General features: G+C 40.5%; 1 protein-coding gene across 4 annotated transcripts; it reads left to right on the top strand.

Moving 5' to 3' along the window:
* Positions 1-20463: 20463 nt before the first annotated feature.
* ECPAS (Ecm29 proteasome adaptor and scaffold) lies at positions 20464-131601 on the top strand. Of its 4 annotated transcripts, none has more exons than XM_065947650.1 (50): positions 20499-20758; positions 29720-29823; positions 45274-45404; positions 55242-55358; positions 56846-56964; positions 58260-58409; positions 61124-61292; positions 63900-64039; positions 68311-68392; positions 70756-70875; positions 76777-76862; positions 77096-77174; positions 79012-79061; positions 80088-80154; positions 80249-80371; positions 82827-82930; positions 83322-83445; positions 84641-84721; positions 85769-85994; positions 86421-86512; positions 89271-89405; positions 90198-90360; positions 90804-90976; positions 92251-92352; positions 96434-96557; positions 98288-98433; positions 98861-98915; positions 99856-99970; positions 100534-100602; positions 101310-101427; positions 101674-101841; positions 105658-105737; positions 106424-106529; positions 107322-107369; positions 108466-108587; positions 110167-110317; positions 112041-112106; positions 113440-113529; positions 114299-114365; positions 115060-115151; positions 115231-115297; positions 115521-115712; positions 116593-116801; positions 117655-117698; positions 117796-117988; positions 119517-119655; positions 122237-122342; positions 122550-122638; positions 124961-125032; positions 128366-131601. In XM_065947650.1, the coding sequence occupies exons 2-50, from the start codon at positions 29802-29804 to the stop codon at positions 128503-128505; spliced, it is 5523 nt and encodes a 1840-aa protein (XP_065803722.1). In that variant the 5' UTR covers positions 20499-20758; positions 29720-29801; the 3' UTR covers positions 128506-131601. The 4 variants fall into 4 exon arrangements, with proteins under 4 accessions (XP_065803723.1, XP_065803722.1, XP_065803719.1 ...); XM_065947648.1 differs by lacking the exon at positions 20499-20758 and adding an exon at positions 21269-21399; XM_065947651.1 differs by lacking the exon at positions 29720-29823 and having other exon boundaries at positions 20464-20758.
* The last annotated feature ends 5720 nt before the right edge of the window (positions 131602-137321 follow it).

Here is a 137321-nt window from a genome sequence, read left to right as displayed (position 1 = left end):
TTGTCTAAGTGCCAAACTGTATCCAGAAGGAATATTAAAAGTGAGAGAGAAACACTCTTGATTGAAACCCTGGGTTCCCGAGGCAGGCTTGAAGTGTCTCCTTAGGATTCTGGGGACCTCTGAGCTCCTGAAGCTCTGAACTGCCTCAGGGATATCAAGACCTTGTTTCCAGGTACCCACGGCCCTGACTCAGCTGGGACTGCAAGGATGCAAGAGCCAGAAGAGGCCATGATTTCCTGTCTGGGAGTGCTGGCTGATTCATGCCAATGTATGACAAAACCCACTACAATACTGTGGAGTGGTTGGCCTCCAACTAATGAAAATAAATGAAAAAATTAAAAAAGAAAAAGAAAAAAAGAAAGCTCTCCTACTTAACCACATGTACTTAAAAAATTAAAGATAGACTTACTATCAGTTCATTCAGTTCAGTTGCTCAGTAGTCTCCGACTGTTTTGACCCAGCATACCCCATTCCTAGGTATTTACTCACCAGAAATGAAAACATATGCCCACAAAAAGAGTTGTGTGGGAATGCTTGTGGCCGCTTTATTAATGCATATGCCCTGCCAGGCGAGTGTATGCTCCTCGGTTCTTTGTCTCGTCACAACAAAGATTTGGAGTGACGGACATTAAAGCCCCCCTTGGCGTGTCAAAACTCTTGGGTCTTGGACAGACCGTGTTATAGCTCTCAGGTCTCGAATGGACCGTGTTATAGCTCTTAGATAAATCAGTGTTACAGCTCTATTTTATTTAGATAATAGCAGGAAAATCCATCTTCGAGGCATGAGGGCATGTTGACCCAAAAACCTGAAGAGAAGAGCACCCCAGCACACAGGAGAGAGAGAGCTAGTTTTGGCTCCTCTTTTTATTTGTTTTTCTCTCCCTGGGCCTGTCCTATGTAAATTGGGCCAGCCAGGAGTGCTATTTGTTTTACCACAGGTCCTCACTCCAGTCCTCGGACCTTCCTTTGTTCTATTTTCACAGACTTTTCCCTTCCAGGTCTTTTAGCCACCACCATTCTGGACTCCTTTTCCTTATTCTGACTACCTAACATGCTGCAAACTGGAAACTATTCAAATGTATGGCAACTAGTGAACAAATTGTCTTACATTCACATAATGAAATACTACTCAGAAACAAAAGGGGGTGAACTGCTGAAATATGCAGCAGTATAGCTGAATCTCAAAAGCTATAAGTGAGAGATGCCAGACAAAAGAAAAAACAGTTTATACACTACATGAGTCCATTTACATGCCATTCTAGAGAGACAGAGCTACAGGGACAGAAATGAAATCAGTGGTTGCCAGTTACCAGGAGTGGAAGGAAGGGACTCAGGGAACTTTTTGGAGTGATAGAAATACTCTATAGCTTGATTATGGTGGTCATTACATAATTTCATATGCCTGTCAAATTATATGGGCTTCCTGGGTGGCTCAGATGGCAAAGAATTTGCCTACAACGCAGGGGACCTGGGTTCAATCCCTGGATGGGGAAGATCTTGAAGGGTTGTTGCTGAATGAAAAGATGCGGGGATTCTTGGCCTCTGGAGGAGAAGAATCCATTCCGGGGCCAGAGACGAGGCTTGATTGCTCAGAGCTTTTGTGCAATAAAGTTTTATTAAAGTATAAAGGAGATAGAGAAATCTTCTGACATCAGCATCAGAAGGGGGCAGAAAGAGTATCCCCTGCTAGTCTTCAGCTGGACGTTATATAGTCACTAGCAGTCTGCTAATGAAAGAAAGGAATATCTTACAACTCAGAATGGCACCAGGCCCCTCATCCATTAAATGCATTTTGGGATAATCTTGGCACCAGATGATTCATCCTAGGCCATAAAAATATTGACTTGAATCTTGTAGAAGGGCAGATTACCATACAAATAGTTTCTTTCACATAGATTAGGGGAACAATATCTGAGTATAACATACTGGTTTGTCAAGTAGGTTCTGAGCCATTAGGTGGAACCGACTTGAAGACAGAGTCTGGGGCAAATGCATAGTACATTAACATAGCTTAAGACAAACATTCCCATAAGCAAAATGCATGGGTTAACTCAAGGTTTGAAAATAGTTAACTTCAGGAGAACCCAGGTGTCATTATGGAAACACAGTATTTTAAGACAAACCTCCTTTTAAATTTGTATAGAGAAGGAAAAAAATATCTCTAGTTTGTTTCCTCCTGCCGCTGAAGAGAGAGAAAAATGTCTGGCACTTGAGCCTATTTCCTCCATTTGGAGACCCCTGGCCTTCCTGCCTGTTACCTTCTCAATCTCCTGGAAAAGGGAATGACTACCCACTCCAGTATTCTTGGCTGGGAAATCCCATGGACAGAGAAGCCTGGCCATTATATAAACAGACTTGTAAATTTTATTATGAGTGAATTATCCCTCAATATAAATGAAAGCATAATTTTATGTGACTGTCTACAGCAGCTTTTTCTTGGTAATAGTTAAAAACTGGAAACATCTTAATGACCAGCAAGTAATGAATGGCTACAAAATAAACAATAATGGGACAGCCATACAATGGAATACTTCAGAACAATGAAAAGGAGGGTTTATTGATACATGCTACATCCAGATAAATTTGCTGGCATATTGAGTGCAGCACTTTCACAGCATCATCTTTTAGGATTTGAAATAACTCAACTGGAATTCCATCACCTCCATTAGCTTTGTTCATAGTAATGCTTCCTAAGGCCAACTTGACTTCACATTCCAGAATGTCTGGCTCTAGGTGAGTGATTACATCATCACCCAGTGATTATCTGGGTCGTGAAGATCTTTTTTTTTTTTTTTTTAATTTTATTTTATTAGTTGGAGGCCAATTACTTCACAACATTTCAGTGGGTTTTGTCATACATTGACACGAATCAGCCATAGAGTTACACATTTTCCCCATCCCGATCCCCCCTCCCACCTCCCTCTCCACCCGACTCCTCTGGGTCCTCCCAGTGCACCAGGCCTGAGCACTCGTCTCATGCATCTCACCTGGGCTAGTGATCTGTTTCACCATAGATAATATACATGCTGTTCTTTTGAAACATCCCACCCTCACCTTCTCCCACAGAGTTCAAAAGTCTGTTCTGTAGTTCTGTGTCTCTTTTTCTCTTTTGCATATAGGGTTATCATTACCATCTTTCTAAATTCCATATATATGTGTTAGTATGCTGTAATGTTCTTTATCTTTCTGTCTTACTTCCCTCTGTATAATGGGCTCCAGTTTCATCCATCTCATTAGAACTGATTCAAATGAATTCTTTTTAACGGCTGAGTAATATTCCATGGTGTATATGTACCACAGCTTCCTTATCCATTCATCTGCTGATGGGCATCTAGGCTGCTTCCATGTCCTGGCTATTATAAACAGTGCTGCGATGAACATTGGGGTGCACGTGTCTCTTTCAGATCTGGTTTCCTCAGTGTGTATGCCCAGAAGTGGGATTGCTGGGTCATATGGCAGTTCTATTTCCAGTTTTTAAAGAAATCTCCACACTGTTTTCCATAGTGGCTGTACTAGTTTGCATTCCCACCAACAGTGTAAGAGGGTTCCTTTTTCTCCACACCCTCTCCAGCATTTATTGCTTGTAGACTTTTGGATAGCAGCCATCCTGACTGGCGTGTAATGGTACCTCATTGTGGTTTTGATTTGCATTTCTCTAATAATGAGTGATGTTGAGCATCTTTTCATGTGTTTGTTAGCCATCTGTATGTCTTCTTTGGAGAAATGTCTGTTTAGTTCTTTAGCCCATTTTTTGATTGGGTCATTTATTTTTCTGGAATTGAGCTTCAGGAGTTGCTTATATATTTTTGAGATTAATCCTTTGTCTGTTTCTTCATTTGCTATTATTTTCTCCCAATCTGAGGGCTGTCTTTTCACCTTACTTATAGTTTCCTTTGTAGTGCAGAAGCTTTTAAGTTTCATTAGGTCCCATTTGTTTAGTTTTGCTTTTATTTCCAGCATTCTGGGAGGTGGGTCATAGAGGACACCGCTGAGATTTATGTCGGAGAGTGTTTTGCCTATGTTCTCCTCTAGGAGTTTTATAGTTTCTGGTCTTACATTTAGATCTTTAATCCATTTTGAGTTTATTTTTGTGTATGGTGTTAGAAAGTGTTCTAGTTTCATTCTTTTACAAGTGGTTGACCAATTTTCCCAGCACCACTTGTTAAAGAGGTTGTCTTTTGTCTTTTTTCCATTGTCTATCCTTGCCTCCTTTGTCAAAGATAAGGTGTTCATAGGTTCGTGGATTTATCTCTGGGCTTTCTATTCTGTTCCATTGATCTATATTTCTGTCTTTGTGCCAGTACCACACTGTCTTGATGACTGTGGCTTTGTAGTAGAGTCTGAAGCCAGGCAGGGTGATTCCTCCAGTTCCATTCTTCTTTCTCAAGATTACTTTGGCTATTCGAGGTTTTTTGTATTTCCATACAAATTGTGAAATTATTTGTTCTAGTTCTGTGAAAAATACCGTTGGTAGCTTGATAGGGATTGCATTAAATCTATAGATTGCTTTGGGTAGAATAGCCATTTTGACAATATTGATTCTTTCAATCCATGAACACGGTATGTTTCTCCATCTGTTTGTGTCCTCTTTGATTTCTTTCATCAGTGTTTTACAGTTTTCTATGTACAGGTCTTTTGTTTCTTTAGGTAGATATACTCCTAAGTATTTTATTCTTTTTGTTGCAATGGTGAATGGTATTGTTTCCTTAATTTCTCTTTCTGTTTTTTCATTGTTAGTATATAGGAATGCAAGGGATTTCTGTGTGTTAATTTTATATCCTGCAATTTTACTATATTCATTGATTAGCTCTAGTAATTTTCTGGAAGAGTCTTTAGGGTTTTCTATGTAGAGGATCATGTCATCTGCAAACAGCAAGAGTTTCACTTCTTCTTTTCCTATTGATTCCTTTTACTTCTTTTTCTGCTCTGATTGCTGTGGCCAAAACTTCCAAGACTATGTTGAATAGTAGTGGTGAAAATGGGCACCCTTGTCTTGTTCCTGATTTCAGGGGAAATGCTTTCAATTTTTCACCATTGAGGGTGATGCTTGCTGTGGGTTTGTCATATATAGCTTTTTTTATGTTGAGGTATGTTCCTTCTATTCCTGCTTTCTGGAGAGTTTTAATCATAAATGAGTGTTGAATTTTGTCAAAGGCTTTCTCTGCATCTATTGAGATAATCATATGGTTTTTATCTTTCAATTTGTTAATGTGGTGTATTACATTGATTGACTTGTGGATGAACAGTTCTTCTGTGTCACTTCTTGCCACTTCTTCTTAATATGTTCTGCTTCTGTTAGGTCCATACCATTTCTGTCCTTTATTGCACCCATTTTTACATGAAATGTTTCCTTGGTTTTTCTAATTTTCTTGAACAGAGCTCTAGACTTTCCCATTCTCTTGTTTTCCTCTATTCCTTTGCACTGATCACTGAGGAAGATTTTCTTATCTCTCCTTGCTATTCTTTGGAACTCTGCATTCAAAAAGGTTTATCTTTCCTTTTCTCCTTTACCTTTTGCTTCTCTTCTATTCACAGTTATTTGTAAGGGCTCCTCAGACAACCATTTTGCCTTTTTGCATTTCTTTTTGTTAGACATTTAGAATAGGGAAAAGGAGTCCAGAATGGCGTTGGCTAAAAGACCTGGAAGGGAAAAGCCTTCGAAAATAGAACAAAGGAAGGTCTGAGGACCGGAGTGAGGACCTCAGGTAAAACAAACAGCACTCCAGGCTGGCCCAATCATGTGTAAATTACACATGACAGGCCTAAGGAGAGAAAAACATAAAAAGAGGAACCAAAGCTCTCTTCTCTCCCTCTCTCCCATGCGATGGGGTGCTCTTCTCTCCACATTTTTGGGTCAACATGCCCTCATGCCTCGAAGATGGATTTTCCTGCTATTATCTAAATAAAATAGAGCTGTAACACTGATTTATCTAAGAGCTATAACACGGTGCATTCGAGACCTGAGAGCTATAACACAGTCTGTCCAAGACCCGAGAGCTGTGACATGCCAAGGGGGCTTTAATGTCCATCACTCCAAATCTTTGTTGTGACGAGACAAAAACTGAAGAGCATACACTCTCCTGACATTTTTCTTGGTGATGGTCTTGATTCCTGTCTCCTGTACAATGTCATGAACCTCTCTCCATAGTTCTTTAGGCACTCTGTCTATCAGATCTAATCCCTTGAATCTGTTTGTCACTTCCACTGTATAATCGTAAGGGATTTGATTTAGGTCATACCTGAATGGTCTAGTGGTCAGTTTTCATTCCAATCCCAAAGAAAGGCAATGCTGAAGAATATTCAGACTACCGCACAATTGCACTCATCTCACACACTAGTAAAATAATGCTCAAAACTCTCCAAGCCAGGCTTCAACATTACGTGAACCGTGAACTTCCAGATGTTCAAGCTGGTTTTAGAAAAGGCAGAGGAACCAGAGGTCGAATTGCCAACACCCATTGGATCACTGAAAAAGCAATAGAGTTCCATAAAAATATCTACTTCTGCTTTATTGATGATGCCAAAACCTTTGATTGTGTGGACCACAACAAACTCTGGAAAATTCTTCAAGAACTGGGAATACCAGACCACCTGACTTGCCTCTTGAGAAATCTGTTTGAAGGTCAGGAAGCAACAGTTAGAACTAGACATGGAACAACAGTCTGGTTCTAAATAGGGAAAGGAGTATGTCAAGGCTGTATACTGTCACCCTGCTTATTTAACTTATATGCAGAGTACATCATGGAAAATGCTGAGCTGGATAAAGCATAAACTGGAGTTAAGATTGCCAGGAGAAATATCAATAACCTCAGATATGCAGATGACACCACTCTTATGGCAGAAATCAAAGAACTAAAGAGCCTCTTGATGAAAGTGAGAGTGAAAAATTTGGCTTAAAACTCAACATTCAGAAAACTAAGATCATGGCATCCGGTCCCATCACTTCATGGCAAATAGGTGGGGAAACAGTGACAGGCTTTTATTTTCTTGAGCTCCAAAATCACTCCAGATGGTGACTGCAGCCATGAAATTAGAAGATGGTTGCTCCTTGGAAGAAAAGCCATGACCAACCTAGACGGCATATTAAAAAGCAGAGATATTACTTTGCCAACAAAGGTCTGTCTAGTCAAGGCTATGGTTTTTCCAGTAGTCATGTATGGATGTGAGAGTTGGATTATAAAGAAAGCTGAGAGCCGAAGAATCGATGCTTTTGAACTGTGGTGTTGGAGAAGACTCTTGAGAGTCCCTTGGACTGCAAGGAGATCCAACCATTCCATCCTAAAGGAAATCAGTCCTGAATGTTCATTGAAAGGACTGATGCTGAAGCTGAAACTCCAATACTTTGACTACCTGATGCGAAGAACTGACTCATTAGAAAGGACCCTGATGCTGGGAAAGATTGAAGTTGGGAGAAGAAAGGGACAACAGAGGATGAGATGGTTGGATGGCATCACCGACTCAATGGACATGAGTTCGAGTAAACTCTGGGAGTTGGCAATGGACAGGGAGGCCTGGTGTGCTGTAGTCCATGGGGTCGCAAAGAGTTGGACATGACTGAGCAACTGAACTGAACTGAACATCTAGATAAAATCTCAAAGTGAAAGAAGTCAAACGAAAAGAAAATACATAGTATATTATTCCATTTATATGAAATTATAGAAAATACAAATTTATCTATAGTGCATGGATGCTCAGACACTCAGTCATGTCCAACTCTTTATGATCCTCTGTCCGTGGGATTCTCCAGTCAAGAATACCAGAAGGGAATTTCTTCCTCCAGCAGTTATCTATAGTGACCAAAGCAAATCAGCGCTTGCCCGGAAGGAGAGAGGGCGTACAGGAAGAGAGGTAGAAATTCCCATGAGCGAACTTTTGCAGGTGATAGACATATTCATTATATTGATTGTGGTGATATTTTCATTGTGTACACATATGTCAAAACTCATCAAATGGTACTCTGTAAATATGTGTGGTTTAGGGACTTCCCTATTAGTCCGTGCTTCCAATGCAGGGTGCCTGGGTCAGGGAAATCGATCCCACATGCTGCAACTAAAACCTGGTGCTGCCAAAATATATAAGTAAATATTTTAGAAATTTTAGTGTATAGTTTATTCTTTATCAGTGAAACCTGGATAAAGCTTAAAATTTTGTAACTCAAAAAAAATTTTGTTACTCAATAAACCTAACTTTCTGAAAAGAATGAATATTGGAATAACTGAGTGAAAGGCAGAAAGACAGCCTAGTAGGTGGGCTAAAAGATGGGATGACTTAAGCAGTAAAAGAGTCGTAAGTGGTGACCAGGTCTACAGTGTCCCCATGGGAGTGGGTCACTGCAGTGGAATGAAGCGGAAGGTGAACAAGAAGACACATTCAAGGAAAGCAAAGGCCAAGTATGGACGGCTCCATCAATAGATAGTGACATCCAAGGTGCTCCAGGACTTAGAATGGAGAGGACCACCTCACCTAGGTAGAACACTGGTCCACAGGCAGCAGTGAGGAGCCAGGAGGACGCTGATTGTACCACCTGCCCGGTGGAATGTGAGAGGTAAGAGATTTAGCACTTTATACAGAAGAGGGTTGCATGAAGAAAGCCATTGTCAGACAAGGTAGGAAGTAGAAATGGATTCTGTGACCCTGAAGTTAGAGGGGGGTTCACAGCTACTAAACAGCTTCCAGAGGGCTCAGTGGAGGGTTTGGGGGTAAGTAAGAGAGCTTGGGTCAGCCTGAGAGAATGCATAGAAGCATGGGGTTTGTAGCACAATAACAGAAAGATTCTCTGCATTTCCTAATCAAGGGTGTCAACAGCTATTCCTCTGTCTGATAGTGTGTATAGCATTGTTTGCCTATGAATCGTCCTTGCCTCATAGATCCAGTTCCAAAGGTGATCTGGGCAGAGTCACAGTATATTTCTCTGGGTGGGGCTTAGAATTAAATGTCTTTGAGCCCCTGAATACAAAACTGGACTCCCATGAGACATGCTAGGCACTCATGACCCCGGAGTCAGTTCTCAGGCTTGGAGCTGGCTGCTTGCTAGACACTGGATGCCAGTTTTCCTCCAAAGGCCCCACTGGCTGGCCTCTGATGCTTTTGGGGACAAGATACAGGGACAGGCTGCAATGTAGCCAGATGATTTTCTGAATGTGTTGACCTTACCTAGTTAGAGTGGATGTCTTTACTGGTTTAGGAATGTTCACCTTTGCATTGACCTCAGTTGGTGTGTTCCTGTTTGTTTTACAACTTGGATTTCTCGTTAATGACAATCTTTGTTCTTCCGTATAACCTGTCCTATATTTAAGGCACCTATGGTACTTTTTGAAAGTAAGTAGATAGGAAGGGAGTGGTAATCAAGAATGTTTACTTAACATAGATCACATATTCAAAACCTAGCTTCTTAGCTTTTTCTCATTTCCATACCAATTCCCCTACCTTGATTTGTTGTTGTTCAGTTGCCCAGTTGTGTCCAACTCTTTGTGATCCCGTGGACTGCAGCATACTAGGCTTCCCTGTCCTTTGCCATCTCCAGGAGCTTGCTCAAATTCATGTCTGTTGAGTTGGTGATGCCATCCAACCATCTCGTCCTATGTTGCGCCCCCGACCCCCCCCCCCCCACCTCGCCTTCTATCTTTCCCAGCATCAGGGTCTTTTCCAACGAGTCAGCTCTTCACATTAGGTGGCCAAAGTATTAGGCACGAATACTGGAGTGGGTAGCGGTTCCCTTTTCCAGGGGTTCTTCCCAATCTAGGGATCAAACCCAGGTCTCCGGCATTGCAGGCAGATTCTTTACCATCTAACCCACCAGGAAAGCCCCTACTTTGGTTAGTGATATTAGCTACTCTGTCACTTCCTGGAAACTTCCTAAACTGGAAAATTCAGGATTAGTCTTCCTGTTCTTGAATCTATCTTGAATTGTCTCTTGAATTTGAAGCTCAGCTTTCCATCTCTATTACTTTTCATCTGGAATACTGTAATGGTTGCCAACATAGTTGCCTCCCTTTCTCCTTTCTTTCAATTTATTTCCATTTATTAAACATCTGAGTATACAAATGAATTGATATGTTATCAGTTCAATGCAATAGGACATTAACAATCAAGTAAATCACAATGGGTTATTTAATTCTGATTGTCTCTTAAAGACAGAATAGAAGTTTCTCTGAGATTCAAACTTTTTCTTGGTATCAAATTATAGGAAAAGCTATTCCTTGGGTGAAGGACACTGGAAAATATAACAGTCAATTTCTTCAAATGGATTTTCTTTTTATTTTATTTTATTTTTTTCATTTATTTTTATTAGTTGGAGGCTAATTACTTTACAATATTGTAGTGGCTTTTGCCATACATTGACATGAATCAGCCATGGATTTACATGTATTCCCCATCCCGATCCCCCCTCCCACCTCCCTCTCCACCCCATCCCTCTGGGTCTTCCCAGTGCACCAGCCCTGAGCACTTGTCTCATGCATCCAACCTGGGCTGGTGATCTGTTTCACCCTAGATAATATACATGTTTCGATGCTGTTCTCTCAAAATATCCCACCCTCGCCTTCTCCCACAGAGTCCAAAAGTCTGTTCTATACATCTGTGTCTCTTTTTCTGTTTTGCATATAGGGTTATCGTTACCATCTTTCTAAATTCCATATATATGCATTAGTGTACTGTATTGGTCTTTATCTTTCTGGCTTACTTCACTCTATATAGTGGGCTCCAGTTTCATCCATCTCAGAACTGGTTCAAATGAATTCTTTTTAATGGCTGAGTAATATTCCATGGTGTATATGTACCACAGCTTCCTTATCCATTCGTCTGCTGATGGGCATCTAGGTTGCTTCCATGTCCTGGCTATTATAAACAGTGCTGTGATGAACATTGGGGTACACGTATCTCTTTCAGATCTGGTTTCCTCGGTGTGTATGCCCAGAAGTGGGATTGCTGGGTCATATGCCAGTTTTATTTCCAGTTTTTTAAGAAATTGGATTTTCTTTTTAGAAATGAAAAAAAAAAGTTAATAATGAGGCAAAGGAAGCCTAAATAAAAGCCTAAAGCAAAGTCCTACCTTTGAAGGCTAGTGGATTTAGCTGAGCTGAAGGAAATGAGGCATTTTGGAAGGTAGAAAAACATTGAGTAGTACCTTCAAAATTATGAGGGAAAGATATTTCCAACTTAGAATTCGATTGCCATCATTCTGGTTGTTAAAGTGTAGATATAGATATTTTCAGACATGCAAGTTCACACTGTTCACTTGACAGATTCTTTTTTCTCAGGAATCTCCTAGATGAGAGGCCAATTATGAGCCAGGCTGCTGTCTTTGTAAATAAAGTTTTATTGGAACACAGCTGGGTTCCATTGTTTATGGCTACTCTCAATGTTATAATGGCAGGGTAACTCAGAAGCTGTATGATCCACAAAACCTATTTACTAGCTAGTTTTTTATAGAAAAAGTTTGCCAATAAGGTGCATTATGTCTCAATTATAAATGAGAAATCTCTGGTAATGAGAGTAACAGTTGTAATCTTTTTCAGGCTAAAACGAAGAAGTCAGAATGCAAAAGACGAAAGTGAGGACTTCTTTTTACCAAAAAATGTATTTAAAATAAGTGGACTAAAGCAAGGTATGGAGAAGAAGTGACAGATTAAAGCTTTTTTGTGTTTTTTTTGGAGGGCCACACCATACCACTTGCAGGATCTTAGTTTAATCCATCACCCCAGCCCTCCCTGACATGGAAATCCCAGTCTTAACCACTGGACTGCCAGGGAATTCCCAAATAGAGCTATCTTTAAGGAGAATGAATATTTGCTCTTTAGACTAGTGAGATGTGGTTATTATTGTTTTATTGTTCAATTTTCCCATTCCCTATCACAGGGTGGATCAGTGATCTAAACTAAATCAATCAACTCTCTCGTCCTAAGATTTTAAACTTGACACTGTCAAAGAAATGAAACTTTGTTTTGTGTTTGAGTCAATTGAGGTGATTTAAATTTCTACGGCTATGAGAAAGAGGAATTCAGAATACCCTTGGGCTGATAAAAAGTAGCCACAGAGAATATATAGGGCCCCCAAGGCTTGTGAATTAATTTGTGATGTGAATGAGAAAATTCAATTGCTTAAGACAGGAGTCTCTTACTAGGTATTAAAGAAACTATATCATAATAACAAGAAATAGAGCGACATATGTTGGAAATTTATACATGATCTTTGTCCATTTAAGAGTTAATCTCTTATTCATTGTTCTCCTCTAGTCCTCAGAATGTAAATTTTTCTAATCATCTCTTCTGTTACTGAGAAATATAGACCAACAGAGTACCTTGGGTTTTTTGTTGTTATTGTTTTTGTTTTTTTGACTGCACTTTGTGACATGCAAGATCTTAGTTCCCCAACCAGGGATTGAACCCACGCCCCCTGCAGTGGATGCACGGAGTCTTAACCACTGAACTACCAGGGAAGTCCTCAACAGACGACATTGGATTCCAAGAGAATTTATGTCAACAATATGTAAGCCTCACCTATTATCATTTCAACCAAGGTTGAATCAAAGTTTGGGATTTATGATTCTTACTCTGCAACATCTGGAAATGAAAGGCTGTTGTTGCTGGATCATTTGGGGGCAGCTCCTTGAGGGATTATCTTCAAGTTTCTGTTACAGAGATCCTGAGAACTGCCCAGTTCCTATCCTTCATGATGTTTAGTTTTTCTTTGTTTCTGTAAACTACTCCAGTGCTGTGTGTTCTGTGCTTACTCAGTCGTGTCTGACTCTTTGCAGCCCCGTGGACTGTACCCCACCAGGCTCCTCTCCCCATGGGATTTTCCAGTCAAGAATACTGGAGCAGTTTGACATTTACTCCTCCAGTGGAACTTCCCGTCCCAGGGATCAAACCCATGTCTTTTCATCTGCATTGGCAGGTGGGTTCTTTACCACTAGCGCCATCTAGGAAGCCCAGACTACTCTGGTACTCTTCTTCACATACTGTTGTGCATACATGAGCTTTTTTTTCTGTACCAGGAACCAGAGAAACCCCAACTGATACTACTTAGTGACAATTTGTAGATAGTGAATAAACTGAGAGAGAAGATAGGATTATCGGCTACTCCCAGGTCTCTGGTTTGATCAACTGGATGCTGGATCCACACAGTCTAAGGGATACCAGAGGAAGGTTTGAGAAGGGAGATGAAAATTCACCTTTTAATACTGACAGACATGTAGGACATATAGGTAGAGATGACTTAACTGGAGAAGGACATCAAGGATATTTAGTAATTGAAGATGAGGGAGTAGGGATTGCAAAGAAGAGCAGGTGGCGTGAGAAGAGGTCTGTGGTTAAAATCCAAAGAAGTGATGATTTTGAGAGGGTGGCAGAGAAAGAAGACAATGAAGGTAACTGATAAGTAGAAAAGAATCAGGAGAAAGCGGTGAAGGAAAATCAACAGAGGAGAGTTTTGAAGGGGATGATGGAGTCAATAGTAATTACTGAGGGTGGAATGAAAAGTAACCACTGGAGTTTGCAGTTGGCTGTTCTTCAAGAGATCAGTTTCAGGGTGGTTGAGGAAAGAATAAGGTGAAGCATGGATATGAGAATGGAAAGAAAAGTATTGGGGTAGGTTATTTTTTTAAGGAGAGACTTGGAGACAGACTAGGATAAGAAGGAACAACACTGAAGGTACATTGTTCTGGAATAAGGGTCCTCTGGGAGAACATGATTTTCTAGGATATAGAAGCATGGATAGTTTTAAGAGAATCAGTCTCTAGATGATATATATTCTTCCTTCAAATTTCTTTGCCTAAGAATGCCTCTAAAATCAAGGTTTCTATTTCACAACGGCCCTTCTCTCACTTTACAAAAGCAAGCCATGCCTCTTAGCCATCTCCCAGCTAACTAGGCTTGTTTGCATCCAGAGGGGAACAACTCCATTACTATCATCAAAGGTATAATTGGATATATCAAATTAGGTAATAAGGAAGTGAATGAATCTTTTTTTTTTCTGTCAAAAGCTCCTGTTTTTTCATTGAGATACATTTTCAATAATATTTTACTTTTTATATTTAATAACTCAAAAGTTGTAACATTAAAAATATGTTAATCAGTAATAGTTGAAGCCTTAAAATGTTTGTAATGTATTCATGTTGTTTTCATAAATTGTGTACTATTAATTATGATTATTTGGTCATAATAATTTTTTAAAAAACAGAAAAAACTTTGAATATTCAAATATATATATATATTTTTGTTGAAAAGGATGACAAAATAAAACAATAAGATTTTCAAGATTAAAACTATATTGCATTAGTATAAATTGCTTCCAATGCAGGGGATGTGGGTTCGATCTTGGTCAGGGATCTAAGATCCCATGTGTCAGGAGGCCAAAAAAAAATTGCTAAGAATAACAAAGTTATTCAAGAGTACAGTGAGCTTTTAAATTAAATAAAGAACAAGTTCCTTGAGGAAATGCAATTATGTAAAATTTTCTTATTACTAGGAATATATTCATGTATTTTTTAAACAGATGATGGTGAACATCAAATCAATGTCTTATTTAGAAAAACATCTTGTTTAGAATCTATATTTTTTTAAGTGATAGAAGAGCTTTTATTTTAAAAATGCGATTATTTACAACAGAATCCATTGTTAAAATTCTTTCTTTTCAATTCTTTAAGTTAGAGAAAGTTTTAGATGCCAGCTGAAAAATATGTAAATGGGTTACACTGTTTTCCAAAATTTTGGGGGGAGTGGGGGAATGTGAACAAAAAACTATGAAGTCACTGTTTTAAGGAAATAAGAGGAGATAGAATCATCTGGTATAGGGATAAATCCTATCCCTAGAAAATAGGTTGCCTCATTCTCTAGAATGCAAGGTATGGTATTCTACTGGACCAGGTCAACTTTTTGCCTTTTTCCAGTGATATCTGGGAGGGAAAAATAAAGAATGGTGGGGCTTGCCCAAGGTTGGGATTGATTGTCACCTTCTGTAAGATAGAAATCAAGGAAAGAAAGACTTGAAGGTGCTAATAAGAATTCATGGATAAACGGAAAGTGGTGAAAAAGGCCGAGGTGAGAATGAGGATCTAAAACATGCTCTATGTCCTTAAAAATAAAGGCTTAGACTAATTAGGATTTTCTCTCTCTCCTTCAATAACAAACTTGGAATCAGGCTGACCATAGGTTGTACGGCCGCTCCCACAGTCTTCAGGGACCTGGCCTCCTGCTACGGTTCTGCTTCAGTGGCCTTCAGTGGTAGGTACGTCATGTTCACAACGTTGTGGCTGGAGCTCCATCCGTGTCTAAATTAACTGAAAAGGCAGTAATTAACAGAAAGGACAGGAAGCAAAAATGACATATCTGTTGATTCAGACCTTTCTAAACAAATTACAGCTACTGCATTAGTTTCTAGATGCATTCAGCCACTCCACAATTGGAATTGCTTCAAAAATTGCTTTTCCACAATTTTCTATGTTCTTTCCACCTCGTCTTTTAATAAAGAAGTTTGAGGCTTCTGTATTTTCAAATTCATTTGTTTGTGTGTTTTTTCCTCTTAATCCTTCTGAAAGACACACTTTTAGCATTCCTCTGTCTCTTAATTTGCTACTTCTCTAGTTTCTCTGTCTCTTTTAGTTTGCTGGGTCAAGCCTACTGTTTTCTCCGTTATTGAAATTAAAAATAAAATTTTCAATGACTAAAAAAATGTACTCCAAAACTATAGGAATTAGTAAAAGAGAGGAAAGATTCTATATGGTGGTTAGAGATTGACGTTTCTGAGCTTGAGTTTTAGAAAGTGGAATGTTTTGAATCATGACATGGTTTTATGTGCAGTGAAATACGTCTTCAATCAATAACCGGCTGAAAAGAGCAAAGATGAAGATCATTAATGTTGTGCCTCTGTTGGCAGATTGGATCCAGTCCCTGAATCATTTTTCAGCAACTGAAACGAATACCAGATGAGTCTTATTTATTTACATAGAATTTTGGTTTGTCTGGGACTTTGGGAATGGATAACTGAATCTTTTAGGGTAGTTGGATTTTCTAGATAGTTTAGAATTAAACCTTTAAGGCACTAAAATTGCTTACTTATTATAATCATTTCAGATGAAAAGCTTTGTAAACTATCCTGATTCCTTGATTTTTGATGCATGAAATTAGACATCATTTCATCTTTTTTTTTCGGTCGTGCCATGAGGCTTGTGAGATCTTAGTTTCCTGACCAGAGATTGAATCTAAGCCCTCAGCAGTGAACGCACAGAATCCTAACCAGTTGTGTGTGCATGCAAAGTCATTTCAATTGTGTCGACTCTTTGTGACCCTATGGACCATAGCCCGCTGGGTTCCTCTGTCCATGGGATTCTCCAAGCACGAATACTGAAGTGGGTTGCCATGTGGTCCGTCCTCTAGGGGACCTTCCCAAGCCAGGGAATGAATCTGTGTCTTTTATGTCTCCTGCATCAGCGGGAAGGTTCTTTACCACTAACGCCACCTGGAAAGTTCCCCTAACCACAGACCGCCAGGGAATTCCCTATTTCACAATTTCTTGATGTCAGGATTAGCACCATGAGCATCACTCATTCAGGTGAAATGATTTCAGGCTTATGGGGTGGGTAGTGCTTTTGGTGCATTATAAATAACCCCAATGTGCTTTGCTTTTCAAGTACTTACAGCTCCTTTTCATAGTTTTCCTGTATCTTCCCTTGTTTTTAGGGTGTACATTAAAACTTCTGTCATCCATGTACCTGCCCAGAAGACTGCCCTCTAATATTCTGCTTCTTATCTACTTTGACTGACTATGGAAGCAAGATTGTTTATGTTTACTGTGTCATAACTGTGCATACATTTAGTGTGAGTAGGACCTAGCAGAGGGGAGAATGACTTCTAAGGTATAAAAGACATACATTTTTAGTTCTTGGATTTAGTGATGTCTTGTTATATATTTTTTAGTGGCCTTTTCCTGGCCCCCTGCTTAATCTCCCCCAATTACTTATCTGGTTTTTAAAATATAGTTGATGTGTAATATGTTAGTTTCAAGTGTACTAAACAGTGATTTGACATGTGCATACATTACAAAGTAAATGATCACCAAAATAGGTCTAGTAACTATCTGTTCTCATGCAAAATTATTACATTATTGACCATATTCCTTGTGCTGTATATTATATCCCTGTGCTTACTTATTTTATAACTGGAGGTTTGTACCTCTCAATCCCCCTCACCCATTTTTCTGTCTGTTCTCCTCCCCTCTGGCATCACCTGTTTGTTCTATCTATGAGTCAGCTTTTATTTTTTCTGTGTTTTGCCTTTTAGATGACACATGTAAGTGAGGTCATACAGTATTTGTCTTTCTCTGTCTTATTTCACTTAGCATAGTTCAATTCAGTCACTGTGTCGTGTCTGACTCTTTGTGACCCCTGGACTGCAGCACAAAAGGCTTCCCTGTCCATCATCAACTGCCGGAGCTTGCTCAACTCATGTCCATCGAGTCGGTGATGCCATTCAACCATCTCATCCTCTGTTATCCCCTTCTTCTCCTGCCTTCAATCTTTCCCAGCATCAGGGTCTTTGCCAATGAATCAGTTCTTCACATCAGGTGGCCAAAGTATTGGAGTTTCAGTTTTAGCATCAGTCCTTCCAATGAATATTCAGGACTGATTTCCTTTAGGATGGACTGGTTGGATTTCCTTGCAGTCTAAGGGACACTCAAGAGTCTTCTCCAACACCACAGTTCAAAAGCATCAATTCTTCAGTGCTGAGTTTTCTTTCTAGTCCATCTCTCACATCCATACGTAATTACTGGAAAAACCATAGCTTTGACTAGATGGGCCTTTAGCATAAAGCCACCTATATTCATCCATGTTGTTGCCAATGGCAAATTTTTTTTAATGGTTGAATACTATTCCTATATACATATATCTATTTATTTACACATTCATATATTGATGGACACTTAGGTTGCTTCCATATCTTGGCTATTGTAAATAATGCTTCTTTGAACATTGGGGTGCATGTATCTTTTTGAATCAGTGTTTTTGTTTTTTTCAGGTAAATACCCAGAAGTGAAGTTGCTGGATTGTATGGTAGTTCTATTTTCAAAAAAAATTTTTTGGCTGCACCGTGTCACTTGTAGGATTTTAATTCTGTGACCAGGGATTGAGCCCTAGCAGTGACAACATGGAGTGCTAACCACTGGACCTTGAGAGAATTCCCCAATTTTCAATTTTTTGAGGAAACTCCATACTATTTTCCACAGTGGTTGCACCAATTTTCATTCCCACCAACAGTCCATGAGGGTCTTTCTTGTCTGTTTTTTAAAATTGAAGTAAATTCTAGACAGGAAGTATCTCAGGGTTACTATTCAAAACCAAAGTGCCTAGTAAGATGATGATACTATTTAGTGGGGAAAATGTACTATTAATAGTTTGAAGGGAGAAGCAACTATTAAAAAAAAAGCTTAGAAGCAGCATTATAAACTGCTATAAAGTACTGTATATAATGAAATGTTAGAGCCATTTTTCTCCCCTAACAATTCCAAGTCTACATACAGAAATATGTGACTTCATAAAGATATAGGACTGTTTTACAGTAGTAATTTTGCAGAAACCTAAAAGCTTATCAATAGGGCAATCACTAAATTTTGTCATGTACTTATTATGAAGTTTTTTTTTTTTTTTTGCAAGTCTTTGTAAAGAAGACTATCATGCAGTCATTTAAAAGAATAAGGTAGTTCTCCACATACAGGTCAGAGTGGTTAAGAATGCAAATTCTAGAGCCATGCTATTTGCGTTCAAATTCCTCCTTAACCACTTACTAGTTTCTGGCACTTTAGAGTTGTTCCTCAATCACCCTATCTCATAAAAATTCCTACTTCATAAGATCATTGTAAGGATTAAACGAACTCATCCAAGTAAAGCACTTTAAGTAGTGCCTGGCACAATTAGTATTAGCTATTATTACTGATAAAGAAGGATACCTGTGATATATTGTTTGAAAGGTAAAGTTACAGAACACACATCGTAGGATTCCATTTTTGTGAGAATGAACAAACCTATATGTGATTTGCACACGTGGGAATATCGAATTTCTACATAGGAGGAATTTATAAGTTGCTAACTGGCCTTGTTTGGAAGTCAAAATTACAAATGACTTTTTTTTTTTTTTTTTTTTTTAAACTTAGATTCTATACTTTGGAGGTCCCAGAGACACTGAAGTGATTGAGCACACACACATATACTTTGGAGGAGGTGTAGCTTTAAAAGGATCTACTGGAGGTTTGGGAAATGAAAATTTCCCCATACTAGTCCTTGGTAGTCATACTACACATTCATAGAAATGATCAGGAAAAGTTGTATACACCACGCTGTTAACAGGAATTATCTCCAGTGGGTAAGATGAGGGGATGGTGAGCAGGGAGGTGGGGGACAAACTACTTTATATCTTCGGTATTGTGTTGTTTGCAAATAGTTCATCGCTTTTCGTGTCACCATCAAACAAAAAAAGCAAAACGTCCTCAAAAAAAGGGATTGGTTAACTTAACATATTATGAAGTCATCAACAAAAACAGTGGTGGTGGTGTAGAGCTTTTTGAGTTAACATGGCACAATGTTTACGGGGGAAAAACAGTGATACAGAACTTTTATCATGAATCTGAACCCCCTCCCCACTTATTTATTTTGGGGGGTTTATACATGTGTACACAGACACAAGGCCTTGGAGGATGCACACTCAAGTGTACCCGTTAACCGGTAGTTTTCTCTGGGGAGTGGGATGGTGGGAGGGCGCAAGGGCTTTCTTTCACTTTCAATTTTAATTCTGAATATTTTAAATTTTTGCAAAGATCGTGTATAATTTCTATAATAAAAGCAATAAAGGACATACACGTCTTTACTGTTGTGTAAGCATCTTGCACAAGTTACATCTGGAATGGTACGTATTCATTTTTCAAGACATTAACTAGGTCTTTATAGATTTCTTTTAGGGATAAACACAATTTCAACTCACTTAGGATCTTAATTTCTTTTTTTTAAATTTCTTTTTATACACACAAAAAATGTACCTGATCTTGTACCTAATTTGTTATGCCAGTACTATCACTTGAAGTAAAGCAATTATGCAAACGCCTTAACTAAGTGACGTCACGGACAAACAAGGCGTAAAGTTTAAATCACTATATTCAAACTCAATCACGCGGGTTACCAAAAAGAACGTAGGGATTGCAACAAAAATGTAAGAAAACAGCTCCTGCAAGCATACAAACTTGCATTTGAACTTTAAAAATCCTAGTTTATTGAACTTTTAGATGGAGTCGTGATCTTCCCTCACTGGGTAGTCCTAGTTCCTAAGAGCATCAGAAACCTACACGCTAGGATTGCCTTTAAGTATAAAAGGAGCCCGGCGAGCAGGGTCGCGGGCCGATCGCCGCGCCGGGGCTCGCCCGGGACTGAGTCAGCGCAGGGCTAAGAAGTTCGGCGGGAGGCGCGGGGCGGGGCTTCCTCCCGCCGACTCCGAACCCGGCTCTACTTTTCCGAGTCCACGTCTCTTCCTTTGGACGGGCGTGTTTCTCCAGGTCGGGACCAGCCAACGTGACAGCCACAGACCTTTACAGAAAGAGCTCCGGCCCGGCCTCGAGGATTTCCCCCGGCCGGGGCAGCCCGGGCCAGCTCGGCCAAGCCCCTCACGGACGGCGGCGTGCGGCTCCCCGGGGGCCAAGCCCGCCGCTCGCCTCACTTCTGGGCGCCCGCGTCGCGGCGCCGAGCGCAGCAGCCCCGGCATGGAGACCGGCTCGGACTCAGGTCAGAGGCCCGCGCGTTTGCTCCGCTCCGGGGCCGCCGCAGGCTGCGCGGGCGCGGAAGCGGCTAGGCCGGGCCGCCCGCGCAGGCCGCCGCGCGCCGGGTCCGCGCGGGGAGCGCACGCGGGGCCGGCTCCCGCGCGCGAGGCGGGCGGCGGCAGGTGGGCAGGACGAGCCGCGAGCGAGCGAGCGAGGGCGGGCAGGCGGGCGCGCGAGGGGCCCGGCGGGGGGGCCGCTGGGAGGATGGCTCAGCTCTTTCTAAATATAAAACCGGCGTGAGTCGGGCGAGCGCGGCGCGGAGCCGCAGAGCCGCCGCGCGGGCCGGGCGCACGGGGGACTCGGCCGACGGACGGCGGCGGCTCCGCAGAGGCGCCGGGCTGCGGGAGCGCCCCAGCCGCGAGCTCGCGGGGGACGGCGAGAGCGACGCGTGCAGCGAGGCGGACGCAGGCGGCGGCGGCGGGCGGGCGGGCCTCGCGGGCGCAGCGCGGCCCACGCCGAGCGACCGGAGGCGGCTCCCGGCCCCCGCCGCACCGCGAGCGGCGAGCCCCCCGCGCCGCCCGTCCGCGCCCTCCCCCTCCGGCCCCTCCCTCCCTCCCCGGCGCAACATGGCTGCGGCCGCCGCCTCCGCCTCCCAGGACGAGCTGAGTAAGTGCCACGGCAACCCTGCGGCCGCGAGCCGGAGCCGGCGCCGCGCCGGGCCGGGGAGTGGGGGGCGGCGGCCGGGGCCGGACGGCAGGGTCGGGTCGCCGGGCGGCACCGGACGGACGGGCGGGCGGCGGCTGCGGCGTGTGGGGGGCTGGGGCGCTCGGGCCTGGTGGGCAGGCGGGCCGCCGCCGCCGCCGCTGGCGTTTGTAGGCCTCAGCTTTGCACCGTCACGTTGCGAAATTGAAACCGGAGCCCCGTGAGGAGCCCGCTGTGTGCGATCCGCCTCGGCTCGGTGTGTCTGGGGGGGAGCCTAGCCCCCTTGCCCGCGGAGGCTGGGCTGGCGGAGCGGCCGCAGCCCAGGGTGGCGGGCTGTGCCCACCGTCCCGTCTGACCCCTCCGTGGACTCCTCCGGTCCTAGCTGTGGGGCGAGTTCTGGAAATAGCGCTTTCGGGGAGGGGGAGAAGGTGCCGTGTTGTGACACTCTGGAAATCAGCGGAAAGGTCAAGAATAGGCGGTGACCCTCAGGTGGAGCAGGAAGGACGGGAGGGCAGCGAGGGTCGCGGCGCTCGCTGCAGGGGAAGCCTCGGGGTGACAGCGCTCTGGGAAAGGAGAGCCAGTGCACACTTGGCCTTAAACGTTGCAGTTTTCCGGGGGACGGCCATCCACGTTCGGGGAGAGCGGTGGTCACCCTGAATCGCAGGCCGCTCCGCCCGCCGCCCGGGTTCGCCTCGGTGCTTTGTGGGAAGTGTAGTTCCCGGGCGCCGCAGGCCCAGGCTGGGGGTCAGAAAAAATCGAATTTTCCTAGGACCTGTAAGATAATTTCTGATTGCGTTTGGGGGTGTTGGGATGCAAAGCTTCAAGTTGAAGTCTTGGGTTTCTCCGTGCTGCCCTTCAGTTTATGATCAAAAACAAGAAAGGTATTGTTTAGGGATGCTGTGAGTTTTAAATGGAATGAAACCTGGGACAGGTGTCGCAAGCCTTGGGAAGTTTCTGTTGTTACAGCCCCCTCTCTCAATTTCCATATGAGAGTAGTGTACACATAATAATTTCTGTTTCTTTGGTCTTTGACTGTTTAAAGCTACTTTAATATGCATGATCTCACTTTTCCCCTCGTAACAGCCTACTAAAGCAGGTAGGTAGAAATTATCCTTGTTTTAAAGAGGAGGCGAGTTTAGAGAGTTAAATCTCCTTGCTGCTTTGACACAAAACTGGTGTAGCAGCAGTGGTGTTTGGTCATTTTGAAGCTGAAATAAAGAATTGGTGTGATCCTGGGTAGGATGCAGAGTCTGGGTAGATAAGGTCTCTTGCGGTGGTTAGAGATAGAAAGATAGTCACAGAGTTGATCGCTTGCCTGTTATTGCCAAGCTGGAGCACCACCAGGCCTTCTGGGGAAGTCAGCTCCCTGATCTTTGTTCTTCCATTTTTTTGTTATTGTGGTAAAATAAATGTACCATGAAATTTACCACCATAACCATTTTTAACTGTACAGGCCAGTGGTCTTAAGGACATTCATATTGTTATGCAACCGTCACCACCATTTACCTTGAGAATACTTTTCATCTTGCAACACTGAAGTTCACTGCTCACTAAATCCCTCCTCCTCCTCCGCCCAGCCTCTGACAACCTCCATTCTACTTTCTGTCTATGATTTTGGCAACTCTAGATATCTCATGTAAGTGGACTCATACAAGATTTGTCTTTTTGTGACTGGCTTATTTCATCTGGCATAATATCCTTAGGGTTCATCCATGCGGTACCATGTGACAGGATTTTCTTCCTTTTTAAGGCTAATATTCCATTGTATGTATATATCATATCTTCTCATCCACTCATCTGTCTGTTGATGGACATGGTGGTATGTTTCATCTGTTGTGATTATTGCTGCTATGAATATGAATGTGCATGTATCTCTTTGAGATTGTGCTTCCAATTCTTTTGTATGTATACCCAGAAGTGGGATTGTTGTATGATATGATAATTCTATTTATAATTTTTTTAGGAACTGCCATCCTGTTTTCCACAGTGGCTATATCATTTTATGTTCCCACCAACAGTAAACAGAGGGCTCCCGTTTTTTTGTAGAACCTTGCCAACACTTGTTATTTTCTGTACTTTTGATAGCAGCTGTCCCTAGGAGTGTGAGGTGGTCTGGCTTTTTAAATTGTTCCACTGCAAGATACCTGAATTCATGTTATACCATTAAACACATTAAACTATTAATTACTAGTTGGAATGGGGAACAAAACTTGAGGACGAATTGGATTTCATTCTTGAGTGGCTGATGCATTTGTATACAGGCAGTGTACTCCTGTACATCGGGTACCTGTTAAGATGTTTGTAGTTCTTCTGGTTAAGGAATTTATTGGCTTTAGCAGCTACTGGAAAAGTTAGGAGGAAGTTATTCCAGTCCTTGCCTTTTCATTGTTCTGTTTGGTCAAATCCCCAGTCATTGACCACAGATGTCTGTTGACTTGGTTTCTATATTTAAGGAGAGATTAAATACTTGGTAGTTGATACCTTAAAATAATTTAACTTGAAATCACAGTCATATATACTGAACATATATATTAGGAACTTAAATCGCTTTCAGTTTCAGAAAGGCTGTAATAAAAGGAGAGATGGCTGTAAAAAAAAAGGAGCTAAGTATATGAATATTTGCTGGCTGTTATTTATGACTAGTAGATGATGTGTGTGCTGTATGCTTAGTTGCTTAGTTGTATCTGACTCTGTGTGACCCCGTGGACTGTAGCCCACCAGGGTCTTCTGTCCATGGCATTTCCCAGGCAGGAATACTGGAGTGGGTTGCTGTTTTCTTCTTCTGGGGGTCTTTCCGACCCGGGGATTGAGCGGCACACCTACTGCATTGGCACTCGGGTTCTTTGCCATCTGAGCCACCAGGAAAGCCCCGGTAGATAATAAAAGCAAACTACTAGATGCCCACATTGTTCCTCCCCCGATGTTTTATTATAAAAATCTTCCCAAACTTACAGAAAAGTTGAAAATGAACCTTCATAGCCCACTACCTAGATTCTACATATGATATTTCACTACTGGCTTTATCACATATCTGTCCATTTTCAAGCCACATTTTTAAATGTTATTTTAATTATTTTATTATTTTTGTTTAAAAAAGGATTGTGGTAAGATACACATATGTAATGAGATTTACCATCTTAACCATTTTTAAGTGTACAGTTCAGTGGCATTAAGTACTCAATCCATCTTATTTTGATGCATTTCAAAGTGAATTGGAGACAACAGTACACTTCAGTATTTCAGCACTAGCATTGATTTAAGGGCTTTGTATATATTGTTTTATTCGTCAATATAATCCTGAGAGGTAGGTAAAGTTATTACTGCTGTTTTATGGCACGGAAAACAGGCATTTTAGATTCCCAAGATCCCATAGCTAGGAAGTGGTAGAGTTGGAGTTGGATCGCAGATGGCCATGGGCATTGGTAACCAGCCTTTAGGCTCTGTACCTCCGTGTGCCGTAGAGCAGCAAGCTGCCCCCTTTTGGGCACCGGGGACCGGTTTTGTGACAGACAGTTTTTCCATGGACTGGAGGTGGGGAGTGGTTTGGGGATGATTCTCATAAGCAAGGAGCAAGCTAAATTCCTTGCCTTGCGCGCACAGTTCACAGTAGGACTTGCACTTCTTTGACAAGCGAATGCTGATCCGACAGAAGGCGGAGCTCAGATGGTAACGTGAGCGATGGGGAGTGGCTGTCAATCCAGAAGAAGCCTGGCTTGCCTGCAGTTCACCTCCTGCTGTGTGGCTGGCTTCCCAATAGGAAACTGGAGGTTGGGGACCCCTGTCGTAGAGTGTTCATGCTGATAAAGAGACGAAGTCAGATGCATTCCTAAATTTCTAGCTACATGTTACTTTAATCAGGTTATCTGACTGCTTTTTAACGCTGCTATGGGCGACCAAAAAAACATGGAAGTTCACTGATGGAATTAAAATACTGTTGAGAAGAAAGAGGAAGAGTACATGTAAAGAGATATGTCAGGAGCAAACTGTATGTGTTGTTACAGATTATGCTAGAGTAATATTAACAGCTTTGGTCCCCAGGTCTGTTATCTTGAGATGTGTAGCTGGTAACACTGCCTTTCTGTAGATTTTAAATCATTGCATTTTACCATTGCACTTGAAGTGATATGCGTGTTAAAAATTTAAATTGAATCTGTAGCTGCTCTCAGTCATGTCTGCTACCACACCCTAGGAGCTCCTGAGGAGGAGAACTGATGGGTAGGCTTGTCTTTTACTCTTCTCTTTCTCTTCTCTTCTCTCCCTTTCTTTTCTGTTTTTCCGAGTAGTGTCATGGAGTGGTATCATGTTTGAAGGTTGCCAAAAGGTAAGCAGGATAATCTTGGTTTGGAATTTGTTAAAATTTTTTATCCTTTCACAAACATCCTGTCATTGTCACTTTGAATCAGGTGATTGTAATAGAACAGCGGTAAAGCTAATGTTTATTGAGAGCTTACTGTTGTGTTCTGATCACTTTGTACATATTAATTGATTGAATCCTTACAACCCTGTGACTTTGGTGCTATTATTGTCTGGTGGAGCTGTCCTCAAAGTACAGAGCTGGGGCTTGAACTCAGATTCTTTGATTGAGAGTTTATGTTAATCCCATGCTGCTGCTGTGCTACTGTCTCTGAAAGGGAAAATACAGTTTATAAGAAGATCAGCATGGTTCTTTTCCCGATGTCTTGCTAAGCCTCCAGAAGAAACCTCTTATAGTGTATAAAATGTTATAAGATTCTGATGTTCATTGAATAGGACATAATAGATTTTGGGGGGAGATGCTGAAACAGAGAATGATTATTTCTGACTGTTAAAGGCAGTTCTGAAATCTAGTTTGTAAATTACTTAAGATCACAGTCTGTAGTTTTCTTTCTTTATATTTAGGGTAATGTAACTGTTTGGAATGGGATGAAATTCAGTGCAAGGCATGTGGACTAGTTTTTCTTCTAATATTATTCTCTGCCAGTGCATCGAAATGTTGACATTGTAGTTATATTTTAGCAGTGGGTAGGGAGATTTCTGACTGAGGGGAGGGAGCGTTTGAGACTTTTCACCTGGTCAGCTGTTCAATGGTTTCCTATTTTGGGCTGTATAATTCTAAGGCATCCTTAGAACCTGATCTTCACTGGGGTAAAGGCAACTCAGGAAGGAGCAGCAGCCTGGACTCTCAAACACATTGATGCTACTCAACTTGACCCCTTGACACAGCCACCTAAGTGTTCAAGTGTTGGCTAGATAGTCATCATGTCATGTGTCTTCTGGGAGAGTCTCTGCCAGCGCCGGGCATCCTGGTGGCTCTTCTAGGGAATGAGGCGGGGAGGCTGTACGTGTAGCCGTGTAGGTGAGCATGAGTCTGAGAGCACGCTGTAACAGCCCCCGAGAGGTGGCTGTTTTCATGGCAGCCATGCATGCAGCTGAGCTGAGCTGTGTAAACAGGCTAAATCAAGCCTGTACCATCTCCGTTTTGGTTACTTAGCCAAAAAGGAAGGTTAGAATGGAAAATAGCGATGGTATTTCTGCTTTTTATAATGTGTCGCTTTTCACTTCTACCTCATCTTGTTTCAAATGCTGCTTGCAGTAACTTGTAATATTTCATAAGGGCCAGTGTAGGCGAGAATAATTGGCGCTGGGGCATTTGCCTTTGTCCAGAAGATAGACGTTAAAACTGCAGGCACTGCCATGTGCTCAGGTGGTTTGATCCAAGTTGCTGGTCTCTGGTTTCAGTCCTGGCCAGTCTCTGCTGTGATGCTGCTGTCTTACATGCCTTATTTTCCCCACACATTTTCCAGTTCGATAAGCAGACTTTAAAAATGGAGTGACTAGTTTATGGTCCTGGCCCCACAGAGCTTATCATTCAGTGTAGTTTTTTTTTGTTAGTTTCTCAGTCATGTCTGGCTCTGTGACACCATGGATTGTAGCCTGTCAGGTTCCTCTGCCTGGAATTCTCCAGGCAAATATACTGGAGTGGGTGGCTGTTCCCTTCAGGGGATCTTCCTGACCCAGGGATCAAACCCTGGACTCCTACATTGCAGGCAGAGTCTATACCATCCGAGCCACTAGGGAAACCCCAGTGTAGAGGCAGGTTTATATATAAATGTAAATAACTGATTGGAAGTATGATATGAAAAATGTCAAAAAAAAAATGAAAAGAAGAAAACTGTCTAACACAATTCTTTAGAAATGTCAAGGAGTGAGAAATAGTAGTCCTGGTTAACGGAACATTACTTGAGCTAAGACAGAGAGATTGAAAAATATGTATTTTTAGGGAAAGTTCAAGTGAGTCTGATATACGATGGCTGCATGAAGTTCTGGGAAAGGAGTTAAAGATTGGAGTTAAGAGACTTGACCCTTTCTGCCTTTTACAATTTGAGATCTTGAGCAAATTGCACTACATTACTAAGTCTCCCTTTCTTTCCCATAAGAAATTCAGTGTTGTTAGGCTTAATATACATGTTAATGCACTGTACAGACCGTTAAATTCTATATAAATTATTATTCTTGGTGAGGGATGGTGGTAGGAAAAGCTGGGAAGATAGGTTGGGACTAGCTTGCATAGGAATGCCAGCACAACTAGTCTGAACTTTCTTCTGTAGACAGTAGAGGATCATCAAAGGCTTTTAAGCAGGGATGTAAGATGAGTAGATCCTTTTATAAGTTTAACAGGTGGCAGTGATGTTAACATTGATTGCAAGGGTCCAGAGACCAAGAGCAGCAAGACTAAAAGGAAGGTAGATATTACAGTAGCCAAGTTAGCAGAAGCTTGAGGTCTGAACTGGGATAGTGGAAGTGGATTCGACAGGTAATATAATCTAAAATCCTGAAAATAGGGAGAAACTATTGGCTGAATAGTAGGGAGTTATTCATTGGAGGAGTTAGAGGTGATTCCAAGAATCTACCTGAGAGATTACAGGGAGAGAGAGGGTAACCTCTAGACAGATTTCGGGAGGTAAGAGCAGAGATAAGAGAGAACAGGTTTGTGTTCAAGAAATGGTAAATCATTTGTTGAATGCATGGGTTAAATTATTGAGGCACCCATGTTGAGTTGTCTAGGGAGGCTGTTTCGAATAGTGACTAAAAGCTCTAGCCTTGAAGTCAGAACGAGTTTTGAATCCTGGCCTTGGCACATTTTATTTTTTTGAATATTTATTTGGTTGTGTCAGGTCTTAGTTGTGGCTTGCAAGCTTCTCTCTACTAGCGATGCACAGGCTTGGTTGGCCTGCAGCAGGCGGGATCTCAGTTCCCAAACCAGGGATCCAACCCGCACACCCTCCATTGGAAGGCAGATTCTTAACCACCGGACCACCGGGGAAATCCCTGCCACTTTTAAGTTTTAATGTCAAAGGACCTCACTTTTGGGCCTGGATTTCTCATTTGTAAAATGGGATAACAGAGCTCTTTTACAGGGTTGTTCTAAGAGTGGAAAGAGATGATACATGCTAAGGACTTTGGTGTAGTGCTGGGCACATAAATTGCAGGTGTGTGGGAACTTTGATTCTGAGGCTTGGGAGAATGCGGGGTGATGTGGATAGACTGTCCAGAAGACAGCTGTCTGGGAGCTCTGCATAGATAAGGATGAGAGGAAGTCAGGAAGAGCCAGGGAAGGGGATCAAAAGTGTCAAAAGAGGACAGAGGTTTCCCAGGGTAAAGACTATGAGCCATTTGCCTTCTCAGCTGTTGTAATGTGTTAATAACATGGGTGCCCATCCGCTAATGCTCTTAGAAAAGTATGGTATAAGTCAGACACTTTGTTCTAATTTTAATGTAAAGTTTTCTATGTTTATGACATATATGTGCACGCACAATATGTATGTTTATTGGAGCTTTTTAGCCTTCAGTGAAAAACTACCAGTATGTGTGTGTGTGTGTATATATATAGAATATATAAAGTATTAGCATATTACTTCTACACACTCAATTTTTCTTTAACTTAGCATACTTGATTTACAATGTTGTGTCTGGTGTATAGCGAAGTGCTTGTTATACATATTTATTCCTTTTCATGTTATTTTACATTGCGGTTTATTACAGGATATTGACTATAGTTCCCTGTCCCATACAGTAGGACCTTATTTCTACACACCAAATTTTATTTATGGACATGTTCCTTACTATTTCTCCAATTTGGTAATGACTATAACTTACCCCCTTATTCTGAATTTGCAAAAGCAGAGCATGCATCAAATTAGGAGATCTTAGCATAAAAATGAAAATTGCTTATTTTGTTCTTTTAAATGGTAGCTATAAATATAAATCTTTTAATTGTTTTTTTTTCTGGTGTTCTAAATAATAGATTCTTTATACAATTGCATATGTACGAGTGGATGAACATACCATTGGTGATCCAGAGGATTTTTGTCAAGACTGGATAAACCATGTATCACATTGATTGTAGAGGTTAGTAGATTTAGTTCCTTAGGATGTGTGCATTTTTTGTAGTAGCATTTAAAAATGCATAAATTATCAAGTAGCTTTCCCCCATAAGATCTTCATGGGTTTTTCTCCTCTGACTGTCCTGAGAGAACCAGTGAAGTTCATGATAGTTTTTATTTATGTGAAGTTTCTATTCTCTGTCATCACATAAACATTAACATTTAAAAAATTAGCAAGAAAAAGACAAAACTTAAAGGTGTTACTTAGCAGTGTGTGCAAGGAAAAGGATGTGGGTGTTAGTTCACAAGTAGTATTGTGTACCACAGCCGAAAAAAGTATGTGCTCCAGACGTGTCATCAGGGGTTTAATTGTTTTATTTATGAAAAGAGGTATTGAGAAAGGCATCATCATGGTAATTGGGTGTTCCTAATTCTGCCAATTTGACATGTACTGTGATGGAAAAGCCATTAATTCTACTTCATTCTGAGGCTGAACAAGAATGTGGTGTCAGGTTCACTCTTGGGTGACATTGGATAGTCCTGTGATTGAAACTCTAAATTCAGATTGTAATTCTCTGATATTATGATTTCAATATCCATGAGTACCTGAGATATTGTAGCTTCAGTCCAAAGGTACATTTTGTTGCTATCTTTCAACTGAACTACCGGATTCCTCTTCGCCCAGTTCATTCTACTGTTTCTTGGCATGTTCGTTGCTGCTAATGGTGTATGATGCCTTAATTCATTTAGGTGGAATTTTGAGTGATGGAATGAATGGAATATTTTATAAACCGAAGTTCAACTTTAGAGTAAACTTGAGTTTATTTTTGCTATTTCACATATTTTTGTTCCATAACAGAGAAGTGGAAAACTGAAATGTTGGGGAAAGGGTTTAGGAGAGAAATGAGGACATTATTTGCACCTAGATTCTTTCTTCGAACTTTTGGGCCTAAATGGATAGATGTATTAATTACAATAGACTGAAGGCAAGCAGGTCAAACCACAAATGCTGGGATTTAAATAATGACTTAAATAAAAAGCTTTCCAGAGTTTACACATCCAAGTGAGCATTGTCTTAAGTAATTAACTGCTTTGGGCGGATCTTAGCCAGCACACGTTTGACTTTTGTGCAGTCTGACCTCTTGCATAGTATGTATCATCTCCTTTAAGCCGACTTTCATAATCTGAACTAATCTTTCTGCTCATCAGTTTACTAACACTGATTTCTGACTGGGCCTCTGCCCGCGACTGTCTCTGGGGGAAAGGGCCTCTCTGGGGGTTGGGAGTGTTTGTGGGCCTCAGTACATCTGGGGTTTGGCGCACGTTCATTGAATCTAGGGTGCAGGTAAGCCCTGCTGTTTCTTCACTTGACCCAGACCTGCCAGGCTGACTGATTTCTTCCACCCCACCCACCCTCTTTGTGTGTGGTGTTGCAGGGGTTGGTCAGGGGGCAGTGAGGGGCTGCGTGTGTGAGCAGGGAGGGCATAGCATTGCTCTGGGCTATCATGGCTTGGTAGTGGGCTTAACGTAGCCTGAAATACACAGATGGCTAGGACTTCTGCAGTAGCTGAAGAAGAAAGGCCCCTTTTCGCTTCTTTCCCTGGAAAGACTAGTCACTAGTGCATCCCGATGCAGGGCTTTCCACGTGGGAGTATCTGCTTGGGCCCTGGGGGTGTTTAAGACTGGTGGGTTGGGGAAGAGGAAGATGGCTTCTCTGATTGCCTTGGTTCTGGGGTGAAGGCGTCTCAGCAGGGACTTTGTCAGCTGGAACCTCCTGCTCAGGACATCATTGCCTGAGGAGGTTCTTATCTACTGCCAGCTGGGTTCTTGGGCTGCCCTGGCTGGAGGGAGGCGACTGCCACAGGCACCTTGGTGGATTATCTCCTTCTGGGAATGGATTCCACACACCCCCCCTCGCCCGTCTTACTGTATTTGTATTTACTGCTAGACTCCTCGACATTTTCCTTTTAATGCATTTGTGTTTAATGAGTTCCTTAAAAAAGAAAAGTGGGAAATGGGGACAAGCCTGTCTTTAAAAACATAGAATGACATCACAGTTCTAAGCATTAATTCCCAAAGAAGTATCCTACTGACCTCATTTAGATTTTGCTAAGTGTTAGAGTGACATTTGGTGAACCAGAATGGTATATAGAAGTCAATAGATGTGAGCTTGCTCAGTCGTGGCCGACTGTTTGCGATCCCATGGACTGCAGCCCACTGCAGGCAGTCCATGGACTTTTTCAGGCAAGAGTGCTGGAGTGGGTTGTTATTTCTTTCTCCAGAGGATCTTCCTGACCCAGGAATCAAACCCAGGTCTCCCACATTGCAGGCAGATGTTTTAGCATCTGAGCCACCAGAGAATTTCAATAGATGATGTGGACTGTAACTACCAGTTAGTATTTGGTTAGATTTTTAAATTCTGGTAGATTGATCTACCAGAAGAGATTGAGTATTACATACAAAATCTATATTCCAGCTAGGGCGTCCTTATTCTTTGTAGTTTTAGCCTTTATCTCCTAATTGCAGAGATTGTCAAAGTCCAGAGGGACCCGCCACACTACCCCCCTGCACTCTATCATATCTGAATTTTGTGAATTTCTTAGTTTAATTTAACTTAATGCTTTTCTTAGCTTCCAGGCCCTATTTCTGAAAAAAGGTGTTTTGGTTCCACCCTTGTCAGTTTGGACATGAAACTCATGTGTCTCACTGATGATACACACACACACACAGAGGCACAGACACATACACACCCTTGTCAGTTTGGACATGAAACCTACGTGTTTCACTGGTGACACCCACACACACACAGGTACACACAGACACACACAGGTACACACAGACACATACACACACTCCTCTTTCCCCAAGCATTTCAGGAATTCACTTAGCTGTAGAGCAGCTCTTAACTCTTAGATGTAGTGAGTCATGGGGAAGGGCCTTGACTTTCTGCCCTTTCCTGGTCTGTCCTCCCCTTCCATCTTTCTTTTTTTCTTCTATCCTTCTCTTTGTGATAACTACTGTACCCCTCCTTATTTGGAGCAGAACAGATCTGTCACCTTCAAACCTTCTGGATTTCTTTCCACCTCTTCTTTTTTTAAAAAAGCCTTAAGCACTTGTCATGATATTAAAAACATACAATCTCTTTCCCAAGAGATTCTGATGTCATGTGTTATGAATTGCTACCAATCCCCTCCTTTCCTTTACTGCAGATGTATCAACCTAAATAGCTTTTCCAATGCATGAGGAATTAATATTGCATACACCCAACAGGTATTTGAGCAGCTTCTTTCTGTGAGGCACTTAGTTAAATGCTGAGATACCAAGAGGCTAAGTCACAGTGTTTCAGCCTGCAGAGTTCTGGAGACGGATGAACCAATGAGTACTGTCGTATGGAAGCACACCTCACAGAACTGTATGGTCTTGGGAAGGAAGATTGGCAAAATGTACAGCAAAAGATAACAAGTGCCAGGGGAGATGGAGAAAAGGGCTTTGAGAGTTTGTTGAGCCAGAATGGGATGTGTACGTGTGAAGCATGTAGTATTTGAGCTGGACCTCAAATGGAGAAGAGCTGGGTATGCGGAGATGGAGAGATGGTCAGGAGAGGTTGGGAGAGTATTCCTGTGTGAGGGGCTTGGTCGATAAAAAGAGTTGGGCAGAAAGAACACGTGGCACACCTAAGCAGCTCTTGGAGTGTGGATGGCTGGTGGGGAGTAATGTGATGCATGGTCGAGAAGGTCCTTTGTGGCTGGACTGGTCCACTCTTAGGAAGGACTTCCTGTCTCCTTTGAGATTCACCCCAGGCATATGCTACTTGTTCTAGCTGCTACTTATTTTTTTAATGTCCTTTTTTCCCTAAGATTTTTTTTTTTTTTTTGGATGCAGACCATTTTTAAAGTCTTTTAATCTGTTACAATATTGAACCCGCCTCCCCTGCAGTGGAAGGCGAGGTCTTAACCACTGGACCACTAGGGAAGTCCCTTTTAATGTACTTTATCAGAAGTAGATCTGTTTTTTTTCCCTCTTGGCAAAGACCGTCCATTTGCGTTTGGACCCAGTGGTAAGGTGAATTTCCCCGAGGGCTTCTCTGGTGACTCAGTCAGTGAAGAATCCATCTGCAATGCGGCAGGCCTGGGTTTGATTCCTGGGTTGGGAAGATCCCCTGGAGAAGGGAAAGGCTACCCACTCCAGTATCCTGGCCTGGAGAAGAATTCCATGGACTGTATAGTCTGTGGGGTCTCAAAGAGTCAGACACCGCTGAGCAACTTTCACTTACTTATCGGGTGATAAGATGGTGTAAGCATAAATGGGATATTTACTAGAAGGAGTCAGGGAGTCTTGTGGATATAAGAGGGGCTCTCAGGAGGGGTTTGGAACTAGGAATTAAAGGTCATCTAGTTCTTCCAGCTTGTCTGTGCACCTGAGGAAGAGATGAATGAGTCAGGGGCCATTCCTGTCACACTGGCTTGGGTCAGAGTACAGAGTCATGTTGTACACAGTTGTCTAGCAAGGCTTAGCGTCATCCCCGCCCGCTTTCTCCGCCTCAGCCTTGCTGTAATTTAGCATATCAGAAGGAGCATTGGGTTTGCAGTTGGACCAGGAGTTTGAATCCTAGCCCTGCCACTTCCTCCCTTTGTAAACTTGGTCAACATTCTCAATGAATTCTAGGCTCTGTTTCCTCATCTGTAAGTTGAAACGAATATTACCTACTTCAGTAAATGGTATTAATACTTTAGAGGGAGGTAACTGTGTTCTGTTGTGCCCTTGGATGTTAAAGGCCTTGGTTCAACTTGTGCCTCTGTGTCATTAGCTTTGACCTTTGCCAAGTCAGGCAGGATCCTGAGCCCATTTTTTGTCTACCAATGAAGACAATAGCCGCTCACCTCACGGGGTTTTTCTGAGGCTAAACAGCCACGTAAAACTACTTTTTGACTGTAATATATTCACATATATGTGAAGCAGAAGAAATTGAATACTTTTAGGGAGTCTGTCTGTTTCCTTGTGAAATTATTCTATTATAGTCAGTGTATTTCAGTGGTAACTTGACAGATCTTTCTCAAAATATCCAGTAGTGTTGGATTATTAATTGATTAATGATGCTGTGAACAGTGGTCCACGTATTCTCAACTTTCCCTTTCAATCTGAGCTTCCACTTCAGCCTTCTCAACCTTATTTATAATTTAAAATTTGCTTTCACATTCAGAAAAAAAAAATAATGTTGTTTATAGAGAATTTTAAACAAATATAAAGAAATCTGAAACCTGTCCCCCTGGAATAACCATTTTTCTCTTCTTAAGTCACACAAATAATTCATGCTCATGAAATACTGATAAATTAGTAATGACATAGAATTAAACCAGCAAGCCAGAAAAGAATCCTCTGAAATTCCACCACATAGAGATAACTACTACCTTAAATATAGTCTTGCCCTGGTCCTTTTGACAGTAATGCTTTTCTTGCATACTTTCTAAGGAATGTTTTGATGTGCAAGTTGTCATGAAGAGGTGATTCATCTAAGGAAAGTGAGTTTATTGCTTTTTCTTCTCTCTTTCTCATTTTTTAAAAATACTTTTTCCTTAAGTGACGAGATGAGTGAAGGCCACCTTTTATAATTCTATTAGAAAATAGCGTTTTTTCCCTGACTCAGAGGCCAAAGTTATATTTTATGGAGAGATAGAAGAATGAGTGATTTATCTAGACAGTTTTATTTCTCAAGGATAATGATATATTTTCAGAAGTGTCCATGACTAATGGTAGATAACAGTGAAATGAAGCCCTTAAACTTTTCCTGGTTATTTCTTCCTTGAGGGTTAGGAGGAAGAAAGATCCTTTCTTTCCCTTTAGCTGGAGAAATTAAAGATAGGTGAATAATAAGAATCAGAGAATTACTTAATGAAAAGTGAATGAATATATTTATTCTCAGTAGATTTTTTTCCTTACATGAACGTTATAACTGATATAAGCTAAACTGAAAATTGTTTATTTGGGGATTTAAGAATCTCAGTGTTTCTGATATGTTTCCTCTGATACTAAGTGGTTTTTTAAAGACTTTTTTAAGGACAGTTTTAGGTTTACAGCAAGACTGACAGGAAGGCACAGAGGTTTCCCATATGCCCTTGACCTGTGCACAAGGATGGAGCTACACTGACATTTCATAATTACCCCTCTTCTGAAGTTTACACCGTGGTTGACTCTTGGTGTTGTGTGTTCAGTGGGTTTGGACAGATGTATAATGGTACGTATCCATCGTTGTGATATCACAGAGTATTTTCACTGCTCTCCAATCCTCTGTGCTTCTCATGTTCATTCCTCCTTCCCTCTTCCTTCCCTGGCAGCTGCTGGTCTTTTTACTGTCTCTTTTTGCAGAACGTCGTATGGTTAGAATCATAGTGTGAAGCGTTTTCAGATCGCTTCTTTCACTTAGTAATATGCCTTTAAGGTTCTTCCATGTTTTTCATGGTTTGACAGCTCATTTTTGTTTAGTGTTGAGTAATATTTCATTGTCTGTGTGTACCAGTTTATTCATTCACTTGCTGAAGGACCTCTTGGTTGCTTCCAAGCGTTGGCAGTGAGGCTGAGTGAATAAAGCTGCTGTCAACATCCGTGTGCAGGTTTCTCTGTGGACACATGTTTTCAACTCCTTTGGGTAAACACCAGGGAAGGCAGTTGGCGGATTGTATGGTTAGAGTGTTTAGTTTCCCAAAGTGGCTGTGTCAGTTTGCATTTCTAACAGTAAATGTTCTTATTTTTGTTCTCTCATATTCTTTTAAGGCTCCTTTCAAGTTTTAAAATTCTGTAGTTTAAATTTCTTAGCCTTGAAACATGGATTTTTTTTTAAAAAATTTGCTCTGTATGTTATTTTTCCTGAAAGAAATATATTTTTCCTGAAGAATATTTGAAAAGTACATGAAAATATAAAGAAAAATTACTGATACATTTTCTTTTTATATAGTATCATAAAACAATTATTATGATATGTATGTATATTATTTTTTAACATAATGAAATATTTCAAGTATGAAGAAAAATATATAGAATAATCTTAGAAACAGTTACGTCCCCACTCATCTTTGTCAGATCTGTACATTTTTTGCTCTTAGCTTCAGGTCTTTTATTTTTTAATAAGACTAAACATTACTGATAAGATTCAAACTCCCTGTGTTACCCCATACGAATTTTCCTTTTTTTTTTCCTTTTTTGCCCCTCTCCTCTTCCCTTCCCTTCCCTTCTCTTTTACCTGGGGCTTGTCATTCCTGTGCAATGTATATCATAAGTGATACACACACACTCACACACACTTAAAAACTTGACATAAGTGGAATTACAGTGTACATATCCTGTAATTTGCTTGCTTTGTTTGATCTTAGTTTTTAAGATATTGTTATGTTGGTCCATGTGACATGTGACTCTTGCGTATTTTCATTGTTGTGTGAGCCTGCCACATTTTCTTTATCTATTTTCCTGTTAACTGACATTTAGGTTGTTTCTGTTCTTTCTTTGATTTACTGACCCCGTGGCAATGAACAGTTTCTCTCTCTTTTAAAAGTTTTTATGTATGTCTTTATTTTTGGCTGTGCTGGGCGCTTGCTGGGCTTTCTCTGGCTGTGGCCGGCGGGGCGTGTCTCTTGTTGCGGTGCGCCGGCCTCATTGCAGTGGCTTCTCTCGTGGCAGAGCATGGGCTCTCGGCATGCAGGCTTCAGTCTTTGTGGCCCAGCACGTGAAGCCTTCCTGCACCGGGGAGCCAGCCCGTGTCATGTGGCCTGCCTTGGCAGGTGGATTCCTAGCCACTGACCCCGGGGAAGCCCCGGAGCAGTTTCTTGGAGGTGTCCTGGTGCTTGTCTCTCCCTGGGAGTTTTCTCCAGGACAGTGATACGCAGGGTGTGGTCTGAGACCAGGGGAGTTGTGTCTTACAAATAGGGCACTCGTGGCAGGATGTAAATCAACTGTCACTGTTATTTTATTTAACATGTCTTATGCTGGTAAGACTTTCCCAGTGAAGGAAGAAGTGTTCCTTCTCTCTTAGAGGGCTGGTGGGCTAGTTTGAGTAGCCCTGCTCTAGAGTATATTCCCCCGGAGTAGGGTTGCCGGGTTGAAGGGATGTGCCTGTTGAGCTGCAGTGGAGACTGCTTAGCTAGAGACTTGTTGCTCGGAGATTGCATCAGTGTACACCGCATGAGCGGTGAGCCTCAGTTCCTCTTGGTTGGTTTCCAGTCCTTGCCAACATTGGAAGATTTTTTCTAATGTGAAGTGAAAGTTGCTTAGTCGTGTCTGACTCTTTGCAACCCCATGGACTATACAGTTCATGGAATTCTCCAGGCCAGAATCCTGGAGTGGGTGCCTTTCCCTTCTCCAGGGGATTTTCCCAACCCAGGGATGGAACCCAGGTCTCCCTCATTGAAGGCAGATTCTTTACCAGCTGAACCATAAGGGAAGCCCATTTTTCTAATGTAAAAGGTGTGAAATTGTATCTCATTATTGTGTTAATTTTGCGTATTCCTGATCAGTGTGATTGAGCATCTTTTTATGTGTTGTTAAATATATGACTCTCGTCTCTGAATTGCCTGCTTATATTCTTTGTCCATTTAAAAAGTTTGAATTAATTTGCTTTTCCTTGATTTGTAGGAGCTTTTAAAGTATGTTCTGTGCTCAAGTTCTTTTCATTTAAAAGCACTGTACCTATTTATAGCTTATTCTTTTACTTTATGGTGTGTTCTATGATATTTTAAAATCTTAACCTGTTAGCCTTTGGTGCTTTGTACTTGAACGTTAGCATTCCCTTTTCAGTTTTCTCTTAAAAGCTTTAAAATCTTGCTCCTTACACTTGTATCATTTATTTACCTGCATGGAGTTTTTAAATTTTTCGTTTTTAATACAGGCAAGCAAATTTTTCCAGTTCTTCCTGACTAGTCCATTTTTTCTTTGCTTCATTCTTATGACCTCATACCAGTTTTCTTCCTGTTTTTGTGTGGTGCCTGTCCTTCCGTTTCTCAGACTCTCCTTCTTCCATCCTTAAATGCTCTTGTCGTGAGCAGTCCGTCCCAGGCCTTTTTTTTTTTTTTTTCCTCCTGCAGATACCATACATGTGTGCTAAGCATGGACACCAGCCTCACCTCTTTCTTGTCTACTCTGTACCCATGCCCACCAAGCTCTGGCACACAGTAGGGTTTCGATTCATGCTGGAATGAGTGTGTGAGTGAATGAGTGAGCTAGACAGGGAGCCTGCTTCACGGGGTGAAAGTAGCAGGGTGCTGGGCCTGGGAGGAGGAGGGAATCTGGAGGAGCAGGCAGGAGGAGGTCACTTATAGGTTGACACGTATGGTCTTAGCTTCTTATTCATAGTAACGAGCTTTCTCTGGTGTTGTTTTCTGACCTTTGAATTTGTACATTTTCCCATTGTCATGGATTCCACCTGATTCTGGCAAATTCTTATGACCTTCTGGTGATTCTCTCAAACAGGGCTCCTTGTAGAAGATGCGGTGTATGGGGATCCTGCCCAGTAAAGTACAGGTTACCGTGGTAGACATTTGCATGGGTGGTGGTTGTTCAGTTGCTCAGCCGTGTCTGATTCTGTGACCCCCGTGGACTGCAGCATGCCAGGCTTCCCTGTCCTTCACCATCTCCTGGAGTTTGATCAAACTCATGTCCATCGAGTTGGTGATGCCATCCAACCAGCTCATCCTCTGTTGCCCCCTTCTTCTCCTCGTAGGTAGGCAAAGGTTTTTAGACTGAACGTCAAAGACCCTGTTCTAGTTCATACATGGCTGTAATTACCTCTGTGATCTTAGGTGACCTTAAAATTCACGGTGCTTTTGAGTGTTCAACAGTCTTTGAGTCTTCTCCAAGTCGAGTAGAAACCTTTCTTTGTGCAAGTTTCAAAACAAATTTTTCTTCTTGACTTGGGCAGTAGTTACATAGGTGTTTATAATAACTCATTAAATTACACTTACATCTTGCACATATTTCTAAATGTTTTGTTTTACAATGAAGGAGATTTTAAAAACCCACGAAAGACAAAAAAAAAGGGCTTCTTTACATCCCTCATGAGCCAAAAAAAATTCAAGTTGTATTAAAGACGTGGATATAGAAAGGGAAATCGTAAGAGCTAGAAGAAAACACAGATAAGTGTGTGTGTGTGTGTCGGAGTTGCCAGGACCACCCCCAGGCCCCGTGACTTGCCTGGGATTCACAGGACTACACACTTACTTGGACTCATGGTTAATACTTATTACCATGAAAGGATAAAAAGCAGCAGTCTGGAGGAAGCCAGGTGCATGCTTCTGAGAGTCCTCTCCCAGTCGAGGCACGTGGGACATGAGTAATTTTTCAGCAGTGAGTTAGGACAACTCACGCAAGTTATGACAACACGTGTGAAGTGCTGTCTGCAGGGAAGGTTCATTAGAGACTCGTTACTGAAGGCTTTTATTTGGTGCTCTTCACATTGGCACCTTCTGCCTAACACATTGCAGAATTCCAGATTCTCGGGAGGAAAGCATGTGTTGAGCATACAGCATATTGTTTGCACAAACAGTTCAGACACCGGGAGTCAGTCTTCATCAGCCCTGTGGCAGTGGTGGGAGCCCTCCTGAAACCCAAGCTTTCCCGTGGCGGCCAAGGACTGGCCTCGACTGACAAAACCGTGTAAGGACCGCAGTCTCAGGCCCGCTGTGTTAACTCTTTCCTGTAGAATATAGTATTTTTATAATCTTAGAGTTAAAAAGGCATTTCTAAGCATGGCTAGAGAGTCAGAAGCCATAAAATGAAGGGACGGTACATTGATATTTGAAAAACTTAGCTACGACAAGAAAAAAGTCACTAGGCATACTGGGAAAAAAGCATTTTAATGTATGGGGGAACAGGCAGAAATTTTTTCAATATTATATAAAAGCTTTTAGAACTTAGTAGGTCAAAAGAATAAGGAAATTCACTGAAGAAGATATTTCAAATGACCAATAAATATTTGAAAAGACACTTTACCTCAGTAGTAACATATATATGAAACAATAGTGTGGTTCTTTCTCATCTATCATATTCAACTAAGATGGATTACTTACAATCTTGGTAAGATTGATTAGATTACTCAGTAGAGGCGAGAATATAGGGAAATTGGTATTTACATGTACTGCTAGTGGTATAAGAGATCATAACCTTTGGAAGGGCATTTTTCCAGAATCTCTTAAACTTGACACTCCTACACTTTGCCCCAGTAGTCCCATTTCTAGGGTTTTAGCTTACAGAAACCCACCCAAGTGCACAGGTACACAGGATAAAGATGTTCTCTGGAGTATTGTGTGTGGTACTGTAAATCTGGTAATAGCACGCATAGTTGAGTAAATCACACCACTTCTAAAGTTGCTGTTATCAACTTGATCTTTCTTTAGTGCCTGAACTGGACTGATGGAAAGATACTTCAAATTTTATACATATCTCAAGTTTTTTTTTTTCTAGTGTAATTCTTTTGATATTAAAACCTGACCTGAATGGATGTGAGGTTCTTTATAATTGACTATCCCACATAGTAAGACATATCCATCTGTCTTACTGCAGAAATCTGAATGTATCTAATTATAGGAACTGCCCTAGAACACACAATGTGGTTAGGGTTATTTGAAATACAAAGCATATATGCTTTATTTTAATTAAGAAATCTGAAAAGTCCTGAAACATGCATTACTCCGTGTGTTTGTGTTAATTAAAAGGAAAAAAAGGCAAATTGTAAAATAGTAGATGTTATATTCCAGTTTTTAGGTTAAAGTAATATTAGTGTATGAACAGGAAAAGATAGTAGTTCAGAATATATTCCCCACATTGGACAGTGGTGATCTGAGGGTATGGTGATGTCTTTAACTTACTCCTAAGTGAAATTAACTCACTTTGGGTTTGAATAAGAGGAATAACATCACCTTTGATGGAACTTGCTCTTGACTCTAGAATAATGTCTGTCATACCTCGGATGCTTTGGTGATGACCGGGAGGATCCCAATTCCTACAGCTGAACACTAAGTCCTTGCAAAGGGTGAACTTGAATGTTAGATTCCTCTTGACTTTTCGGAGCGTTCGGTTACACTTCTTGTTTCTGAATGGACACGTCTGGGGTTAGAGGCCTGATGCGGGCTGTCACTCCCGGGGCTCAGCGTCCAGGGTTGAGGGGAAAGGCACAGGTTCTCCTCCTCTTGTGCCTCTGACAACAGGACTCAGCCACCATCCTGTTGCCAAATGTTTTCCCCTGTTTTTGTTGACGTTGTAGGCTGAAAAGGTCAGTGGTCGATTATATCTGCATTTTTATTTGCTTTCCTTTTCATCAAGTTGAACACGATTGATGGTGGTTTATTGAAAGTACTGCTGTTACTCAGAATGATGCAGCAGCGTGACCCTGACCTCCTCAAAGGGTGTAGAGGCGCTGGCTGTTCCTGAAGAGCGCTCGACTTCTCCGACAAGGACCCCCATGTGATGTCCAGTGCCTCTCTTTCCTTTCCCACATTCCCATCAACAGCACTTTTCCTGTGTTGGGATGTTATCTTTTCCTTTCTAGTGAGGGAGAAACTGCTGGGCATACAGAAAGTGAAAGTGAAGTTGCTCAGTCGTGTCCGGCTCTTTGCGACCGCATGGACTGTAGCCTACCAGGCTTCTCCGTCCATGGGATTTTCCAGGCAAGGATACTGGAGTGAGTTGCCATTTCCTTCTCTAGGAGATCTTCCCGACCCAGGGATCGAACCCGGGTCTCCCGCATTGTAGACAGACGCTTTATCATCTGAGCCACCAGGAAGTCTCTTGGGCATACAGAAGCCAGCACCTGACTGATTGTATGAAAAATGAAAGGGACCAGATGTCACTTGATTTTTTTTTTTTTTAAGCCTTTGGCACAGATTCTGCAGATCAGTTTCTTATGAAGAATCTAGCTCTGCCTTCTTCTGCAGAACAATTCTAAGTTTCTGTAGCTAAAATCTGTAATTTCCACTGCCTAAGATCTTTGAGGCGCTGAGGCAGGGCAGAGAAACCTGACCTCTGACTTCCACATTGAATCCATTGTCTTTAAGAGCTACTTTTATAGTAGTGTTTCAGCTACTAGCAAACAGAAGCATTCGGCCTGCTAACCTCAGAGTCAGCATCCGCACCTCTCCCCCATTCCTTCCTTTACTGTTTTAAAAGCTGAACTTGAGACTTTATTTGAATGTCACCAGTTTTTCCACTAACGTCCTCTTTCTGTTCTGGGATCCAGTCCAGGTTGCCACACTGCATTTAGCTGTCACGTCTCCCCAGACTCCTCTGGTCTGTGACAGTTTCTTAGTCTTTCTGTTTCACGATCTTGAAAATCTTGGGCAGTACTGGCCATGTGTCCTGTGAGATGTATTTTGACTTGGTGTTGTTGGTTTGTTTGTGTTATCCCATGTCTAGATAGAGGTCATGAGTTTTCGGAAGGAATACCCCAGACGTGAAACGCCCTTCTCGTCACATTTGGGAGCCTGGTACCCACCATGGCATCACCTGGTTAAAATAGTGTTTATCCAGTTGTACCACTGTGAAGTTAACGTCTTCCTCATTCTCTCTTCTATTCTTTGGAAGCAATTCGCTAAATCTAGTCTACCCTGCAGGGGTGATGGATAGAGGCAGGAATTAAGGTCTGTCTCCTGTAGGGGGAAGTATCTACACATATATTCATTGAAATTCTGTAAGAAAGACTTATCTCCTTTCCTCCATGCATTTAACCGTTCAATCATTTATTTATATCACTGGGTCATGTAGATTTCTTTTATACTTTGGGTTAGAATCCAATACTGTGTTATTAGTTCCTCAGTTTGTTCCAGCCTTGTCTGTGATGGAGCTCTTTCAGGGTGGCTCCAGCATCCTTCTGCCCCATTCCTTTCTGCAGGTTGCTTCAGGTCCACCTGTTTGTTCTCCACCCTGGCCCTGGAGTCGGGCTCCTTTGCCTGGAGAATGGTTTTAAAAACTAAGGTCTGGGCACTGGGGGTGCGTGTGGCTACTAGATTGTGCCAGGTTGTTGTTGCCTCTAGGCTCCCCATGGAGATACATGTCTACATATCTATATCTATGTTTCTGTATCTTTATGTGTGTGTGTGCATGTATATAGATATAGATCTTTCTCTGAAAATTATTATGGAAGTTTCAAGTATACACTAAAGCACAAACTTTCAGTATCTATCCCATAGCTTACACAGTTATCAACTAATGACCGATCTTGGTGTCATTTGTATGGCTTCTCCCTATAGCTCACCCCAGCACCCCCAATTATTTATTTATTTTAAAATGAAGACCTGACTGAAGCCATGACTATTTTTATTTATTTTTACTTTTTGAAATAATTATATATATTTAAGGTGTACAGCATGATAACTTGATACACATATACATAATGAAATGAATAGTTCCGTTAAGCCAATTAAAATATCTTTCTCACAGTTGCCTTCTATTTTTGGTGAGGTGAACATCTGAAATTTACTCTTTCAGCAGATTTCCAGTACATCCTCAATTATTTGATGTAAATCTAAGTTGCTATGTTATTTCACTTGTAGATATTTCAGTCTTTATCTCTGGAAGGAAAGAACTCTTTTAAATTTTTAAAATAAATTTTAAAGTTGAGGTATAGTAGATACAGTAGAAAGTATGAAAGTGTAGAGCTTGTGACTTTTTATAGTATCTATCTTTGTAATCACCACTCAGAATGTGAGATGCAGGACATTTTCAGCCCCTCAGAAGGCTCCCTAATCACTACTGATCATTTTTATAAGACCCTCTAAAAAATAAACATAACCACAATACAACATCTAAAAAATGAACACTAATTAACAAAAGTCAAATATCCAGTCATTTGCCATTGGTAAATTCCCCTTTTACCTCTTCCCTCCCCTGCAGTGTATTGATTGAACAGATGGAAACTTTGTGTTGGTTATTTATCCTGTAGTTGATCACAGACTGGGTTTTGCTGAAAGCATCCCTATGGTGTTAAGATGTTTCTTCCTCAGTGGCTTTCTTGGTGGAAATTTATCTTTCACAGTCTGTTTGGCTAATTCCAGTAGTAGTGGGCAGTGATTCTGTCTTTGCAGAAATTTCATCAGTAAGATGGTTTCACCAAAGACCAGATCACTGGTATCTGATTAAAGTTCTCTTTCCTGGCTCTCTTATCTAAAAGATTTCTTAAAAACCTTTGTATCTTTTCTGGTATCCACATCCTTTAGAAACACTGAATAGTTTTGTGAGTAGCAGAGAAATTTAGCTTTGTTTTCTTCCCTTCTAGAGGTTAAATGACCTCTAGGTCAGGACAGTTCTAAGACAGTATAATTAGCTAGTAAACCTTTTTAGTGTTGTTTCACAGTGGGGCCAAAATCATCCGTATACAGGGCTAGCTATGGTTAAAGTTCTGACGGAAGGATCTGCATATAGAAAAAAGGATTAGGCAAGAAAAGTGATTAGTCTTGGTCCTGTTTGATTTGCTAAGTTCTCCTTTTTTCTTTTTATGTTATAGATCAGCTTGAACGAGTCTTTTTACGACTTGGACATGCTGAAACAGATGAGCAGTTACAGAATATCATATCTAAATTCCTTCCTCCTGTTTTGCTCAAGCTATCCAGCACCCAAGAAGGCGTGCGCAAAAAGGTAAGTGTGCTGGGGCTGTTGCGGGGGGATTAAATGGGGAATACATGGATGTATTTTATGAAGTGAGTTTTCTGTTTCCATTATCGAAATCTAGCTTCCTGAACCCAGTTAAGGCCTTTCACAAATGGACAGTAAGTCCATAACCTCCTTCCATGATTTCAGAGTACCTTTGGAATGCTTAGCACAGCTACTTTTAGCTCCAATAAACTTGGCATCAGTACTAGATGATAATAGTTGAGATAATTGTTCTGGAATGTATGGAGGCCTGATCTAAAATCCATGCTCTTGAGTCCAGTATAAGTGGTGGTTGTTCAGTTGCGAAGTTGTGTCCAACTCTGCGACCACATGAACTGCAACACGCTAGGCTCCTCTGTCCTTCACTATCTCCTGGAGTTTATTCAGATTCATGTCCATTGAGTTGGTGATGCGCTCTAACCATCTCATCCTCTGCTGCCCCCCCCTTCTCCTTTTGCCTTCAATCTTTCCCAGCACCAGGGTCTTTTCCAGTGAGTCAGCTCTTTGCATCAGGGGTGCAAAAATCTTTAATCATTGGCTGTGAATATGAGCTTAATTTAAAGGGATTCCCGAGCCTCCAGGGATTCCCTGAAGGGAATGGCAACCCACTCCAGTATTCCTGCCTGGAGAATCCCACGGGCGGCCATGGCGTCCATGGGGTCACAAAGAGTCAGATATAACTGAGCAGCTAAGCATGACAGTGAATATGAGCTTAATTTAAGGTAAGCAAAAGAGATGTTTTTAAAAGCCAGGCACTCTTGCATAGCTCCTCTTTTAGGATTTTTGTAAAGAACTATACTAAAAGTTGCATAACTGTGACATCAAGATGTTCTTTTTTAACCTAATGTTCTACAGGAAACATTTGGACTCTTCAGTTTAAAATAGTTCATTAGTCTTCCCGTGTATTTATACTAGACTTTTGGGTTTTTGAGCTATCATCAGATTTCATCCCTTGGGCCACTCTAATTGATTTGCAGTGACCTTCCTGGAGGTCTGCCCTGAGAGGGATTTTGAGGCCCAGTTTGAGTTCAGTGGAGAAGGAGTATCTTTTAAGAATGTCTGTTCTGTTTACAGGAAGGAATAGGACATTCTTGTCATATATTAATATTTGACATGCCCGTTGTTAATAACTGCTTTGCTGAGATAGATATGTGTTTATGTCATTTTCCTATAAACTCTCCTATGGCCTCTTCTTACCCTCAGAATAGCAGGATATAAAAGGCCTTCATACGTTGGTTTCTGTCTCCTTATTTAGTCTCATCATTCACTTGGCAAATATTTGCTGAGTACCTTTTATATGCCAGGTGTTAGCAGGACCTTGGTGAAGGAAAGAAACGTCTAGTTAGGGAGACCAGTATTAAACCATCAGGCAAATAGTATAGAGTTAAAATTGCAGTCGGTGTTAAGATGGAAAAGGATCCTATGAAAGAATATATTTGGGGACTTGATTTAAGTTAAATGTAGGGTGTAAGGGAGGCCTCTGCGATGTGTAGAAAATAGCCAGGCGCAGAAATGGGAGACCAGTAAGGGCAGAGAAGGCCCTGTGCAGAGATTTGGAGCTGGAATTGAGTGTAAGGCTGGCAGGGAGCTGAAGAGGGCCACAGTGCTGCCCCCAGCGCATGGGAGGAAGGGGTGGGAGGTCAGCGTGGGGAGTCCAGCGGCAGTTTGCCAAGGGTGCTGGTGACAGTGACACCGTCGCTCTGGCTGTGGGGTGGAGAAAGACTTGCAGGGGAGACAGCAGAGGAAAGGAGGAAGTTTTTGTGTCAGTCTAGGCTTCTAGGCTGAGTATTTTTTTTCAGTAAGGTATTTTTTTTTTTTAAACTTATTTACTTAGGATTTTTATGTTTCCTTGTGTTTTTTTTTTTTTTTTTTTAAGAAATTAACAATTTTCTTTGACAGACATAATGTGTTCTATATATAACTACATAATTATAGAAGCAGTGACTCTTCCCATTAAATTGTCAAGGTGGTCGCTGTGCTGTGTCTCACTCTGAGTGGGTCAGGCAGGCAAAGCAAACAGGGAAGGCTCCACCGCTCCCACCCACCAAGGGGAGGAAACAACCATGGGACCAGAACTGTAATTTACATCACTAAGCCCAGCACAGCAGGATTTGAAAGCTAAAGGAAGAGTTTTCACATTTACCTAAATGTTTTTCCATCACTTTAAAGATTCATGTTGATGACTTCAGTGAGTTTTATTTTGACTAGATCCAGACTGAGTAGTTTCAGTGGGAAACCACTGGATCTCCCCACAGCTTCTAGTTCATATATTCTCACAAACAAAAATGGAAAGCTCTCAGTGCATCTAGAGACCTAAAATTATTAATGACACAATGGGCTTGCATGAACTCATGCCAAATGGAAAAAGTAAAAGTCAACATTATGCATTCATAAGATTCCAAGCAGGTTAAAACGTTCAATGTACAGAAGACACAGCTTCCTAAATATATTTTCCTGTTTTCTACAATGATTATAAATAATCAGTTCAGTTCAGTCACTCAGTTGTGTCCAACGCTTTGCGACCCCATGGACTGCAGCACGCCAGACTTCCCTGTCCATCATCAACTCCTGGAGCTTGCTCAAATTCATGTTCATTGTGTCAGTGATGCCATCCAACCATTTCATCCTCTGTCGTCCCCTTCTCCCCCTGCCCTCAATCTTTCCCAGTGTCAGGGTCTTTTCAAATGAGTCAGTTCTTCCCATTAGGTGGCCAAAGTATCAGAGTTTCAGCCTCAGCATCAGTCCTTCCAATGAATATTCAGGACTGATTTCCTTTAGGATGGACCGGTTGGATCTCCTTGCTGTCCAAGGGACTCAAGAGTTTTCTCCAACACCACAGTTCAAAAGCACCAATTCTCCAGTGCTCAGCTTTCTTTATAGTCCAACTATCACATCCATACATGACTACTAGAAAAACCATAGGTTTGACTAGATGGACCTTTGTTGGCAAAGTAATGTCTCTGCTTTCTAATAAGCTGTCTGAAAGTGAAAGTGAAGTAGCTTAGTCATGTCTGACTCTCTGCAACCCCATAGACTGTGGCCTACCATAGACTGTAGCCTACAGGCTTCTCCATCCATGGGGTATTTCAGGCAAGAGTACTGGAGTGGGTTCCCTTTTCCTTCTCCGTGTTTTTATCTTTTATAGAAAATCATTTATCTCTAACCATCTATATGTTCGGTTGTATATTGTTCACCTCTGTCATACTGTTTCTCTTAATATTCTTTTACCATTCAAGTGGAGAAATTCCATTCTCGTTTCTACTTTTTTTGTTCCTACCATTTTTTTTTTTTAAAGGAGAGAAAACACCTTTTTAAAAAGAATTTGCAGTCTTTTTTAAAAAAAGTACTTGTTTGTTTCTTTGAATGCGTCAGACCTTCGTTGGCATCAACGCCGGATCTTCCGTTGTGGTGCACAGGCTCAGTGGTTCTGCAGGCAGACTCTCTCTAGTTGTGGTACCTGAGCTTAAGTTGCTCTGGGGGATGCAGGATCTTAGTTCCCTGACCAGGAATTGAACCCTCGTCCTCTGCATTGTAAGGTAGATTTTTAACCAAGGACTACCAGGGGAGTCTCAAAAAACAGCTTTTAGATTTTTTTAAAAGTGTATTTTTCTTCTATTTGTATTCAAATTATTCCTTTTTTTGTTTTACTTTAGTATATTTTTCTCACGTAAGATTTCAGTTTATACAGGAATGATAAAGGTTATTATGTGCCAGGAAAAATGCTAATAACTTAAATCCTCACAAGATCACGTGAGGTATAAATATGATTTTCATTTTATAGACGAAAGTGAAACTTGGCATGCTTGTCACTTGTTTAAAGTCAGATTAAAAAAAAAGAAAGAAACAGAACCAAAAATGGCTTCAGCTTGAGGATTTCTTTTTGATTACTATTTTGGTTATACTCCTTGGGCTTCCCTTGTAGCTAAGCTGGTAAGGAATTTGCCTGCAATGCAGGAGACCCCGGTTCGATTGCTGGGTCGAGAAGATCCCCTGGAGAAGGGAATAGGCTGCCCGTTCCAGTTTTCTTGGGCTTCCCTGGTGGTTCAGGTGGTAAAGAATCTATCTGCTTGCTTTGTGGGAGACCTGGGTTCGATCCCTAGGTCGGGAGGAGCCTCTGGAGAAGGGAAAGACTACCCACTCCAGTATTCTGGCCCGGAGAACTTCATGGCCAGAGTAGCCTGGCAGGCTCTAGTCCGTGGGGTCACACAGAGTCAGACACAATGAGTGACTTTGACTTTCACTTATACCCCATTGTTCTACTGATGAGCAGTTTTAGGTTATTTTATTTTTGACTTGACAGTTTATAAGAATATTGTTTTTAGTTTCAAAATTGTGTAAAATTTGCATCGTTTTATTGCATTCTGATTGGAAACCAAAGTGAGCAAATGCTCTAATCTTTTCAAGTATGTAATTTCTGATGTTCATAAAAACTATTCATAAGATTAAAAAAAATAGTTCCTTTATGTAGAATGTGGGAGCTCAGTGTGTGGAGAGGCCACTCCACACTGTGCTCTTGTTTCTTGAGAAGCCTGTCTTCTAGTCCTGTTGTAAACTGATAGTGAATTACAGTCTCCTGCTGCTGTTGTAATTATTCTGATTTTCTTTTTAATAATTTCACCTGGATGGCTTTTGGTGCACAAATTGAAGATCTTGTCTTTCTTAGTAATTTATAATATGCTACATACGTTTCTTATCTTTTAAATGCCATTTAAGATTTTTTTCTTGCCCCAATACCTCTCCTCCGAGATGAGTATTGTAACCAGTTTTCCTTCCATGTAGGTTTGATTGGTCAATCTTTGGCTCAGCTGATCAGTTTAACTCTATTTACTTTGGCTGCATCTCTTCATCAATATAGTTGACATGTCACTTTCTCTTTTTTTTTGAGGTTTGGATTGAGGGCATTTTACCTCGGTTGTTCTGGTTATTAACCTTGCTCATCACTTGATCTGTTCTCAGTCTCTCCATCTCTCCCTTTTCTCCTTACCTTCTCATCCTGCCACACATTTTCTATGTAGGCCTTTGATCACCTGTATTGTTTTAATATAATGATTAATCAGGCCAGTGTATCCACATTCTTAACATTTCAATCATTAATTTGTATCTGCATAAACAAAATGTTTTACTCAGTTACCAGCAAATAAATTATTTTATCTTGATCAGATTTCTTCCCTCTCCCTCTGCCCTTCTATTTCTTACTTCTTTAGAAAGCACTGAGGATCTGGTGAGCTGTTTTGTGGTTGGATCCTGTCTGAAACTTTGAATCACTTACTATTGTTAGAATTCTAAGCAATATCTGCCTTTTTTCCTCAGTTTACTTTTTACACTTGTTCTCTCACTGCCTCCTCTGTGTTCTCCAAGATATTTGTCAATAAATATATGTATGTTAAAGATCTTTTCCAAAGAAGTCATAGCTTTCTTCTTTGTTTTTCAAGCTGTAGAATTCAGGAAAAAATATTTCATTTTTATATTTCATTGTGTAGCATGTCAGGTTTTTAGAAACTTGATAATTTGAAAAAGGACCTTTGGAGTTTCTTCCTTGGAAGTTTGCCTTTGGTTTTCTTCTCATATTCCAAATAATGCTGACTTTGATCTATTGGTGACTTTTTCTAACCTTTTTACAAAGAGCTTGAAGGAAATATGTGAACATGTATTTACTTTGAGTGATGAGTAGTACAGGTGATTTTTTGAAAACAACTTTGATTTCTGTGGAATATTGTGCAACTATTAACAAAGAATGAGTTAGGTCTAAATTAAGAAGCTTATATATTTTTAACTGGAAGCAAAGCGGACTCTCTGCTGATGTTAATGATATATAGCTCATTTTTGTAAAAAGTAAAGAAGTAAAATCTAAAGATGTAAATATGTTTGTAGAAGTTTATGTGACTGCAGAGAAAGATGTGAGGAAGAACAGTGGACTGTTAACACTGGTGTCTTCGAGTGGCTGTGAGTGGACTAGGGAAAAGGGATGATTATGACTTTTTTTGATCTATTGTAATAAATGGGTTTTTCTATTATAATTTTAAAAAGCAGCAAAATAGAATAAAGTATTAAAGATATAATTATTGTGAACTGTGTTTTATATTATAAAATATCGATTTTATTTGCTTTTTTTGCATATCATTTCTGTTGATAGAGAGGTTTTGCTGTTAAGTACGTGTGGAAACTTCTGGCCTAAGGGAAAAGAGATTTAACAGCTGAGATACCTGTTTACATTCTAAGCAGTGTGCTAGACTCTGACATATATTTTCATTTAATCCTCACAATGGCCTGTGAAGCGTTATCATTTGATTTCTGCAGATGAGGAAAAGTGGTTCTGAAAATGATAATAATGCAAAGCATTAAATGCCTATGTGGTTATTGTCTCTCAATTCATTACAACTTACTTAACAGCTCTTCAGGGTATAGAAGCTCATGTTATTCCCATTTTATCGAGGAAAAAGCTGAGGCTCAGAGAAGCTAAATAATTAGCTTTGTGACACATGAGAGATAACCCCAGACTAAGTAGTTTCTGCCAGGCTTTGCCTCCATTTGACAGCAAACATGTTCATTCTTTCACTTAACGTGTGAAAGTAAATTCAGTACATGAAGGGTCAGTGACTGAGAGGTGGGGATGAAAGAATGGCTGAGAGCAGTAACATAATTTGCCTGCATGTTGTTTTGACTCCGGGCTTCCCTAGTGGCTCAGCTGGTAAAGAATCCGCCTTCAGTGTGAGAGACCTGGATTCGATCCCTGGGTTGGGAAGATGTCCTGGAGAATGAAAAGGCTAGCCACTCCAGTATTCTGACCTGGAGAATTCCATGCACTGTATAGTCCATGGGGTTGCAAACATTCGGACACGACTGAGTGACTTTCACTCTATTTTGACTCCAGGTGGTGGAGGCTTGATGTATGTTTTCCTTTTATTTGTTTTGAAGTACTAGATACTGGGTCAGATTTTTAATTATTTTGAAATATGGCTATCTGGTCAGACTTTCTTGATTTGTGTAGTCCTGTACTTGTACCTTTTGCAAATAGAACCAATATAATAATTGGACTTTTGGTTATTATGTAATTGTTAATAAAAGATATAGATATTTGTCACAAATCTAGAATGCAGTTACAAACATTAAACCTTTTTTTAATCATAAAAATAAGACTCATATAAAAGCAGAGTATTTTTTAGTAAAAACTTATGTATAAATGGTTTCAGCATGTAAAGATTTATAGTCAATGAAACTAGGAGTTAGTTCCCGACCAGGGATTGGATTTGGGCCATCTCAGTGAAAGCTCCTAGTCTTAATCACTGGACCAGCAGGGAATTCACAAGAGAAATAAGTTTTAGATTTCTACTGACATATCATTAGAGTACATTTCCTGTTTTAAGGAAAATGAGATATGTTATGTAGAATTCTATTTTACATAAAATTAAAACTGACCACTGCTGGTGGGAGTGTAAATTAGTATAACCACTTTGGAAAACTGCTTGAAATTGTAAGGTTTGTCATATGTATACTTCATGACCAAGCATTTCCAGTTCTGGGTTTATTACAATAAAAATGTTTATACTTGTGCACCAAAAGACATAACTAAGAATGTTCATTGTAATTATTCCTAATGGTCCAAACTTGAAATAATCTAATATCTATCATGATGGAGGAGAATGGATACATTCTGGTTTTCTTCCTAGTAGAGCAGTGAAAGTGAACCATTACTGTGAACAACAACATGGATGAAAATCAGATATAATACAGAATGAAAAACACTGAGTTCATCCTATTCTGTTGATATACATTTAAATCTGGTATTAGAAGTCAGGAAGAGGCGCTAGTGAGTTGGGTGCAGGAACTCTGTACTTCTGGTATTACAAAAATGTGTGTTTCCTTTGTGAAAGTTTATTAAACCATACACATTCTTAACTTTGCTCTTCAGCTATATGTTAAACTTCCATTAAAAAGCTTACTAATGTGCAAATGAATTTAAATGAATGAGTAATAAGAACTGACAGAGACAAAATATTATACACCCATGACTAATAATTCTGGAGACTTACTGACAGAGGTTAACTGTTGTTGATTTTAGCTGGGGGAAGGACTGGTTCAGTGGATGTCTTGGTTTTTATGAGTTTATAAAGGGTTTCAGGCAGTAGATAATCAAATTTGGAAAGTGAATCAATATTTAAGGTGATAATATTACTAGAAGAAAATTAAGTAATTAATTGACTTAAAATTTTAAAACTGTGATAAATAAGAGAGAGTATGTAATTCTGGGCACGATTGTTTATCTCCATCAGTGATGATTTTCCATTGGGTCCTTATAGGAATCAGCCTAGCTTAGATTGTCGGAGGAGGTCTGTTTCCTTTGGCCTGTCTCCTGATTTTTCCCCCTGTCATCCAGCTGAATCACAGATCTGGATGGGCAGGAGGTTGGGTGAGGTAAGCATGGTAATGTAGAATTCTCGGTCTTTGCAAAGTCCCAGGGTCCTGAGAGTGTCTCACAGTGACAGACACTTTAGATGAATTGAGCTCAACTGTCAGTGTGTCTTATAAGGTTAAAAATACGAATCCTGGAGTCAGATCTTGACTGTGCCTCTTGCTGTCTCCTCGATCAAATGGGAGTGATAATAGCACCTCTCCCAGTGGTTTTGAGAATCAGATGAGACAAGGCAGGCAAAGTGCTTTTCTGCGTGGAAACTGCTTGATAAATGTCAGCTATTTTATGATTATTATTATCACTTGTTTAATGAATATTATTAGATTTGTTATTCTTAAAATGCACTTATTTCATGATGGCTGTAAATAAATGAACTTTTGCTGTGAATATCCCTATAAACTCTCCTTAATACTTGCTTTGAAGCTAGAGCTCAGATTTCAGAAATGATGGAGAATAGTGTAAGCTGTGCCCTCTGGAATAGTCTCATTTTAAATTCTTGAGTCTTTAGTTAATGCTTTGTAAAAATCTTATATCTCAGTGCTCTTTTCTTAGTTAGATTAAGTGGTGTTATCCCACTTTTACAGTAAGACTGGGGTCGTTAGACATGAGCCTCTAGCTTCCCTTCTTCCCATGAGAATTGTTGCTTGTTGACCTCGATCTCTGCTGTCTTTTCCCATGTAAAGGAGAGGAAGCTTGGTATTACTTACTTTAAACTCTTCAATAGAATCAGATGATCTTCAGAATAAAGTAAAAACTTCTCAGCATTTTACCCAAATCCTTTTATAATCTAAGCCCCACTTTTATCTCTTACCAGTGTATGTTTCAGTCAGATACCGTGCACCGTGTTCGTTTAGACCTCTTGTTCCTACTTATAACTGACCTTCTGCTTGGAATTTCTTCATGGTTTACACAGGGCTGTCTTCTTGCTTTATCCTCAGATGACAGAGAAAGGAAGAACTCTGATATCTTCATCTCCTTATAAGGGCATCCATCCCATCATGGGAACTCTACCCTCATGACCTCATCCAAACCTAATTACCTCCAAATCACAGTGGGGATTAGGGATTTGCTCTACGAATTTTGGGAGACACGGATATTCAGTCTGTAGCATGGTGTGTTGCAGTCATTTGCTCACCATCTTCTGGGGGACTGTGGCTCAGTACAGGCCTCTGTGGAACCTCAGCTTTAATTAACTTAAAGGACATTGTGAAATGCATTGCCTAGTAAAATTCTGGTATATGGATTCTTGGGGATAGCATTTTGGGGCAAGATTCCAATATTCTATACTCCTTTTCTGGGATGCCAAATTTACATCCTTTACAAGAAACAAAGTAAAATAGGTAATAGTTGAGAAATGAATTTGTTTTTAAAATATGATCAAGAATTTCAGTTCATGCCTTCCTCTATTTTAGGTAATGGAGCTGTTGGTCCATCTGAATAAGCGCATAAAAAGCCGCCCCAAGATACAGCTCCCAGTGGAGACGCTGCTGGTTCAGTACCAGGACCCCGCGGCAGTCTCCTTTGTCACAGTGAGTACCGTCTGACTTACAGTAAGATTGCTTTCATAGTGTTTTGTAGATGTTATCAGTATGTTGGCCAGACTAGAATTTCATCTTAGATTGTTTCTAAATAAAACATGAGATGTTTTTCTTCAGATGAACACACTGTTTTTCCATTGAGTATTGATCTGGAGGAAATGGTAGGAACAGGTTAATGCGTGGCCGTTTTACATAGGGCGAAGCAATGTTGGTGGAGTGATGTGTCAGGTATGTTGATATATAAAAGAATGATTCTTAGTAAAAGATTATGAGACGTTGGTATGAATAGGAAGAGAAGGGTTATGTAGCATAGAATAAAGGGTGATAGAAGAAGGAAAAAAGGTTAAAAGACAGGAAGAGATAGGAAGGCTGAACTAAAAATAATATATTTGATATATATTATATATTTAGAAAGGTACTCTTTTTAAAAGTGAGTAAACTGGGGCTGGTAAGAAATATTCCTATTAAATGTTCTCTCATGAAAATGAAATGTAAAACATATTGATGCTATGTAATGGCAGATGATGTTCTGTTCCTCGTCCTTGTGGTTCCTGGCATTGAGGCAGAAGCTACTGGGTCTTATCTAACATCTGGATTCCAAACCTTTGGAGCCACCTACTGGCCCAGACATCTTGTCTGTTCCTGCTGTGGGCATACAGCTCGCTTATACACGTGTCTTCCTCTAAGCAGATGGGAACAGTGCGTGCCAGCACAACTGCCAAATAGGATGTCTTTAAAGGAACAGTTTTACGAAGGCCGTTCTAAAGTCCTTCAGAAAAGCAAATTTCTATCTTATGTGTAAATCTGGATATGCATTCATGGGTTTGCTTACAATGAGGCATTTACATGGTTGGTAGTGATGCTCACACACTTCCCACTTGCTTCATCATCCATTGGTCAGGTGTTGGAGTGAGGAACCACAGTGCCACATGTACTGAGGTTATTTTAGTAATTGACCAGCTGGGAAATGACAGCCTGGAACCTCCTCTTAGCTTGAAAGGGCCTCCTCTTAGCTTGAAAGGATTAATGTAACAAACTGGGAGATCTGATACTGGTGTGTAGTACCTCAGTGTAGGTAGGTCAAAGGATGACTTTTTTCTTTTCAGTGAAAAGTTACTGCACGTGTGAGTATCTAATTCCCCCCCTGCCCCCAGGTTTATTGAAATATAACTGACAAAGAGAGTTGTATATGTTTAGGGCGTACAGCATGATGATTTGATGTATGTTTAAATGCTGTAGACTAGGTCATGCGCCCTCCTGTGAAGCCCATCTTAAAGTAAGCATTTTGAGTAAGTGGGGCTGGAGTTCTTCCTGAGACAGACTGGTTGGCCAGGCTGTAATAAACAGGCAATAAGCATGAGGAAGGAGGATTCAGTTTCTTCATTATAAGATAATTACCTAGGTTGTCAGCCATATGTTTTTGTTGAAATCCTTGAATATTTCTTTTATACTAACTTGCCTTTCTCTCACTGCATCAGAATTTTACTATAATTTATGTTAAGATGGGCTATCCTCGGCTGCCGGTGGAGAAACAGTGTGAGCTGGCTCCTACGCTTCTTACTGCCATGGAAGGAAAGCCTCAGCCCCAGCAGGACAGGTATGCTGTCCCCGGTTAGCTGGTTCCCACCTCGGAGAGTCAGTGTGGCCGCTGAAAAACAGATCCACACGTCTGGTTTCACCCGGCCAAATACAGAGGCTTGAGTTGAACTCTTTCAGCTGACGTTGCTGCGTTACCTCAACATGACTGTTTGGTTAATTTTGTAAATTATAAAATATCTTGTGAGCATATGGGAAACTGTATAGAACTGTTAACATTTTTTTCAATCTAAATGCATTTTCAGTTTGGTCATTTATTTTGAAGCAACTGATTTTCTTGATTGCAAAAATTAGAGCTCGTGATTGCAAAAATTAGAGCTCTAATATGCTTTTCATCAAACCTTTCTCTCTCGGAGGACATAAAGCTTCAGAGCAGTTTTCTTAAGAAACTGATTATTCGTTTGTATTCATGTGGGAATTGAAGAGATGAAAAGGTTTAGACTATCATCCTTCGCTTCTCAATTTAGCCCAAAAGTTCTGTATCCTAGCCTTGTGGTGAGAAACATGAAGAGAAGCTGTGGAGGAAAGAGTTAAATCATGTTTTCAGTTCGCTTTTTAGAGCATAAACAGTTTTTAAAAATCTTAATGCTCACATTTACAAGTAAAAAAAATTTTTCTTAGGGGAGCGTGTGTTAGGATCCCTTTAATGACTGTGTGCACACATGTAACAGGATAACAAGGTGCAGAGGGCTGTGTTCTTGTGGTAGCTGGTGCAGAAAGACCTCCTACAAGTAAAATTAATAGACATTGTAAGTGCTTTTTGAAATTGTTTTCATAGCAACAGGTATAGTGAAAGAAGGAATTACTGAAGCTGTGTTACTTAAATTCACATAGTGGAAATTTAATATTATATTCCAAATATTGACATGATTGATGTTTAATTTCTTTAGCTTTAGAATGACTTAATTTTTAATTAAATATGAAAAGGGAAAACAATGATCGACAGGACATGTCATCAGTTGAACTTTACCTAAGGTTTCATATTAAATCTCTTGTGGTAATAGATACTAATATTGAGCTCAAATTATATACATTTTTCTCAGGGTGTTTTTGTGATGAGTCAGGTTGGCTAAAATGTCACTTATCACTCAATATACTGAGCTTTCAATAAGAAAGAAATAAGAATGAAATCTAGGCCAGTCCCTAGACTTTGTAAATGAGTAATTTTGAAGATAAATGGTCCTTGCTACGATTGCTATTTTTTGTCATGTGATTTTTTGTTGTTTTGTCTGTTATTTGCATGTATAAAAAACCCTTATTTTTAAATAGTTGCAATAAATGTAATTGTTTTTTCAGCTTAATGCATCTTTTAATACCAACCCTTTTTCACATGAAATACCCTGTTGAATCATCAAAATCAGCTTCTCCGTTTAATCTTGCTGAGAAACCAAAGACTGTGCAGCTGCTTTTGGACTTCATGCTAGATGTCCTTTTGATGCCTTATGGGTAAGTAAAGCAAAACAAAACAAGTGAGCTTGTTCTTGACTGCTTTTACTGTGTAGAGTCCAGTACTCTTTTCAGTGATTCAAGTTTCACGTGAAGATGAGTGTGTCTTGAGATTCGCTTTGGTGCAGGCCTGACTTCTCCTAAACTCCAGCCCCACTGCTTACTGATCTTAACGGCCTGGAGCTGCCTTGGTGCCTTCAGACTTGACCCATCCACGCTGAAATCAATCTTTCCCAGTAAACGTAGTTTCTCTCCTTTAATTACATCAGTGATTCTCTTAGCCATGTAGACATACAATCATAAGTTGCCTCCAGCTTTCTCTTCCTGGCTGCTTCCATGTCAATTCCATAAAACCCCCCACCACTGCCTCCATGTGCCCCGGAATCATTCCCACTGCTGCCTTCTAGGTCTGGCTCTTTTAACCTCTTTTCACGTCTTTCTCACCAGCTGCGCTTCTTCATTACTGTCTACACTGCCGCAGTTTCCTGATTTTTCAAATGCAGATCTTACCAGGTTACACCTCAGAATCCTTGGGCTGACATTTTCCAGTCATTCCATGTACTTGTGCATTGCATGGCCTGTCTTTGTTTTAAGAGCATACAGTTCCCTCTGCTTAGAATGCCTCCCCACCACAAAAGAAAGGAAGAAGGAAAGAAAGACAACAGCGAGAAACGACAGCCGAAAAAGTCACTTTGAAACAGCCTCAGAGAGGAGCTTAGACATCAGCTCTGTTGTCTCAGACGTAAGCCCCTTGCCCAGGCACAGGACTCTCGTCCTTGTCCGCATCACACTGAGCACCATCTCTGGTGCCACTGGAGTTCCTAGCGTGGTGTTGACACGTCCCTCCCTCCTGCTCGACTGGGAGCTCTTTGAAGTCAGGAGCTGTTTGCTCCGGCTCAGCTTCCTGGTCTAGTGCCCACATGGTGATTTGCTTCCGGGCTGCTCATTTTCTAGGTTGTCCTGCTGCCAGAGATACTTTTCTAAAATACGGCTTCCATTGCGCTTCTTCGGTACTCTACACCATGAGCGTGGCATGTGGGGCTCCCCATCGTCTGTCCCTCCCTCGGCCACAAGAGAGTTGACGCTGTTCACTTTCTCTCCTCTCCCATTTGTTTGCGGTTTTATTTTCTGGACCTTCCACTAGCTCTGTGATGCGTGTAATCAGTTGTGTCTGACTCTTTGTGACCCCATGGACCGTAGCCCACCAGGCTCTTCAGTCCGTGGAGGTTTACAGGCAGGAATACTGGAGCGGGTTGCCATTTCCTCTCCAGGGAATCTTCCCGGCCCAGGGATCAAACCCACATCTCTTGTGTCTCCTGCATTGGCAGGCGTGTTCTCTACCAGCTGAGCCGCCAGGGCAGCTCCCGTGGATCTTGTGTCGCGTCTCTTACTTCCCTGCGGTTTCTTTGTCATCTGGTAACATCCTCTGCTGCTGCGTGTGTTGTGTTATTTCTCAGCTTGCTCCAGTCGGCAGACACTCGGTCTTACACCTCCTGTTGTTCCTCTGCCTGGTGTTTGGGATGGTAGTCTGTACAATATTAGCTGTTCAGTAATTGATTGGTTTGCTTCCTGTGCACTGCCAGTCTTGCCGTAACTTAGAAGTAAACGAAAATCTCCCTTTATAGTCGTTAAATCAGGAGGCGGCCAGAATTGGCAGGTGATGATGGCTTTGGTAATCTAACTTCGAAGTCCAGATTTAACTTAGGCACACAGTGTACCCAAGCTAGTGGTCCCTCACATTTTTCTTCCCAGTGAGAATTTGCATTGTTTACATACAGATATTAAAGTGGTTCTTCAACAAGTTTTTTAAAAATTAGATGAATTTAGGAATGAAATGAATATGATATATAGTAATGTGTAATAGTTTACTATGCTGTTATTATAACGGATATTTTAATATCAAGTCTGGGAATTTGTCAGCTTAGAATTTTAGATTTCAAATGGACTTGAATCATTATTTATATCAAAATTTTCATTTTATAGATGAGAAATGTTTTAATAGGTTTAAATGTTCAAAATGAACATTTTGGTTCATTTGCACCAATGCACATTTGGTTCAAAATGAATTTACCAGAAATCTTATTTTTAATCTATAGAAGCTAAAAATGAAATAGGATGATAATAAATATCTGTGAAGCTGTATGCTTTGAACATATAATGGAAAAAACTGGTCCTTATTATGATTTTTCTTCTTTGGGTCCTTTTGAATTTTTTCATTTTGGGGGCATTATTTGCTTGTGTGGTAAGTGGTTTGGAGATTTCATTGGGTTTTCTGATGGAGAGATACAAGAAGTTTAAGTAGAATTGAGCAGAAATGGGAATGAATATAAAATTATTCTCTACTTTGGGTATAAAACAACAGCCTTTTTTTAACTTTCATTGCAGTCAACAAAATCTAGTGGGTTCATAGTGACTTTTAAAACAATAATTTATGGATTGAGAGTGAACAGAATGTTTATATTCATTATTGGTAACTGTCACAGTTCATTTGTAGTCAGATTGAGCAGATATACTCTAATGGTTAATTTGCTGAGGATGTAGATACCTTTTAAAGATACCTATCTTTAAAATTCTCCTTTATGATGAAATTTTAATTTCAAGTGTTTATTCTTCAACAAAATTCTGTGGGAGGAAAGTATGTAATTGAATGTATTACATATGCATGTGTTTGTATGTGTTTTTATAGAGGGGTTAAATTCCCATTTCCTTTCCAGATATGTGTTAAATGAATCCCAGAGTCGCCAAAATTCATCTTCAGCACAGGGTTCTTCTTCAAATAGTGGGGGAGGTTCTGGAATACCACAGCCTCCCCCAGGAATGAGCTTTTATGCAGCTAAACGAGTTATTGGAGATAACCCTTGGACACCTGAACAGTTGGAACAGGTATCACACACTGTGTGTTCATATGGAGCTTAACCCTGCACTGGCCCCTCTGAAGTCAGTCCATGGAAGCATGTGTCGAGAATCCAGTTATTCAGGCTGTCTAATGAAATACATTTGAGAGGAGCGATTGATATAGTATGCTCACATCATCATGTCATTTATTGGTTAAAGCCCCAGGGAGAGGGAGGAGCGGGAAGAACTCTTCAGTTTTTCAAATGTTGCTTCCATATTTCACGTATAAAATACAGCCCACTTACAGATTGAATGTCTTTAACTTCTTTCATTTTAGTTTTTAATTATAGGTTTAATGTTTAGCTGCTTTGGTTATCTTATGTTATTCAGCTTTTTAGGGCTGTACGTTTTGTGTAAAGTGAGGAACAAGTGACCATGTGGGGGAAAAAGCATGACGCCCTTTTATATTTCTTCCTGGGAATTGAAAAATTGGCATTAAGAATTTTATTCTGGATTTAAACAGGACACAGATGTTCTCTGAGCAGCTTTTAAAAAAGACTGGTGCTCTACAGAGAAGGTGCCTCACTGTGTCTGTGTCATCAGGCACCTCAGGGAAGAACAGATGAGATCAGTATGTAATTATTTTGGAATTCAAGCAACATGGGTTAGTCTTCCAATCCTTCCTTTATCTCTCCATGGCAGTCTAAATGATTTGGTCCTTTTCTTTCTGGCAATGTAAGTGATCACTGATCAAAATAGTGTTCCCAGGAAAGGGAAGAATTCAAGTGGGCATTCTTGCCACTCACAAATTTATAGAATGATTTGTTCAGCAAGGGTTCTATGTGATAGATTAAGTCTTCATATTTTATAAATCTTTTTTCTTCTTAAACTGTGATATAAGAAAGAAAGAAAGAAAGGTAAATAATAGCAGAAGCTCCTCTTTTAAGTGTGATCTATGTGACAGGCACTATACTGAGTACTTTGAATACATTATCTCATTTAATCCTCACAGCAGAACTGACAAGGCATAGAAATTATTGGTTCCATTTTGTAAAAAGAACTGAGTTTGGAGATTCACCACAGTCTCACTCCTAGTAGGAGGCTTTGCATCTAGGTCTCTCTGAGCGCTAAAGCTCTCAGTGCTGGAAAATCACTGTTAACATTAAATGGTAATCTTACATTGGTCATTATTTGCTAATTCCTAAGGGCTTCTGTATGCCTTTTGTCCGTTTCTTGGTCGAGGCTTGAAGAGTTTGGTTTCAAGGATGAAAGCTGTTTTCCTCTAATTTTTAAATATTCCTTTTGTTTTTTACATTTTTTCTTTCAGATAAAACAGCTTTTTTTTTTCACATGATAGTGTTAGTGATAGTGTAAATACTCAAATAATATAGAACATCATAATAGGAAATTAAAAATTACTTGGAATACCACCACCCTAGTTTGTCATTCACCTTTCACCTACTCTATATACATGTGTGTGTACACAAATGTAATTTTACACATTACATTTTTATATATGTTATATACTGTTTGACCTTCATTTTTTAAACAATATGTCAGGTTTTAAAATAATGTCTTTTTAAATGTCTGTATCAAATAATGCATAAATCACATGTTTTAAACTAGTCTCCCATTCCTAGACATGAGTATTGTTCTCAGTTTCCTTTGCACACTTTTTCTGTGAATCTTTATGTAGTGACACTCTCAGCTGCAGTAAATGCTTGCATCTTCTCTGTTGTAGCTCCTATTGCAAAAAGTCAGTTGTATTGAACACACAGAGGGGAGGCAGGCATTTTTATGGTCCGTTTGTCTGCCTTTTAAAGTTGCATCCTTTGTCATTTAGCATTAATAATTGTAAACTTTATCAGTCCTGTTTCATATACATGAGAGCTATTATGTAACTGATTTTAAAGGTAACATTTCATTTTTCAGGTGTGTTTATCCTAAATGCAGTCATTTGTAGTGAAATTCATAGCTGCTTCATGTTGCATGAAGTTCTTAGCAGAATCTAAGAATCTCTTCTTCAGTCTGTGCTTCATTTTAGCCAGTTAGATTGAATACTGTTTGATTAGAATTTTATTTACATTTGAAATTCTGGCATATGTTTGAAATCATGTTGTTTTCAGTATGTAAGAGTATAGAGGGCAGAGTTAGTATGTTAGCAGTAGAATAGAGCTCCATGGACTGTGAGTGTTATTTCTTTTTGAACTGTCACAAGAATCCATGGAGTACTTCACTCCTGAGGTACCACACCCAGAGGCTCCAGATTTGGACTTCAGTTCAAGGCGTCACCATTTTAGAGAGGCTTTTCACCCAGATAGGAAGGCTTTGTATCATAGTGGCCTTGGAGTCTGAGAGACTTGGGTTTGGATTGTGCCTTTATCATTTATTAAATGTCTTAATCTTTTCAGCCTTGCCTCAGTTTTTGTATCAAAAAAATGGGTATAGTGATACTCATTTCATTGTGAGGTTTAAATGAAATCATGAATATGTATGGTTTAGTATGGTCCCTGGCACAGTGTAAGGCTAAATAGGAGTGGCTACTGTCCTGTTAATCTTTGGCTTATGACCACAGTAATATGTTAAACAGATACTTCAGGGTGGTGGTCTTTGTTTCTCTCATCGCTGTTTTTCCTTCCCTTCGTTTATCCACAGTGCAAATTGGGTATAGTGAAATTCATAGAAGCTGAGCAGGTGCCTGAGCTGGAAGCTGTTCTCCACCTGGTGATTGCTTCTAGTGACACACGCCACAGCGTAGCCACCGCAGCAGACCTGGAGCTAAAAAGCAAGCAAAGGTGAGCCCCTTCCCCCTTCAAACTTTAAACACTGAAAGATGCTAGACTTCTAAAAGCTTGCTCAGCACATGTTCGTTCCAGCTTTTGCGTAATGAGGCATTCAATTTATGAGATTGTGAAATATACCTAATTTGTATGAAAGACAGTTTGCTGAGGAGCAGAATTCTATATAAGGCAAAGAGGAAAAGCTGTTTGGAGAAGCAGTTTAAAATTGGAATGGATAAGGATAATTACCATAAGAACTGAGACCTTTGTTTAGGTTAAAGAAATAATGTTAAGAGAAATGTCAAAACCCAAAAGTTACTCATTTTTGATTCTTCCTCTAAAATTCTTTAAGATGGCTTTTAATAAAGGATATGTAGGTATTATGATTAATATGAAAATCAGGTCCCGTGAAAAGAAATACTGAATAGGTCTTAATATACACTGGAGAAAATACGTATAATAAATAGACTCATGGAAAAAATTGTAGATAAGAAATCAGATCATGCACAATAAAACAGTAGTATGCCAGCTGGTAAATAAAATTGTGTAACATTTGATTACTCCATTTAAGTTTCTGTTGAAACTGCTATGCTTATACCCTGTTGATTGACACGGTAAGTTGAAATAATTTTTGGAAAGCAGTTTGTAGTAGGTAATGAATCATTAAAATATTTAGAGTCTTTTTTTATCTGAATCTTCTGGGACTTTATCCTAAGAGAATCATTCAAAAGAAGAGAAATATTATATTTAGAAAAATGTTACAGATTCATTAATTGTATTATTTCCTATAATTGTTAAAAAAGGAAACAAAAATCAGATTTATACAGTAGGTAAATAGTGAAATTAAGTATGTGACCTGAATAGAGTATTATATCTATATAGGTATTATTATCTTCTCAAATAATTATAAAAATAATACAGCAGCATGCAAGTTGCCCCAACATAATGGCAAATGAGTAACACATAATATGATATATGTACTGATTTTTAATAAATGACATGTGCAAAGGCTGTGAAAATACATGAAAAATTGAAGATACTTTGTTAAAAAAATCAGATTATGGAATACTTTGTTTTTGAATTTAATGTTTAATGTAATAAAAAGACCATGGAATGTGGGTAAGATGATAAAAGTTTATAAAGGTATATATCATAGTTTTCCCTCTCCAAAGAAATATAAGTAGGTGTCACAGGATAATGAAATTAACTTCATTGTGTCTTAGTTTGCTTGTTAAAATATAAATGAGCTGTGTCTGTGTGGTGGTGGTTGGGAATGCATGTCTGTCATGGAATTAATTCTGCTCCTGCCTCTTGCTGATTGTCTGAATTTGGAAGGCTCACTTAACCTCACTAGGCCTTGGACTCTGTAAAATGAGAAATTTGGACCAGATTGTACTTAACATTCCCCACCAAGTCTAAAATTCTTTCATGCTGCTATGGCTGTGTCTTTCTGGTGTCTCCTTCAAGAAATTTATTTGGTTTTGAAGTGTCAAAAAACCTTTTTAAAAATTTTATTCAAGTATAGTTGATTTACAGTGTTGTGTTAATTTCTGCTGTACAGAGAAGTGATTCAATTATATATATATATCTTATAGTCTTTATAAAAATATAAAATATATTTTATATATACACACATATATATACTTTTTTATATTCTTTTCCATTATGGTTGACCACAGGATATTGAAGATGGTTCAGTGTACCATACAGTAGGACCTTGTTATTTATCCTTTCTATATATAATAGTTTTATGTATTTATATTTTAAAAATTTAAGTATAGTTGATTATAGTGTTGTGTTTATTTTCTGCTGTACAGCCAAGTGACTCGGTTATACATATATTCTTTGTCATATTCCTTACCATTATGGCTTTTCACGGGACACTGAATATAATCCCCCATGCTATGCAGTAGGACCTCGTTGTTTATCCATCCTGTGTATAATTGCATCTGCTTATCCCAAACTCCCAGTTCTTCCTCCCTCCTCCCCCTTGGCAACTGCAAGTCTTCTCTGTATCTGTGACTGTTTCATAGATAAGTTCATTTGTGTCATATTTAGATTCCACGTACAAGCGATATATCATGTGGTATTTGTCTTTCTCTTTCTGTCTTACTTCATTCAATATGATAATCTCTCTAGGCCCATCCATGTTGCTGCAAATGGCATTATTTCATTCTTTTTTGTAGCTGAGTAATATTCCATTGTATATATGTGCTACATCTTCTTTATCCATTCATCTGTTGATGGACATTTAGATTGTGTCCACGTCTTCATGTCTTGGCTACTGTGAATAATGCTGCTGTGAACATAGGCATGCGTGTATCTTTTTGTATTATTGCTTCATCAGGATGTATACGCAGGAGTGGGATTGCCAGGTCCCACTGGCAAGTCTTTTTTTGTTTTTTCTTTTGAGGACCCTCCAAACTGTCTTCCAAAAAAACTTCCTTCAAACTTTCGTTGTGTTTGGACTGGCTGTAATCTTTACACCATGCAATAGATTGGATTGTTGGAGATATAAATGTGGTGCTGAAGTATTCTAATTAGTATTGGTTTTGTTCATTAAAACAAGTGTATTTTCAAAAAAAAATATCGTAATATTGTTGAGGTAAAAAGTGAGTTGAGAACAATATGTAGATATCCCATTTTGTTAAATAGAAATCCCAAAGTATCTCTTCAAGTGATCCTTCTCTATATTGATCTGTTTCTATCTACCTGCCATACTCATCTAGCTATTTTATGTGCATAGGAAAGAAGTCTAGAAAAAGATATACCAAAGTTTGTGGTTATTGAAAAGAAATAGAGAGGGTTAGGGGGCAGAGTATAAGGAATTGTATTCTCTATATTAATAATTTTTGAATTTTCATAAGTGTGTAATCAGAAAAGTAAAGCTAAAAAGGTGACAAGAAGAAAAGTAGAAGGGACAGTGAAAGTTATCCTTATTAGTTAACCATTGTTAGGTTTTTTGTTTGTTTTACTAAAGTGTGTGTGTTTTGTCAAAAGTCTGTAAACTTGAAGTATTTATAGATGAGAAGCAAAAGAGGAACTCAAGTAATAGTAGAAATCAGCTGAGGAAAGATATAGGTAAATATAAGTAGGATTGTAGACTGTCTTTGAGGATAGTAGAATTGTGGATCTCTGAATGAGGTAGTTTGATAAGAGATGAAAGAAGAGATGGATTAGGAAAACAGTCTAAGCACCGTGGTAACTTACATTGCACGGATACAACATAGTTTGAAAGCAGAATCAAGGTCAAAAGAGAGAAGATAGTGTGGTTAAATCTTATTATTTCAAGTGAAATATAGAATTGCATTATTATTCGGTTTATAGAATGACTGGCGGGGGGCTGCTGCAGAGGGTGGGTGTACATCACCAATCACGTTATATTTCTAAGTCAGGGGTCCCCAACCTCCACACCATGGACCAGTACCTGCTCTCAGATCAGCAATGGCATTAGATTAGAAATAAACTGCACAATAAATGTATCGCACTTGAATCATTCCCAAACCATCCTTCTCTCTGCCGACGCATGGTCTGTGGAAAAACTGTCTTCCACAAAATCAGTCCCTGGTGCCCAGAAGGTTGGGGAGTAGTGTTCTAAGTCACCTTATTGTGGGGCCCAATTAGGAATAAGTCTTAATGACTAAATGGCAGCAAGACTGCTCTGTAGAACTGGGTGTTAAGACTGCAAGTGTGTGCTGGGAGGCAAGAGGGGGATGCTGGAGATGACAGTGACACGGAATTTGGGAAATGCCATGGGCTGCAAGCTTCCTAGGGTGGTGGCTTTAATGGGTAAAATGTGTATTTTTGGGGTCACTTTCCATATCACTTTTGAATTTTCAAGTGGCTAAACAGAAGAACCGTGCCTCAGGGCTCTTGGAACAAGTATAGTGCTGCAGTTCATGGGGTCACAAAGAGTCGGACACGACTGAGCGACTGAACTGAACTGAAGTATGACTCTGCTCTGTTGGACCTTTTCTGTGTCATTGACCCTGAGAGTGGAATACAGTCCAGATTTCTTGAGTGGTACCAAATCGGGCCACTGGCTACAATGATCTATGTTACATTGAATCATGGTGGGATAAGGGACTTTTTTTTTCCTGTTTGAAAATTAACTTTGATAGAAATTAATCCTTTTCCTTCTCTTCTGCAGTGTCAATGGCCGTCTCTTCATTTGTGTATTTATAGCATTTTTCTTTAGTAATGTATTGATGTTATGATATTTTGAAATTATTGAACTGGGAGAGAAAAATAATAATTTTAACAAGCTTTGTTGAAACTTTCTGTAGCTTGATTGACTGGAATAATCCTGCCATCGTTAATAAGATGTACAAGGTATACCTTGGAGATATACCACTGAAAACAAAAGAGGTAGGTTGTTTTGGTTTATTCTTACATCATCATAAAAGCATTTTATTGACATGGTGATACGTGAACATTTTCTCCAGGTTATTTTGATTTAGGCTGAACATATGCTATAGGAAGTACTAGTTTTAGACCATGCTAGTGTAGGTAGATTAAAATCTCCTGAAGTGGCTTAGTTTACCTGATGTGGTGTTTTCCATTCAGCTGCCCTAGCTTAGGCCTCAGTAAACATTTTCTGTAGCTATTTTAGACTTTAATGGCTTTACAGTTGTGAGGCTGCGGCTACTCAGTTCTGCCATAACGTGAGAGTAGCCATAGAACATAACTGAATGAGCATGGCCATGTTCCAGTAAGACTTTATTGATATTGAAATGTGAATTTCTTACTATTTTTGTGAAATACAGTTTTACAGACTATTGCTTTGATTTTTAAAAAATCGTTTGAAAATGTAAAAACTTTTTTTAACTCAAACAGACCTTACCGAGACAGATAGTAGGCTGGATTTGGCCCATGGGCTATAGTTTGTTGACTCTTGGTCTAGAGTCTAGGACAGTGAGTGGGTTCTTCTGAATTTTCAAAGTAAGATGTTGCTTAATAACATAAGTCCTTTTTAGTTCACTGTGTTTAGAAGTATTCCAAGTCTAAACCTAGACATGCAAAATTATTTGTTTGCTTTCTAAACTGTAAATAGTTGTTTCAAAAATCGTATTAACTCCTGTTAGAGTAAATTGAGTGTGATAGGGACTTCCCTGGCTGTCCAGTGGTTAGGACTCCATGCTTCCACTGCAGGGGGCAGGGGTGTGACCCCTGATTAGTGAACTGAGATCCCTCAAGCTGTGACACAGGCCTCTCCCAGTCTCCCAAGAAGAAACAGTTGTGTGTGATGTAGCAGAAAGAACAGTGAGTTGGGAATTCTCACCCCACCCTGATTCTCCTCCTGAATGGATGCACATAAATGTCTTGGAGAGGAGAGATCTGGCTAATTGCACAACTTTTCTGGGCATCATGTTCTTCATGTAGAAAATGAAGAGGTTGAACTAGGTCATTGGTTCTCAGAGTGTGGTCCATGGGTCACAGAGGGTCTTTTAGAGGTTCACAAAGCCAAGACAGTTTTTGCCTTTTTTTTTTTTTTTTCCTGTGTTGAATTTTGCACTGATGGTGCAAAAGCAGTGATGCGTGTCACTGCTGGGACCTTAGCATGAATCAGAGCTGTGTCACTAAATAATTATTAGGAATCATTCTGTTCCTCACTGTCAGCACTCTTGGTTAAAAAGGAAAGAGGGAATAAAACTTTAGCTTACAAATATCCTTGATGAAACAGAAAAAATTATTTTATATTAAGAGTAGAGAGACAAACTCTGGTTATTAAGATGGGTATTTGGCATGAATTTTCTCTTTTAAAATGAAAAAAAGAGGTTTCAAGAAAAACAGTTAACAAGCTCTGTTGGCAGTGGTGAAAATTGTGCTTTTAAGCAAAAGTTAGAATTTTGGGAAATTTGTGTTTATTGTGTTGAGCATGACAGCTTGTCAGTATTTACAGACTTTTCTGATAAGATTGGTCATGATATTAACATGTGATTTGTGTGTGTGTGGATGTTTTATAGTGAAATATTTGCATAACTCAGTGAGCCAATATTTTCCAAATGACCAGTGTTGTTACAGAAGCATACAAGGGTAAGGGAGCCATTTAATATTAATAGAGTGGTGGAATTTAGTATACCATAACAGAGTATGCAGAGGTTCCATTGATACATTTTCAAATCCACATGGCAACCTTTAAGAAACTATTATATATCAAGTTTGTGGAAGTTTATGGGTGGTATCTGTATTTAGAATATCTGTAATTAATATCTGTAATAACCTGAAAAACCTAATAAAATCATCACCATTTTTGCAGTCACATATCTGTGTGAAGCTGGTTTTATTTTTTTTAATATACTTAAACGAAAATAACATATCACAACAGGTTAAATGCTGAAAAAGATACAGGAATCCAGCTTTCTTCTGTGAAAGTGGATAGTGAAGAGATTTACTGAAAAACAGTACAACTCTCTCAGTGCAGCTTTTTGTTTTGAAAAATGTAGTTTTAAATTTTTCTTAAAAGTATGTTTATTTATGAAAATATATCATGTGTTTAATACTATTTTTAAGTAAATAAGTACTTAAAATTTTTTCAGTTTTAATTTCTAATATCGTAAACATGCATAGATATTCCAGTATAAAAGAAAGATATTTGGAAGCTTCAGTAGTTTAAGAGTATAAAGGGATCTTGAAACAGAAGTTTTAGAGACCATTAATTTAGATGATCTCTCATGATTGTTTTCAATTGATAATAATTTTGAAGGGCTGAATTATAATGTTTTCAACAGGGAGCGGTTCTGAAGCCAGAGCTGAAAAGGGACCCAGTCAGCACAAGGGTGAAGTTAAAGATTGTCCCCCACCTTCTTCGTTCTAGACAAGCTGCCGAAACGTTCCCAGCTAACATTCAGGTAACTGATTTTTTTCTAGAGAAATACGACCTGTTTATAACTTTTATGTCTATGTAACTAGAGAATGAACCGCATTAATGAATATTCAAGAGGTAGGTTGATGTGTGTAACAAGATTAATGAGATTCTTTTTTCTCTCTCAAGTTTAGCTATAGAAAATACTTAAAAATCTTTATTATAGAGGTTTCCCTGGTGGTCCAGTGGTTAAGACTTTGTTTTCCAGTACAGGGGGTGCAGGTTCCATCCCTGGTCGGGGAGCTGAGATCCCACATGCCTTGGAGCCAAAAAACCAAAACATAAACAGAAGCAGTATTGTAACAAAATCAGTAAAGACTTTTAAAAAATGGTCTACATAAAAATTATTAAAATTTTTTGATTATAGAATATGTACTCTATATGGTTACCATGCACTCTGAATGTATGGTGATAATAATCCCTTTCAAACTAGTTCTTTTCTGAGTGGTGTTTTTCCAGAAATGGTAGCAGCAGAAACTTGTTCACTGAAGTGGAATAATGAGTCATCCTTGATTGGAGCCCCACACGTAGGCAGTGGCCACAGCCTCTGAGCTCTGCCGCCTCAGTATCTTCATCTCCCTAGGGCAGGTGCTGGCATCAGTGGAGATCTTCAGTTCTTGTTTTGCTTGTCACCGTTGTCTTCCTTGTTGCCCCGTCTTGCCCACAGACAGTCTGTTTTCTGTGTTGCCACCGGAGTTATTTTTGCACTTGGAAATCTTTGTACTCTGTTAGTATGGGATATGAGCCCCTCTGCAAAAGTCCTTGCCTTTCATCCAAGTGATGACCAGTCCAGCTCTAGAGACAATTTATTTGAGCATGATTTTGTCATTAGTTGCTTGCTTTTGATCTTAAATAGGGCTTCCCTGGTGGCTCAATGGTAAAGAACCCAGCTACCATTGTAGGAGAGGCGGGTTCGATTCCTGGGTTGGGAAGATCCCTTGGAGAAGGAAACGGCAACCCATTCCAGTGTTCTTGCCTGGGAAATCCCATGGATAGAGGAGCCTGGCTGGCTATATCCTTCGGGTTACAAAGACTCGGACATGACTTAGTGACTATAGACAATAACAAATACAACTTTTCATCTTAAATAAACCTTAGGGTTTTTCCCTGTTCTTTAAACTTTTTAAAAAAATCTGTAGAATGGGTGCAATGATAGCAGATACCTCATAGCAGTGTTGTAAAAACGTGAGTGGGAGAGCTGATAGAGATGTAGAGCATGCTGCTAGTACTCATGCAGTGAGAAAGTCCTCAGTAAATGGTGGAAAGGCAGCAGTTGTTTCCCACCTGGGCTCGTATCTCAGCACCCCTTGCCCTGCACCTCACGTGGCAGCAAAGATCACTGCTCCTAACTGTGCTGTTTGCGTGGCTCTGTTTCTTGGCTCCTGGTGTAGGGCCCCTCCCCCGTAGCCTGGTGTGCATCTGCTCCGGTTTCAGGATTCTCTCTAGTGTGGCCCCTCCTATCTAGAATGTTCTTATTTCCTGCCTGTCTTCCCTCAGTCCCAAAGGAAGCACACACCAGTCTTGCTCACTGTATGTGTATGGTGGACACTGACTTCTGTCTTCTCGTCTCTCCCTCTTAAGACTTACTTAAGTGGCTGCTTCCTCTTCCTAACTTCTGTCTTCATATCTCTTCTTAAGGCTTATTTGTTCTACTTCCTCCTTCTAGGTGATACAACTTTTATCCCCAGTATCTGCTCTCCAGTGTTTAGTAGGAGTAGTGTTAGTCACTCAGTTGTGTCTAACTCTGTGGCCCTATGGACCGTAGCCCACCAGGCTCCTCTGTCCATGGAATTCTCCAGGCAAGAATACTGGACTGGGTTGCTGTTTCCTTCTCCAAGGGATCTTCCTGACCCAGGCATCGAACCTGGGTCTTCTGCATTGCAGGCAGATTCTTTACCATCTGAGCTATAGGGAAGTCCTTGTCTGATTTCAAATACTGTGTTCTGTGTTTCCATAAACATAAAATAATCACAGAGCTTCTTCCGTTTTGCTAACTAGGCACTGTTTTTCCTGATAGTGGCTTAATAATTTTGGTTCAGAAATGGTGGTGGTAGTAATGCTACATTATATAATAAGCAGCTAGAATTATGTGGTGAAATATTCATAGACCTCTTGTAGGTATACACTTAGTCAGTTCAGTTCAGTTGCTCAGTAGTGTCCGACTCTTTGTGAGCCCATGGACTGCAGTACGCCAGGCTTCCCTCTCTATCACCAGCTCCCGGAACTTGCTAAAACTTGAGTCGGTGATGCCATCCAACCATCTCATCCTCTGTTGTCCCCTTCTCTTCTCACCTTCAGTCTTTCCCAGCATCAAGGGTCTCTTCAAAAGAGTCAGTTCTTCGCATCTGGTGGCCAAAATATTGGAGTTTCAGCTTCAGCATCAGTCCTTCCAATGAATATTCAGGACTGATTTCCTTTAGAATGGACTGGTTGGATCTCCTTGCAGTCCAAGGGACTCTCAGGAGTCTTCTCCAACATCACAGTTCAGAAGCATCCGTTCTTTGGTGCTCAGCTTTCTTTCTAGCCCAACTTTCACAGCCATACATGACTACTGGAAAAACCATAGTTTTGACTAGACGGACCTTTGTTGGCAAAGTAATGTCTCTGTTTTTTAATATGCTGTCTTGGTTGGTCATAACTTTTCTTCCAAGGAGCAAGTGTCTTTATGGCTGCAGTCACCATCTCCAGTGATTTTGGAGACCCCCAAAATAAAGTCTGTTATTTTTCTGTTTCCATTGTTTCCCCATCTATTTGCCATGAAGTGATGGGACCGGATGCCATAATTTTAGTTTTCTCAATATTGAGTTTTAGGCCAAATTTTTCACTCTCCTCTTTGACTTTCATTAAGACGCTCTTTAGTTCTTCGCTTTGTACCATAAGAGTGGTGTCATCTGCATATCTGAGGTTATTGATATTTCTTCCAAAAATCTTGAACCAACTTGTGCTTCTTCCAGCCCAGCATTTCATATGATGTACTTTGGATAGCAGGTAAATAAGCAGGATGACAATATACAGCCTTGATGTACTCCTTTCCCAGTTTAGAACCAGCCTATTATTCCATGTCTAGTTCTAACTATTGCTTCTTGACCTGCATACAGATTTTTCAGGAGGCAGGTCTAGTGTTCTGGTATTCCCATCTCTTGAAGAATTTTCCAGTTTGTTGTGATCCACACAGTCAAAGGCTTTGGTGTAGTCCGTAAAGCAGAAGTAGATGTTTTTCTGAAATTCTCTTGCTTTTTCGATGATCCAACAGATGTTAGCAGTTTGATCTCTGGTTCCTCTGCCTTTTCTAAATCCAGCTTGAACCTCTGGAATTTCACGGTTCATGTATTGTTGGAAGCCTGGCTTGGAAAACTTTGAGCATTACTTTGCTAGTGTGTGAAATGAGTACAATTGTGCAGTAGTTTGAACATTCTTTGGCATTGCCTTTCTTTGGGATTGGAATGAAACTGACCTTTTCCAGTCCTGTGGCCACTGCCGAGTTTTCCAAATTCGCTGACATGTTGAGTGCAGCACTTTCACAGCATCATCTTTCAGGATTTGAAATAGCTCAACTGGAATTCTATCACCTCCACTAGCTTTGTTCATAGTGATGCTTCCTAAGGCCTGCTTGACTTCACATTCTAGGATGTCTGGCTCTAGGTGAGTGATCACACCATCGTGATTATCTGGGTCATGAAGATCTTTTTGTATTGTTCTTCTGTGTATTCTTGCCACCTGTTCTTAATATTTTCTGCTTCTGTTAGGTCCATACCATTTTTGTCCTTTACTGTGCCCATCTTTGCATGGAATGGTCCCTTTGTATCTCTAATTTTCTTGAAGAGATCTCTAGTCTTTCCCATTCTATTGTTTTCCTCTATTTCTTTCCATTGATTGTTGAGGAAGGCTTTCTTATCTCTCCTTGCTATTCTTTGGAACTCTGCATTCAAATGGGTATATCTTTCTTTTTCTCCTTTGCCTTTTGCGTCTTGTCTTTTCACAGCTATTTGTAAGGCCTCCTCAGGCAACCATTTAGCCTTTTTGTATTTTTTTCTTGGGGATGGTCTTGATCACTGCATCCTGTACAGTGTCACAAACCTCTGTCCATAGTTCTTCAGGCACTCTGTCTATCAGATCTAATCCCTTGAATCTATTTCTCACTTCCACTGTATAATCATAAGGGATTTGATTTAGATCATACCTGAATGGTCTGCTGGTTTTCCCTAGTCTTCAATTTAAGTCTGAATTTGGCAATAAGGAGTTCATGATCTGAGTCACAGTCCGCTCCCAGTCTTATTTTTGCTGACTGTGTCGAGCTTCTCCATCTTCGGCTGCAAAGAATATAATCAATCTGATTTTGGTGTTGACCATCTGGTGATGTCCATAGAGCCTTTTCTTGTGTTGTTGGAAGAGGGTGTTTTCTATGACTAGTACGTTTTCTTGGCAAAACTCTGTTAGCCTTTGCCCTGCTTCGTTTTGTACTCCAGGGCCAAATTTACTTGTTATTTCAGGCATCTCTTGACTTCCTAGTTTTGCATTCCAGTCACCTATAATGAAAAGGACATCTTTTTTGGGTGTTAGTTCTAGAAGGTCTAGTAGGTCTTCCTAGAACCATTCAACTTCAGCTTCTTCACCATTACTGGTTGGGACATAGACTTGGATTATTGTGATATTGAATGGTTTGCCTTGGAAATGAACAGAGATCATTCTCTCGTATTTGAGATTGCATCCAAGTACTTCATTTCGGACTCTCTAGTTGACTATGAGGGCTACTCCATTTCTTCTAAGGGATTCCTGTCCATAGTGGTAGATATAATGGTCATCTGAGTTAAATTCACCTATTCCAGTCCATTTTAGCTCACTGATTGCTAAAATATCGATGCTCTCTCTTGTCATATCCTGTTTGACCACTTCCGATTTGCCTTGATTTATGGATCTAACATTTCAGCTTCCTATGCAGTATTGTTCTTTATAGCATTGAGCTTTACTTCCATCACCAGTCACATCCACAGCTGAGTGTTGTTTTTGCTTTGGTTCCATCTCTTCATTCTTTCTGGAGTTATTTCTCCACTGGTCTCCAGTAGCATATTGGGCACCTACCAACCTGGGGAGTTCATCTTCCAATATTCTGTCCTTTTGCCTTTTCATACTGTCTAGGGTTCTCAAGGCAAGAATACTGAAGTGGTTTGTCATTCCCTTCTCCAGTGAACCACATTTTGCCAGAACTCTCCACCATGACCCATCTGTCTTGGGTGGCCCTACATGGCATGGCTCATAATTTCATTGAGTTAGACAAGGCTGTGGTCCATGTGATCAGTTTGTGATCTTTTGTACTACACTTTGTTCTTCAAAATTAATGCAGTTCTCTTTCACACAAGTATTCTAGCTGATGGCTGTAGGAAGCCAACAAGTAGCTTCAATAAACAGTCTGGATAACAACCGCAACGGTTGATGGTTCAAGTCTGCGCTGTTTGTGGGGCTGCCACTAGGAAGCAACACAGTTCATGCTGCAGTGGGCCACCCCTGTCACGCCTCGGACATCAGCAGATTAAATCATTTGGGAGGTATTAGGTTTCTTAATTACATGTGAACTTATTTTGAAAACGTGTTGTCTGCGTGAGAGTGGTGGCCCACTGCAGCATGAACTCTGCATTGCTTCCTAGTGGTAGCCCCGCAAATAGCGCAGACTTGAACCATCAACCATTGTGTTTGTTATCCAGACTGTTAATTGAAGCTACTTGTTGGCTTCCTACAGCCATCAGCTAGAATACTTATGTGAAAGAGAACTGCATTAATTTTGAAGAACAAAGTGTAGTACAAAAGACCTACTGTTGAATCCTCAGTTGTATTTGAAAATAATAAATTGCTGTTCTTCTTAATTGGTATTCTTGATGTTCTATTTTCATAGGTGGTGTATGACGGACTCTTTGGTACAAATACAAATTCAAAATTAAGAACATTATCTCTGCAATTTGTGCATCACATTTGTGTAACGTAAGTTATTTGAACTGTTTGTAAAGTTTTCAAGCCGTTTGGAGTGATGAAGGGATGCAAGAGTATCTTACCTAGAAAGACAATGTGTTTGCTTACCTTAAAATATGTCACATTTTGATAGATTATTTAAACTTATATCAGTTATGTCTCTATTTTAAGTAATAATCTGAAACAATACGTAATTATGAGATTCTTACATCTTGCTTTGTGTATGTGTTGTTTTTTTTAACAAGCTGTCCAGAAATCAAGATTAAGCCATTAGGTCCAATGCTTTTGAATGGTCTCACCAAGCTAATCAATGAATATAAAGAAGTAAGTGACTTGGTTTTTTAAAAAATTTTTGTTAATATTTTAATTTTTAAATTTTGTTATAAGCTTCCCTGGTCTGTATGTTGATACAGTTAAAGTTTGCTGTTGTTCCATCATTTCTTAACATTTTTTAATTGAGGTGGTGCAAATTTCAGAAATTACCACCGTCTTTTGCCCCTTTTTTGGGAAATAAGTGTTAAAAATTGATATGGATCTTGAGGTAGTCTTTTCATTTCTTTATGTGACATTTTAAAAAGCTGGTACATTTTATTTTAGAAACTGCAAAAATGGAATGAAAAGAATTAGATTTTATTTTATGATTTATTTCCATATAGGTCTATTTGGATTTGCTTATATTGAGAAACAGTGTTAATTCTCAGAGACTGAGATTTTGTTGATTCAAAACTGTCAAAACATGCATTCAGTAAATTTTTGATTCCTTAAGCTAAGTGGGGTGAGGATTCCTTGGATTGTAGTTTTTCAAATCCTGTTTTTTCTTGCTGTATCATTCTTAACCGTTTCTAGTATTTCAAGGGAATTGCCTAAAAAAAGGTAAAGTTTTAAGAATGCTAGTTAATATTCTTTTCCTAAGTCTTAGCTAAATATGAATGCATGTTTGCAGTAGTATAGTTACCAGTATTTTGCAGTTTGGAGTTAGAATTGAGTTTGAACCCTAGCTTTGTTCCTTCGTGAGTAACTTAAATTCTTCCGACCTCTGTTTTTTATTAGAAGAATGAGGCTGATAGTATCATTTCATTGGATTATGGTGATGATTAAATGATTATAGATGATTGTGAAGATTAAATGAGATAGTTTAGCCCAGTGAAGGCATGTTAGTAGATACTATTATTATTGAAAACTGTTCACTTGTTGTGCAGCTGTGCTTTGGGGCAGTCCTCGGCCTGACTCTCCTGTCTTCTTCTGTTGCGTGAACAGAGCTCGCATGGTGCTTAAGGCCTTGGAAACCTTTCAGACCTTTTTTATGGCATAGATAAGTGCTTTGGATGGCTGGTAGAAATAAAAATGCTTTGGAGTTTTGAGGGGGGAAACTATATATTTTGAGACTAGATTAGAGTGGCCAGATAACCTACAGGGCTGTCATTATCTTAACCTCCAGATGGCACCTGCACGTCTTCCCCACAGATGAGCCCATGAGAGTGGCCGTGTAGACGTGTGAATCCTTTGTGAAGTGTGTAAACTTCAGCTCACAGAAGTGCTGCTGTGTGCTGAGTAATGTCAGACTCCTGATTTTCATAAAGCAATGTAAAATTCTATCTGTCTCCAGTGGAACCCTCACTAACTCACCCAAATACTGTGATCCCTTTAACTTTTTAAGGTGAAAGATATGAGAAGAAACAATTTACTATAGTGCAGATTTTTAGACAATTGCTCTCCTGTGTTCTGAAATTTGGGATGAGAGAGGGTGGATCCTAGTCTGTTGGGCAGTGATGAATTTTCTAATAAGTTAAGCTGTCTTCTTAGTATGTTGGTGGTGAATTTTGGTATTTGCAGGTTACATAGATAGTATTGAAAGGATCCTGAAGTTAGCATCAGTGGAGAGAAACTTTTCTATTGTATGACCTCTGCATTTTCATTTTGGAGTGAGTGGGGGATGGAAGGTTTTGTTTTGTTTTTTCTTTTAGTAGTCTGATGCATCCTGGGTTTGGACATTTTTATTTGTTTTGTTCAGATTCTGGTATCATGTAGTTAGGCACAGTGAGACCTAGGTTTAACAAGGAGTAAATTAATGCATTTCATTGCAGCAAAAAGGTTTTGCCGTTTACTGTGTTTTTGTTCTGTCTGCTTTTTTGTTCTTTTTTTTTTTTTTCTTAATTTCAAGGACCCTAAGCTACTGTCTATGGCATATTCAGCTGTTGGAAAACTCTCCAGGTGAGTAAACTCCTTTTCAGTGAGAGATACCTTGTTGGTAAACTAAGAAAAATTGTGGCATTTAATAATGGATGGATAATAAATTTGTTATGATTCTGAAAGGAAATTATTTAATGGCTATAGGTTGTTTAGAAATGTCTTCCTTGTAGAAGGATAATGATGTGAGATGTCTTAATTTACACTTGAAGATATGTTACCATATTAAATGGCAGTCTTGAAATGAGATTTTAAGCTGGATTGTGTCCTAACGTGTTAGGTTTCTTGTACCCTGCATAGAGACAATTGATTGATTTTAAGTGTTCTTGTTACGACTTACTGCTAGTGTTTATAATATCAATAATCAAGGCTTTTTCTAGTGATTCTCTTTTCTGATAGTGCTACGATTCTTGAGTTTCCAAAGGTGGATTTTTTTTTTTTCCTCTCCTCTGTTTAGTATGGTTTCCTGCAGCCACTTCTTCATGGTTTCCTCTTTGTTCACATATTTCAGAGCAGGGGGTGAGGGGAGCAGCTTCTTCAGTGGCCCTGACCGCTGCCTGCACCCCTGCACAGGTTCTGCATTGGCCTGTGGAGGCTCGGTCGGGCTCTTCTGTGCAGGGAAGGAGTTCGGGGGCTCAGAAGACAGTCATTTCAGATCAGCTGATACAGCACAGCATTGTCAACAGACCTTGTCCCTTGTGTGCTGGCATGCAGTTGACAGGGCTTCTTGTCACCGGAGTCTTTAGTTTAAATAGCATTTAGTCTCATCTCTTTTCTTTGTTTCAAAATCAGAAATGTTAACTGAATGCATGGAATATTCTAGTGAGACTATCTGGATAATACGTGTATTAATCTAGAGTTACTTGGATTAGATGGTAGAATTAAATATTGACTTTAAAAAATGTTTGGTTCTTTGGGGAGGTAACCCAGTGATGCTCACATGGTACCCAGAGGTGAAAGTGCAAGTTTAGGAAAATGTGTGTTTAGTTTCGTTTTTTTCTGCCTTATGGAAAGTTTTGATAGTAATGAGGGTCTCACATTCTCTTGCAGTCGAATGCCGCATTTATTCACTAAGGATATAGCTCTCGTGCAGCAGCTTTTTGAAGCCCTGTGTAAGGTAGGGAAACACCTGGCAAGTGTGTGCTTTCTGTTTGGATGCTCAGCCGGAAACTCAGCAGTGAAGGAAACACTATTTTTATCATCGTTCACAGGAAGAGCCCGAGACACGACTCGCTATTCAAGAAGCATTATCCATGATGGTTGGAGCTTACAGTACTTTGGAAGGCGCACAGCGGACTCTCATGGAGGCACTTGTGGCCTCGTATTTAATAAAGGTAGGTCCAACTGTGTGAACCACAATGGCTGATAGTGTACACATTTTATATTTTTGTGATCAAAATTTGAATTGCTTTTCTTCTCAGTAATGAAGAGGAGTATTTGCTTTCCCTTGGACTGCGATTTATGATTTTCCTTTTTTTTTTTGGCCCCTGTAAAGTCTTTTATTGTCAGTCTTGCCTTTCAAACCAAGATTTTAGGCACAAACTAGGCATAGAAAATAGCTGTCTGAATGGAAAATTCTAATGTGATGTGTTTTTAATTCTTCGTTATGGAAATATGATTTTAGAGGAGGAGTAGTGATATGCACAGAGGCCTTATTGTGTTAAAGCCTTCCTTGTTGGAGAACTGTTCTTACTGTCACGTTCTCCTGGTTGGAAGTGTTTTGTTTTAACTGGTAGCTGAGCCCTACAGTCCCTTGGAGTGGAGTTCTGTAGGTAACACTGGGGAGAAGAGCAGAAGGAAAGACACATTTTATGTATCAAAATGAGTCTGTAGGAAATAAGCCAGTACTGTCATACATACTCTTCTTTCTTTTAGCCCTCTTCATCTGCCTGTTGTGGAAGTTTGTAAGAGAACTCTTAATATTTATGGTTATACACACATAGCGTTAGTTGCTCAGTTGTGTCCAACTCTTTGTGACCTCGTGGACTGTAGCCCATCAGGCTCCTCAGTCCCTGGGATTCTCCAAGCAAGAATAATGGAGTGGGTTGCCGTGTCCTTCTTCCGAGGATCTTCCCTATCCAGGGATCAAACCCAGATCTCCCACATCGCAGGCAGACTTTTTACCGTCTGAGCCACCAGGGAAGCCCAATATACATATACACATGTGTATATATGATATATAATATACAGTATAAAATAATATGTATTGCTTCAGTGAGTTTTTTTACCTCTATTTCTAGGAATAGAAAGAGGGGGAGATTAAAGAGGGAACAATGTCAAATATTGGTGAGATTAATATGATTTGTGTCTCACTGAATTTGGCTTCCATATTTATATTGAGGGAAATATTAAAGGTTCAGAAACGTGTCTGGCTTCTGTTGAAATAGAAGAGGATAATTATGAACATTCAGAAATCTTATGATACATAGAGTCCCATTGTCAGATGCTCTTGCTGTCTGTTGTACCTGGTTCATGGTCATATAACATGAGCAAAGTAGTATAGGCTTATTTAGAAGCTCATTGGAATCAAATACTTAAAACTCTTCATCGGTAACCTCATAAAAAAATGGAATGCTTGTATAGTGCACATGGGTACTGGTTGTACTTATGCAGATCAAGTCATGTAACAATATTACCAAGTCATAGGTGATTTGGTTTGTTTTCCCAGACTACATGTATAGCAGCCAGACTGAGGACTAAATCACATAGACTAGTCCTTAGTATATTGCCCTATAAAGGGAATGCTGAAGAGTAAGAACACCCGAGTGAATGAGGTAGCACATGTTTCTCAGCACCTCTCATCTCACTTGTTGTGACTGGAGGATTGACCCAAGGGGAAGGTACATGAGAATAAAGCTTCAGCATCGTTAGACTCTACAGCTGCTTTTTCTGGTCGAACTTTGTATTAATAGATTGCAGTCTCAGTCCATTTAAGTTAATTGGAGATATGTGAAAGTGAAAGTTGCTCAGTTGTGTCTGTTTGCAACCCCATGGACTATACAGTTCATGAAATTCTCCAGGCCAGAACACTGCAGTGGGTAGCCTTTCCCTTCTGCAGGGGATCTTCCCAACCCAGGGATCGAACCCAGGTTTCCCGCATCGCAGGTGGATTCTTTACCAGCTGAGCCACCAGGGAAGCCCAAGAATACTGGCGTGGGTAGCCTATCCCTTCTCCAGTGGATCTTCCCGACCCAGGAATCAAGGCAGATTCTTTACCAACGGAGCTGTCAGGGAAGCCCCAGTTGGATATATGTATGCGCTGAGATTTTGCTTTGGAGTCATTTTTAACTTTAGAGCTAACCTGAAAGTGTTGATGGTATTTTACTTTAAATTTGTGGTGACTCCAAGTAGGCTCTGTTTGTGTTCCCTGCGAACTGTATGAGTTTCATTCCTGTGACTGAGAGCGCGCGAGTTGAGGAGGCAGCGGTGGGGGCCGGAAGCTGCCCGTGACCTTGGTCCATGGCCGGGCTGCGCATGGGCATCTCCAGAAAGGTTCTCTGACAGCGGTCTTGGTGGGGTTTCCTGCTTTACTTGGAGGATTCCCTTAGGTCATAAAAGCACTTTTTAAATAATGCTTTTGTCCAGGGACTTTTAAACAACATGGTTAAGGGTCTCGACTGAAAAGATTTTTATTTATTTAGATATATTTATTGAAATATCAACTTAAATTTTGATTGCTTACAGTTAAAACGACTTACCTTGACTGGAATGAGTTGTAACTTGGATTTTTTTTTAAAATCTCTGTGTTATGTGTTTGTGTGTGTGTGTGTGTGTTTATGTGTCAAATAGCCTGAAGTTCAAGTTCGACAAGTGGCTGTGAAATTCGCCAGTACGGTGTTTCCCTCAGACCATATTCCTTCCAGATATTTGCTGCTGTTAGCTGCAGGAGACCCGTAAGTTTCAAAGGTGTTGATATGAACTTGGGTTTATTTCAAATTCAGTTGAAAATTGGATATAATTTATGTTGTTTGTAGTATTAGTCTGTGGAATTTACAAGCAACGTATTAGACTTAAAAATATGGCCCCCTTGACACAGCATACAGACCTGTAGTCATACCGTCTTGTTATTTCCTGTGAGTAAAATTTGAAGATGCAAGTCATGTGACTCTCCATGGCTAATGAAATTTTGAAAAAGAAGGGATGGCTTCTTATGTATTTTATGACTCTCTGCATGTAGCCAAGAATATGCTTAAGACAGATGCCAGATAATATTGCTGTTCTTAGTCTTCATATGATCATTCTCTGGTTAGTGAAATTTATTTATCTCTCCTGTCTTTCTGTAAGGCGGGAAGAAGTTCATGGAGAGGCTCAACGAGTTTTAAGGTGTCTTCCTGGTAGGAACAGGAAAGACAGTGCTTCTAAGCAGATGCCATCTTTCCCAGAAATGGTATACTATATCCAAGAAAAGGTATGGTATTTACTTTCATATTATTAGTTTGAGTCACATAGTGAATGATGAAAATAAACATACCTTTTTTTTGGTGACACTGTGTAAAATGCTAATCACTAAATGCTGAATAGTAGTAAAGTTTCTAACAATCTTAATATTTACAATAAGAGGGAGGTACAAAATGAGAAAAATATAAATCTCAAATGTAATTAATCTGCCCAAATCTAAATTACTTACAGTTTCTTTTATGCTCTTCAACATTTTGGCTGTTTTAAAAATTTTTCTCTTTGGCAGGACATGCTTAAAAATATTAGCTCTTATTATTTTTGTGTTTATTTTTTTAGTCATGCCATGCAGCCTGTGGGATGTGGGATCTTGGTTCCCTTACCAGGGATTGAACCTGGGCCCTCAGCAGTGGGAGCATGGAATCCTAACCACTGGATTGCCAGGGAATTCCCCCAAATATATCTTTTTATTTTTAAGGGAATTATTTAGGGCAGTGTAAATTTAAGAACACTTTAGGGAGCAGTGCAGATTTTTCCCCCTGTGTTCATAAGAGAACATCATACCTGCTTTTTGCAAGTCTTCTATTTACTGGTAGATCAGACAGAGGGTTGGCAGTCACAGCCCAGACCTGTCTGGCTTTTTACATGAATGTCTCTGTGAGTGTGCTGGGGGACAGCTCACTGCTTTCATCTCTGCTGGTGGTCTTAGCTTTTTGTGTGGACAGACATCTTACAGGTTCGGGGGGCAGTATGTGGCAACCGTGGTTCTCTTCTCCGCAGCACTGTCATAACTGGGGGCATAGGGTGCTTTCGTGCTAATATTTTTCTTCTACCTCCATTATTAATGAAAATAACTGGCATTCAGTGCCCTGGTGCGACTGTGTCAGTAGATGCCCGGAGTAGGTTTATTCTTTTGTTACTTCCTCCGGTGTCTTCTTTGGAGCTTTCTCTTTTTTTCCTTTCCTTTTATTAAAGTGTAGTTAATTTGTAGGTTTCTTCTTTTTTAAGAAGCCGGTCAAAAGGCAACACACCTGTCCCTTAGGGTTTGAGGTCTCTGCACGATCAAGCATGAATAACGTAAAAATGTTTGACTAGAAAAAAACAGTAGCAGTCAATAACGTAACTAGAAATACAGTTATTTTTGAGTCAAGAAAAGGTACATCTGTTTGTTTTTCGGTAATTGATTTTGAGGGGTTTCTTTTTATTAGGCTTCCCATCGAATGAAAACGCCAGCCAAGTACATGACTGGGACCACTGTCCTTCCGTTCAACCCAGCAGCCTTTGGAGAGGTAGGACTGGCGTGGAGTTCTGTTTCGCTTTTGTAGAACGTTCTTAAAGATGATGTCACAGTCAAAGAGATGTCCGTGAGTTTTTCGTGTTCTAGGTTAAAAACCCATACAGTGATGTCATTGTTTTATATCAGATTGTTTATTAGGAAAAACAGTGCTTCACCATTGTTTTAGTTCACAGCGGAGTCAATAAATATATTTATCTCAGTGAGATTCTCTGCATGAGAGACCGAGGTACTTGACATTGATTGCTATTGGAAATTCACAGCAAATTAGATTTGAATTTTAAAGCCAACGATATATTAAGGTTATTTGGATTATCCAGCTTTGAAGGTTGGAGGGTTAGATTAATTTATCTTGTTTACTAAGGAAAATTCTATTGTTTCCTTGCACTAATTAAATAGCAAGAGAAAATCTTGTTCACAGTGAGTGAGAATACTTATGATGCAATTGCTGCCAGTCCTGTTCCAGCTGTCAAGGAAAAGCACTTCCAGAGAACTCCTGAGTAGCTAATTTGTGTCTGAGATTTTTAATGACATTGTAGCTACTCTTCTGTAGATGGTTTGAGCCCATTTTCTCAAATTCTTGTGCCACTGGACATTAAATTCAACTGGAGTTCCACAGGAATAGATCATCGGCCCTAGGTTTCTGCCTACTGTCTGTCTCTTTGTCATATACACGCACACATCTCTAGAAAAAAAATGATTTTCGTTATACCTGTTTTAGACTTTAAAAGTTGAGTGTGCATTTTAACTCCATCAAACTCTACTAAAAAGCACTCTTTGGATTATAAAAGCTGGTTATGTAAAATTATAGTTTTTTCAGTTCACATATTGAGTCATGTTTTCCAGCTACTGTGAGGATCATTGAATAGCTTTGTGAAGGAGGGTGGGGGCATCCAAGCTGGGAACTGTCACTTTGAAGAATATCTCCCACCTTGCTCTTTTTGGGACGCTTGCTCACCTGGTGTCCTTCTTCCTCCCACCCGTAGATCACCTTGGTTTTTTGAGACGCTTGCTCACCTGGTGTCCTTCCTCCCACCCGCAGATCGTCCTGTACTTGCGCATGTGCCTGGCTCACAGCGCGGGAGTGGTGCCCACCTCGCAGAGTTTGGCTGATATGCAAGACCACGCCCCGGCCATTGGCCGCTACATACGGACTTTAATGTCGGGCAGCCAGGCCACACCCTCCTCGTCATCTTCCAAGAGTGGGGAGCTCAACGCTGTGCAGATCTACATCGGCCTGCTTCAGCAGCTGTTGGCGGGTGTTGGAGGTAGGAGGCCATGATGCCGAGCGCGGGTACTAAAGCCCTTAAGCAAAAATCTTTAAACTCAGCTGACAGTTTTCACCAAAATCATTTTCTCTCCTCTCAACTATAACCGAACATGAATCTTTCTTTTCTAAACTTGTCTAATTTCAGCTTTGATATGCTATTTCTCTTTGCAGAAAGACATGCTAATAATAGATAATATATTTTTGCTTTGGACGTGGGTGTGAAGAACAGGGCATCTTTTTATAGACAATAAGGCTGTAAGTTTGTTGTATTGAGTCACATACTGTGTTCAGGTTAATGTTTGTTTCCTAAAACTGGGAAATGCCTCCTAAAGATGTAACCTTATGCTTTGAAGGAATTTAGTGATCCCTGTATGTGTCTCACTTTTCTTGAAATTGAAATGTTTCTAAATTCCTTCTTATTTAGGTTTGCCAGTCATGTACTGTCTGCTGGAAGCTGTATCAGTGTATCCAGAAAAGTTGGCCACCAAATTCGTAGACAAAACTGAATGGATAAAGGTACATCCTTTGCCTGTGTCTTTCTTTTTGATTCTCTGTGTTTTAAACTTCAGTGTCATGATTTCGCCTTCCTATCAGGGTTCCTGTGACCTTTTCTGCCTTAGGTCACTTTGAAAACTCTGATCATCAGACATTTACTAGGAAGCTTGTAGGTCATTGTGCGGCAGTGATCTATTTAGGTGAGAGGGGGAGATGAATTGAGAGTCATATAAGTAAAAAAGAATTATTTTTCTGCTTTAAAAGTAAAAAAGTAATCATTTTGTATAGTTTAAATAAAACATTATGTGAAACATCTTTCTCTGTCTCTCACCTGCCCAGATTGCTTCAATTTCCTGCCTCTCCTCTCTCACCTGACAGACATATAGGTTATCACTTAATTTGTACACGATGTCCCTTCTAGAGTTTAGTTACACATACACACGCAGATGAAATCAGCATTTTAAATTTTTTTTCCTTTTTTCACACAGAAGGTGTTACACAATACTTTTTCACACTGTTTTGTACCTTACTTCTTTCACTTAGCTTTAGAACATGGAGTTATTCCTGCATGACTGTAGAGAGGACATCCTCTTTGTTTTAACAACTTCTTTATTTTCCACTCTGTGGCTGTGGAATTATTCTTGTTGTTCAGTCACTCAGTCGTGTCCAACTCTGTGACCCCATGGACTGCAGCACGCCAGGCTTCCCTGTCCATCATCTCCTGGAGCTTGCTCAAACTCATGTCCATTGAGTTGGAATTATCCTAGATCCTTATCGATGGTCATTTAGGATACTTCCAGACTACTGCAATGAACAGTCTGTCATTTTGAATACGAGTGGGTGTATTTTTAGTTGGATTCTGCAGAAACGGAATTGAGAACACATGGATGCAATTTTAATAGACAGTGCACATCCTCCATATGAAAAAGTGAAAGTGAAAGTGAAGTCTTGATCAGTCATGTCCGACTCTTTGCGACGCCATGGACTGTAGCCTACTGTCCATGGGCTATAGGCTCCTCTCTCTATGGGATTTTCCAGGCAAGGGTATTGGAATGGGTTGCCAATTCCTTCTCCAGGAGATCTTCCCAACCCAAGGATTGAACCCGGATCTCCCGCATTGCAGGCAGACGCTTTACCAACTGAGCCATGAGTAGTTCCAGTTCACACTCCACCAGCCATGTTGGAGAGTGTTTTGTTTCCATGGTCACACCAAAAGAGTTGCCAGGTTTAGCAAATAAAAATGCGGGATACTCAGTTAAATTTGAATTTCAGATGAGCAGAATGAATAATCTTTCTTAGTACTGGTCTGGCTTATGTAACTTTGTGTACCGCTTGTGCTACATAATGCAGTTCTTTTTGGAAGGTACAGTTTGAATTATGGTAAAATGTACAGATTCCTTTAAGTGTGAATGCATGAATGTAATTTACCAAGAGGAGTTGAGTTTTGCCCTTTTCCAAAAAATCTAGTCTCATGAAATTGCATCTAGTTCAAAAAGATTTTTTACTCTGTGGAGATTTGCTGCTTTTAAAATGATTTTAGACCTTTGGTCTCGTAGATCAGGGGTCATTAATCTGTGGTCTGTGTGCCAAATCCATCCTGCCTCCTGTCCGTTAAGGCCTCCTGCCAGCTAAGATTAGTGTTTACGTTTCTTAAGGGTTGATGAAAAGATCAAAAGATGAGTAAAGTTTCCTGACGTGTGGAAATTACAGCGTCCATAAAATTGTACTGGAATCCAGCCACACCCATGTGTTGTTTGTGACTGCTTTTATTAATACGGTGGCAGAGTAGAACTGCTGCATCATTTGGCTCTCTGTAGAAAACATGTGAACCTCTGTTTTAGATCAGCTGTATATTAATTCCACCTGTTTTATATTTTGTATCTTTGATGAAAATGCACATAAGATTTCGGTCTACTCAGTGTGTGGTCAGTTGTGTCCGACTCTTTGTGACTTTGTGGACTGTAGCCCGCCAGGCTCCTCTGTCCATGGGGTTCTCCGGGGAAGACCTCTGGAGTGGGATGTCATACCCTACTCCAGGAGGTCTTCATGACTCGGCATCAGACCCACAGCCCTTATGTCTCCTGCCTAGGCAGGTTCTTTAGCACTAGCACCTTCCATCAAGAAAAGAACAAAAAGCATTTAATCCTGGGAAGGAAGTCCTGGCACTTCCTGCCCCTCCTGGCCCATGCACAGGCTCTCCAAAGATGAAGGTGCATTTTGAGGCAAGGCACTCCTCTCAGAACAGGACGTGCCTGGCTCAGGCCTGCGGTGACTCACTGTTATTCAGAAATGGTAACATCAGAAGTCTGCTGGCCCTTATCCTGCAGTGACCTTCAGGCACGTGCAGGTCCCTTTCTTTCTCGAAGAGGAAGAAGTTCCCAAAGAGCAGATTGGGGTGGAGGGGGTGTGGTCCTCCGCACCAAGGACCTGGGAAGTGCAGGACTCTGCCAGGAGGGAGAGAGAATGCCCTTGTGGTCCAGAGGGCAGGGATAGTGCAAGGGCGCCCCCACCTGGCCAGAGGTGCCCCCTGCAGTCACCTGTTCCTTCCCGCGGGCCACGTCCGTCAGATGGCTCAAAGCTAAAATGCTCATTTTCAGAGAGGGAGGGCAGCTTGGCTTTGTTTTGAAATAATAGATTGTGTTCTTTTATCCAAAATTCCAATAACTTGAACATTGAATAAATTGTAATGTATCATGTATTCTTTTAACTTTAGATGTTAGAAGTTGTCAGCAGGGAGATGATCCTATATCATGTACATATTTCTTTCTACACCACTCAGAGTCTGATGAATAGCAGTAAAGAAGAGATGCGTGAACTGGCAGCCTTGTTTTATTCCGTGGTGGTATCTACAGTGTCGGGAAATGAGCTGAAGTCAATGATAGAACAGCTGATAAAGACCACAAAAGACAATCATGTATGTTATCAGTTTTGCCTTTATCTTTTGTGCGTGTGTGTGTGTGAAATAGAAGTTTTACAAAAACATCTAATATATTTTTTCTATGTTCTCATTTGTAAAATGAATGCATAAATTGCTTGCTTTTATGATGGCAGAGATGAGATAGATAGCACACGATTCAGTCGGTTCAGTCACCAAGTTTGAGCGCCCTGTGTCTCACAGGGGCTGGGACGACAATGGGGAGTAGATACATGAGAAGCTCTAGTAGAGTTTGGTGCTCAGAAATGCTGGTTCCTTTTTTCTTCCCCATCTCCTGCCACCTCTCTTTGTACCTGTCCCAACAGGAAACACTATTGAAGTCATGTGCTTTCAAATATTCTGTTGGCTCCCCGTGTTTGGAGGTTTTTGCAATTAGAAATAGGCTCTAGTTCATTGTATTTTGTTGGCAGTAGGGGAAAATCATGCTTGGAAATTATGATGGTATAGTTATACAAGTGCTATAAGTGAGAAGAAAGCATATGTGCTTATCAGAGCATTGAGGGAGTCACCTCACTGAAATTGCAGTGGGTATGGGGTTAGGGAATGCAGATATAAGTCACTCAGCTCAACTCCTCAGAATTCTCTGTTTGAAACTCAGGGTTTCTCTTGTTCGCTAGCTGATGTATTAGCATCCCGTGGAGCCTCGCGTGATCACTTTATTCTTTGGCCTTGTGTTTTGTGGGGGAGATGACTGTGATAAACAGTTATTGCAGCGCGTTCACACATGTGTGAGAGGGAGGCAGACATATGCTGTTGTGTTGTTAAATCCAGAGCCCGGAGATACAGCACGGATCCTTGCTTGCACTGGGATTCACAGTAGGAAGATATCTGGCTAAGAAGAAGATGAAAATGGCAGAGCAGCCAAGCGTGGAGACACATGCTGATTTCCTGCCCGAACAAGAGGAATTCATTCAGAGCGCCACAGAAACTATTGGTAATTAATGTGTTTATGCTGATATGGATGTCAGCATAAATAGGTTACAAGATTTTGAATGAGATTAAAATTTACTGTAACATTTTAAATTCTTTTTATAGCATTGCACTCTCAACACACAAGCTTTTTCACAAAATCTTGATGCTAAGTAAATTCTGTTTTTAATAACACTGAAGGTATTCTTGTTTTTCTATATATTTTTTCTATTTGTTTCTGTTTAGTAGAGATGATTCCATTATGGGAAAAAATTTAAATGTCAAGAAAGGACCCCACTCCGTGGTGTTTTATTACTAAAGAAATGATAACAAATTATCAACTAGAAAGTAAATTGTAGACTTTGATTTTCATTTGCTATCTGTAAGGAAATCTCAGTTATGTTTCTGATTGCTTTGGATCCCAAGGGTAATAAAGTATAATTCTCCTTTGTGTAAATGTGTTCACAGGCTCATTTTTGGACAGTACCTCCCCGCTTTTGGCGATTGCTGCCTGTACAGCCCTGGGAGAAATTGGCAGAAATGGTCCCCTCCCAATCCCCAGTGAGGGATCGGGCTTCACCAAGCTGCATCTTGTGGAAAGCCTGCTAAACAGAATACCCTCCAGTAAAGAAACAAATAAGGCATGTCTCTTCCTTTTACCCTTCTCTTCTAAAAGCTGTTTAATTTTGAGTTGTGTGTGATTTGTATATAGCCTTTGTGTGTGTGCCCTTTTTACCCAGTTACTCCAATTAAGGCCCATAACTTGCTAAGATTTGGGTAAAAATTAAATGCATCAAGTTTATTCTTCTGTCATGCAAAAGGTAGGTAATAAAGTGTTAAATTGGTATATGATTTTTATAATTTCAGACCAGATCTAAATCTTAACCTCCTATAACCAGGTGGGTTTTAAGAAGTTTGGGCATTAGTAAGCAGTGTGAGTCATCTCTGAGGAAAAGGACCTTTGAATGTGAATGTAAAAGTCGCTGAGTCATGTCTGACTCTGCAACCCTTTGGACTGTAGCCCGCCAGGCTCCTCTGTCCATGAGATTCTCCAGGCAAGAGTACTGGAGTGGGTTGCCATTTTCTTCTCCAGGAGATCTTCCCAACCAAGGGCTCGAACCCAGGTCTCCTACATTTCGGGCAGTTTCTTCACTGTCTGAGCTACCAGGGAAGCTCAGAGGACCTTTAAGTATTTTAATTTTAGACAAAAACCTTCACAGACTTTAAAATTTTTCTTTGGGATAAGAGTACCTCAGTGTTGAAATGTAAGATGATTTAATGAACAGAAAAAATCAGTTTACTGCAAGTTTAATAAATATGTAATCTTATTCTCAATCTAGCTGTTTTTTAAAACTTACCGAGAAGATCGCAGTATAATTTTTATTAGCTGTTATTAGCTAGTCATTACCATCCAAGCATACGCTGAGCGCTTCACATGGTTTAGTTAACTGAATTCTCAGACGGTCTAGTGAAGTAGGTATGCTTGTCATCTCTGTTTTCCCAGAGGAGGAAATAACAAAGAAGTGAAGTAACTTGTCTGAGGTCACACAGCCACAAAGGCTACTAAAAATGGTCTAGCTGTGACCCGATCTTAGGTTCTTCTGGACCCAGAATCTACATTTATAACTGTTATGGTTTGTAGGGTACTGAGCTAGTTAAAGACTTTGTGCTTCCTTCCTTTGTAATGGTGGACCCTTAATAAACTTAGTTTCATGTCTTTCAACCTCCAGTGTCTTATAGATGTAATTCTGTACAATTGGATGCTTTAAAAAAAAAAAACAAAACAAACTTGTACTGATGCATTTAGTTAGACAGATTCCTCCTCCCTGCCTTCTCATTTTTCTCCCAGAAAACATTTCTCTGGGACCAAGCTGTTATATACTTCATTAAAAGAAAAAATTCTCTGTTCTTGCAGATGAAAGAAAGAGCTATCCAAACACTGGGGTATTTTCCAGTTGGGGATGGAGATTTTCCTCACCAGAAGCTCCTCTTGCAAGGTCTGATGGATTCTGTGGAGGTATTTATATCGCTATCTGATTGTTGGTCATTTAGACAAAAGACCTTTTTTTGTTGTTGGAATTTTGCGTGTTGTGAGGTTTTAAAATGAGACTTTTATTCATTCATTCACCAAGTGCTTACTGAGCACCAGCTGTGGGCTGTACTAATCATAGGATTGATTGAGTCGCCTGTGCGGGGAAGTCCTTCTCTCGTGATTTGTTCAGTAAAGTATGGTGCAGGGTGAGTAGAAGGGGAAATATACCCTGTCAGCTGGCTGTGGGGAGTAGGTGCTGGTGTTCTGGCTGCTCTTGAGTCTGATGTCTTTTCGATAAACGTCCAGTGTGGTGGAGAAGACCTCCAAGTAGACAGCTGCTAGCCAGCGTGATCAGTGGCTCAACACAGCCTGATCTGGCCCCAGTTGGGCTTCGGTTGTTTTCACTTACATTTTTGTTCACCAGCCTCTTTGTCCGTCTCTGTTCTGAGCTTTTGAAAGACCCTTATTTACTTCCTTCTTTCTCAGGTTGTTGCATCTACCGTAGGGTAGATTCGTTAGTTCTTTGTTCTTTCATCCCCTCCATATTTTTCCTGACAACATTTATCACAGCTTCTAATGGCCCACTGGACTGAAGGCAGAGTTGGTTTTGTAACCCTGCAGCCCATAAAACTGGGGCCTGGCGGTGTGATTGTTAGAGTCTCGAAGTATTTTTGAGGTGAAATTTTTGGACAAGGAATTAAACTCAGGTCAGATTCTCCTTGGATGTCACTGACGTTGTAACCTCTTGGGGGAAAGTTTGTGATGTCTGGTTTCTCATCCTTTTTCTTTTTTTAAATCTGTGATAGACATGGGTTTCTTCCAGTTTTATATAAATAAATGAAGGTTTGTCTCGATTCTTAAGTTGCTACTGAAGACATTGTAAGAGTTTAGAAATTTAGAAATATGAAGAGTTTGAAACATGCTGCAGAGATTAAAGGATGTAAAAAAAAAAGAGCAAGAATCAGAAGCAGAATTTCTTCACAGTCAGCTAGGACAGAGTCCTAAAGGTTTTTGTTGTTGTCGTTTTTTCTTTTGACTTTTTATTATGGAAAATTTCGGACATGCACAGAAGTCGAGAGAATAATAATGTAATGATCTCTATTCAACCACTTTTATTTCTAGAGTCGTTAAGGTCTAGATATCGCCTTCACAGATGGAGTGAGGGAGTTTGTTTTTGTTTGTAATGCCAACTACATTGTTATTAACATGTGAACGTGTGAAAACAGGCACGTAAAATGGATCCCTATTACGAGAGCCTCTGTGTTGAGATAGCTTTTCTCAGTTTCGAGTTGCCAGGAGCAGCTTTTGACCAGGATGCTGTAAGGACCAAAGCCCTTGAATCATTTTTCCTCAGAGAAGGAGGTGTGAGGGCTCAGCGCTTGATGCCTCAGCAAGCCTAAAGCCCTTGGCTGACAGGGCGTGTGTGTCTATGTGTGTGTGTGTCTGTGTGTGTGTGTCTGTGTGTGTCTGTGTGTGATAGGGGGTGTGTGTGTGTGTGTGTGTCTGTGTGTGATAGGGCATGTGTGTGTGTCTGTGTGTGTGTGTGTGTGATGGGGCGTCTGTGTCTGTGATAGGGCGTGTGTGTGTCTGTGTGTGTGTGTCTGTGTGTGATAGGGCATGTGTGTGTGTCTGTGTGTGTGTGTGTGTGATGGGGCGTCTGTGTCTGTGATAGGGCGTGTGTGTGTGTCTGTGTGTGTGTCTGTGTGTGATAGGGCGTGTGTGTGTGTGTCTGTGTGTGATAGGGCGTGTGCATCTGTGTGTGATAGGGCGTGTGTGTCTGTGTGTGTCTGTGTGTGTGTCTGTGTCTGTGTGTGTGTCTGTGTGTGTGTGTGTCTGTGTGTGTGTCTGTGTGTGTGTGTGTGTGTGTGTGTCTGTGTCTGTGTGTGTGTCTATGTGTGTGTCTGTGTGTGATGGGGCGTCTGTGTCTGTGATAGGGCGTGTGTGTGTGTCTGTGTCTGTGTGTGTGTGATAGGGCGTGTGTGTGTGTGTCTGTGTGTGATAGGGTGTGTGCGTGTCTGTGTGTGTGTGTGTCTGTGTGTGTGTGTCTGTGTCTGTGTGTGTCTGTGTGTGTGTGTATCTGTGTCTGTGTGTGTCTGTGATAGGGCGTGTGTGTGTGTCTGTGTCTGTGTGTGTGTCTGTGTGTGATAGGGCGTGTGTGTGTGTGTCTGTGTGTGATAGGGCGTGTGCGTCTGTGTGTGATAGGGCATGTGCGTGTCTGTGTGTGTGTGTGTCTGTGTGTGTGTCTGTGTCTGTGTGTGTGTCTATGTGTGTGTCTGTGTGTGTGTGTGTCTGTGTGTGTGTCTGTGTCTGTGTGTGTGTCTATGTGTGTGTCTGTGTGTGTGTGTGTCTGTGTGTGTGTCTGTGTCTGTGTGTGTGTGTCTGTGTGTATGTCTGTGTCTGTGTGTGTGTGTCTGTATGTGTGTCTGTGTGTGATAGGGTGTGTGCGTGTCTGTGTCTGTGTGTGTGTGTCTGTGTCTGTGTCAGTGTGTGTCTGTGTGTGATAGGACATGTGCGTCTGTGTGTGATAGGGCATGTGCGTGTCTGTGTGTGTGTGTCTGTGTCTGTGTGTCTGTGTGTGTGTCTGTGTGTCTGTGTGTGATAGGGCATGTGTGTGTGTGTCTGTGTGTGATAGGGTGTGTGCGTGTCTGTGTGTCTGTGTCTGTGTCTGTGTGTCTGTGTTAGTCTCAGCTGTTTCCGACTCTTTGCAGCCCCGAAGACTGTAGCCCACTAGGCTCCTCTGTCCATGGCAGGCAAAATACTGAAGTGGGTTGCCATTCCCTTCTCCAGGGGATCTTCCTGACCCAGGGATCGAACCCGGGTCTCCTGCATCGCAGGGGGACTCTTTACTATCTGAGCCATCAGAGATTGAGCTTGGATTAGCTAAACTATCGTCTGTCTTCCTTTGTAGAATTCTTCCAAAGGATGGTATTCCCATAGCCCTCATGCTCTCTGTTCTTCATTCTCTTCTTATTCTCCTATCTTTAAGTCTCTTCCAGTTTCTGGCAAACATGAGAGAGAAATGCCAAAGACTGGTCCAATTCCACATCAGTTGTGATTCACAATTGTGAGATGCGTCAATTTCCAAATCTGATTTTAAAAATTTGGATATATGTATAAAATATACATATTTTTATTTTTGAAATAATTTCAAATTTAAAGTGAAGTCGTATGAATAATTTAAAGGACTCCTCTATATCCTTCATCCAAATTCACTAAATTACATTTTGCCACATTTGCTTTTTGGTCTTTGGGTTTTTTCCCTAAACCATTTGCGGTGGTGATTTAGTCACTAAGTTGTTGTGTCTGACTCTTGCGATCCCATGGACTATAGCCCTCTAGGCTACTCTGTCCATGGGATTTTCCAGGCAAGAATACTGGAGTGGTTTGCCATTTCCTTCTTCAGTGGATCTTCTGGATCCAGGGATCTAACCCAGGTCCCCTGCACTGCAGGCAGATTCTTTACCGACTGAGCTACCAGGGAAGCCCTACAACCATTGGAGAGGAGCGTGCAGATATCATGTAATTTAGGTATACAGAGAGGAGATGTCGGTCAGTGATAAAGGCCAATGTTATTGTGCAGTTATTACCAGTCAGGTGTCTCCTAGTCACCGTTTGTACGTTTACCTTGTTTAATCCCTATGACCTAAACGAGGTGGGTGATGGTATTATTTATGCTCGTGTTTAAAATGACGTCGAGGCTCAGAGTTTAATGATATTGAACTTAACCGGTGAGAGACAGAATTTCCATTGAGATGTGTGTGGCTTCACAGTCCGTGCCCTTCTCCCCAAGTGAATTATTCCAGTCTTCCAAAGATTAAAAATCACTGCTTAGTGGTTCTCTGCCTAGGTGAAAAGTGCAACGCGGCCTTGGGGAAAGATCTTGAAGTCATTCTTGGGCGCTCTGTACCCTCACCCTGCCCCACTTTCCAACCATCCTGTTAGAGCATTCCAGGCAAAAGAGTGGAAACCGCACGCCGAAAACAAGCCCAGTACGAGCCTTTATATGGAAATGGATGTTTTTGGAAAATGTTCCCTCTGACCCTGGCTCTTGTCCCCTTCATTGCAGGCCAAGCAGATAGAACTTCAGTTCACCATCGGTGAGGCCATCACCAGTGCTGCGATAGGAACTAGTTCCGTGGCCGCCCGGGATGCCTGGCTGGTAACCGAGGAGGAGTATACGCCCCCCGCCGGTACCTTACCGTCAACTAATCGGTTTATTCCCACCGTGTAACCTCTTCTGTTCTTGCTACCACCTCTGAAGCCAAAGAAAAAATATGTACATTCCATTTTGACTCTTTTTCCAATAATTATATATGTCTTCTGAGTTTGGCTCAGTCAAGAAAGATAGCTGGTTAAAGGAAACGGAGCACAAATGAGCAGTAACCGTTTTTTTAGTCCTCTGGCAAGGAGTTAGCTGTCGATTCCCTTCAGACCTGGGCTCTGTCCATGAGGATTCCTTGGGGTGTTTAGCCAGTGTCAGAGGCCAAAGCCTAGCAATCTACCAAGTTTTCTGTGCCCCGATTCTTTTTTTTCTTTGTAATTTTCCTTTTTTTAAATCATTTTTTAATTGGATGAAAACTGCTTTATGATGTGTTGGTTTCTGCCGTACAGCAACGCCTGTCAGCCGTAATTAGACATGCATCCCTCCCTCTGGAGCCTGCTCCCCTCCCGCACCCCGCCGCCTGCGTCAGTAATTTTGTTTATTTATTCCTGGCTCTGCCGGGTCTTGGTTGCTGCGCGTGGGCTCTTCTGCAGTCGCAGTGTTGGGCTTCTCGGTGCGGCGGCTTCTCTTGTGGAGCGCGGGCTGCAGGGTACTTGGGCTTCAGGAGCCGGGGCACGTGGGCTCAGAGCACAGGCTCAGTACGGCGCCTGGGCTTAGCCGTTCCTCGAGGAGTGGAGTCTTCTCAGACCAGGGGTTGAGCCTGTGTCGCCTGCATTGGCGGGCAGATTGTTTACTGCCGGGGAAGCCCAGCCCTGATTCTTGATCACACCGTGCCAGTCATGCTGCAGGGGCGTCTGTCTGCTGAGCTGCTCTGGCCTTTAGTGACCGTGTGGGTCACTCTCTGACTGCACGCTACAGATAAGTGACCTCACCCCCCTCGTATGCTGTGAACACCCTCCGGGGCACAGGAGGGCTCTCCACGGCAAGGTGTTCTGCTGAGCCAGTCCTGCCGGCCTCAGTGGTGCTGAGTGGGGAACTCTGAGGAGCAGAGGAAGGAGAACAGTGATGTAGGAGCGGGAGGAGGAAAGGGAGGTTAACAGAGGTTGGTTTACGTGTTAGTTTTTAGATGGGAGATGGGAAAGATACAACAGAGAGAGAAAAATCGCTGACACCAGAGAAAATGGGGATAATGAAACTTAAGACAAAATTAGCACCACATAGTAAATTAACTATACCCCAATAAAAATTTAAAAACAAATAAAAGAAAACCATTTATTTTAAAAACTTCATGTGCAGTTAAGGTTCAAAGGGAATATGAAGGAGGGGAAATAACTTTTCCCCCCTACAGTCACGATTTAAATGAGTAAAATTACATTAGTCATATGGATATTAAAAAAATTAAGACAGTGTCTTAGAGAAGTTTTAGGCTCAGAGCAAAATGAAGAGGAAGGTGCAGAGGTTTTCCACACCCACCACCACTGCACATGTCTAACTTCCCCCATGTTGGTGATAATTTTTCATTCTAGGAAACTAAAGGTGTCTGAGTACCTTTGAAAGGTTATTTAGTTTATGCTAGGCTCTGAAGTGAATGATTATCAGTTCCTTCAGCAATTTATTTAAATACTGTATTCATTTAGATATTAATATGTAGTAGGATTGTTCTGTTGAGTAAATGTTGATTAAAATTTAATTTTTTTTTTCAGGAAGCTCTATTGAGTTATTTTAATTTGCTTCTTGTCATTCTTTGCTTTTCCCTAGGAGCCAAAGTTAATGATGTGGTCCCCTGGGTGCTGGATGTGATTTTAAATAAACACATCGTCAGTCCCAACCCGCATGTGAGGCAAGCAGCGTGCATCTGGCTCCTTTCTCTTGTGAGGAAGCTGAGTACCCATAATGAAGTGAAGGTAGGCCATCTATACATGTGATCCAGCTCTATTGCAGTCTGTTTATGAGATATTTATGATGGGCAGTCGGAAGGAAAATGTATGGGGGTAAGGGCCATTAACCAGCAACACATACTTCAAAATAAGCTACACATGACGGAATGAAGGCTGATACCTGATACATGTGAACTGGAGGATGACTCCTAACCTGAAGGTGTAAAGTCAGAGCAGGTGATGAGGATGGGGAGGTTTGGACTGTGTGAATGGACTGCCCGTCAGTGGTACAGCCTCCAGGTAGCTTGGCCACCTTCAGAGATGAGGTACAGCAGGGTTTGTGACTGCCTCAGACTGTGAGACTTCACAGGTGGGGTGTACCCCGAGAGCAAGATTCTCAGTCTCCCAAGGTGGCAGAGTTTCAGTGTTCTGAATGTCCTTTTTCTTATTTCAGTCTCATCTTAAAGAAATCCAGAGTGCATTTGTTTCTGTTCTGTCAGAAAATGATGGTAAGTTATTGGTAAATATTTGATTTCCAGACTTCTTTAAACTTGTGTCTTAAATTTTGAAAAATCTGGGTTATGACCGTTAAGAGAAGGCTACAGGCAGCTTGATTCTTCTGTACTTATTCAGTGTGTGTGTTAATTGCTGCGTTGTGTCCAACTCACTGCAAGTCCATGTACCGTAGCCTGCCAAACTCCCCTGCTTATGGTATTCTCCAGGCAAGAATACTGGAGTGGGTTGCTGTGCCCTCCTCCAGGGGATTTTGCTGACCCAGGGATCAAACCCACATCGCTTGCATCTCTTATGTCTCCTGCATTGGCATGCAGTTTCTTTACTATAGCGCCACCTGAGAAGCCCATTAATTTTATTCATTAATGAATCATTTATTCATTAGATCAGTTTTGCATTTGAAAGTGGAGTCGAGACTATCTTTAACATTCGTAGCTTCTACTAAATAATAGCTTTCTTCTACTTAGGATTCATTTTTCCCCTTTGTGATTTAAGCTTAGGAGAGGGTGCAAATCTCTGTGTTAGATATTTAAGTAGTAGCTTTGTTTGATAAATTGTTTTAAACATGTGATATAGTATTGACTTTTCATTTAAAAATTGCCCGTGGGTCCTCCTGACATTGATTAGCTCTCACGTGTGTGCCGTGCGTCCACTGACCGTCTGTCACTGTGCGCTGCACACTACGGCCCCGCAGGGTTGGCTTGATGCGTGAGGTGGGTATTGTGTGAATGCAGTTCTCATTTACAGGGACTTGGCTGGTGTCCTGTCCACTCAGATCATTTAATACATTTTTAAACAAAATGAGTTAATGGTGTTTTCATGTCTTTGCTTTGATATCATTTTTGGTTAATGTTACAAGTTTAAAGTTTTTTTCACTTGATGGCTAGAAAACAAATTTTTCTTAAAAGAATATTGTTTTGTCTGACTTTTGTGTAGAACTGAGCCAGGATGTTGCCTCGAAAGGCCTTGGGTTGGTGTATGAATTGGGCAATGAACAAGATCAACAGGAATTGGTTTCTACTCTTGTAGAAACACTGATGACTGGCAAAAGGTATGGTAAACTTGAGAACTTCAGATTTGACCATGAGGGCAAGTTTTGCAGATACCAAGAATATGCAGTGAAAGAGAGAAAGTTCAGCTTTTGATTTTCCTGTTTATTAAGTCTTTTCTAAATTGCAAGTCATCAACTGCTATGCTGTGGACAGCAGTTTAATTATCCAGTGTATACTGTTTAGAAAGTAAACTAAATTACTGTTTATAAATATGCCAATAAGTCAGGCTTTGGAAACTGAATGAATGATCTGGGGACAGGTAAAGCATTGGATTACAGAAGTACCATAATTAGGATTGCCTAAACGGAAATGAAGACAGGGAGAGGACTTGCATGTCCTGCACAGTCTGATCTGAGAAGAGAATCCTTCTGTTCTTCCTAGACTTCATTTTACAAAATTCTCAGGCTAATGGGAGGGGCAGGTTGGCTTTACATATTGCTCACTATAGATCCTTAATAGGGAATTTGATTTTATCAGTTTACAGCTGAAATGTATACATTAGTTGAATGGCAGTATGAAAATTCTGAGGCTCATGTAAATTCTTGCTGTTGTTTTTGTCTAGAGCTAAACATGAAGTTTCCGGAGAGACAGTGGTGTTTCAGGGAGGAAGCCTTGGCAAAACCCCTGACGGGTAAGTGTGGCAAATCCAGCCATCATTGAAGACGCCTTCCATCCAGTGGAGAGAACACTCCAAGCTGATTTACAGCCTCGTGGGAAGTGGTGTGTGTTAGCGGAAGAACCTTCAGAGAAAAAGCATAGGTTTTTAGATTCAGTTTCCCAGAAACCAGACTGAGATGGAACTCTATGTACTGGAATTTGATTGAAGGGGACCCCGGGGTCCTCACCTGGGGGGTGAGGGGGCAGGACACGGCCAGGAGCCACGAAGGAGCTGAACTGCTGCCCACATTTACGAGGTCCTGACCCATCAAGGAGCCCGGGGCTGGACTGGGAGGGCGATTCAAAAAGTTCTTGTCACTCTAGCTTAGCAAAGACGTAGGGAAGGCAGAAGTTGTCTTCAGACGGCTCTGTCAGGATCCGCAGACTCTGGCGCACAGTGTACTGAAGAATTATCGCTGCCTCGGAGGTGACGAGGGCTCCACCCTCGGGCATCGTAAATGCCGAAGGTCATTCACCAGCTGTTGCTGAGAACTGAATTAGGCGACCTCTTACATTCTCCTCACTCTGGTTCTCTGCCTCTGTGGTGATGAGATAACTCAGTATTGGAAATTTAGTGAAAACGTAATTTTAAAATGTCCTAGTGATATTGGTAGTGTACTTTTTATTAGTCTGGAGGTAGAAAAATACATTACTGCATACTTTCTGGTTCTTGTTTTCAAGCCAGGGCCTCTCTACTTACAAGGAGCTCTGTTCTCTGGCAAGTGATCTTAGTCAGCCGGATCTGGTGTATAAATTTATGAATCTAGCCAACCATCATGCAATGTGGAACTCTAGGAAGGTAAGTGGCTGTTGCCGGACAGTTTTATTTTTTTTCTTCTCTTCAAATCAAACCTGCCTCACTGGCAGATGGTGACAATTGATAACGCAGTCTGATAGAGCTGGTATAGTACCGATACTGAACACTCAGTAATTGAGGCTGTCCTCAGGGACAAGGTTAGGAGGGAAAATTTTGTGGTATTTAATGTGTTAATATTTTATTGCAATAGGTGTGTCTGAGCCACTTCATCTGTTACTGTGTTTTTAGGGAGCTGCATTTGGTTTTAATGTAATTGCTACCAGAGCTGGAGAACAGCTGGCTCCTTTCCTGCCTCAGCTAGTTCCGCGTCTTTATCGTTACCAGTTTGATCCCAACCTTGGCATTCGACAGGCCATGACAAGTATTTGGAATGCACTGGTCACTGACAAGTCAATGGCAAGTATCTGTGAACCCTTGTCCCAGATCACAGGTGGGATGTAAACCCAGGCTTACCTTCCTTTCTCCTCTGTATACCTATTTGTTTAAACAAATAGACTTTCTTTTATTTTCTTGCTTTCTTCCTCCTTTCAGGGTACCAAAGATGCTCATGGCATCATTTACTGAAACCTCAAAAATGGAAGTAATGAAATGTCTAGTGGGTAGATGGTTAAGGAAATGTCAGCGTATCCACACCAATGGAAAACTATGTGTCGATAGCACTGATGCAGTGGAGAACAGGAGGTAGATGAGGAAGCAGGCAGTTACCATGTTTGGCTGCTTCTCATATTCTCTCGCATTGTTAGATTAGGATTTCTCAGGACTTGCCTCTGAGTACCTTTTTCTCTCTCTACTTTCTCCTTTGAGATGAGCTGTCAGTCCCAGGGCTTGTAAATGTCACCTTGATTATGATGGTTCCCAGTGTTATTCTTCTGACCCAGGCACGACTTGTGTTCCTGACTTGTATTGATATGTCTCACTGCCTGCTTGACATTGTCACTTGGATGTCATTTCAAGATATGTTAGACATAACACGTTCAGAACAGGACTTAAGAAAAATAGCCTTCCCTTGGGACTTCCCTGGAGGTCCAGTGGTTAAGAGACTGTGCTTCCACTGCAGGGGATGAAGGTTTGATCATTGTTCTGGGAACCAAGATCCCACATATCATGTAGCCAAAAACAAAAACCATCACAGCCTTCCCGCTCTCTTGTTATGTCCATCCATTTACCTAAGCTGCAGAACTGGGCATCATCTTGATTATTGTCTGTCTCATCCCACTCTTAGTTGAATCTAGTAGCAAATTCTGTTGATTCTTCTTCCAAGGTATTTCTTTCTTTCCTTTTCTTTTTTTTTTTTTTGACTGCACAGTGTGGTTTTCAGGCTCTTAGCTCCCTGACCTGGAACCGAACTTAAGCCCATGGCAGTGAAAGCACTGAGTCTTAACCACTGGACTGCCATGGATGGAATTCCCTGCAAAATATTTCTTGAATCTACTCTCTTTTTTCCCTAATTCTTCCCTGATGAATACATTGTCATCTTTCTTTTCTATTTGCCCTCCTTCATTTACTTACCAGCAGTAAAAGTGATTTTTAAAAATGCAAATTGGATTGTGTTTTGGGTTGAAATCCTTTGGTGGCTTCCTAGATCAATTTATTTTTTATTGATTTATGTTTTCAAGTGGATAATATTTTAGCTGCTGTTTTCCAAAGGAATAGGTCAGGGAGCGTTCCATGGTGAAAAACATGAAAATATCATGGATTAAATGATATAGTTTCCTTCTGTTATTGATTATTAATGTATTATGATTTATTATTATTCCATTATGATCAAACACATTTTGTATGATTTCAGTCCTTTTAAATGTTTTGAAACATTTTATAACCTTGCAAATAGTGACTCTGGAGAATGTTCCATGTGTCCTTTAGAAGAATTTACATTCTGCTATTATTGAAAAAAATGTTTTATAAATGTCTTTTGGATCTAGGTAGTTTATCATGGTGTTGATCTCCTGTCTAGTTGTTCTACTTTTTTTTTTTTTTTCTGTTTTGTATTTCTTTAAAAATTTTTAAAACTTTATTTTCAGTTGGAGGGTAACTACTTTACAAGATTGTATTAGTTTCTCCTGCCAGCGACATAGATCAGCCATAGGTGTACGTTATGTGCCCTCCCCCTTGGAACTTCCTCCTCCCTCCCTTCCCATCCCACCTCCCTAGGTTGTCACGGAGCACCGACCTGAGCTCCCTGTGCCATACGGCAAATCCTAGTTCAGATAAATAGACCCCATGACCCTTACGGTGTCTTCCATCCCTAAGCATGATGCAACCCGTTCCTCTCTCTCCAGTCTGATGCTGGAAGGCACTAGAGGGTTTCATTTTGAGGGTTCAATGAGTTCTGTTTGCTCTAGGAGAGTACTTGGTACAAATGAGTCAGCCGAGATCTCGTTGGCTGAGTTGAGGCTCTTGAGATGTGAGTGTCATCTTGGCATGGAAGGTAAAGCCACAGGTGTGGATGAGATCACTGTGGAGACTGTCTAGAGACATGGGCTTAGAAAGACATCAGTTTCTTTAATTTTAGATGAGTTGTTCCCTTCCTCTCTTGGTTTTCTTGCATATCAGTGAGGATAACAAAACCTCCCTTACCTAGGAGAGTAAAAGTGGAAAAGCCATAAGTTTTGAAGTTCTGTTATTGTTGTGTAGTTGCTAAGTCCTGCCCGACTGTTTGCGACCTCACAGACTGCAGCATGCCAGGCTCCTCTCTCCTCTACTTACTGTCTTTCAGAGTTTGCTCAAATTTGTGTCCATTGAGTCGGTGATGCTATCTAACCATCTCATCCTCTGCTGCCCTCCTTCTCTTTCTGTTTTCTCAGCATCAGGGTCTTTTTCAATGAATCAGCTCTTCACATCAGGTGGCCAAAGTGGAGCTTCAGCTTCAGCACCAGTCGTTCCAATGAATATTCAGGGTTGATATCCTTTAAGATTGACTGGTTTGGTTTCCTTGCTGTCCCAGGGACTCTCAAGAATCTTCTCCAACAGCACAATTTGAAAGCATCAATTCTTGGGTGGTTTGCCTTCTATATGGTCCAACTCTCACTTCTCTACATGACTACTGAAAAACCATAGCTTTGACTATACCAACTGATGTTTGCAAAGTGATATCTCTGCTTTTTAGTATGCTGTCTAGATTTGTCATAGCTTTCTTTCCAAGGAGCAAGTGTCTTTTAATTTCATGGCTCAGTCACCATCCACAGTGACTTTGAAGTTCAAGAAAATAAAATCTGTCATTGCTTTTGCTTTTTCTCTCTTCTTTTTTGCCATGAAGTGAGAGGACTGGTTGTCATGATCTTAGTTTTTTGAATGTTGAGTTTCAGGCCAGAGTTTTCACTCACCTCTTTCACCTTCAAGAGGCTCTTTAGTTCCTCTTCACTTTCTGCTATTAGGGTGGTGTCATCTGCATATCTGAGGTTATTGATATTTCTCCCAGCAGTCTTGATTCCAGCTTGTGATTCATCCAGCCCAGCATTTCGCATAATGTGCTCTGCATGTAAGTTAAACAAGCAGGGTGATGATATACAGCCTTGTCGTATTCCATTCCCAGTTTTGAATCAGTCAAAGTGAATCTGCTATCAGGGTGTTGTTATCATCAAATGGAGAAGTGTATAGCAAAACTGAAAGGTTAAATTCATTCTCATTCTGAACAGTCGGATCCTTCTTCATGTGCCAGACATGGTGCAGGGTACCAGGGAGGCACAGACAAGTGAGAGGCTGCCCCTGCCCTTGAGGTCTCAGTGTGGAGGGCAGGACTGTCACTGTGCCGTCCAATATAAGGCACTTAAGCAGGTGCCGTGGGCACGCAGGGCAGGATAGATGATTCTTGTCTGTGAAGGTGATGCCTGATCTGAATCTCGGACAAATAGAAGTTAGCCAGGCAAGCAGGTGATAGAAGAGCTCGAGGTAACGTGTGCCAGGAAGCGGAGGTGAGTGGAGGCGAGACAGGACGTGAGGCCGTGGGAGCCAGAGAGTTGCAGGAGGTCTTCATATGCATACCTGGGTGATTGGACTTTATTATCACACACTGAGGAAAATAAGAGATCATGCTTGCATTTTAAGGTGGTCGGTTGGGCAGCTTTTAGCAACCAAAGTGGGGAGAGAGTTGTGGACTGAAAGGCCTAGAGAGACACTTAGGCTATTACATATAGAAACACAGTGTGGTAGAGATGCATCATTTGATTATTGATGGATTTTGCATTTTTAATTTTATCCTTTTACTCTCATTAGGTGGATAAGTATTTGAAGGAAATTCTTCAAGATTTGGTTAAGAATCTAACCAGCAATATGTGGCGAGTTCGAGAATCCAGGTATCATTTTTGGAAATATAAGTAGTCAAAACTGCATTTTTTTTCCCCTTCAAATTTCCAAATTTTATACCTTGTGCAAAAAGAATGAGTTAAAACCACTAAAAAGCATATTTCTGGTTGGGTTAGACCATCAATAACATTTACGCTATAGCCAGTGGTTTTCCTAAGTTGTCTTAGTTTTCCTAAGTATGATTTATTGGGTTGGGCCAGGTTTGTTCAGATTTTCCCATGCCACCGCACTGAAAAACCTGAATGAACTTTTTGGCCAGCCTGACTAAAATAGCAGCTCACTTGTTAACTTAGACATCAGGAGGCATTTATATAGTCTCATAACTTTGTAGGGTAGCGTTTATTTATATATAAATAATTTAGGTCTACTCAGCATCTACTATGTGCTTGGTAGTGTGCTAGGCCCTGGAAGTAGATCGCTAAGTAAAAAATGATGATGTGTCATCTGAAAGAGATTATACTATAGTTGTGGGACACAGACGTTTGATGGCTGTAAATGCCGTATGCCTGTGGTATATCTCAGGCATCGAGGAGAGAGTACTCATACCTGTCTTGGAGTAGAGGGGTTAAGGCTACAGGTACAGGCAGAAGCCGTATTCTTATCTGGTATGAAAATTTTGCAGTAAAAGACTGAACTTTTTTGATCATATATCTGAAACCAAATTGTTTATTTTCAGCTGCTTAGCTCTGAATGATTTATTAAGAGGAAGACCCCTAGATGACATCATTGATAAACTTCCAGAAATTTGGGAAACCCTCTTTAGAGTACAAGATGATATAAAGGTACTGTATAAATAAACCTGCATTTATTTGTAGGCTAGCATAAATTGGAATTGTTAAGATATGTATGTTACATATTTCAAAATTCAGTATCCAGACAACTTATTAGGAGACCAGAATTTTCTTAATTTTCCTCCAAAGCTTCAGTCTTGATCTGTCTGTGAAGTGGTAAGGTTAAGTATCTTTAGGTTTAAATTTAATTACCTTTTTTTTTGTTTTTTTTTAAATAAAGGGTAGCTACTGCTTGATTTTCTTTCAGTAGAGATCTTGTGATGCTATTGATGAAGGACAAATAATAGTTTAGAAATAATCCAATATAACTCTACTTTGATCAGTTTCATAAGTTGGATCAGTCATTCCCAAATAATGTGTCCAGTGTTTCTCTGAATTTTGCCTTGGCAATCTCAATTTTAGATTTTTCAATCTTACAATTAAAATTAGATGCTTCTTTTTTTTTTCTTTATTCATCAGAGATTTTTTCGGTCTTTGAGAATCTTCACATACATCTTCACACAGTTGCTTTTATAATCAATTTAGTTCCTAAGCTGTTATACTTAAATATCCATATTTTTGTATGGTTAAAATAGGTTGTATCTAATTTAAAAAGTAATAGTCCATCATGGTAATATGCTCTTTCATGGGCACAGAGCCTAGTGAAAGACTGTTTTTACTTGTTAATGAAAGTGGGGTTTTTCATCAGTTTGCGTAGATTTGGAGGCATTTTAAATGCATATTTGGGGGTAGATGAGATGGAAACTCTGACTTGTATGATATCAGACTTCTCTTTTCTTTTAGGAATCTGTACGAAAAGCAGCAGAACTAGCTCTGAAAACTCTGAGCAAGGTGAAAACTCTTAATCTTTTACTGGGGGTGAAGTGGGGCAGGATTCTATGTGACAATGGAAATAATAACAATTTTCTGTCATATAAAGTGACATTCAGTTGCATTGTAATTGACTTCATGTTACAACCTACTCTTCTTAACAATGAATGGGAAAGTGAAAGAAAGTGAGTCACTCAGTCATGTCCTGACTCTTTGCGAACCCATGGACTGTCCATGGAATTCTCCAGGCCAGAATACTGGAGTGGGTAGCCTTTCCCTTCTCCAGGGGATCTTCCCAACCCAGGGATCGAACCCAGGTCTCCCGCATTGCAGGTGGCTTCTTTACCATCTGAGCCACAAAGGAAACCCAGTGAATGGGAAACTGGGTGCTATTTCATTAGAATATGAGTATTTTTAACAAAGTTTATCTCTGGGCTCTTTAAATGGTCGGCTCTTCTGGGCCTTTATATAAGATATGACTTTCTCTTGACTCTGAAGCACACATTACATTTAGATCAAGCAACATCTATTCTCTTCATTATTGCTCTGTTTATGTGTTAACCTACCTTTCATAATTATGAGATTGGCAGCATTTTTGAAACTAGTTTCCCATTTGTGTTTTGTTTTGTGGTGTATCAGGGCCTTCTAATTAATGTGTTCTAGCTGTACATGCCTTGTTGTAAGTCACATTATTAGTACGTAGTAAAACTGGGTTTTAAACCCAGGTGTTTCTTCTTCTATATTTGTGTTCTTGACCTCTGTGCTACGCTGCCATCCAAAGTTATTGGTGATCATCATGGTAACAATACCTTAAGCCTCTTCAGAGTGCTTTCTTAAATGGTTTCTTATTTCATCTTCAGCTGTTGCCTGTTCGACGAATTAGAAGACCAAAGCTTAGAAAGTAAAATGTGTTACCAGATTTTCTGTTTAGTTATTGGCAGCCCTAGGACTAAACCCCAGATCATGAGGTCTTCTTTTTCTCTCTGTGGAATGGTAGAAAGTGTAGCGTCACTTACTCTTTTCTGCGGCTGTAGGAAATAGGAAGCGTTTTGTCAGATGAACGCTTTATCGGATGAGGGGTCGGGTCCACTAATTTCTGTGCTCTTTTGTCTGTGAGGTCTGTGTGAAAATGTGTGACCCTGCCAAAGGAGCAGCTGGCCAGAGAACCATTGCTGTCCTCCTGCCCTGCCTTCTGGACAAAGGGATGATGAGTCCAGTGACAGAAGTTCGAGCCCTCAGGTTTGAATCAGCCCATGAGATGAATATGCTGGATTCACTTAGTTCTTAGCCATCCAGTAGAAATTGGATTTCTTCCAAGGTTAAGATTCTGGAACATATGGAGAAGAGAGTTGAGGAGAATCCATTGGGGTGACCCAAGAGCATGTGTGAGAAGTGGCGAGTCAGAACATATTTGCAGAGATGTTCTCTTGGGAACCTTGCTTCTGTCCAGCGTTCTGCCACTCTGCCTCAGCCTTGAGTGAAGTGTGTTCTTTTCTTGTCATTGGCCTCTGCCCCCAGCAGGCACATCTTGTTATGCTTCCGTTAAGCAAGGTCTTGGGAAGCTTGCTTGTTGATTATACTACTTAGTAACATTTCACCAATTATTACATTTAAAATAAGCTGTTTACTACCTGTGAAATATCCAAGAAACACATATTTAGATCTATATGGCTCTTCTAAGTTAAAGTCAGTAGTGGGAGATTCTAGTTTCGTTTTTTTTTTTAAACTAGAATACTATCTAGAAACTTCATGAATTCCATTTTTATTTCACTTTTTATATTAGATCAAATTAGTAGTATCAACACCATTTTGTGGTAATCAAGTAGTTGGTTTGGGAAAGTTCTTTTTAGAAGGATTCAGCTAACAAATGCAGAGGCATGATAAAATTAGGATACCACCATTTTGCTGTCCTCAGTAAGATGACCCAGGTAATGATCATAAGTGGCTCTAAGTCCACTGGTGAAAGGCTGATGGGGAGAGGTACAGTGGATGGTTGGTTTGTGCTGACCAAACTTGAACCCTCTGATCACTCTTAAGGGCACAGAAAAAGATAGCATCCTGATGTGATGGGATAGGACATGACAGACCATCTATAAACGATTCTTATTAAAAAAAAAAATTTGAACTAAACTTGATTTAGCCTGCAGATCTGTATAAGCTACAGAGGAGCATGTTAAGTGATACCACTGGAATATGATAAGTGAGGACAAATAAATTATAAGAAGAAAAGAGGGAGGAGGGCACTGTGAAAAAAGATTTAAGAAATGCAGTAAATTGCAATGTGTGGATGGACTCTGGATTCAATTCCATCAAACCAACTCTTAAGCTGGTTTCTGGAACAATCAGGGAAATTTGGATATTAGATGATATGAAAAGAATTCTTAATATTTTTTAAGTGCGAAATGGTATTTTGATGATGATGAGTCCTGCTCTCTTGGTGACACATACTGAAGTTAAGTCAGGGATCATGCTTCAAAATACTGTGACGATAGGGGTACAAAGTATATGTATGATCTGTATGTATGGTGGATGTGTAAGTGAGACAGAATTGGCCAAAGGTTGCTAATTGTTGAACTGGGTGGAGAACATAATAGAATTTCATTTATGATCCTCTCTGCTTTCATACATGCGTGAAATTTTCTTTAATCAAAAGTAGAAGCAAAACCCAGAAGAACAACACAGAGCTAAGACCAGGCTCTGAACCCAAGGGAGGGTGTTCCTTAATGCAGGAAACTGCAGAATATCCTCACGACTAGACTTGTAGGGCTTCTTCCTTTTGTTAAAAGGACTCAAAAGAGTTGTGTTTGTGTGTCTATAGTATCAACACCCTGGTGAAGATCAGCAAAAGTGCAGGAGCCATGTTGAAGCCACATGCGCCAAAACTCATCCCAGCTCTGCTGGAGTCCCTAAGTGTATTGGAGCCCCAAGTTCTCAATTATCTGAGCCTCCGGGCTACCGACCAAGAAAAGGTGAGTTGACAGCACAAGCGTATTGACAATTACTGTGAAGGGCGGGCCCTGTTAAGGTACTGAATAGGTCCTCCAGGGTCCTTGGTCAAACTCCACGACTCAGATGACACTTTCAGCACTCTCGAAACAACTTGACTCCTATAACCCCATGCGGTGTTTTTTTTTAGTAGTGGGGTGGGCAGGGAGAGGACTCATACACTGTTATGTGAAGTGAGTGAAAAATGACACTTCTAGCCAAAAAAACGTATCAGTGCATTTATTGAACAGAGTTTTTGGTATATGTCTCTTTATTTTGTAGGGGTTAAGTCTACACCCTCAGAGTCTTTTTCTATGAACCATTCTTTTCCTACAAGTCAAGAGGATTTCTAGCTAGACTTTGGCATGGTTCAAGAGTATTTTGCTTTTTAGGTATACTGTAGTTCCCTAGTCTCTTAATCAGAGTTGTGGATTCTTTTTTTTCCTTTAAATTACAGATGAAATATATTTGTTGTGAAAAATTAAAACAACAGAAAAGTGTAGAAAGTATTCCCCTAGGAGTCCCCTCTTCTCTGGCAGCACAGTGTCATTCCTGAGGAGTACATGCTGTCAGCAGTTTCCTGTGTCTTCTTTCAAGTTCTTTTGTAGTCATAGGCTACAAAATCAACAAACACATTAATTTTGAAATAGAATCAAACTATAAATGTTGTTCTGCAACTTGATTTGTGTTTTTAACAAAATACCACGTGTGCATGTCCATCTGGTTTGTTCTTTTTAGTGCATGTGTAGTATTCTGTAGTGAGGTCATTTTGAACTTTTGTGCGAGAGATTTTATATCAAAAGTTATGAATGTTCTGTTTTCCTCCACATCTATGCCAGCACTGATTAATATCAGTCTGATAAGAATCTCATTCTAATTTACAGTTTCCTGTTATTAGTGTTGTCCATTGTCTTTTCATATTGTGTTAGCCATCTGTATTTATTTTGTGAGTTGTATTGTTTCTTTTCTATGTTTATTCTTCACTTGTTTATATTTTTGCATCTGTCTTTATTAGAACTGTCATGCTCCTGTCATGTGATTGTAGAAGCTTTCTCTCAGTTCAGTGTTTGCTTTTTAATTCACCTACACTGTCCTCTTCTCATTCCCTTTTCCTCTTCTTCAGTCATTCTTCCCTCTTTCAGCAGTAATCTTGCCCTTTTCTGTGTTCCCACCTAATAGGTGTTGAGAATGAAGAAACGTAAATTATAGCTCAAACTTCGCAGCTGTAGGCAAGTCACTTCTATATGCCTAATTTTTCTTGTTTATTATGTCTGGATAATGTCAGCCTCTCCTGCTCCCTAGTTCTTGGACTAAAATACCATGTGAGGGTCCATTGCATAGTTAAAGGAAAACATGTATGAAAATTAAAAATCATGTCTTAGATGGAAAATTATTTAATCTGTGTATTTATTGGATGGAGAACCCGAGGCTCCGGAAGGCTGGATAACTTGCTCAGAGCCATACTGGGGTGTTTTCTAGCTGTCGTTAATACTGAACTGTCATCTGCATTTCTAACCTGTGGTGAGATGCTGCCTCTACATATCTGTGGTTGAATGCGGGACCGAGGAAATTATTTAGACTTGTGTTTTAATTTGCTGTATCTATATATTCTTTTTAAAAATATTTGTTAATTTGGCAGTCTCACCCAGCGGGAGTCTGCAGAGGTTCTTCTTAATTGATCGAATGTCCTTGCGTTTGTGTTCTCAGGCTGCAATGGATAGCGCCCGACTCAGTGCTGCCAAATCCTCTCCCATGATGGAAACAATCAATATGGTCAGTGCCTCCTATAATGAGAACATTTGTTGGCTTACTTCAGAGTGTAACGTTCAAAGTCTTCAGGTTACAGTGCATTAAATGAATTAGAGATTTAAAGGACGACTCAAGCAGCTGTTGTGACTGTCGTTTCTTCTTAAGAGTTCTTTTCTCTTCTCCTGTATTGTTAAAGGAACACTTACTTTCCCCAATACTAGACTCTATCAGTCCAGATTTGTGTTATGCAGGGCAACAATATATTAAAAGATTTCCCTGTAAATCCACATCTGTATATCTTTTGGCCTGCCTGTCTAAGGAAAGGTTCAGTTATTTGTCTCTGCCTGAGCACTGTCTTGGGGCCCTAGGAAGGTGTAAGCTGGAGGAGTTCAGAGAGTAGACAGCAGAAAAGGTAGGGAGGGAGAACTGCGCACGGTTGATAGGTTGTTCGGTTAAAGGAAGGGGATTTGCAGAAAAGACCTGCTTGGCACCAAGTTTCAAAGTTCCAGTGTTTGTGGAGTCGCAGATTAAGAGTCTCTAAGGTCACAAAAGCCGGCTCTCCTGTGCCTGACCTGGAGCGGTTAACGAGAACTCATGAGCTACTGGAAATTGTTGTGCTAGGCAGATTACAAGATTAGACAAGAGAAGAAGAAATTTTTCTAGCGCTAACTGGGGAGTTATTACCAAAATTTGGTCTAAAGATGTTATATTTTAGTTGGATGATGGGGGAAGAAAGCTTAAAGAAATAGAAATAGTTAGCAAACTTCTTATAGATATATTCATCACTAATAGAATGTAGTGGTTACACTTTCAAAAAAACAATATCACAAATTCAGCCTAAGAAGTCAACTTTAATAAGATGGCTTGGTAGGGCAGGCCTCCTGAAGAAGGTCAGTTTTAATCTGGATTGATAAAGAGAAGGTAGACCCAGAGAGATCCTTTCTTCTTGGGTGCTCATTTTTTATTTTCTCCTTTTTAAATTAGTGCTTTTTATTATTTTCTGTTTCTCATGTTGAACTACTGATAAAGGACTTCCTTGTGTATAGTATAATGGTGGTTTTAACACTGAAATTAGAGCAAAATCAAACCAGTAGTTTTTCAACTTCATGTCAAAACCAGTTGGGTGCGTAGTTGACATGGGCAGTTTTCTGGGGGGAAGGAGTGTGGCTGGTTCCCCAACCAGGGATCAAACCTGCTCCCTCTGCAGTGGATGCTCAAAGTCCTCACCACTGGACCACCGGGGAAGTCCCGGGCGGTTTTTTTTTTTTTTCCCTGTGGCAGTTTTTAATTGAAGATGTGGTACTGACTTACTTACTTATTTCCTTAAGTTAACTTTATATTTATTCTCTTCCCAAAGTGCCTGCAATATCTTGATGTGTCAGTGCTGGGTGAGCTAGTTCCTAGATTATGTGAACTGATCAGAAGTGGTGTAGGTCTTGGAACCAAGGTAAGCAAGTGTATTTTTTACCAGAGAAATTTGCATCTTCATTAGTTTGGGCCACAAACATAGAATAGACGTCATGTGTGAAATACATTTTTTTTTCCTTAAAACCCAATGCTATTTTACATTAACTATTTTGTATCTGTGACTGCATTAGTGACTTAAAACATGTAGCTCATTCAGGATATAAAACGTGTGACTTACTCAGTAAATATTGTCTCCTCCGTCCGTGGGACTTCTCCAGGCAAGAGTCTGGAGTGGGTTGCGTTCTGGTCTCTGTGTGTGCATGTGTCTTACACACTGCCCTCTTTAATGGCTGCAAGATACTTATTCTCTTGTGTGGCTGGAACATCATTTATTTTAACCCATCAGGGAACATCTGATTGGTTTTCAGTTCTTTTGATTCTCCGCAAAGCACTGTGATGAATGTCCTTGGACACATCTGAAGCTACTTCCTTTGTTTGGTTAAATTCCTAGAACTGGAAATTCTAAAACAAGAATGGACAGGATGGCAGATTGCCCTCCCAAAAGATTGTATGAGTCTCCTTCTCACTTCCAGTGTATGAGCGCAGTGTACATTTGTGCAGCAAAGGTTCCTGCTGGAAGTCTTGAAGAAAATCTTCATGTTAGTAATTCAAAATAAGAGTTTTTCTAGATGGTCTCTTGGAGGGGCTGTTAGGCTTTGCGTATTTCTTTAAATCTTTGACTCCTGAAACAAAGTTTGACAGAAGCCTGTGGCCGTCACATTTAGACCTTTGCCTTTGTTACCCTGCAGGGAGGCTGTGCCAGTGTCATTGTGTCATTGACTACTCAGTGTCCCCAGGACCTAACACCTTACTCAGGTGAGTTTGTCTAAACCATGTGGGGCGATGCTTTGGTATGGCCATGTCTTGTGTGACAAGGTTTTAAAAGGAAAAATAATGGTCCTTGAACCATGCTTGAGATACTGTGTACTTCTTCCCTCAAGCTCCCCTGCCCCTAGCTTTATCTCTCTTTGCAAGAGGTACAAGATGATCAAGTTTAGCAAGTTTTCACTGGTTTACAGATTTTATTTCTTGCTGGTATAAGGAGGTGAAAGTATCTTCTCTTCTGGAGGATTTGTAATTTTATATCAACATTTTTATCTTCTTGGATTGGTTTCTAGGTGGGGCTGATGAACTTTTATATAAGTACCTTGCTCTCATTTTTGCAGCTTTCTCCCTGGTATTCTAGACACAGATTATTGTTTTTTTACTTATGTATTTCTTGGACACACTGTGCCGTATGCAGGATCTTGGTTCCCCCTGGTGCCCCCTGCATTGAAGCATAGATTCTTAACCACTGGACTGCCAGGGAAGTCCTGATGCAGTTTAATTTTTAACTTTATACCAAGCAAAGAGAAGCAAATGGATAGTACAAATGTAACGTGCAAGGGCTCTAGGCTACCATGGAATAAATCAGATACTAACTACAGGTTTAAGTTTGTTTGGGTCCTGGGAACAGAGCAGAGCGTTCGGTCAACCAGGTGTCAAGATTCTCCTCCTTTGTTTGCACTAGGTAAACTCATGAGTGCTTTGCTTACTGGCCTGACTGACCGGAACAGTGTAATTCAGAAATCCTGTGCATTTGCCATGGGCCATTTAGTTCGGGTGAGTTGAATTTCTTACTTAGTTAAGTAAGTATAGTGGCATAATTACAGAGAAATGACTGGGATCGTTTCTCTTCCAGACCTCACGGGATAGCAGCACTGAGAAACTCCTGCAGAAGCTCAATGGCTGGTATATGGAGAAAGAAGGTACCTTTCTTTTCCTGTTTCAGTTACTGTTAATGTAGATGTAAACAGCCTAATGAAACAGGACAAATCAGGTCTTAACCTTTCTGATTTTATGTGCTTTGCAAGGAACATTGCTGATTGGTTTTACTGGTTTGTTTTGTTGTGGTACAAGTCCTGCAGCGGCCAGTTACTCTTAAAGACAGTACGTGTCATGAAGATTGTGGGCTTTTCTGCTTCTCTTTAGAACCCATCTACAAGACCTCTTGTGCTCTGACTATTCATGCTATTGGACGATACAGCCCCGATGTACTGAAGAACCATGCCAAAGAAGTTCTGCCTTTGGCATTCCTAGGCATGCATGAAATTGCTGATGAGGAGAAAGCAGAAAAAGAAGAATGTAACTTATGGACTGAAGTGTGGCAGGAGAATGTCCCTGGTTAGTAAACAGTGCCTATGAATTTAACCTGTTCCTTAAGAACCACAGTTGAAATTTATTTTTCTCTTTTTAAAAAAAACTTTTACTGGAGTATAGTTGAAATAAAATACTGTGTTAATTTCTGCTATACAGTGAAGTGAATCAGTTATACATATACCCCCTCTATTTTATATTTTTCCCCGTATAGGTCATTACAGAGCGTTGAGTAGAGTTCTCTGAGCGATACAGTGGGTTCTCATTAGTATCTGTTTATATATAGTAGTATATACACGTCAGTCCCAGTCTCCCAATTACCCCTCCTGCCGTCTTCCTCCAGTAACCATAAGTTTGTCGGAATCCCACTGTTGGAATTTCTGGCGCACTTTTTATTCACAAACTTCTGGAGTTACTTTTCCCGGGACCTTAACAGTGTGTGTCCCGTTGGGTTCTCAGCCTGTCCAAATTGCTGAGTTCTCAGGCTGGCACTCAGAGCTCTTTTCTTTGCTCTCTCATTGCTGCCCGTGCGAGAGAACAGAAACCGCCCTCACGCAGCAGAACTTTGCTTGTTTCAGTTGAGAGTGAACAGTATTTTTCTGTTGCTCTGAGTAATAGTTTGGAACAGTGCTTCTCCACTCTGCTTTTCACCTGGACACACACTCACGGGTGACGGCCCCCCGTGGGTGTCCACGTTCGTAAAGGCCTGCTGCCGTGAAGACTGCTCACACTGCCGCTCCCTTTCTCTCCCTTTCAGAGAGTGATGGGATGCAACGTCACTGTTGAGAGTCACTGCTTTAAACTGATGTTCACTGACTTATTCTAGACCTGGGGGGAAAAATCCATTAGTTTTGGGGGTTGTTTTGGTCACTTAAAAGTTGCTTTAATTTTGCTTTTCATAACCTAGGTTCCTTTGGCGGCATTCGGTTATACCTGCAGGAGTTGATTACCATTACGCAGAAGGCTTTACAGTCTCAGTCCTGGAAAATGAAAGCACAGGGTGCAATTGCCATGGCGTCAATTGCAAAGCAAACCAGCTCCCTGGTTCCTCCGTATCTGGGAATGATACTGACCGCATTACTCCAAGGCCTAACTGGAAGAACATGGGCAGGAAAGGTAAAGGAACCATTCATGCCCAGTTAATCTTAAGTTATCCTTAAAGGATTATGACTTCATCCTTCACTTATCATTTTCTATAAAAATTAAAATGTTGTTTTGTGGGACACAAGATGGATTGTTTTTGTGAACCAGACAGATTCCCTAGGCAGTGGGAAGCCTTGGGTAAACTTTGATTAAATGTGATATTTCATCATAGTATAACCCATGTGTCCTTGAATAGTGCACAGTAATGCTGGGAGTTGATTTTTATTTATCCTGTTCAACTTTCCAAGACAAGTCTTAAACCAAGTGATCATCTTTTTGTCCCTGTTGACCTCACGAGCAGACCATCAGGATTGGGCATATGTGAAATTGAGTGACCAGGCCAGTGTGTCTAAACCCCCGAGTTCAGGATGCACGTCTCTGGGGCCTGTGAATTGGTCACTTTTTACAGACAGTTGATGGTAGGTTACGCACAATGACTGTGTAGTGGGGAGCATGAGACTGTGGCATCATATATAGTCTGCTTGATGTGGTAGACGCCCTGGCGGTCCGTGCAGAGCTGTAGATGAAGTGGGGGCCCCGGAGGCAGAGCCAGTTCTGATTCCAATGTTGATGCTTCTGCCTCTATGCCCTTGGGCAAGTCGGTTCTCCAGGCTTCACGCAGTGGAGATGAGGACAGTTATCCTGCTTCCATGGTCTGGAGCAGAACTCTGTGGATGTGCTTGTTAAATGGCAAAGTGTGTTAAAGATGTGGTGACTGGTTCACTTTTGTTGCCATACTTTTTAGATACTTCTGAGGTAGTTGTAGTCATGTGCAGGGAATATAAATGACACATGGTGCCTATCTTTTCCTCTTCCAACCCTTCAGGAAGAACTTCTGAAAGCCATTGCCTGTGTGGTGACAGCGTGCAGGTGAGTGTGCTTCAGTGAATCAGAGGCCCTTTCTTAAACTGAGCCGGAAAGCTGCAGCCTTTATTAATCGTTTGATGCTTTCGTGTGGGTCTTACAGTGCAGAGCTGGAGAAGCCTGTGCCCGGTCAGCCCAGCACAAATGAAGTCCTCCAGGCTGTTCTGAAGGAGTGTGGCAAAGAGAACCCCAAGTACAAGATTGTAGCAATCAGTTGTGCAGGGGATGTCTTACAGGCCACCAAAGAAGATAGGTTCCAGGAGTTTGCCGACATTGTCATACCTCTCATCAAGAAGGTAATGACTGCCATCTTCTTTCCGGTCTTGTTTATACTTTTAAAAAATTTTAAAAAGAAGGAAAAGATTTTCCTGTGTCTTCTTTGCACATTTTGGTAGGATTCATGTAGCTGCAAATCGCAGAAGATCCCAAAACATCATGGCTTCAAGCAAGATAGACATTTGTCTCTCACATACTAGTTTTGGGAGTCTGACTCTTTATAGCTCCCAGCTCTGCTATCCCTGGGGGGTGGCCACTGTCTTCACAGTCCACTGTGTGTCTGTGTTCCAAGCAGGTGATGGCAGAGGAGATGGAGAAAAAATGAAAGGTCAAACTAGGCACATCAGGTCTCTTTTAAGGGGAGGGAGGTCCTGGAAACTGCGGCAGGGCCTTTTCACTTCTCCCATTGGTCAGTGCTTAGCCAGATGGCCATACCTGGCTGCAAATGAGGCTGTGAACAGCAGTCTTCATTTTAGGTATCCATTTCCCCTCCATGGGAGAATGGTGGATTTTTTTTTTTTTTTTTTAAAAACAAAGCAGAGGGCTTCTCTGGAAGTCCAGTGGTTAAGACTCTGCACTTCCAATGCAGGGAGTGTGGGTTTGATCCCTGATCAGGGAACTGAGATCCCACATGCCATGTGGCATGGCCAAAAAGAGAAAGAAAACAAAGCAGAAAGATGAATTTACTGCAGGGATTTCATCCTGAGAGCCAAGAAACTAGGGCTGCGGGACCAGTGAGTTCCTGGGTCTGGTGTTGGCGTGGACGAACAGTCTCTCTTAGGGTGGTGATGAGCTCTGCGCTGAAGTCTGTGCAGGAGCCAGCCCAGGCCTCCCGGGGTAAAGACGGAGCTCAGCGTGCCGCTGTTGGCTGCCTTTGCTACAAATCGGGGGACTTTGATAAAAAATGGGCTTTGATTTCTTTTGGATAATGAAGTTCTTGTTTTTAAAGGTTGGACACTGATTCAGAGAAAGAAGGGTATGGTTAACCAAATTTTTTTTATTTTTGGTGAAACACGAAATATTTTTAAATAACATTTTTATTTGGTTTCTTGTGTTGATGCTATTTTGCAGTTGTAAAAAAAAAATTGTTTAATTTCTGTTACATACATAATGGTAGTGTATGGATTTGGGAGACCTATATTTTAAATGGATTATTTCACCAGCCAGCTGGGCAAGTCACTTCCCAGCTTATTTCCTCATCTTAAAAAGATGGAGTTTGGATTTAGATCATTACCGAGTTCTTTCTCCTTTAATTCCATGATTGTAATGCCACCCTTTCTGTGTTGTGCTCAAAATATGATATATGAGATAGGTTTTTTCACCTTTGCCCACAGGTTCCTTTACAGGATCGCCCAAGTTTATTGGAGACATGTAGTCTTCCTGTTTGAAATTCTTTTAATGAATAGGACGACCCATGGTAGAGAATTTAGCATTTAATTCCTGGTTAACATCTCATACTCCGCTACCCTGAATATTTTAATAGTATACTTGTAACCTCAAAGAAAAAATTTTTTTTAATCTGCTTGCTTTCTCTTTGCCATGTCCTAGAACTCACCTGAAAGCATTGGAGTCCGGACAACCAAAAATGAAGATGAGAATGAGAAGGAAAAGGAGCTCCAGCTGGAATCTCTGCTGGGAGCCTTTGAGAGCCTGGGCAAAGCCTGGCCCCGAAGTGCAGAGACCCAGCGTAAGTAACAGAACCTGCATTTCGAGAAGCGCTGCTGTAGTCAGGAGTTACTTCACGAGAGCAGAGGCACTCTGTGTGATGATTTGTAGCTGCAGTTTCCTGTAGCATTATCCAATATGAGTCTTACTCCTCTGCTGGCAGATAATCTCATTGACTGTTGTATTAGTTTGGTATGGGTGCTATAACATAGTCCTGCAGACTGGGTGGCTTCCTTTCTCAAAGTCTGGAGACTAGAAGTCTGAGATCAAGGTGTCAACAGTGTTGAGGTTTCTTTCGGGCTCTTTCTCCTTGGCTTGTAAATGGCCATCCATGTCTCTGTCCTGATGTTCTTATATCTTATACACCAGTCATCTTGGACTAGGGCCCTGATGGTCTCTTTGAAAACCATCACCAGCACAGTCACATTCTGAAATACTTGGGGTTACCAGGACTTCAGCGTGTGACTTTGTGGGAAATGGCAAGCCACTCCAGTATTCTGGCCTGGAGAATCCCATAGACAGAGGAGCCTGTCAGACATGACTTAGTGACTAAGCAACCATAACAACTGTGATACATTTTATGTAGATAATTTGACTATAAGAAGAATTCTGTTGGTCTTGTTTATGGCACTGTATTCTGAGAGATCCATGGAACTTATTAGTGGGGTCTCTGTGTCTCAAAATTAATGGAATTGTTGCTCAACCTTCAAAAGCAAATGAAATCTGTCTGCCTGAGAAACTCATAGCTTTCTGAGAGATTTGCAGAATTGAGCATTATCTTTCCAAGTGAAAAGTGAAAGTGAAAGTTTCTCAGTCATGTCTGACTCTTTGTGACCCTGTGGACTATACAGTCCGTGGAATTCTCCAGGCCAGAATACTGGAGTGGGTAGCCTTTCCCTTCTCCAGGGGATCTTCCCAACCCAGGATCGAACCCAGGTCTCCTGCATTGCAGGCGAATTCTTCACTAGCTGAGCCACGAGGGAAACCCAAGAATACTGCAGTGGGTAGCCTAACCCTTCTCCAGTGGATCTTCCTGACCCAGGAATCGAACCGGGGTCTCCTGCATTGCAGGCGGATTCTTTACCAGCTGAGCTACCAGGGAAGCCCAAGGTTTAAATAAACAGTAAACCTTTACTCGCGGGTCAGGTTGTAGTTAGTGGGAGTTTGCCTTGTGTTGGTCCTTGCAGTGCATCCTACATCTGAATATTCCTGAATCTTATGAAAAGCATCGGTGACTTTCTGTGATTCAGTTCGGTTCAGTTGCTCAGTTCTGACTCTTTGTGGCCCCATGAACTGCAGCACACCAGGCTTCCCTGTCTATCACCAACTCCAAGGGACTCTCAAGAGTCTTCTCCAACACCACAGTTCAAAAGCATCAATTCTTCTGCGCTCAGCTTTCTTTCTAGTCCAACTCTCACATCCGTACATGACCACTGGAAAAACCATAGCTTTGACTAGATGGACCTTTGTCGGCAAAGTAATGTCTGTTTTTTAATATTTTGGATGTATCTAAAATCACACTTAAGAGTGTCATTGACACTTGCCATCCTTTGTGTGAACTTCAAAAAGTATATTTGCTATGTATAGGATGGGTTTTCCTAGAGATAAAGTTTTGTAAGAGGTTTTATTTCTTGGTGTTATGTTTAGACTGCAGTGGAAGCCCACTTATTTGATTTCATTAGGACTATTAACTTTTGCTTGATAGGTATAAAAAATTCAAATAGGGAGTTGTATAAAAAGATGATACACATACACGGCAGTCTTAGTTTAAGGAACAGAGATGTACATTCATGTACCAGTTACAGGGGAAGGGCAAAGGCCTTTGAGAATTTGTTCCACACAGGCTTCTCATATACATCTTACTCATAATATAGCTTCTTCACTTTCTGGTTTTATTTCCTTTTTTTTTTTTTTGGCTTTGTTTATTTATAATGGAGAAAGAAATCAGTTTCTTAGGAAGTGGTTCAAATGCAGAATCCAGATTCTTAACCCCTATTCATCTTTACATTTGTGAACCTTACTAAATTCTGAAGCATTTAAAAAATAACTACTTTGTTGAGTTTTATGCTCCTATTTCATCACTTAGCAAAATATTAATTACATAACTATAATAAGAGTGCAGTTGGCATAACAGGTTTGGGATAAAGAACCATTGGCTCTAGTTAAGTCTGCAACATGTCCAGCAGGGAGCCCCTGGCCTCCAGAGTCCCGCTTTCTTTGGCTGGCATTCGGGGAATTTTACAGGAGAAACCAGTGGTGTTGACTCTCCGTCATTTCTATCGAGAAGGATATTGCCTTGACTGAATAATTATCACTTTTGAATAGTTACATAGGATTTGAGGGTGGGGGGGCATATTTCTGATCAGGGAAGTTTGTGGGAATTGAACAGAGTCATGCTGAAGTGCTTTTGAAATTTCGTGGCTTTAATTAAAGGCCTTTATTTTTTTACTTTTTCCTCTCTCCCTCTCTCTTCCACTTACCCCCCAATTCGGCTCGCTCTGTCTGTCCCTCCCTCTCTCTGTTCTTTGTTTTTCTCACTTGCTCCATCTCTTGCTTCTTCATACTCTCTGTCCTGCTCTGTCCCAATCTGTCTGTTTTCCCAGGTTGTTATCGTCAGGAACTGTGCAAGCTGATGTGTGAACGGCTGAAACTCAGCACGTGGAAAGTGCAGCTGGGAGTCCTACAGGCAATGAATGCCTTTTTTCAGGGGTAATTCGCTTCATAGTTCAGTCATTTATTTTACTTTCCCCTCCCCCTTAGCATTTATGTATAATCAGTAGAATTCTTTTAAATTTCAAAACTAAAAGCTAAAGTGACATCATAAAGTAATACATACAGATAGGAATTATTTGTGCCAGAAAGGTTTTAATGTTTCTGAAATAACTAGTATTTGGATCTTGCTTTCTGATTGTACAGATTAATGCTTTTAGAAGAAGAACATGCAGATCCTGAGGCTCTGGCTGAAATTCTCCTTGAAACTTGTAAATCAATCACATATTCTTTAGGTGAGTAGTAAACTGATAGGGTAAAGGGTCTGCCTGCCGTGCAGGTGACCCCAGTTCGATTCCTGGGTCAGGAAGATCCGCTGGAGAAGGAATAGGCTCCCCACCCACTCCATTATTCTTGGGCTTCCCTTGTGCCTCAGCTGGTAAAGAATCCGCCTGCAATGCAGGAGACCTGGGTTTGATCCTTGGGTTGGGAAGATCCCCTGGAGAAGGGAAAGGCTACCCACTCCAGTGTTCTGGCATGGAAAATTCCATGGACTGTATAGTCCATGGGGTCCCAAAGAGTTGGACATGACTGAGCAGCTTTTGCTTTCACTTTCAAACTGACATGGATAAGGGGGTTTTCATTTTAAAACTCAAGGAGTTAAAGTTCAAATATTTCCTACCTTGTGCTGGGAACTAAATTCATGGAACCAACTCCTGAACTCTCCTATTTAATAGACTCAATATGTGCCCCCAAACTGGAATGTATTAACCTGAAACTAATTAGGATTTCAACACCTAGATTAGAAAAACCTTTGTGATCAGTATTTTTTAAAACCTTGTATTTGGAAATAATTTCAAACTTAAGAGAAAAGTACAGTAATACTGCATATGATACTTGTATACGCTTTACCCAAAGTTACCTGTTAAAATTTTGTGCCAGTTACTTTGGTTTGCCTTCTGTACACATATAATACTTTTCCCTGAACATTTGAAAGTATATTGCTTACATCCTGCCCCTTTTCTCCTAAGTTCTTCCGTGTGCCTGCTTTTACATAATCATAGTATAGTTATCAACTTTAGATAGTGTAATGATGCAGTATTTTTAACCATTCATATTCTAGGTTTTCAGTTGACTCAGTAATGTTTTTTATATAATTTTTTCCTCCTCTCCTTAAGGAATCTGGTTTGGAGTCATTTAGTGAATTTATTGATAGTTGTCATATCTTTTTAGTCTCCTTGGCCTTTTTCCATCTTATATGACATTGACAATTTTGAACAGAGGCCTTGGCTTCCCCCGCTTTAAAACTAGAATGTTTCTCATTTGCCACTTGTCTGGTGTTTCCTTGTGATCAGATCCGGGTTATGAATTCGCAGTTGTGCTTCTCTGTAAGTGATGTCGTGTCCTCTCCCATCAAGAGGCACACAGTGTCCATCTGCCCTCATTGGCGAGGTTAATTGTGATGATCCGGCCAAGGTATCACTGTTTTTTCTGCTGTATGGTTACTGTTTTTTCCCATTCTGTCTGGTAAGCAGCCTGCAGGAGAACATATTTTAAGACCATTTGAGTATCCTGCTCCTCCTCAGAACTGTATCTTCTAAGCAGTCTGGGAAAAGACACTTTAAGACCATGTACATGTACTGCTGGTTTTCAAAATAGCTCCTCTAGATTCAGCATGCATTGATAGGTTTTCCTGAGCCAGCTTTTATTTTACTAAGAGAATTTTCCAACTCTAGCACATTTTCTACATTTACCCTTTGACAGCAGGTATCCTCTCATAAGCCAGGTCCCTCTCCTGAACTCTATTAATCTATTATCCACATTGTTTCATGCATTCCTTTATTTCCCTATTGGCTTATAATTACTTTCCTGAATTAATTTGTGTTTCAAATTGTCCCAGATTTGGCCAGTGGAAGCCCCTTTGAGCTGACTCCTGGTCTGGTTGTCAGCTCACCACCATTTTTTAAGCACTTGTGTACTTCTTAGCATAACAACCTGTTATAACCTCATTTTGTTCTTGTTTGACTCAGGTCTGGTTATGTGATAGTTTTTTCTCTAGACAGTTTTACTGTGAGCTAGATGCTTCGTGTAGAGTAGACACCAAGGAAGCATATTTCAGTGGTGATCCTTGGAGGTAGCCACATGGTTTTGGATAAAGAACTGGCAGCTAAGAAACTAGTGTTCCTGGGGTCAGGTCCTGGCCAGGTGTCCCTGAGTTGGCTCTGTGCCCCTGGGTTGTGTCATGTTCTTTGCTAAAATGAAGAGTCGTGAAAACCTTAAGACTTTTCTTAGGTATCCTGTGAAGTCAATGTGTTTGAGATAGTGTGTTTTGATTTCCAACTTCTAAAATGGATCCTTTAAATATTGCCATTTTTTGTGGAGATTAGTATATATATTTGACTGATGACTTTTTTTTTGAAGTAAGGAATATGGACTTGTAGCACATTTCTAGTATTTGATAATTGTCAAAGGGACACTTAAGGACACGTATATCTTTTCTTGAATTTATAATTTCTGAATGTCTTTTTTTTTTTTTTTGTAACATTGATTTAATCTTAAAATTACTGTTTGTAAGGCATACAAAACAAATAATGTGAACTATATGATTTCCTTCTTAGAAAATAAGACCTACTCATCTGTGAGAACAGAAGCTTTATCTGTGATAGAATTGCTGCTTAAAAAACTTGAAGGTGAGTTCTTGATACTTCTGAATGGAGGACCAGAAAGCCAAGGAGACTTTATGGCAGATGTTTTAGGAATTTTTTTTATTTTCTGTTTTTATTTTGAATGAAGCATATACTCCAAAATGTAAATTAATATATTCGTACATGAAAGTTGAATATACATAGCTAAAACCTTCAAACTTTATGAAGTGTTAAATTCGGTACACTTCTATTTTATATACTTTTAGTGCACTGTGAACTATGATTATCTCAATAAAGTTTTAGTTTCCAACACAAAAACCCTTGAATAGCCAAAGCAATCTTGAGAAAGAAGAATGGAACTGGAGGAATCAACCTGCCTGACTTCAGACTATACTACAAAGATACAGTCATCAAGACAGTATGGTACTGGCACAAAAACAGAAATACAGATTAATGGAACAGAATAGAAAGCCAAGAGATAAATCCACATAACCTGTGGATACCTTATCTATGACAAAGGACGCAAACATATGCAGTAGAGAAAAGATAATCTCTTTCACAAGTGGTGCTGGGAAAACTGGTCAACCACCTGTAAAAGAGTGAAACTGGAACACTTTCTTACACCATACACAAAAATAAACTCAAAGTGGATTAAAGATCTAAATGTAAATTTAAGACTAGAAACTATAGAACTCCTAGAGGAAAACAAAGGCAGAACACTCTTTGACATAAATCACAGGATTCTTTATGACCTACCTCCCAGAGTAATGGAAATAAAAGCAAAAATAAACAAATGGGACTTAATTAAACCTAAAAGCTTTTGCACAACGAAGGAAACTATAAGCAAGGTGAAAAGGCAGCCTTCGGAATGGGAGAAAATAATAGCAAATGAAATAACTGACAATTAATCTCCAAAATATGCAAGCAGCTGATGCAGCTTAATACCAAAAAGATAAACGACCCAATCAAAAAATGGGCCAGAGAACTAAACAGACATCTCTCCTAAGAAGACATAGAAATGGCTAAAAAACACGTGAAAAGATGCTCAACATCACTCATTATCAGAGAAATGCAAATCAAGACCACAGTGAGGAACCATCTCACACCAGTCAGAATGACTACTATCCAAACGTCTACAAACAATAAATGCTGGAGAGGGTGTGGAGAAAAGGGAACCCTCTTACACAGTTGGTGGGAATGCAAACTAGTACAGCCACTGTGGAGAAGAGTGTGGAGATTCCTTAAAAAACTGGAAATAGAACCACCATATGCCCCACAATCCTACTGCTGGGCATACACACTGAGAAAACCAGATCTGAAAGAGACACGTGTATCCCAGTGTTCATTGCAGCACTGTTTACAATAGCCAGGACATGGAAGCAACCTAGATGCCCATCGATAGACAAATGGATGAGAAAGTCATGGTACATATACACAATGGAGTATTACTCAGCTATATAAAAAAAGAACACATTTGAGTCAGTTCTAATGAGGTGGATGAAACAAGTGAGGTAAGTCAGAAAGAAAAACACCAGTACAGTATATTAATGCATATATATGGAATTTAGAAAATATGGTAATGACGACCTTATATGCAAGACAGCAAAAGAGACACAGATGTAAAGAACAGACTTTTGGATTCTGTGGGAGAAGGCAAGGGTGGGATGATTTGAGAGAATAGCATTGAACCATGTATATTACCATATGTGAAACAGATGACCAGTCCAAGTTCAGTGCATGAAGCAGGGCACTCAAAGCTGGTACCCTGGGACAACTCAGAAGGATGGGGTGGAGAGGGAGGTGGGAGGGGTTTTAGGATGGGGAGACACATGTATACTACACCTGTGGCTGATTCATGTCAACGTATGGCAAAAACCACCACAGTATTGTAAAGTAATTAGCTTCCTCCTGAATATTAATTGGAAGGACTGATGCTAAAGCTGAAACTCCAATACTTTGGCCACCTGATGCGAAGAACTGACTCATTTGAAAAGACCCTGATGCTGGGAAAGATGAAGGCGGGAGGAGAAGGGGATGACAGAGGATGAGATGGTTGGATGGCATCACCGACTCAGTGGACATGAGTTTGAGTAAACTCCAGGTGTTGGTGATAGACAGGGAAGCCTGGCCTCTGCAGTCCAGGGGGTCGCAAAGAGTCGGACACGACTGAGCTGCTGAACTGAACTGAACTGAAGTTAATTAATTAAAAAAAAGTTTAGTTTTCATACCGAATCTTTAGTTAATCTTGGTTAATTACAGCATGCGGCTGACAGTGGCAGGGCAGAGCTCACTGCACACATGTCAATAAACAGAATGACTCCCTAAAAAGTGAAGTTAGGAAAACATTTAACAGTTAACTTCCTGAGTCATCAAATTTGATTGCAGTTTTCTTAGTTGATTTTTTTCCCTACTTTCCTTTTTAAAAGCTGTCTTATACAGATGCGATTTTATCTAAGTTTGTTCTATCACTGGTACAGAAGACTGGTAGCATTTCTCCAGTAGTGTATCTGCTACTGACTTCAAAAGGAGGCCTCTTTTCTTTTTTTTTTTTCTGTTTTCTGTTTTTTTATTACTTTAGCCGTACTAATAAAGAATGAGGAAGGTGGAACAGTTTTCTGTAGAGCCTTATGTATTTGCTGTTTCTCATTCTGGCTCCGTCCTTGCCTAGCAATTAAAGCACCTCTCAAGGCTCCATAAAATCGGCTGTTTAGATTCAGTAGCATTGCACACCTCATAATCCCATTTTCCTTGTTGAAACGAAAGCTAGGAACTTAGATATATCCCTGGCTTTTCACGTTTGCCACATTATGTATGAGTATGTTCCTCATGAGGAAAATGAGGCTAAACAGTGAAATATCTTGCTTGAAACTCCATCACCAGAACGTATCAGAACCTCATAAACAAGATTTAGGATCTGACATACTTTCTGAATTGCTAAAACTTTGAGCATGCATGTAGTTCTCCTATGCTTCTCTTAAAGGTGTAATAAAGTATCATCTGTTCAAACTGTCTCTACAATTTTCAGATGTATTGAGGATTTTTTTTTTACTGAGCTTATTTTACGAAGATATATTCAGCTCAGTCCCTGCAGTGGCTTTTTGTCATGTGTGCCCTGTCTCCTGTGTGGCTTCAGCGTCCCTTCATTCTCTTTGTCCCAGCAGCTCTGGAGGCAGAGGATGAAACCCGCTGATAGGCCCGCAGGTTATTGTCAATAATTAGATTCTGAGACAGCTATTAAACCTGTGATCATTATATGCAGAACAGTTCTTGCATTTACTTCAGGGATAGGATGTGTGGCATAAAAGCAGAAAGAATAGTTTTGGGTTTTCTGCTTGCTTCTTCTATAAGGATTCTTTTGTGTTTCTTCTTTCCGTTCAGAATCGAAACAGTGGGAAAGTTTGACACCTGAGTGCAGAGTGGTCCTGATTGAGTCTTTAGGAACCATGGAGACAGACAGCAGACCCGAGCTGCAGGAGAAAGCATCGTTACTGAAGAAAACACTTGAAAATCTGGAATAAATTAGAAGGGGAAGAAACAAAACAAGTGCCATGTTCATTGGGGTTTGAAATGGTGGTGTTCTTTGAAAAACCAAGTGGGGAAAGTAAAGATTAATCTGTAGCATGCATCATTCCTTGGCTGAAATAAAAAAAAAAAATGCCTTAAATTTTGTTCCTTATTAGCTTTATTTTACTCAATGTTTTAAAAGTATCTGGACTGGATAAGCTAAATGGAAGCTTGGATGATATTTGAGAGGTGGTTGTAGGTGAAACTGACAGAAATAGCTGTTGAAAGAATTAGAGCTGTTGTTAAAGGAATAGACAAAAGTTACAGAGGAACCTGCGTAAAAATCTTAGAACTGTATCCAAATTTTAAAAAGTCCTTTCAGGAAGGAGGTCTGTAAATCACTTAGTTTAACCCCCTTCTGTAAACCTGAAGAAATAGGCTATAAGATGATGTAGTTTCCTTTCGGTGCCCGGTGCCGAGGCTGGAACCTGCATGTTTGATGGCCTACCCAGGACACTTTTCTTTTACATCCTGCTGCCAACAAATGCTAACCTTCACCTACCTGAGAAATTCCAAGATGAGAAGGTACAGCAGTCCCCGCACCAGATCTGAACTGACCCATTATGTAAGCACTCTTGGATTCTTGAAGTTCAGAAGCTGAACATCTGTCTTACCACTTATTTAGATGGTGGGCTTTTAGAATGGTTATCTACCAACCTTACAGATTGAGAGGGAGGGGAAATTCGGTTTCTATGTGATAATTCTAATTGTCCTCCTTTTACAAGCAGATGAAGGTAGATTAGGACAAGATTGTTCATTCTGTCTGTGGTGTGTATTTTGCAAAACTCCAACCAACAATGATATCGTAAGTGCTTTAGTTTAGATCATTTATAATCTCAAAAGTAAAGGCAAATTAAAATTTTCTACCCACTTTTATGCTAACAGTATGACTGTGGGACAGAAAGAGAAGCATTTTAATTAGCCATCTGGGAATAACATGATACCATTCAAAGAAAGTAATTGCAGCTAGGGATTCTTTCTTTCCTTGTACTGCTCATACTCCTGCCCAGGGATGTCAGATAAGGGGGAAGGAAGTTTAAATAACTGTTTTATCAGGGTGAATGGAGAACCCTCTAGCTCACTTTGGATTCCAAGCACAAAATTGACTTTCATTCAATTCTGACCCCTTACTGATGTTAACAGCAGGATGGAAACTCCATGTTGTTATTTTTGGTGTCCTCTGTTAACCAGAGTGGAGCTTCCCAGGTGGTGCTTATGGTAAAGAATTCATCTGCCAATGCAGGAGACACAGGTTCGATCCCTGGACTGGGAAGATCCCCTGGAGTAGGAAATGAATTTTCTTGACTGTGACCCATGGTCAAAGTAACTTTTTACATCATGACCCAGAACTCTGTGTTTGTGTGTGTGTGAGAGAGAGACAGAGAGAGAGAGAGGATGAATAGAAAATCTTTTAACTTAAATGTTTTGTGAAATGGTACACTGTAAGTGTGATCTGCTTTGATCTCTCCCTACCAGCTCCCCACCACCATTCTGAATGCCCTTCAGACCCACTAAATTCATTTTCTGACTCATAAGTGGGTTGTTATTTATAGTTTGAAAAACACCGCCCTAGATAGTACCTAAGCCTAACTGTATATGCTATGTTCTGGGGTTGCCTCTGATTGGAAAAGGAGTTTACAAATGCAGATTTAAGTGTTTATTACCAAAATATCCTCTTAGCTGATACTAAATATAATTGTGAGTTTTAGCATCACAAATTTTAAGTAAACTATCATGGATTTCCGCTTCAGAGTGTGTTTGTTTGGGGAAGAAAAAAATCAACCCCGTTTTTTAGAAAGCTTATGTCCTCATGGGACTTGGTGTTTTTCAGATCAGTATTTCCCCTTCCACTAAGTGCCCTCTGACTTTAATGTTCAGTACCTGGGATACTCTTCCTAGGCAAGAATGCGGTGTAGATCAGGTATTAGGAGAAAGTAAGAGTGTAAGGGCAAGAATTGTGCTCTTGGCTCGTATCAAGTTTAAAACCTCATCAGATTTTATGCTTCTTAAACTTTTTGTTACTTAATAATGGGAATTTCCCATGGTGCTGAGAGAGGTGCTAAGATACTTGAACCTTAGTGCTTAGTGCTATTGAATTAATTTGTTTTAGTTTTCTAAGCACATTTCTAAGTTTTACACTTACTGCCTTCATCTTGACCAGCCAAGTCATTTGCACAGCTAGTAACATTATTCGTGGTCTCCCGATGCAGCTTGTGTTGGTGTGCATATGGACACACAAACTTATTTAAAAGAGTTAATAACTGAAAGTTTGTAATTGTGGAATGGTGATGCTGGTGAACAAATGGCAAAAGGACCTGTGAACATCTGTATCTTTGGCCTTCACTTTCCAAAGCTATCTGAAACAGATCTTTATTATTTTTTCCCTAGGAATATTCAGTGCTTCTCATCACATGAGCAACTGATTTAGAGGGCCTACTGAATTTCTTATTCCTGGAATACATATCATCACAAATTTAATTGATAATGTGAAAAGAAGGTACCTGAAATTTGGCAATTGGAAATCAAAACAAAGTACAAAACTCTCTTTTTGGTGATAAAGAGCAGCCATTTCTTTAATGTTTGTGTCCAATTTACAATTGCCAGTGTGTCTGCCTGTAATACAGTGTACCTGCACAATAAAAGCCGATTGCCACCAAATCCCCATTGCTTTACCCTCCCACCTTTTACTAGTGTATTCACTGATGAGAAAAGCGAAGAAAAAAAGATGTGACTGTTGGTCTGTGCTCTAGTAGCAATTGCACTGTGTGAACACTGTCTGCCCATTGGGGGAAGTTCCTGTCTGCTGCTGCCACAATATATTCATGCTGCTTGTGAAGTACAGGGGGTTGTTTTGACACTGGCACCCATTGTAATGTACAAACTGTTGTTAATGGATGTATATGTAACAGATTTTTGTATTTTATATGCAAAGTCTTCATAGAATCCTCTGCAATATGTACTGAGCTAGCAAAGCATGTGATAGTCTTGAAAGGAAAATCTTTTCCAATGCCCAAGGAGGTATTCAGTGGTAAATAAAAGCTGCATGATCAGTTCTTTGAAGTGGTCCATTAATTTTTACTGGTTCTCTTGGAAAAGAGTTCAACTTCCAAGGCATTGCTTAATTATTCTTTAAAGACCAAAAAAGGTCCTACTGCCTGCCATATTCTGAGCTACTTCTAACCAAGCAGAAATTGTTGGCTTAGGTGTCTGGGAATTTCAAGGCAAAATGGAAACAGGCAAGACACCTGAATAATTGCTGTCAAATACCTGGAGAAATGCAGTCATTGATAGATTGGATCTTTTGATAAAAGTAATCCCTGATGCAGTTTTGCTTTTGATCAAGATTAACATACCTGACTATATACATAAAATATCAGAGATCTGGTTTCATCCAATATTGTAAACGGACACCAAAGTTTTAGGCTGTGGAAGATAGGCTTGAAGGTGAGAGATAACTTTCTCTCAAAGCAGATAACAAGCCTTAGATGCTCCCTTTTTGTTACGCTTTTCTTTCTTTTTCCTGTCAAGGTAGTTCCAGATGAATTGATTAGAATAACAACTGGGTTTTTTTTTAAGTGGACCGTTCACAACTAGAGATATGAAAATCACTAAAGGAACAATCTCATTGTTAAAGGCAAACATACAGTGAAGGTAGTAAAGCAACCCTTTGTAAAGCTAGTAGGAAGGTTAAAAGAAGTAGTAACATCTAAATCCACAGTAAGTAGTTAAGGGATACATAAAGCAAAATGTAAAATATGTAAATAGTAGATGTGGAACGGGTAAAAATGCAGAGTTGTTAAAATGCGTTCAAACTTAAGGGATCTGCAGTTTAATCATATATTTGTATAGAGTGCTATATATAAACATAATAACCACAAACCAAAAAGTATATAATAGACACCCATACAGAAAAAAGAAATCCAAACAGTACTAAAGATAGTCATCAAATCACAAGGAAACAGAGCTAAAGAAAAAGGAGACAAGAGCTACAAAACAACAAAATACCAGTAAGTACATACCCATCAATAATTACTTTAAATGGACTAAATGCTCCAGTCAGAAGACAATAAAAGTGGCTGGATACAAAAACAAGACTTGTAAGTGAATAGCTGAAATATTCATAAGAGCTCAAAACTGAAGACAACCCAAATGTCTATCAACTGAATAAACCATTGTGATTTATGCAGTGGAATACTCAGTACTGATGAATATAAACAAAGCACTATGCTAAGTGATGAGACTGTTTATTATATAACTCTATTGATATGAAATTCCAGAAAAGGCAAAACTAGTGACAGAAATCAGATCAGTAGTTTGGAGGCATAGGGTCAGAGGAGATTGCAAATGGGCACAAAATAAGGTCTTAGGTGTTGGGAGTGGTTGATATGGTCATAAACCAAATTGTGTTTCTAATTTATTTAAAACAGCTCTCCTTGTCCACAAAATTAGATTTAACCCACTTAATTTGGCATAAAAACCATTTATGATGTCATTACTGCTTAATTTTAACAACTTAAAAATTTATGCTTCTACCTGAAGCTTGTCAGTGGAAACAACTTTCAGAGGCAAGAGTGTGCTAAATTAGAAGTTCTGTGTTTAGAAAATAAGGCTTCTTGAGACAATGTTCACCATCAATTCCATTGTGTGCTTGGAATCTGGGGAGAAGCCTCCATGGGCCCTTTGTACATTTGTGTTCACAGAATTCCATCTTGAAAGTATGCAATCTAGGTAGTTTTAGGTGTTCTTTTTTATATGTAACTCCCAATATAATACTTTAAATCCATTGACAAAATAGCAATCTGTTTAAATCCCCAGAGAAAATTGATTCACAAAATGTATCCTATCTTTTAATTAGTTTTACCAAAGGTTTTAATTTTGAGATCAGCCCACCAGCTCTGCCCCCAGCTTGCATAAACTCCTGTGCAAAGGAAAAAAGTCTCTAATTCAAAATCCTTATCACGTTCGTACTACCCAGTCTCATAAATATTACCCTTAAATACTCTGAATTCCTGACCTAGACTCCATGGGATATAAGAAAATGACCATTGTTTTAAGGCACTAAGTTTTGGTTACTTTGTTATGAAACAATAGGAAACTGATACTTCTGATAATAAATTTTCCTACTATGTTGGAAAGCCACTTAAAATCTACTATAGGTGATGTAAGCATGTAATTTCACATATCAGTTTTCACTCCTAATTATATAAGCAGACTTGTACCAAAAGATACACATGCAGGTTTGTAACAACATTGGTTGAAGTAGCCAAAAAGCCAATCCAAATGTCTAGTGCCTAAAAACAGAATAGTGCATAAAGTATGTTATGATCATAAAATAGACTATGATATAGCAGTAAAAAATGAACAGACAGCAGCCACTCACCAACATGGATCTTGCAAGCCTACTATGGAGGGAAGGAAGAAAAATGTGTACTGCTCAATGGCATAAAATCAACGGGTGATGTTCCATGTGTACTTGAGAAGAATGTGCATGTGTATTTGTATATTTTGTTGGATGGTGTGTTCTACAGATGGTGTTAAGTCTAGTTGATTTATAGTGTTGTCAGTCTCCTATATCTTTATTGATATGTTGCCTAGTTTCTTTTTTTATTTTTAATTTTATATTGAAGTATAGCCGATTAACAATGTGGACACTTTCAAGGTGGACAGAAAAGGGATTCAGCCATAGCAACCCACTCCAGTACCCTTGCCTGGAAAATCCCATGGACAGATAAGCCTGGTAGGCTACAGTCCATGGGGTCTCAAAGAGTCGGACACGACTGGGCAACTTCACTTTCTTTCACTTTCACTATTATCAAGTTTGTTTTTTGAGATTTCAGTATTAAATTCTTCAACTATTACTGTTAATTGTCTAGTTCTCCCTCTGTCAGTTTCTAAGTGTTTCGGGCCTCTGCTTTTCATATGTGTATATATAATTGGTATGTTATGGCAACAAAGGATGAGATAGTTAAGAGTGCATCACCATTACAGTGGACATGAATTTTAACAAACTCTGGAAGATAGTGAAGGACAGGGAAGTCTGGCGTGCTGCAGCCCATGGGGTCCAAAGAGTCGAACATGACTCCGCCATTGAAGAGCATCAACAAGCTGTTATGTCTTCTTGATGGATTGACCTTTCTATCATTATTAAAAATGGGCCATATTTTCCTGTTTCTTTAAATGTCTCTTTTTTGTTGTTGTTGAAAACTGGACATTAAAACATTATATGGCAAATCTGGAAATCGGATTCTCCTCCCATTGCACAGTTTGTTGCCAGTTGCTCTGTTCTATTTTAGTTACTTCCTGAACTAATTCTGTAAAGTCTCAGTTCTTTATTGGACTTGATCGCCTAAGTCTCTGTTCAGTTAGCCTGGTGGTCAGCTAATGATTGGACAGGGATTTCCTTAAATGCCTCGCAAACCACAAGTTCCCCATTCTGGCAACTCCTCCTGTTCCTCCATTAGCCACAGCTCCATTTCCAAAGACTGTTGTGTTTATATGACTTTAACTGAATTTTTGAGAATAAAAGAGGGAGTAGAGAATAGCTAAGACCTGCCAACAGCCTAAAATTCAATATAAGGTATCACTGTTTCTACAGATCCTTAGCCTTCCCTCTCAGACCCTCAGGGCTCTGTCCATCTTCCCGGCTTTATGGAACAGCTTCACCACCTCATCGTGGCTGATGAACACGAGGGCCACGTCCAGGTAGGCTGGGGCGGGGGGTGGTGCCGTTGTAGATTGCCTTGAGCCCCTCACCCCTCACGACCTGCGAGCAGCTTGTCCACGTGTTTGTCCACGTGTTCATTCACGTGTTCGTCCACGTGTTCAGTGTTGCTAAGCCTCCAGGCCCTGTACGGAGGGTTGATATCTTGCAGAGGTGTGTTCTCGAAGCCCCTGGCTGCTCTCACGATAGCTCGAAACCCCGGGGGTCAGCGGTTTCAGGGGCTCGCTGCACTTCGGCTCTGGGTACCTGTTGGTCGTGCAGCGAGCTACTGACCATGAAGCGGATGGTCTGGTGCAGAGCGGCGGCTAGAAGCCCTGGTGAGTCCTCTTTCGACCTTGCTTCCGAACAATCTCCCTGACCGTGTGGAGGAATCCTCGTCCCATGGGTTTAGGGGCGGTCTGGTCGCGGATAAACTTCACCTGGATGGTCTCCATGGGCGCACAGCCACCATGGTGTCGGCCTTGTGGGCATCCCGGCCTCCCAGTGGCCCGCCTGCTGCCCCTTGGTCCCTGGGCATCTCATGTGTGGGTGCTGAGGGATGCAACCGTCTTGGCTCTGACGGCCGCCTGGAGCTGTAGAGCGGGGAGGAGGCCTCGGTGCAGCGTGGGGCACCTGGGCTGCGGACTTCCTGACATGCTGAGGACCGGGCCATGCAAGTGGGCCTAGGTCTGCTCCTGCATCATCACGCACCCTGTGGGCAAGGTGATGCAAACTGCCAGCTGAGCCCTAGGCCACCTGCGGAGACCTGGCCTTGATACTTTTGAACAGTATCGGGCTGGTTATTTTGTGGAGTATCCCTCAGTTTAATTGACTAGGTTTTTTCCCTTATGATTAGGTTCAGGTTATGTACTTTGGAGAGGAATACCCTAGAAGTGCTACTGTGTCCTCAGTGGAGGCACGTGGGTATCAGTTCAGTTCAGTGGGTATCAGTTCAGTTCAGTCGCTCAGTTGTGTCTGACTCTTTGCAACCCCATGGACCGCAGCAAGCCCGGCTTCCTTGTCCATCACCAACTCCCGGAGTTTACTCAAACTCATGTCCATTGAGTTGGTGATGCCATCCAACCATCTCATCCTCTGTCGTCCCCTTCTCCTCCCGCCTTCAATCTTTCCCTGCATCAGGGTCTTTTCAGATGTGTCAGTTCTTTGCATCAGGTGGCCAAAGTATTGGAGTTTCAGCTTCAACATCTGTCCTTCCAATGAATATTCAGGACTGATTTCCTTTAGGATGGACTGGTTGGATCTCCTTTCAGTCCAAGGGACTCTCAAGAGTCTTCTCCAACACCACAGTTCAAAAGCATCAATTCTTTGGCACTCAACTTTCTTTATAGTGCAACTCTCACATCCATACATGACTACTGGAAAAACTATAGCTTTGACTAGACGGACCTTTGTTGGCAAAGTAATGTCTCTGCTTTTTAATATGCTGTCTGAGTTGGTCATAACTTTTCTTTCAAGGAGCAAGCATCTTTTAATTTCAAGGCTGCAGTCACCATCTGCAGTGATTTTGGAGCCGAAGAAGATAAAGTCTGTCACTGTTTCCACTGTTTCTACCGTGTTCTCATCTATTTGCCATGAAGTGATGGGACCAGATGCCAGGATCTTAGTTTTCTGAATGCTGAACTTTAAGCCAACTTTTTCACTCTCCTCTTTCACTTTCATCAAGAGACTCTTTAGTTCTTCACTTTCTGCCATAAGGGTGGTGTCATCTGCATATTCGAGGTTATTGATATTTCTCCTGGCAATCTTGATTCCAGCTTGTGCTTCCTCCAGCCCAGCGTTTCTCATGATGTGCTCTGCATATAAGTTAAATAAGCAGGGTGGCCATATACAGCCTTGACGTACTCCTTTTCCTACTTGGAACCAGACTGTTGTTCCATGTCCAGTTCTAACTGTTGCTTCCTGACCTGCATACAGAATTATCAAGGTCACGTGGATATATGTCCCATTATTGGTGATGGTAAGGTATCTGCTATAAAGCTGTTACTATCTTGTTTTTGAAATTAGTAGTTTGCTGTGAGATACTTTGATATCATGTAAATATCCTCTCTT

This window comes from Muntiacus reevesi, chromosome 10 (genome assembly GCF_963930625.1).
Source record: "Muntiacus reevesi chromosome 10, mMunRee1.1, whole genome shotgun sequence".
NCBI classification, from domain to species: domain Eukaryota; kingdom Metazoa; phylum Chordata; class Mammalia; order Artiodactyla; family Cervidae; genus Muntiacus; species Muntiacus reevesi.
The sequence above is the reverse complement of the archived record's forward strand: the minus strand, read 5'-3'. Positions and strand labels throughout refer to the sequence as shown.

Excerpts from the sequence above, each read along its gene's own strand:
- ECPAS (XM_065947647.1), top strand. The coding sequence starts at position 21,360 with ATGGCTGCGGCCGCCGCCTCCGCCTCCCAGGACGAGCTGA. Across the intron at positions 100,603-101,309 it reads CTTGGCAAAACCCCTGACGG|CCAGGGCCTCTCTACTTACA; the intron begins GTAAGTGTGGCA and ends CTTGTTTTCAAG. Across the intron at positions 105,738-106,423 it reads TGGCGAGTTCGAGAATCCAG|CTGCTTAGCTCTGAATGATT; the intron begins GTATCATTTTTG and ends GTTTATTTTCAG.